At 38.2% G+C, this 126,503-nt stretch overlaps 5 protein-coding genes and 1 long non-coding RNA gene across 9 annotated transcripts; 5 read left to right on the top strand and 1 right to left on the bottom strand.

Annotated features, from left to right (window-relative positions):
* The first annotated feature begins 11,425 nt into the window (after positions 1 to 11,425).
* Positions 11,426 to 29,468, top strand: mdm1 (Mdm1 nuclear protein). Of its 2 annotated transcripts, XM_066724006.1 has the most exons (15): positions 11,426 to 11,571; positions 12,519 to 12,624; positions 12,744 to 13,057; positions 14,407 to 14,541; positions 14,766 to 14,951; positions 15,967 to 16,094; positions 16,445 to 16,541; positions 17,157 to 17,195; positions 18,320 to 18,498; positions 18,595 to 18,861; positions 18,997 to 19,157; positions 19,481 to 19,614; positions 19,796 to 20,045; positions 24,694 to 24,759; positions 26,812 to 29,468. In XM_066724006.1, exons 1-15 carry the CDS (start codon positions 11,548 to 11,550, stop codon positions 26,919 to 26,921), a joined length of 2,196 nt encoding a protein of 731 aa, XP_066580103.1. In that variant the 5' UTR covers positions 11,426 to 11,547; the 3' UTR covers positions 26,922 to 29,468. The 2 variants fall into 2 exon arrangements, with proteins under 2 accessions (XP_066580103.1, XP_066580104.1); XM_066724007.1 differs by lacking the exon at positions 17,157 to 17,195 and having other exon boundaries at positions 11,427 to 11,571.
* Positions 29,469 to 32,193: 2,725 nt separating this feature from the next.
* il22 (interleukin 22) lies at positions 32,194 to 34,640 on the top strand. Its single transcript, XM_066723856.1, has 6 exons — positions 32,194 to 32,374; positions 32,534 to 32,744; positions 32,928 to 32,996; positions 33,133 to 33,276; positions 33,670 to 33,729; positions 34,063 to 34,640. The coding sequence occupies exons 1-6, from the start codon at positions 32,340 to 32,342 to the stop codon at positions 34,153 to 34,155; spliced, it is 612 nt and encodes a 203-aa protein (XP_066579953.1). The 5' UTR covers positions 32,194 to 32,339; the 3' UTR covers positions 34,156 to 34,640.
* A 7,018-nt stretch (positions 34,641 to 41,658) lies between these two features.
* On the top strand, positions 41,659 to 44,918 carry il26 (interleukin 26). The gene is made up of 5 exons (XM_066723884.1): positions 41,659 to 41,905; positions 41,995 to 42,048; positions 42,286 to 42,423; positions 43,936 to 44,010; positions 44,132 to 44,918. The coding sequence occupies exons 1-5, from the start codon at positions 41,729 to 41,731 to the stop codon at positions 44,249 to 44,251; spliced, it is 564 nt and encodes a 187-aa protein (XP_066579981.1). The 5' UTR covers positions 41,659 to 41,728; the 3' UTR covers positions 44,252 to 44,918.
* A 10,022-nt stretch (positions 44,919 to 54,940) lies between these two features.
* LOC136771530 (uncharacterized) lies at positions 54,941 to 123,830 on the bottom strand. Its single transcript, XR_010822339.1, has 2 exons — positions 123,665 to 123,830; positions 54,941 to 55,631 (listed from the first exon to the last, which is right to left on the bottom strand). It is a non-coding gene; the product is annotated as an uncharacterized LOC136771530 (long non-coding RNA).
* LOC136771529 (interferon gamma 1) lies at positions 61,608 to 64,244 on the top strand. The gene is made up of 4 exons (XM_066723883.1): positions 61,608 to 61,823; positions 62,519 to 62,590; positions 62,692 to 62,898; positions 64,009 to 64,244. Exons 1-4 carry the CDS (start codon positions 61,695 to 61,697, stop codon positions 64,165 to 64,167), a joined length of 567 nt encoding a protein of 188 aa, XP_066579980.1. The 5' UTR covers positions 61,608 to 61,694; the 3' UTR covers positions 64,168 to 64,244.
* LOC136771528 (uncharacterized) lies at positions 78,358 to 85,658 on the top strand. 3 transcript variants are annotated; one of them, XR_010822338.1, is made up of 7 exons: positions 78,358 to 78,487; positions 79,782 to 79,901; positions 80,353 to 80,409; positions 81,426 to 81,581; positions 83,111 to 83,158; positions 83,632 to 83,709; positions 84,127 to 85,658. XR_010822338.1 is itself a non-coding variant. In XM_066723881.1 (7 exons), exons 2-7 carry the CDS (start codon positions 79,707 to 79,709, stop codon positions 84,223 to 84,225), a joined length of 633 nt encoding a protein of 210 aa, XP_066579978.1. In that variant the 5' UTR covers positions 78,359 to 78,487; positions 79,558 to 79,706; the 3' UTR covers positions 84,226 to 85,658. The 3 variants fall into 3 exon arrangements, 2 of the variants coding, with proteins under 2 accessions (XP_066579978.1, XP_066579979.1); XM_066723881.1 differs by having other exon boundaries at positions 78,359 to 78,487; positions 79,558 to 79,901; XM_066723882.1 differs by lacking the exon at positions 78,358 to 78,487 and having other exon boundaries at positions 78,598 to 79,901.
* Positions 123,831 to 126,503: the final 2,673 nt, after the last annotated feature.

The following is a 126,503-nucleotide window of genomic DNA, read 5'->3' as shown; positions in this document are numbered from 1 at the left end:
TAGCTCACACATATGAATGCTGAATTGAGTCTGGTTGAAGTGTTTGGTTGTAGGTTGTATATATTTGGTACCATTACATACTATTAAGCGTGTTGAGATTAATGACCCACTTCAACCACTCTTACAGTTTTCCCTTATAGATACGCTCGGCTCTCAGCTGAGTCTAATCAGGTCCTTTGCTGCACTGTCATGAACAATCTCCCCCTACACACCTGTTAATCCAGACCTGCCCTGTCTCCTGATGCACTGACATCACAACCCTAGCTTTGCTCTGAGTGGTCACAAGAGTTTGTGCCCATCACAGTTCTTACCCAATGTGATGTGACAATCACCCAGTAAACACTAATGCAGAGCCTGACTAAGCATGAGATTGTTGACCAAAACAAGCTAGTAAGCACATCATCTGCCTTGGTGGGATGATGAATATCTTGTCCATTGCTCAACAGCATTATTTCCTCAGGAGGATTATTCATAGCTTGCTAGGAAAGACAACAACAGTTTGAGGACTCCTCCCAGTACTCAATCTCCCTTCAGTGGCGCACTTACAAATGTGTGGAACATTTTTGTGCCTTTCATGGGATTCAAAAACTTTGATACACATAATCAAGTGTCTTAAATTGTAACATTAATTTTACAAAGACTGCTTGGAGTACGCCAACAGTAGCTCTGTGCACACTACAGTTTGTCAGTTTGATGAATTTCCAAAGGGGGTTTGTTCATTTATTGTTTCTATCGTAGCTGTAAGCCGTAGGGAAAGACAGAGAGTCTGTTCTCTCGATTTTTTTGAGAGTTACAGTCTATGTTTAAGTCAGTCCATGTCTGCATAATCCTGGTCCATTATATTGTGCATCAATTAGATGTTCTCTAATACTCTAATGCCCTGTTTATTTGTACGCCTATCCCACACCTACTTAACATAACATTTTGTCTGATTTACCAACCCCTTCTGCTTGCCCACCCCATTCCAAACTTAAAAAACTCACTGCATATATTTGCTGAGAGAAACATGAGCTTGTCCTCATGCATAGAGTTGTATAATTCTGGTAGGAATTAATGGATGTAATACTTTCTCACGTCTTTTCCACAATTCTGTAGCATGCACAAAATTAGAAACAAAAATACAATGGTAAGTTTTAATTAGGGCCAGGTAACCTACTCATGTCATCATACAATACAATGGTCTCTGCTTTCGACAATCACAGTACAGAATATTGATTTAACTAAATGAGTAATATATTGTTATTTATTTATTTATGTATTTACTTATTGATTTATTTTTCTCAATTTTGACTTTTCAACTATTCACCTGTTCATGCCTGAAGGCACACCAAAGTATCACTGCACAATGGTGGTGAAAGGCTTCTTTAATGAGTTTAATTACATGTGTATCTGTATTTCCTGATTTTCCAGAGACAATGAATAGAGGAGGAAATGTAACATGGTTGAGGAAAAGTAGTGTTATAAAATGTTTTAAAAAAAGTAGAAGTATTAGAAAAATCGACAGAACTGGCAACTGTAAAGAAGAGAAGAGGTTCAAACAGTGTATAGATGTTTATATAATTGGTATTTTTCCCAACATTCTTAGTATAGACATGAAAAGGGATTTAATGGAGCTTTAATGTGCAGTGCAGAGGTTTGACTTAAAAATCAAAATATTGTTTTCATATTCACATTACATACAAAGCAACATTTTCTCTTGAGAACAAACTGAAATTTATTTAAGTAAAATGTAATTTCCTGTGAACTATTTACCATTTGTGTGACACTACTTCTGAGTCACTTTGTAAGTAAGAAAAAAGAAAGAAAAAAAGTAAAAATAAAGGTGATAGACTGATTGTGTTCATCCCATCTGTGACCTTTCCTTTTGTTTTGGCGCAGGAACAAAGGGATCGGCACACTTTGGTCTGTGCGAAGCATGGTGTTGTGAAGATTCAAGCTTGTCTGATCTGCCCTTCACACTACTGCAACCATGACTGTAAGTCATTCTACACTGGGGTTTAAACATGCTGCAGGTAACTGGAGTAGAGCACCTGAGCTGAAATAACTAGCCAGAGAGCAGCTCCCAACACACCTTCTGTTATGCAAGATTAACTCTGTGGTGTGTAAACAAGTTTTAATAATGCCAATCGGTACAACATAGCTCCTGACAATGTTTCTCTGATCACAATACAGCCTATTTTCAGATTTGAAACGGTCATTCCTCAGTGGTGATACGTATTGGATTTTCATCATTTGGAACAGATCCCAATGGCGTGCATTCGTAAGCACAGCAGTCGCTGGATGGGAGTTCCTGTTCCTTTTCATTATTGTTCAGAGACACAGAAGGAAATATAGGACAGCATCCTCTTGGAAACAGAACAAAAAATCATGCAAAGCAAATCAGACCAGTCCCTTTTCATACAGCAGTCTTCAAAATGAAGACTCTGCCTGGGCCCTCATCATTCATTAACCGGTATAAATTAGAGCTCAATGACCACAGCTGGGCTCTTTCGTTTTTTGTGAGATTGATCGAAAAAAGGAAAGCATTTCAATTTCTTATTATGAAACCTGAAAATCAGCACTGAATGAGTGAGTGCAGATGACACGGCGCTGGATCTTATTACTGTCTGGATGGGACAGAGCACCTGGTTTCCTTTCATTTGCATATTGGTTTCCATTTCTATTGTTGTGTTAATATTGTTTTGAAGGCTACGTAATGACTATGGCTGTGTGGCCCAGCCTGTAGGGTCTCTCCTTTCCAAAGCAATATATATATATATATATATATATATATATATATATATACACCATCACCACCAGCCTCTGTGATCAGATGCTTAAATCGGTGTGTCCAATTGATCTACACCATAGATTTCTCCAGCAAATTTTCAATCACACTCACATTTCCTGTGTGGTCGTCTTTAATCTTCAGAGATCCATTTCATAACTTCCTTCAACATTTTAACTGCTTCACTCTTTCAATTATGTAATTTTGTAAACTCTACTTCTTATTCCAAGCGTAGCGGGTGCAGGTAAGAGCCGTACTCGCACAAGTGCTCTTCCACCGCAGATCCATTACATACAGATTTTGTACGTTTGCCCACTGACAAAGAAATGGTCAGTCTATAATTTTAATGGTAGGTGTATTTTAACAGTGAGAGACAGAAAAACAAACAAAAAAATCCAGAAAAATGCATTTCAAAAAAGTTATAAATTGATTTGCATGTTAATGAGTGAAATAAGTATTTGACCCCTTCGACTTAGTACTTGGTGGTGAAACCCTTGTTGGCAATCACAGAGGTCAGACGTTTCTTGTAGTTGGCCACCAGGTTTGCACACATCTCAGGAGGGATTTTGTCCCACTCCTCTTTGCAGATCCTCTCCAAGTCATTAAGGTTTTGAGGCTGACGTTTGGCAACTCGAACCTTCAGCTCCCTCCACAGATTTTCTATGGGATTAAGGTCTGGAGACTGGCTAGGCCACTCCAGGACCTTAATGTAATTCTTCTTGAGCCACTCCTTTGTTGCCTTGGCTGTGTGTTTTGGGTCATTGTCATGCTGGAATATCCATCCATGACCCATTTTCAATGCCCTGGCTGAGGGAAGGAGGTTCTCACCCAAGATTTGACGGTACATGGCCCCGTCCATCGTCCCTTTGATGCGGTGCAGTTGTCCTGTCCCCTTAGCAGAAAAACACCCCCAAAGCATAATGTTTCCATCTCCATGTTTGACGGTGGGGATGGTGTTCTTGGGGTCATTCCTCATCCTCCAAACACGGCGAGTTGAGTTGATGCCAAAGAGCTCGATTTTGGTCTCATCTGACCACAACACTTTCACCCAGTTCTCCTCTGAATCATTCAGATGTTCATTGGCAAACTTCAGACGGGCCTGTACATGTGCTTTCTTGAGCAGGGGGGCCTTTCGGGCGCTGCAGGATTTCAGTCCTTCACGGCGTAGTGTGTTACCAATTGTTTTCTTGGTGACTATGGTCCCAGCTGCCTTGAGATCATTAACAAGATCCTCCCATGTAGTTCTGGGCTGATTCCTCACCGTTCTCATGATCATTGAAACTCCACGAGGTGAGATCTTGCATGGAGCCCCAGACCGAGGGAGACTGACAGTTATTTTGTGTTTCTTCCATTTGCGAATAATCGCACCAACTGTTGTCACCTTCTCACCAAGCTGCTTGGCGATGGTCTTGTAGCCCATTCCAGCCTTGTGTAGGTCTACAATCTTGTCCCTGACATCCTTGGACAGCTCTTTGGTCTTGGCCATGGTGTAGAGTTTGGAATCTGATTGACTGATTGCTTCTGTGGACAGGTGTCTTTTATACAGGTAACGAGCTGAGATTAGGAGCAGTCCCTTTAAGAGAGTGCTCCTAATCTCAGCTCGTTACCTGTATAAAAGACACCTGGGAGCCAGAAATCTTGCTGATTGATAGGGGATCAAATACTTATTTCCCTCATTAACATCGGTGAATCATTGGCATCATTGAAATGCATTTTTCTGGATTTTTTTGTTGTTATTCTGTCTCTCACTGTTAAAATACACCTACCAATTAAAATTATAGACTGATCATTTCTTTGTCAGTGGGCAAACGTACAAAATCTCAAATACTTTTTTCCCTCACTGTACACATACATATATATGTATACAGTGTATATATATATATATATATATATATATATATATACACTGAACAAGCAAGCAGACAATTTAAATCGGCAATAATAATACAATTACTATTACTGTATCTACAGCATGACAGTAGAGGGAGTGTGATGATTTGTTTTTTACAAAAATGTCAGAAACACAATAATTATTTTCAAAATGTCTACATAATTTTTCCTGGGATAAGAAAGGGATGTCTTATTTGTTTGTGTTTGGCTTTTTTGTTTTCAGTACACTTCACTACCCCAGGACACTTCTCTGTCTGCTCTCTCACACATCTTCGAAGTTCAAAACCTCAGTGTGATTAAGACAGGCCTGGACTTGCTGTACATTTCACATCATGATCTCTGGATAATTGCCGAAATAACTGACTGACGCTCGAAGGATGTTGTCCGCTATCATTTCCTGCTTTATTGCAGAGAGAAAGGGGAAGTGTGGGAGAGGGTGTTTCATGAAACTAGTAGAACTGCTGGCTGAGTTTAGATTAGGCAGACTCTATTGAGAAACAGAGAAGAGAGGAGCAGCAGAACAATCTAAGAAAAGACTACACTATCAATTCACCATCTCTCTATAAAATGGCAGTCTTACTAAAAATAATTGAATACAACAGACATCGCAATCTCAATAATAAAGAAAATCCACAAACAATATTTGAATTGCTCAAGTAACCTGCCTGTAATTTGCCTTTTCGTCATTGACATCCTTGATTAGTTTTTAGTTCCTAGCTTAGATAGGTGGTGTTTGCAATCCCTCTCAATAGGTCAGCTTGTATTCATGCACAGGGTATATCCTCAAGGCTGCTGTTTGTCTGGTGTCCCAGGCAATGCAGCTGCTGGAGAAACAACACCTACAGGCACCTTAATCCCTCCTCTCACTCTGTCTTCAGCAGCCAACAGCGACTCACAAGCAGCCTCTTGGACACACCCCCTTCACAAATGCAAGCTGACATGTTGAAAAGAATCGCATTATAATAACTTATGAATGTGTGAAAAGTGAAAAGAAATAAAGAAACGGCAGCTTCTGAAACATCTGAAGCAAAATACGGTGTTGCATAATGCTATAAAGGCAATTTAGTTTAGTTTAAAAATATGATTTTGTGTAATGGCGTGCACAATTATCAGTGTAGGCTATTTAATGTATCTTCTCAAAACACAGACGCAGATCTTTTACTGGAGTATGAGCTGAATAATTCTGACCCTTTCATTAAGCCTGTCAACACAGTTTCAGTGACTATTAATATATCCTTTTGATATATATCTGCTTCTTAGATACCATAATTAGGGACCATAATTAGTAGCACATCTGCATCAAATTAAAAGTACTGTACTGAAATGAAACCTGCACGTGAAAATGAAATTACAGTACTGAGCTCCAGACATGCAACACTTTTATTTCCCCTTTGAAAGCCACAAAATGCAGGGTAATGCTGTTCTGAATAACTGATCCAAAGGTATCTTCATTTTCATTTTGAAAGAAAGAGATCCAGCACACAATTCAATTTTAGGGGGTCCGTGGTATTGAGAGGTCATACATTGCTGAGGAGATGTCAGTGTACTTTTACACAGAGGAATCCTAGAATTGGTGCCTTATTGTCAGACTGATTTCCATTGTCGCTGAAAACATTTCTCTACCATTTTTAAAGCCACCAAGGACCACAGTTTCCTGCTCGGTTTTCTTCAGAAGATGCTTAGGTACTTACGTGGTTTAGTTGTTCCTTTGTGTTGCAGAAAAAAAGAACAGTCACATATCATTCATCTCTTTGATAAACGTAATGTCTTTCTGCCTCATTCTCCCAGACATTTCTTCGATTGATCACAGCAGTCTCCTATATTTATACACACTTTCACATGCAGCATTTTTCCATCCTTCATCCTTTTATTTCAGGTACATAGTGGCTGCATGCGTTACTGTCTGTCAATAGTGGCAAGACTTTACTTGTACTGGCCCAGCATTTCTGCAGACGTTTACACTCACACTTAAATACTATTTTATTCCTTCTTACATAAAATGAGGAGAATCTGACATTTCACTCATCCATGCCTTCATCAGATCCTCTCTGTGTTTTTTTCCTTTTAAATGAGTCTCACATTGCATAGTAAAATCAGCTCAACATTTTTTTTTGCTCTCTAACACAGCCTTTGTGGTGAGCAGTAGGCTTAACCTTTGCATTATATCCTAGACTTCATACGCTTCGAACATCAATACTATACCTTTTTTTTTTTTGTGTATGATCATACAGGCCCCTTCAATAACAACAGAGCTCTATTCTATACATGCGAGGCCTACTCACTAAAACAAAAGGGCTTAATGATTCACTCTCAAGTTTCTTGCAGCAGAACAAGTTCAAGCCCGGCCTAAAGAGGATCAGGGCTGTCAGGCACAGTGCACGGCTGTGGGAAGATGAGGAGCCTTTGAATTTTAATAAGCGACTTGTTTCAGCAAAAACTCCCCACTAATGTGTGGGCAGGTTTTATTCTTTCATTGATAAAGGGATGACAAAAGGAATGCAAAGTTCATTTATTGTCCCACAGCCTAATAAATACACATAGAACAAGCCTTTTTGCAATTAGCAGGCTATACTTTAGCTGGCTGCTGGAGCTCTATTAGTCACGCCAGCGCAATACATATTTTAATGAGGTTTCATTTACAAGCTGAGTTTTGTTTTCCTTCTCTTGTACCCATTAAATTCATCATGTTTCTTCTACATTCAAGTTTTTCTTCCGTGTCTACTCCATTTGCCTAATAGATAATAATATCAATGTTATTCAGTGCTGAGATTTCTGCACAGGCTAAGCTGAGGATTAACTCGTCATTGTAGAACATGACAAACCAGCCCATCATGTATCCCAAAGGAATAAACACATGTGCACTGGCTGTAGAAATTAAGGTTTCGCCATGACACATAAAGGTTACATTTCTAATTCATATCACTGTTTAATATCACTTTTTGTTTTTCTATGTTACGTCAAAAGAAAACAACAACAGCACGACTCACGGATGCTTTTTAGGTTTGAATCGCTGCAAGAAACTAGAGAGTGAATCATTAAGCCCTTTGTTTTCGGTGAGTAGGCTTTGCATGTACAGAAAAGAGCTTTGTTGTGATTGAAGGGGCCAATATGAAAGGGCCATGCTTATCCACAAAACAGCCTTCTTTTGTGGCCAATTCAGAAGTTTGGAGCATTCAATTCTCAAAATATACACAGTGCAGGATTTGAAGATGTTAAGGTACATCAGAGCATCAGTGCACTTCAGACTCTGCAGTGGTTCGGGGCTTTGGTCTGGTCAGAGGCCGGGGAGGGTGAGGGTCTTAAGTAAACTAAAATAAGTTCAGGAGGTAGGGGTTAAAACCTTTCAAGAACCTCTTGTATCGGAATCTACCAACCCATAAGAAATTAAAGACATCTGACGAATCCATAAAAGTCCCAATGCCTGCGATGTCCAACATTAGCGTTGAGGTCACCCCTCAAACACTGTGTGCCCAGTGTCCTCTGCTCCTGTGCCAGCTGCACCCGCTGGCATCATTGGCACAGAGCAGCCTGCCTCGTGTTCAACCCTTCTCTGGAGAGCAATTGTCCTCATTGTCACAAACAAATACAGAGCTGCCCCCCCACGGCACCTCACCCCCCCCCCTCAGCTCCAGCAGAGGACATTCGCATGTGCCAGGGCAGAATATGCGGCACCACCAGTGTGTCAGATCAAAATAGCCGGAGAAGAATGACAACCTGTGTCAGCTCAGTGCACAACCCTTTTATAAACCCAGCTAATTGGAGGTTTATTTGTCAAACAATGGGATGGCTATGAAAAAGGGCTAAATACTCCCTTGAACATTAAGAGGAACACACAATTTCTAACAATTGAGGCAGCAAAAAACAACAATTGAGATCAGAAATAAAGAATAAACAAATACTGTTTTTTCAGCGAAGGAAAAAAGTGAGCACACTGTTTTTTTGCTCAGTGAAAGAAAAAAAAGCTATTTCCAGATGCTGCTTCTATCCAATAACATTTGTGAATACCTGCTGACACATAATTTCCACTAACACGTGTGCTTATTTCAATCGGTTCTCTAATTTGCTCAAACTTCTCCTAAATGACAGATTGTTCTATTGATAATGGAGTTTATGTTTAGTGTTAAGACAGTTCTTGTTCTCCTTTCTGCTCTATCATACATTTTCTTGGCTGCCTTTGAGCACTTGTGTGTTAATAGTTCTGTAATTAGCTCAGAGACAACCTCTCTGGTTTTCTATTAGATTCACATCCTTTCTCCCAAGAAATATTCGAAAGCTTAATTTAGATAGAGTAGGTTATATATATAATTTTCATTTCATGCCTGTCCAACAATATTTACTCTTTAAAGAACACTCAACAGGACAGTAGGAAGTAGGAAACCTAATACATGGTGCGAGCAAGTGAAGTGAACAGCTGCTGTTGATAAAACTCTGACACAGTGAATTCACTATCAAAGCGATTATAACACAACAACACAAAACTCCCAGTGTTGCCAAAAGTCCTGGAACTTATTTGTAGGTAGGTGAAGGGTTTACCAGAAAAATCACAAGGATGCTAAGATACTTGACTGTGACTGTAGGGTTATTGAATTGAATGGACACTAAAACCGATCTACAGGTGAATGTGCAACACCCAACCACTAAACCTAGTAATCTAATTAACAGTAAAGATATAATGTGGCATTATAGGGAACTCTTCTTATAGAAATTGCAGCTGCGAACAGCAGCATTTGTTTTTGTTTAAAGAAACAAGCAGAAGACATGCAAAGTGACACCTGTTTTTCTGACACAGAAAGATCTTGCAGACTTCTTCCTAACAGCAGGTGGCTGCTTTTCTCTGCTCCCTACAGACTCCTTCTTTCTCAGGGGTGGGGAGGGAGGTGAGATGAGATGTCCAAGATGAGATGCAAACAATACACACTTAGGAAATAATTGAAAAAATCATAAACGGTCACAAATAAAAGGCAATTCATGATTACAAAGTGACATTTCACAGTTTGTTGTATGATATAATTCAGTGTAGGCTCCAAACCTAACACAACACTTTTTTAAGGGATGTTCAATATTACTCCAGGAGTTCCTGTTGCCCCTAATGAATTAGATGTATTCCTACTGAATAAAAAGCCCAGACACAGAGAGACACAAGTGTGGCTCTTCAGTCTTAAACAGCTCTGTGTTTCGCCCCTGGTTTTCTGCCAAAGCCCTCCTACCTTCAATGCAGATTTGCTACTTACCAATTTCACAGTTTTACTTTAGGCTCCTCAGTAGTCAGCTTTATTTAGATGTTTTGCTGACCTGCTTCTTCTTTACCCCTTCCCAGCTGTCACCTCACTTTAAATATGCAACGGTGCTAACATGATTGCTTTTGTCCTCTGTCAATCACAGTTCTGTCCTTACCAATCTAGTTAAGGTGTGCTGTAAAATTGGTGAGTCATTCCCGGCCATGCAGTCACCTTGCCTGTCCTCACTATGGGGGTGATCAACGGCAAATAAGCCTTCCCTAGCATCTTGAATTGTTTGGAAAAAATGTGTACAATGTTTCCATATCTGTTGCATACGTCCTGAATGTGGTACCATACATTCAGATGAGACAACAACAACTTCAAACATAAAGATGACTCATCTCATCAACAATATTAGGAGGAACTTTTACACTATAGGATATTAATGTGAGGTTACTTATTTATCTTTATTATTATGTGGCTCCATCTACAGGACAATGGCTTAACTACCTCACCCCAGAGCAGGAAAGAAAGACCGAAAGTTTCCAGTATCCTAAAGCTTTAAACTATGTCAACTATAAGAAGCCCTATATCCTTACCACAAATGTGTATTCTTCTAATGCAAAGGACAGTGAGAATACAAATATCACAGCTTTATATTTACATATGTACATAGAAGAAGGCACTACAAAAAATAATAATATCACCAAAACACATACCTTGCGTTTTGGGATTTTATGGATTACAAACAAATTGCTAATTAAAATACTGAATGATTTCTTAAATAGCAGATATAAAAACATTGAATATTCAGCAACACAAGAACAATTACCCAGCTAGGCTCTTACTAAGCAATAGCAGAGTAAGTGTATTGTCCACTCCAAACAGAATAATAATTATAAAGATCCTGCAATACTACAAGACTCTGCCTGTTCCCCCACATAGACCAATTACAGTTATTTCTGCACAGATGTATAAACTCAATATGACAAATAACTGTGTAGCCATATAAGACTATTTTCATATCAGAACGAAAATGTGAATTTAATGTATTTTCTTGTTTCTTGTGCCTTCATCACAGCATTTGACCCCTTTTAAACTGCCTCCCCATGCTTTAAATTTGCTTCCAAACTTTTGCTTGCTTTACTGCTGAAGAACACATAACCATATAAACTAACTGAACTTGAATCCAGCTGTGTATAGTTTTACTAATATAGTATGGTAATAAGTCACAGTACAAATATCACATATAATCTTTTTTTAATAGTGTAGTAAGTTATTTTTGTTTTACTGTTCTGTTACTACAACCCCCTCTTTGTATTATACTGCTTATTGATGCTGTAGTAACTTTGCACATCAAAAGGCAAAACTACTCACGAAGCATTGCTCGTATTCTTGCAGCGCAGATTTCCGCAGTTGTGCGCAGATCTGCAGGATTCCACCGATCCCATTGGTGGAGCAGCGCAGACCCGCGCAGACCTGCAGCAACAAAGCCCCTGCGGCGATGGGCGTGTCGGGGGTGGTTGCAGCTCGCAGTGCGCCTGCGTGTGTCGAGGGACGCTATGGCTTTGCTAAGGCAACAAAACGATATCGGTTATTGTCGCTGGCGGGCGGTGCTGGCAACAAACCCGTAGCAAACGGTAATTCCCCACAGTTCCCTCTACGGTTTGCATGAAAATGCCAGTGCGATTTAAGGTAACTTTTTGTTTTCTACTGTATGTAAGAAAAGCGATTTCTCGAAACCACACAGCTGTCCGTCGGCAGGAGTCGTGGTGAACGGAATGCGCTCTACGTCACGGGGTTTGATTTGTTCATAGACGGCAGGTTTCGCTTTTGTGCTGCTTTTCGGTTTCGTGTAGACCGGTTATCTGCTGAATTTAATCGGATCTGATGACATGAAAGGTAATGCATGTGCAAAACAAATACAAAGCGTGTTAAACGTGTATGTTGTGCAGCTGTCAGAGCGCACAGGCGCGTTTGTAGGAATGAAGACCATACAGTACATTACTCACAATACATACAAATGAAGTGAAAGCCTTTTGGAAGTAATGTTTCGAGCTAAGACGTGCTGAGTGACATTGTGCGTCGCAAAGGACAAAACAGCATTAGTATAATCTGGTTATAATACCACTAGGCAGCTTATGTAGGTGCGAGAGATTGCGTATTTACTATGCATGCACCCATCGGGGATATACACAAAAACACGTGTCTGTTCTCGACTAGGACGCACTTGTTCAGTGTGAGTAGTATTTTGGAGGCTAACTGCTCTACATTTCCCTTTTGTGTATGCAAACCATACAGTTTCGATATACAGTCAGTTGTGTGCCGTTAGAAGAAGTGAAACCTGTATATATTGGGGGTGTGAGAGCAGAAGAAAACATGGCCACATTATATTGGTGGATGGCAGAGAGAAGGACTTAACTGAACAGACAAATCCCCGTCAAACTGATCATTACTATGTATTTACTATGCAATTAGTATGCAAATAAATAAATAGAAATGTCCATGGCTTCTTATGCCCATCATGTTTGATCAGTGTTTTCTGTAGGATTGTGATTGTAACTTTTGACAGGTACGTTGAGCAGGGTGTGAGGCACAGTCTTGCACTGCAGGTGTGTGATGCATCTGTCTGTGTTGCACAGGGGGTCAGTGAGTACCAGAAGAAGTACAAGTGGCAGGACTCTCGCTCGAGAAGTGCGTCTCCAGAGTCCCGGGCTCCTGGGGCCGGCCTGCGCTCCGACCAGCTGGGTAAGACGAGGTGTCCTGGGTCATCTTTTCCTTTTATTTATTTGTTTCAATATATGGGCCTGCATCATGGCTGTTGGTAACTCTTTGCTGGCCTCTGATGGGCCTCTCATCTCTTCCAGGAATTACTAAGGAGCCCAGTTTTATCTCCAAGAGGAGTGTCCCGTTCTACCGTCCTCAGGTGGCCAGGTCGTTTCAGTGGGCGGAGGGCGCCCCGGCCCTGCGGAGAGAGCGAATCCGCCGGCCTCGGAGCCCCAGCGCTGCGGAGAGCCCTGGCAGGACTCCGACTCCGCTCGCTCCTCGGGTTCCCAAACTCCTCAGATCCCAGTCGGCAGATTCAAGGCCAGAGAGTGCCCCTCCGCCTGCCCCGCCGACAACTGGCAAAAAGATGTCTTCTGTAGCTGCAGAGGAGAGGCCGGGAGCCAAGCTTAATGGAGTGAGTACAAGAGTATCGGCTTTTGATCCGTTTAGTCCCTCTCAGTCTGTGAACCTGGACCGTTGTCATGCTGCACGTCACAATAATGGGTGCCCTAATGAGATCTCCCAAAGACTGATCACACTTCAAACTCTTTAAGGTCCCTTTGATGGTAAACGGCTTGCATTTGAACATGATAGTGACAAAGTTTGCAGAGGAGAGAGGATACTATGCTTCCTAATTGGTACAGCTGCATGCTTATTACAGCTTTCTTTGAATTGTGAAACCCTTCTCCAAAGCTGGGTGTAATTATTGCTGGTTTGGGATATGAAGGGGATCATAGAAATGTATCATAACCAGTATACCCAAACGTGGAACTGCTAGTTATTCATACCATACCAGCTCTGTTTGGCAGCCCCACACTGACCTGGGAAACCCTACAACCTTTGACCACTGATATCAGTTGCCAAGATAGATCAACTGCCCTGAGTCGCATCGTCCCCCTCAGGGCAGTTCTCATCCTCAACGCCAGGAGGAGCCCTTCAACCACTCGACACAGCCCTGGTTTCACTTTCCATACACTGTGGAAATCCCTACACTTGTGTTCACCTCGTGTAGTGCAGAACGCGATGATGTAATCGGTGCCATTCTTTACATTCCTGTCCACGAATCATGAAGAAATGCCCAGTTCATACACATGCACACATCAGATTGTGACCAAGTCGAAACATAATGTTTGACATTAGTCGGACCATTCTTTGATTTTCTAGTGTATGTCTTTTTTTTTTCTTTCAAATTACTAATTGGGAGATTATTACAAATGTTGTTTTTGTGCTTCATTTGCAGGCTGCTGTGTGTAGAGTTGTCTTCCTTTCTTCCATTTCTGTTAATGACCCAGTGTTTTGCCAAGGGCAGGTTGCCAGCATGGATTTACATCCCTGCTCAGTCTTTAATGATCTTTCTCTTTCAGTGCCCGTGGAGCATTTAGTTTCACACACATTACTGCCCTAAATCTCAGCAATAGAGTCCCCCTCTTGCTTGTAGCACACCTGAAGGAATTTGAATAAACATTTCAAAGAATTCACAGCAATCACCTTTTCAGTTGGGACCACTTGTGTCTTGAAAATCTTCCAGCTATTGTTTGGTTTCGTTTTGATTTTAACAGTTTTTCCTTCCCGAATCCCTAGGAGAAACCTATGCCGGTTTTCTCTTCGAATTTCTCAGCTGTGCACGTGTCGTCTGGGCTCTGTACATCAGGGTCGCCTCGTGGGTCGTGTGAAGAACTTGCTTTAACATGCCGAGCCACTACTGAGCAGTGGGTGGATTTGGTGGAGCTCGTGACGTATGGTTTCATCCTCCTTGTGTTTCAGGTGCAGCGGGTCTTGCAGAAGAAAGCTGGTCTGAAACCCACTCTGCTGCAGAACCCGGCCCATCACTCGGAGTACCAGAGGCAGTTCATGTGGAAAGAGCCCCCCGTGAGCTCCCCCCTGCTGGCAGCTGAGCAGGTACGTTGTGATCCTCAAAGGCAAACAGAATCGGCATTGTATATACCTTTTGTTTACCTGCTGTGAGTGTCAATAACCATGTAATTACTCTACTTCTGAAAGGTATGACTGGGAAAGTTACTGTGATTGTGATTGACTGTAGTTGTTTATTAATCTAATTCACTTTTTAAGGGAATTTGTAAACAATAAGTGAACAGAGTTTCTCTCTCCCTCTCTCTCACAAGGTGATTTACAACAGAAACAGGGACATTCCTCCTTTCAAGTCTGATGCGGTGGTCTTGGAGAGCGAATACAAGAGGAACTTCAAGGGTTCCCCCCCACCCAAGGGGCCGAGGCTGCGCAGAGACGTGGAGCAGAGAGAGGCTGTGCTCTACGAACCAGAGAACGTCCCCCCAGAGAAAACTGCAAAGGTACAGCGCCCGCAGAGAGACAACGTTTTGAACAGTAAATATCTGTTATCATTGGGACTTTGCTTGCAGTGGTTCCAGAGTGTGGGATCTCTGATGTCATAGTCTATAGAACTGTTTTCCTCCTTCCTCCAGTGAAAAGTCACCTGTATGTTGCAAAACCATGAAGTCCAGAAATAGTTTTCACACATTGCTTCCTGGAATGTGAACGTGCTTCAGTCCGGTGTTTCCCTTTGCTTGGTTGAATTCAGAACTGCATTCCACAGGTGCTCCTGGTGACGTATTTATTCCAGCTTCAGGCACATACATACACAAAATGAAACAAAAAGAATTCCCCACAATGTCAAAGCACTGTCACCTGAAATGTCTTAGTTAGTGTCCATGCATTTTTAACTCTTAACGTATTATTCACATTCCTTTCAAGTGGGACCAGGGAAGTACAGAGTTCCTGTTCTGTGGTTTTTGCCAAGTGTAATTATATGAGGCTGATCAGTGATGCCTAAAATAAATCTAAATATAGATCTGAAGTATAGCCCTTAGCTGTTTGTATGTGTGACAGACAGCATCTGATTTTAGAGACAGGAAACATTAATGACAGAAGGAAAATCCTACACCATAAAAAACATTTCAGCTAAATTAATAATTTTCATGCTTTGTAACAGATTACCCTTTACATTCATTGCTGCTGGTTTCTAAGAATGCAGACAATATGCTGTAGTTACTATGATGATCCGATCCAAAACTAAAATAACTAGAATGCACTTTCTTGGATCAATGGGTTGTTACACTAGAGTTATTCTTTCTTTCATTCTTTCTTTAAATCAATCCTTTACTAGGTAGCCACAATTTGATAGAATGAATGAAAAAGCCCTGATGTAGATAGGAAAAGTACTGTTATAACATTTTTTATATATATATTTTTTAGGAGAACTATTCATGTATTTACTGGAGGGGAAGAAGCAGTAATTCCTCCCAATTTGAATTGCTTGTGAAAAGCTTTTGTTTGTAATCTTTTCAGAAAAAGAAGAACAGACCCCTAGGGCACGGCCCACAGAACAGGGACGCTCAGCCGGGGAAGTGCGGAGAGCCTCAGCGCGCGAGGAAACAGAATCCACACCAGCCCTTCTTCCCTCACCGAGGATATGGGTGAGGAGAGTGTGGGGTGTGATGAAATGGGAAGTCCTGCAACTGCCATTGAATTGAGTCTCGTGGGCTGAATGCCCTGAGAGTGACCTTATCCCTGTTGACTATCAGCTACTTAGGCAGCTGTTCTCTGTTGTACCAATATAACACATTTCATTACCATCTTTGAATTAAATAAGCTTGTGAAATGATATCAACTAGAGGAAGCTGTTGGCAGTAGTTTATTTCCAGGCATCCATCTGTAAAGTATCAAGTGGGCCCCAGTTATCCAATTTCATATGGTTTTCAATACTTTATTCTAGTAGTATAGGAACTTTAAAAGTGCCTGCATCTCCTTGTCTTTTTGCCCCCAGGAAACTGAAGTCTGAATACAACTCAAACTTCCGCTCCCCCCTGCTGTACAGGTATAGAGATGGGGGATGGAGAAAATGCTCTACTGCAGGAGGAGAGGTATGGTTCACTGCTTTGGCATCTATCACCATAGTTCCTTCACCAGGAGAAAGGAGAATAAAGAGATTGGCGAAAACATGCAAAAAAATAATGACAAAGTGCAGTGAAATTACAGTCGTTTGGCACGTTGCAGGGGCGTGAGTTAAGCAGGTTATCGGGGTTTGGTAAACAAGTTAAGTCTTTTCAGAACCTGTAAAAGAAAATGAAACACCCACCCAGGCTGTTGGAGCTGCAGCTGATTACATTCCTTATCAGCTTGATAGGCGTCTCGATCGGCACACACCGCCCCTCACAGGCTACACCCCGTGGTGTGTCAAACCAGTATTCCACTACTTGTAGTGAGAATGTGTGGGTTTTCCACTACTTGCTACTTGTAGTGAGAATGAGTGTGAAAATGATGCAATCACTGTTTTCCGTTCCTCTGTGCAGTACATATCTGGCCATATTCTGAACAGGAGAAAATTAAAAAATGTGGATCTGAATGTTGTTTACATTGAATTAATTGTTTCTCTTTCATAGGCTGTTTATACTAATATGCTACATGTAAAGCTCTTTTCTTATTCATATTCATTGATTGCTCTAGGCAATGCTGAACTTTACCCTTCATCTTTGCAGGGATCTCAAAGCACCCTTAATAACACGTGGTATAATGAGGTAATGCTGTGTCTTGTGTTTGCCTTTTGTCTTTGTGCTGTCTGTGAAGATAACCTCAGACTTTCAAAATAACCCTTGTTAGCATTGTATTCGCTATGGCAGGCCATACTTCTACAGGGCTGTGCATAGCTCTTTAGAGTTGCAGATCTATTTATATCTCCCCTGTTGAAATACAGGTTTTCTAGCTTCAACTCATGTTGGCCCTTAACTAATATTTTTAAATTTCACCTGGAGGGAATCTCCTGTGTGTCTTCAGCTCTTTCCTTGTTGCTTCATGGTGACTTGCCTCACCAGCTCACAATCCAAAAATAACTCGAGGACTGTTTGTACAAGGTGTTTGAGATGGGAAGTGCCACTGGGATACCACCACACAGCTTTTCATTGTCACGCTTAGATCCCTCATGCCTCTTCTGGAATCTCCTCTCTTAATAATACAATGTTCATCTTGTGTTCTGTGTCATGATCCCTTCCTGGAAAGTCCTGTCTAACATCTTAAAGCAGAGTTGTTCTCGGGTGAGCTTTTTGTAAAATACACAGAAGGGCAGCTTCATGTGGGGATGTGTGTAGCACCATTATTAACTACAGGTGACCTCCATCTTACGACTCCCACATTTATGGAAAAAAATTGAAACTTTTTGCTGTTCACCAATTCTGAGACATGGAAAAGTGATGCACCTAGTGGAAAATCAACTGGGAAGAAGTCCGGGAAAGCCCATATTTTGACATTTTGAAGCTTCATGATTCGGGCAGGACAGTGTACAAACCAGCTAGATTTTGACGCTCCAGATGTTATTTAGTTTTCCTCCATTTCCATAGTAATTGTTGTCATTTAGGGTATGAAATAGGTTTCCAGGAACAAAATTGTAATTTATAACATTGCGCCTATGGGAAAATAAGGGTTGGAATTATGACTGCTCTCCAGGAATCAATTAGGTTGTAAGTCTGGGGGTCGCCTGTACAGAAGGCATGCTGCATGTTAAAAGGCATTACGCTAGCCGTACTGCTGACTGCTCATTATTATTATTATTAAAATTGGGTCAAGAGGTCAGGCCTGAAACACTTTTAGATCTGAGGTGAACCGGGCTGGTGAGGGCTGCTTCAGTGTACGGTATCTGGGTCCTCAGGTGAAAGAGCTGCGAGAGAAGGCCGAAGCCTACAAGAGGAGAGCCCGGGGCACCCACTTCTCCCGGGAACACCTCAGCCAAGTCCTCTCAGAGCAGAACCGTCTGTGGGAGGTGAGCTCTTCATCCACGGCAACTGAGGAGCCTGTCAGCAGCACCATCAACGCACTGGACCTGGCTAGGTAAGAGGCCGCAAGCAATACCAAGGCCCTGTCGCTGGCCGTGTCTTGCAGCAGTGGTGTAAATATTGAAATATGTTATCTGTGCCTTTTCCCCAGAGCACAAGGCGTGAGGAGGAGCCCCAGTGTGGTGAGCCCAGCGCCTGCATCTCCCGCAGGCAGTGTGAGGAGCCCAGGTCCCGACCCCGAGCTGGCCGGGCTGCACAGTGCGCCCACCCTGCCGGTGCAGAGGAGGCTGGTCTGGGAGCAGGAGGACCGTGGGGCTGGGGCTGAGGGGGAGGACAGACAACCACAGCCGGAGGAGCAGGACGAGGCCCAGAGCGCCGAGGACGCTGACGAACACAAGAAGGAGAAGCCAGGGAAAGAGTGCGTCCTGAGAAATCCAGCTGAAATATTTAGACTCTCGTTCCTGAGAGTTAAAGTTACAGACATAAGAATGGATTTTAGATGCCCTGTTGTTTGATGATAATCAGATTCACAGTTTTCCGTGTGCTTATTTAGAGTTAAAGCTGCAGAGTCGGTATCGTCGGCCGGGCCTGGCTCGTTGTCCCCAGAGTCCTCGGAGTGTAGTGCTGAGGCAAGAGGCCGGCTGCCCACACCAAAGATGAAGACCACAGGCTTCAGACTGAGGACACACCATGACCTCACCACCCCTGCCATTGGTGAGCACAGACCAGCATCCAAGTGTCGCTGCTACAGTCAGACTCAAACGTTTGAGAACACGACAGTTATTCTTTTTTTAATTCTACAAATCCACCCAATTAATTATTTAATTGGGTTCAAGGCTATAACACAGTCCATGTTTAATTGGAGGAATGGCAGCTTCTAAAGTTTCTTCTATAGTAAGTTCTTATGAAAAGGTTTCCATTGGAAAATCAAAAGTATATTTGATAAAAATTATTAACGTGTAATTACTTTGGAATTATGCACATTTAACAGAAAGTGTCATCTGTGTTAGCCAGTGTTGTGTTTTCTCATCTACCAGGTGGTGCTATTTTAGTTTCCCCACCGAAACCGACAGCCTCCCCTCAGAGACGGAGTGAGCCCCCCCTGGGGAAGCCCTATTCCCCATACAAGTACCTGTCCAGAGTGGGCTCGCCCCCCAGACACCCCCACAAGGTCAGCTCCGCTCAGCCCCGTCGCCCTTCTGTCGCTCACATACACTTATTTCTTAAACGTCACTGCTTGATGGTTTAGTTTCTCCAGTGCAGACCTGTGTATCTGGAGCATTAGCACTAGCTGTTGTCCTGGTGTTTGTAATCAGTGTTAGTGCGCTGACTCACGGGCTCTGTCTGCGCAGGCCGAGGAGAGTCGCTCTCTGCGCTCGCCTCCAGCTGCGGGACTGCAGACCTGCGACCCCATCCCCCTGCGAGAGGACCGCTGGCCTGCAGATCCCCATCCCGAGTCGCAGTCTGCCCCCGCAGCCCCCCCAGCCTCCCAGAAACACCGCCCTGGCCCACAGAACCGCACTCCCACCCCTCTGTCCGCCGGCCAGCCCCCAGCCCGCAGAATCCAGGGCATGCTGAGGGACCCAGAGTTCCAGCACAACGGTGAGTACTAGCCCGCCGCGGTCTCAGATAGCAGTGTGTTTAATCTTCAGCACACACTGCTCCATGTTTCCCCAAAACCACGCATTGCACTGAACCAGTTTACTGCATGACGTGTCCGTAGATGCATGTGTTCTGGGCCAGATAAGCAGCCCACACTGGTACAGAAATCAAAGTCAGAATCTGCACTTCCTTCCTTGAAGACTCCTGAGCTTGGTCAATATGTCTGTGGGTCTGCAGTTTCCGCTGATCAAACGCGCAGGGAGTGGAGGATCTGACTTGGTAGGGAGGTGCTTATTGTACCTGCAGACAACAGTGAAGTGAAGGGGCCACTGAGGGCTGGTAGTTGTGTGTAAACCAAATGTAATATGCAATTATTACCCAATGTACGATTCAGCAATTATAGTGAGGCAATTCTGTCATCTGTCGGTTCTATTGTGATGCTGATGAGAAATCTTTGAGACCTCTGTCTGACTTTCCTGTTTTTCTCATCATTCTGGTTTTCTGGGGTTTTTCTACATGAGGAACCATTAACATCTTGTTTTAAAAATAAATCGAGACCCAGTCATTTTTATTTTTGAGGGGGGGAGGAGAGGTATCCTCAGTTTTGGTTGGAAGTTAAGGATTCACGCTATTTACAAATATTTTTTATAACAAAACAGTTTAGAATAGGTGAACTGTAGATGGATAATTAAGAAAGCGAGAGAAAATGAGTCAGCTTGAATTACCGCAAGCCCTGAGACAGCAGGGAGAAGTGACAGTATGTAGGTCAGTGCTGCGAGGGCACAGCCAGCGGTGGAGGGAAGTCGACTGCCTCAGCAGTTTTGATGTGCGTTCAACAATTTCCATTCCATATTGAATTCACCTTTGTGCGAGTGCTGTACCTGGGGAACAGGCTCACTTACCATCTCTGGAGACTCTGCCCACTGTGCCTGGCACTCCACACATTCTCCTTTCGACACCGGTGCCCATCACTGCCCAACCACCACGACACAAAGCAGGTTATGTGCACATCAGAGTCTGTAAGGAATCCCGCGGTCTGGATTGTGCCACTCGGGCCCACGACTCATTGAAGCTGTTTTTCTTTGTTGGTTTCCTATTCAAACTAGACCTTCTAGAAAATAATCTGAGAATCTGATTTTCTACATAAATGGCACATGGAGCAGGTTTAAAATTTGACCGTACTTGGTCAAGTGGTTTATAGATACGTTTTAAATGTATTTAATGATACGGTGTGTGTTTTGCTGGATCATTTCCTCCCTGAATAAGTGTTCCTGACAGTGCAATTCTGAATACTTACAGATGATAATAATATATTCAGTTTTAATCTAATGCTGTACTTTTAATTTGAATTCTTATTCAAACAACATGACAATTGTTATCTATACAGTATCTCAAAAGTATTCACCCCCTTGGACTTTTCCACCTTTCATTATGTTACAACATGAAATCAGAATGGATTTAATCAGGAGTTTTTTCCACTGATCAACACAGAAAATGTCCATAATGGCAAAGTGAAAAATAAAATCTGCAAATTGTTCTAAATTAATTACAAAATACAAAACAGAAAATATTTGAATGCTTGAAGTAATCACCCCTTCAGTCAATATTTGGTAGAGGCACCTTTGGCAGCAATTACATCCATGAGTCTCTACCAGATTCTTCTTAGCAAAATTGCTCAAGCTCCATCAAGTTGGATGGGGCCTTTGGTGAACAGCAATTTTCAGCTCTCCAAATATTCACAATTGGGTTGAGGTCCTGGCTTTTAGTTTTTAAGCCACTCCAGTGTGGCTTTGGCTGTTGGTTTGGGGTCATTGTCCTGCTGGAAGATTAATCCTTTCCCAAGTCCCAGGTCTCTTGCAGACTTCAGCAGGTTTTCTTCCAGGATTTCTCTGTGCTTTGCTGCATATATTTTGCCCTCTATCTATACAAGGTTTCCAGGCCCTGACACAGAGAAGCATCCCCATAGCATGATGCCACCACCACCATGCTTCACAGTAGGGATGGTGTTCTCAGGGTGATGTGTGGTGTTAGGCTTGTGCCAAACTTAGCGTTTAGTGTTCATCAGACCATAGAATTTTCCTCCACTTGGTCTCAGAGTCTCCCACATGCCTTCTGGCAAACTCTAGCTGAGATTTGATGCGAGTTATTTTCTCTCCCATAAAGGCCACTTTTGTGAAGCACCTGGGCTATTGTTGCAGTCTGCACAGTGTCTCCCAGCTCGGCCGTGGAAGACTGTAACTCCTTTAGAGTTGCCATAGGCCTCTTCTTAGTGCCTTCCCTGACTAGTGCCCTTCTCGCTCGGATACTCTGTTTCTGAGGACGGCCTGATCCAGACAGATATTCTCTCCATTTTTTAAATAATGGCCTTTACAGTGCTCTGGGGGATATTCAATGCCTTGGAAATGTTCTTATACCCTACCCGTCATTGCTGCTTTTGAAAAACCTTATTCCGGATTTGCATTGAATGTTCCTTCGTCTTCATGATGTAGTTTTTGTTATGAATTGTACCAACCAACTGTGGGACCTCCCAGAGGCAGGTGTATTTAACCTGAAATCACGTGACACACCTTAATTGCACACAGGTGGACTCCATTCAACTAATTATGTGATTTCTAAAGACAATTGGTTTCACCACAGCTCGATCAGGTGTGTCATAGCAAAGGGGGTGATTACTTATGCATTCAGTTATTTTCTGTTTTGTACTTGTAATTAATTTAGAACATTTTGCAGATTATATTTTTCACTTTGACATTATGGACAAAAACTCCAGATTCAATCCATTCTGATTTCATGTTGTAACACAACGAAATGTGGAAAAGTCCAAGGGGGTGAATACTTTTGAGAGCCACTGTAAATATTAAAAAGATAGATATACATTTTCTTTGTTGTCAAAAAGATAACTGCATGAGTTCATAATAAAAGCTAGTGATGTAAAGCGCTTTAGCTCTTGCAAATATAGCATTTTCTTTGTTCAGAGGACTGTGTTTGTCAGTTTGTGTCTGTACATTATTCAGAGTAATTTACAGTTGAGGTATTTCAGTTAATTGAATATGTTCAGACATCGTGATGTTGTACAGACAGAATATACTCTTCAATTCTTCCAGCTGGTGGATAAAATAAATTCTGTAATCTAAGTTGAAAGATCACAAATACATCAGATACAGATACAAATGCAATGTTTTTTCCCCACATGCTGTGTCAATGCAGAAAGACTGCTTACAGTATTACTGTGTGATCCTTCAAGCAGAATGCATTGCTGTGTTTTAAAACCATCGTGGTTTTGTGTGGTGTACGTCCAGCAGATAATATGTGTGCAAATGAAAGTGTGGCTCATTGTCATTTCATATGTGTGTGTGTGTGACTTGTTTCTATAATTGTGAACACTGCTGTGTGGTCTTGTAGAGTCTGTAAATACATACACTTACGGTCATAATGATGGGTGGGGTGGAAAATGTACCGAAATGGTGTCAAGAAGGGAAAATAATGATTCAGTCATAAATCTAGTAAAACTTTAACATCTACTTGACCGGAACATATATGCTTTTTAAATAAAAAATACACAGCCAGATTAAATCTAAATTAGAAGAAGGGAATAGAAAAGAACAGGTGATGGAATTGATGGACTAGTCGTCTGACCTTCATCCCAATGAATTATTATGGCGTGATAACAAACACTTGCACTTACATTTGAAAGAGTACTTCTTTTTCAGGATTGTCAATATTCTATTCTGATTTTTGTTTTTTAACGGTTTTTCCAGCTGACCCACTACTGTTGAGTCATTGAATACTAAGTGAATGTGTGTGCATATAATCATGTGATCAGATACATAAACTGCAATAGATCTCTAATTCCATATTTGAATGCAAATAGATTGAGGCATTTCAGTTAATTGAATATGTTCAGACATCGTGATGTTGTACAGACAGAATATACTCTTCAATTCTTCCAGCTGGTGGATAAAATAAATTCTGTAATCTAAGTTGAAAGATCACAAATACATCAGATACAGATACAAATGCAATGTTTTTTCCCCACATGCTGTGTCAATGCAGAAAGACTGCTTACAGTATTACTGTGTGATCCTTCAAGCAGAATGCATTGCTGTGTTTTAAAACCATCGTGGTTTTGTGTGGTGTACGTCCAGCAGATAATATGTGTGCAAATGAATTGTCCCTGTTGTATTATGGGTGTAAGTATGAATTTGTGGGTTGTGAAAAAGGGAGATTTTCAGGTTTCTTTCACGCATTTAAAGCAGTTTATTCTGCTGGACCTTAGTGTTATTTTGATTGTAAGCATTGTAATCAAATACCAAGGAGAGGTTATTTAGCTGTATTGCCGAACAACTTCTCAAATCTGCAAGTTTGAATACTGCCACCCCTGATCCAAAATAATTTAAATACAGTAGGCCCTTTTAAATGTGCATCACAGTGTGCTATGATACTGTAATATTAATATCACTGCATATTCAAAGCATTCTCACTCCTACAGCCTTACAGAGGCTTTACTCACTTCTTGGAATTGGGATGAGTAAAGTCTTTGCTATGCTAATCTAGAGCATTGTTGTGGTGTATAACTTTACTGTATCTTTTGTGTTTATTTCAAAAGTGACATTGAAAGTATTGTTGTGCTTTGTCTCCGTTGTCGTAGGTAATCTTGGAGGGGCCAGACCTGGGCTGTTCGCCTGCTCATCAAGTGACTCTGTCTCTGACAATGGTAAATAATTTTAAAATGATGTGAAATTTCTCTTGGTTGGATTTGTTTCATTTGATGGGGGATGGAAAAAAATGTAGAACACAAAACTAGTGTGCGTGAGAAGACGAGCTTTCATTTCTTACTCTTGCATGCATTTCAATCTGCATGCCATTGGCCCTCTCAGTACCCACTAATACCTCAAAGACAAGAAAAAGAAGTCTGTTTGTTCCAGGCTTAAGCAGTTCAAACACTTTAATTCAGTATTAACCTCTCAACCGATTCAAATGCTTTCAGTTCTTGCTGCCGTAATTGGGAACGTTCAGGAGTATTTTTTTTTCTCGTTCATTGAAACACTATATGGCACAAAGACCAGGTGTTTATTGTGGACAGCATTTTCAGGGGGTGCATAAAACACATTTCGTTTACTATGGATGGGTTGTTCTTTGCTTCCCACTCTTATTCAGGAGTGTGTGCAATTCAGTAGTCAACCTCCCAGAGACGGCTTTTTCGGTAATCGAGCACTGAGCTGACCTCATTGCATAGTATGAGGTAAAGCCAGCGAGTCTAACTCGGAAGCACAATCAGGACTGCGGTTATGCCCAGCGTGTAAACGGTATAACCATTGAAATCTGCCTTCATGTGACATTTGTCTTTCCAAACTGGGATTTTCTCTTCCGTCAGCACCTTTCAGACCAGAAATGATGTCAATTCAAAATGTCTGATACTGAAAAACACGTAGAACACCTAAGCAGATTGTTTAGAAAAGGGGACTTTTTGTTTAGACTTGTGGCAAAATACTAGTGAAGATTTTTCATTTTAGTTTCCATTTCACTTGTCACATTATTCTAAGCATTGTCTACTCAATTGCTTCCCAATCCTTATTTGTGACAAAAACAGAAGCATGATACTTTTACGTTAAACATAGGTGGCTGGTCAGAGAATATTAAATCACGTAACAGATTTGGAAGAGAAACAGTTTTACGATGACTGTACATTTCTGTCAAGTGTTTGATTCATGTATAAATATGAACCTGCCATTTTAAGTTATTTGCAAAGGCTTTTTTGGGGAAAGTGGGTTATGCTGATTGTGAAGATTTTTATCACTGTCAAATTTTAATATAAGCTAAGAACGGAACTGAGTTTGCCACAGATATCAGAGCCTGCTATCATGCAAAGAGAATGAAGCCACTCCCGAGTGCAGAGGGCTTCCTTTAATCACTCTTTCATACACGCATGCAGCGGCGGCCCGTCATTAGGGGTCAGTAGTGTACATGGGTGAGCTGGTGGGGCCGGCCCCTCATCTACACTGAAGCAACAGCAGTGTACTGTACAGAAACACAGCAGAGAGGGCCGGTCACACGTGCTTTACGAGTGTTTAATGAGTGCAGAAGGGGCCCTTGACCTTCGGCCCCTCGCCTTACTGAACATGAACGGGTCATTTCCCGCTTGTTAGTGAGGTCGTGTTCTTGTAGCGCAGATGTCAGCAGTTCTGAGCAGATCTGCAGAATTCCACCAATCTCATTGGTGGAGCAGTGCAGATCTGCACACAACTGCAGAAATCTGCGCTACCAGAACACTACCCGAGTTACTGCTATTTTGAGTCCAGTACAAACGTGATCATGATGAATGGAGTCGATTTCTTGATAGAAAATTGCTTTTCTTTGTTGTAATTTGAAGAAAATATTGAAACCCAACGTTTAGGTAACCATCAAGCGACAGATCTGGTGATCACACAAAAGGGAAAATGAATTCATAGGTCTTTATAGAGTGGTTAATCATTTACAGATCAATTTGTGTTTTTATTTACATTTTTTGTATTTATTGTTTTTTTAATATGCTTTCTCACGATTATTGACTGAAACTGAATATCAGTACTGCGGACCGTGACATCATCTTCAGAGACCACTACCCTGTAAATGCTATGTTTTATCGTGCCCCACCAGTTCATAAACCCGCCGGGCACCACTGCATGCATGTGTCCTATGGCTGTGACGGGACGGGTGTGTGTGAATGTAGTAACAGGAGAGAGTGGCAGCTGTGCCGATCACTGACCCTGTGCTGATGTGTGCGCAGATGAGCGGATGTCACAGATCTCCTCCCGCTCGGCCGCGTCCAGCTCCCGGGCCTCTCAGATCCTGGAGCGGGCGCAGAGGAGGAAGGACCATTTCTGGGGCAAGAGCTGATGGGCCATGGACTGCAGGAACCCCCCACACCTTTTTCACACATATCAATTGTGTTAAATGTTTGTAAAATATTTTAGATTTGACTTTTACAAGTGATTTTATAACAAATTGTGAATGATGTAAAATGCTGGAATATTTGTTCTTTGAAATTAATGTATTGCTTTGTTGCTACAGTTTATTTTCTATTTGTGTGTGTTAGTATACATATGTGTGAGTTTTTATTTATATACAATAGTTCACCTCTGATCTGCTCTTGCAATATATGAGGCTCATTGTCATTTCATATGTGTGTGTGTGTGTGACTTGTTTCTATAATTGTGAACACTGCTGTGTGGTCTTGTAGAGTCTGTAAATACATACACTTACGGTCATAATGATGGGTGGGGTGGAAAATGTACCGAAATGGTGTCAAGAAGGGAAAATAATGATTCAGTCATAAATCTAGTAAAACTTTAACATCTACTTGACCGGAACATATATGCTTTTTAAATAAAAAATACACAGCCAGATTAAATCTAAATTAGAAGAAGGGAATAGAAAAGAACAGGTGATGGAATTGATGGACTAGTCGTCTGACCTTCATCCCAATGAATTATTATGGCGTGATAACAAACACTTGCACTTACATTTGAAAGAGTACTTCTTTTTCAGGATTGTCAATATTCTATTCTGATTTTTTTTTTTTAACGGTTTTTCCAGCTGACCCACTACTGTTGAGTCATTGAATACTAAGTGAATGTGTGTGCATATAATCATGTGATCAGATACATAAACTGCAATAGATCTCTAATTCCATATTTGAATGCAAATAGATTCTGTATTATCTAAAGTCATTACTGAGTCAGTGATACATTTCTTTTCTTGACACCTTTTGTTCTAAAATGTTTCAAAGAAAAAGATACTTGTGTAATATGAACCCATCTGGTATGAAACTTGTATAAATTACTGTAAGAGTATCGTTAAAGGTGGTTCAGGTCTCCTCTTCTAGAACATCTTTCAGTCTGTACTTAAGTGGAAACAAACTTTTAGTTAGTCTATGTTGCTAGATGTTTAAAGTTTACATTTACTAAAACACATTTTTACAATGATCACAATATTTTGACTTTCTTCACTAAACTGCAGATTTTACAGTACAATACTTTTTTACAGGACAAAAGCTTTTGTAAAATGTTATCAATATTTTTAAGCAGTATGCAGGGAGATTCTCTTTAGTGCTATTAATAGACATTAATATATTTTTTTACTGTTTGTCACAAACCAGCAGTATGTAAAGATTGGGTTAAGTGTAAAACATAAAACTTTATAATTTGGAAGGAACAGCAGAAGTACTTTAAATGTTAAAGTAGGTTAAGCAAAAAAACTTTGTATGTAAAGATGTTTCCATTTCACTGGTCACAGCCATCATCATCAGCCTACACAACTGCTTCCCAATCTTTACTCGTAAAGAAAAGAGAAGCACGATACTTAAACGGTAGACATAGGTGGCTGGTCAGAGAATATTAAACCAGGTAACGGATTTGGAAGAGAAACAGTTTTCTGATGACCATAGGATTTCTGTCAAATACGTTTTATTTTAGAATGGTGAAATGAGATCAATATTTGTATGCAGTATTCAGGGAAATTCTCTTTGGTGCTTTTAATACAGACAGGTTGATATTTTTCCATCAGTGTTCATCAAATCACCAAGCTTCAGCAATGTATACAATCTGGGTTAGTGTAACTGTAAAACTTTATTTTACTTTTAATTTGAAGAGTTTGTCACATTACAAAGTATAGCATAGCTACTCATACAGAACCAATATGTAGGCCTATAGTTCATATATGCTAGAAATGTGTCATCCTTATAGTTTTCAGGTTCTAAAATATGGCTCCTTTGTTTGTATATTTAAAATATATCAGATATAATTTAAATATATTTTACTCTGTAATCCATGTATTTTATAGATTGTATGTATACATATACAGCTCTGGAAAAGCTTAAGAGGCCACTGCAGATTCTTCTTAAACCAGCATCCCTACATGTATGGCAGCCATTCCATTCCATTCATATTTTTATTTGGAATTTGGGAGAAATGTTGTCAGTAGTTTATAGAATAAAACAAAGATGTTCATTTTACCCAAACACATACCTATAAATAGTAAAACCAGAGAAACTGATAATTTTGCAGTGGTCTCATTTTTTCCAGAGCTGTGTATATGTATGTGTATGTGTATATATATATATATATATATATATATATATATATATATATACAATTTTTCCAACCATATATTTCCAACCTATAAAATCTCTTGATTACAGCCTAAAATATATCAAAAGTACTTCCCATATATTTAGAATATATAACAAAATGCCATCAATTTTGGCATACGAACAATTATCAGCATAATGCATTTCTACAATATATTAAACTATATATGTAGGAGTAGTATACTAACATTATAGTACATTTAAAACTATTGAGCAGTATGTCTATCATGTATATGACTATGCATATCCGAATACTGAGCTGCTGTAGTTTGAGGCAATAAAGTCAACAAAATCCACCTGAAACCTCTTTGCGTCTTTCTTATCCAATTATGAATACACTACAGATACATCATTTATGAACAGGCATGGATACCTTATTTACATTGCAGATGTACACTTTCTCATAGCAGCCACTGTATAAATAGTTTAGTAACTTATCAGCACTCTGATAGATGTATGTTACATGTCCCCACTTATTAGGAAAAAGCGGTGTTAACTAAACGCAGTGACGTCAGTATAATGATTAATGGCGCAACGACTTTGGTCATCCATGTGGTGATGTGGCTCAGGAGCCTCAGAAAAATTAGTGAGTTTATCTGAAAAGTAAAAGAAAAACTATTTTTGTCACTATAAGTGGAAACCTTTGAAAGAACTAAAGCTTCGTGTTGGCTTTTCATTGTTACTCAGACGACTCCTTGGGTGGGTGGAACGAAATGAGGCCGTGCGTTTGTTAACGGGCATCTTAAGGCGACATTTTGATACGCACTGGGATTAACTGCGGTTTACAATAGTATTAATGTCACATACAATGACACAATGCACGTGATAAAGCAATGTTAACAGAGAAGTGTTTGAAAGTGTAATGCATTTCATTTTTCTGCCTATTAAATACATCGTAAAAATCTATCAGTGACTGCCAATCTTAATTATTCTCTCTGTAACCCTAATATTGAATTCTCTGCAGGTCTGTGGTTTCTGCAGGCGTCTCTCTTTTTTCTCTTTTCTTTTTTGCTGACAGGATAAACAGGCACGCTGTCTGAAGGCTGTGGTGGTGAATGTTGACGATCAGTCAGTTCCCCCTTGAGATCTGTGTAATCTCCCATGATTTTTCTACTGAACCGTTCAATGGCGGTTTTATACACGCGAAGTCCAAAGAATGATTTAATACCAAATAGAACTGAAAATGCAATCAAATTGAAGAGTCAGTGAGGTGTCAAACAAAAAATCCCTGCTCCTCTTAACAGGCATTTGATCAGCATTTTTGTTTGTCATTTATGTTTTTTTTTTTGTTCACTTAAATCTTTAAGTTCAGCACAATAAATGTAGATGTTGCAGGTCCTTGATATTTTAAAAAAAACATGCATTTCTTTATTAAATTACCTTAGCACTTTTTATTGCCTGTGCTGTTTGGTAACCAGTTAGGTGAAACTATTTGCGAACACGTTTTAATGTTTGTGTGATAATGCTTTAAATCACTTTTCATACTAGGTAGAAGACAAATAGGTTTACAGCGTAGGGGTTTACTACCATTTCTAGCAACTGTATAGAATATGTTTCTTTAATAAAGAACTTTGTTGGGGATGTGGACTTCATAATATCAATGTCTTATCAATCAACAATGATATAACTGTGGGCAGTATTTATAATGTTCATGAGTAATCTTGAAAATAGTTTTTAAGACTAAAATGCTCTGCCTTTAACCCTTTACATGCAGGCCTATTTTCTCAATTTGTTTACTGTTTTCATGTATTTTTGTGTAGCTCCTTGATAGGTTGTACCATATGCATTTATTTTATATCAAATGTATGTTTACAGTTACACCAACAGAAATATATAAAGAAACCAGTGGGCCTTAGCAATTCTAACTAATCACCAGCAAACAGGAGTAAAAAGGTTTCATTTACACTTCTGAAAGGAACTGTTTGGCAATTGCATTAGTTTAATAACATTTAAAATGATAACAAATGAAACTGAATCATTATACTGTAATCAGAAATGGATTTTGTTTTAAAGTTGTCATTTTATGAATTGCTGTGTCAGCAAACCACCATTAATTTGGCTTTGTGAGGCATATTTTCACAGAACAAAAAATAAATAGTTCTGCATTTCATTGGCAGATGCATCAATGTGTCTGTTTTCAATCCAATGATACTTTCTTTGTGCACAGGTCAAAATAAATAACACGCTTTTCATATAATTAGTATCTGATTCATTTGTATCGCTCATTATTGATTGCAGTATTAGTAAGCAGTATTTTAGCAATTGAACTAGAATCTAATCTAACCATTTCTGTCGTACGCAGACGCACCATCTTGCACTTGTCATGTTTTTGCAAAAGATCCTTTGGGGATTCTGTAACGGCTAATATGGATATTTTCACTGCGGTGCACACAACTACAAGTTCATGCCAAATACATATAGGGAGTCCTGTGGGGTTATTTACTGATGCACATGCTACTGTAGTCTATATAAATAATAATAGGATCCTGTTACTACTGGTTTCTTTTAAATAGTTTCATGAGAGAAAACATTTTTTATTTCTTTAAAAAAGGCTCAATGTTTAGCTTACAATTAAAGGGGATGTTTTCACTCAGACATTTAACAAGGACTCAAACGTATTATCTAGCTTGGACTCCTAATTTATTTTATAGTGTTGAAATGCAATTTTGCTAATTGTCTATTTAGCAAACTTACACGGTAACTTTCTTTTTTCTTCTTTCCAGATTACGAGAAGAGTAAGATAATAAATTGCTTACGGGGAGGGGGGAAACTACTCCGTGTGGACAGTAGTATGTTTGGAAACCCCACTATTCCACTATTCTATTGTATTTTTGTTTGGTTGGGGGCTATTGAAAAGGTAGTTTAACAAACGTTCTAGCAATGACACCGAGATGACATCACACAAATAATGTACGACCAAAGGCCAATAGATTTGCATTGCAAAGCAAATCAAAGCAAAATTTCCCATTGAATCCTTATACATCATTACCGTCTGCTGCACAGTGCTCTTTTGCTGACCCCAAAAAGTTCAGTTTAGGGGTTGGCGTGGTATCCTTCCACGCATGGTAATTTCAGAGAAACAGGCGACCACAAGCGGCTGTGACGCTGTGAGAAAGATCTGGGACATGCCTTGAGAATATAAATACTTTCTGAGACAGGTTCAAATTATGAAAGGGGTAACTAACCAGTACAAGCCTAACAGGTGAGAACTGATTTTCCTTATTACTTTTGACCATCGATGAAGTTATTTCTAACTTGTTATTGCCTTGTATTCTTACATTTATCACTGTAACCTTTAAATCAAGTGTATTGTAACTGTCATTTTAGATAAATTAATAATATTTTTTGCTTCTGTTGACAGATTATTGCAATCTTTTCTTGCTGCCTGGACAGACACTGATCTTATCATGAAGTGTGCTGTTGTTGCTGTGTTTGGACTCGTCTGCTGTCTGCTGGGTGGCATCTCTGCTCATAGCATCGGCATGAAACACAAACAAAAGGCCGGGGTCGTCCTGAGCCCCCCACTGGGCAACGCTCTGCACCGGCAGCGCGTCAACGAACTGGCCAGAGCGGTGAGTGTCATTGTGACACTGACATTTACTAGAGACTATAATGTCATTAATATGAATAATTATATGTATACTGCAATATAATTAGATATTTGAGATTGTATTCTTGTACCTTTATATATAGTACCAGTAATAGTATGTATACCTTTCACCTGATTATTTGAATTCCATGTATTATTTCGACAGGCACAGCAGCTCGATAAAGACACAGAAACCAGACTGCTAAATCTCCCCAAGAACCACACAGATATGACGGTATGTACAATGGATAAGATCAAAACTACACGCACACGCGTCTGATCAGAGCTGAGGCGATGTCCGGGTTGTTAACATGTTGTGAAGTTCTGTATTTTCCGGCTGTTTTTTGAAGGACGGTTTTCTTTCCCTTCAGAACCTGTTCGTTTGCTGCCTGCACGTGAATATTATTGACTTCTACCTCCGGAACGTGCTGAACACAGAGGAGAAGTACCCGCATCTCACTGTGGTGAAACAGGACCTGCACCGCATCAGTACGGACTTGAAAGAGCAAGGCTGTGTAAGGACTCATTCTAACGGCTCCTCATAACACGAAAGGGAGATTAAATCCTTCCACAATTAAATATTGGAATTAGAACTAGGCTGGCAAAATGGGTCTTCAGATAGTAAGCCAAGAAGAGTCACATTTGTTTGCATTCATGTATTTGAGTGAAGGATTTCCTTTTTCTATAGTTTTGGTTCCCTACTAGAGGTATCTTTATCATCTATTCTACTGAAGTTATCTAGATTGATTATAGCAGCTGATTACAAAACAGCTGTGTCATCCTTACCAATTTAAAGGAACCACAAAGCAAAGTAACTGAATGTACATATATATATATATATATATATATATATAATCTGTTCAGCTCTGTGTTTAGTTGCTTGTCTAAACTTTTTTTTTTTTTTTTAGGCGGTTACTCATGTCAGGAACCAACAGTATGTCCAAAAATTCAAAGAAGAATACATCAAGGTAACAACAGAAAGTTTCTTTGCATAAGATTACTAGCTAACACCGCAAACGTCTGAGTCTGGATGAGACGTTTTCTTTAATCTGCATCTACGAGAGAGAAAAATACACATTTAACTATAATTGTGGCAAGATTAGTTTCGGCATTCATATTTTTAGTTTTTAGTTTGCTGTCACAAAAAGTTTCACTCAACTTTTCAGCTGTACTATTATACAATTATTTCAGGAGTTTTCCCTTGCAAGAACCAATTATCTAATTATTTATATTTAATGATATGAAATGTGCTATCATGGTGGAATTAACTCTAAGTAATCTTTTGATCTCCTTCTTTACAGCTAGGGACGAACGGGCAGAGAAAAGCAATAGGAGAGGTTGACATCCTCTTTGAGTACCTCTCAAGATTCTGCAAAGAAAAGAAAACTCAGTAAAGAAGAGGACTTGCTTTTTCTTCATAATGAATTGTCATTAATGAATTGTCCTGTGGTATCGCTATTTATACTTCATTGAAAGAAAGAAAAACAATCTTAACATTATCATATGAACACATTTTATATTTTAAGGTAACCCTGAAGCTTTAGTATTAAGCATGAGTAAATGCATTGTAAAAGCATTATTAAAACTATTATATGTGTCATCTTTATACAAAGAAAACTTATTTAAGTTATAATTTATTTGAAGAGTTTTAATTTAATATAAATTAAATGTATTTATTTGTTCTGTATTATATTTTGTTCTTAATGTTGAATTGCTTTTATAATACAATGCTTTGCACAAGTAGTGTTTAATGCACTGTACACATTGTGTTAGAAATACCGGAGATGATAGTGCTAAAGAACACTTGTTCAGGAATGTGCCTTATTGTCACTTATTATGATCAGAATTTGTTTTAATTAAATAAACAATTTGATGTCAATACAGTATTTGGAGTTTTCTTTCTATTTATTCATGTAAATATGACACCATGATAAGAGTTACGAGTGTCATGGGTTATAAGATTGTTAATTGCCAGTTCCAAATTAGGCAGTCTTTAAACTACAGCAGTACTTCCTGGCACTGTTAATTTCTACTCCTGTTCTTTCTAAGGATACACATTTTAATCCTCAGCATCAATACTGATTTGTTTTGTACTTAAAAGTGACAGGTTTGACATTTATTGATGGGCACTTCTTACGTACCATACGGCCAAACTGCTCCCAAAACAGCTCAATAGGGTTGAGATGTGGTGACTGTGCTGGCCACTCCATTATAGACAGAACACCAGCTGACTGCTTCTTCCCTAAATAGTTCTTGCATAGTTTGGAGCTGTGCTTTGGGTCATTGTCCTGTTGTAGGAGGAAATTGGCTCCAATCAAGCGCCGTCCACTGGGTATGACATGGCATTGCAAAATGGAGTGATAGCCTTCCTTCTTCAAGATCCCTTTTACCCTGTACAAATCTCCCACTTTACCACCACCAAGCACCCCCAGACCATCACATTGCCTCCACCATGCTTGACAGATGGCATCAAGCACTCCTCCAGCATCTTTTCATTTGGTCTGTGTCTCACGAATGTTCTTCTTTGTGATCCGAACACCTCAAACTTTGTCTGTCCATGACACTTTTTTCCAAACTTCTTCTGTCCAGTGTCTGTGTTCTTATGCCCATCTTAATCTTTTCTTTTTATTGGCCAGTCTGAGATATGGCTTTTTCTTTGCATCTCTGCCTAGAAGGCCAGCATCCCGGAGTCGCCTCTTCACTGTTGATGTTGAGACTGGTGTTTTGCAGGTACTATTTAATGAAGCTGCCAGTTGAGGACCTGTGAGGCGTCTGTTTCTCAGACTAGACACTCTAATGTATTTGTCCTGTTGCTCAGTTGTGCACCGGGGCCTCCCGCTCCTCTTTCTATTATGGTTAGAGCCAGTTTGCGCTGTTCTGTGAAGGGAGTAGTACACAGCGTTGTACGAGATCTTCAGTTTCTTGGCAATTTCTCACATGGAATAGCCTTCATTTCTCAGAACAAGTATAGACTGACGAGTTTCAGAAGAAAGTTATCTGTTTCTGGCCATTTTGAGCCTGTCATCAAACCCACAATTGTTGATGCTGCAGATACTCAACTAGTCTAAAGAAGGCCAGTATTATTGCTGCTTTAATCAGCACAACAGTTTTCAGCTGTGCTAACATAATTGCAAAAGGGTTTCATAATGATCAATTAGCCTTTTAAAGTGATAAACGTGGATTAGCAAACACAACGTGCCATTGGATCACAGGACTGATGGTTGCTGATAATGGGCCTCTGTACGCCTATGTAGATATTCCATTACAAATCAGCCGTTTCCAGCTACAATTGTCATTTACAACATTAACAATGTCTACACTGTATTTCTGATCAATTGTATGTTATTTTAATGGACAAAACATTCACAAACAAGGAAATTTGACCCCAAACTTTTGAACGGTAGCATATATTTGGTAGTAATTCTAATATTGGCCATTAGTCAAGTAGTGGATTTATTAAACAGTCTGCACTGCTGTAATTAATAGAAAGACCAGTAACAAAAGCAAAACTAAATCAAATTCAACTGCTATCCTGAGCAGAGAATGTGTCACTATCTAAAATGAATTGTGTGTCTTTTTTTTAATGAGATTGAACTAGTAAGGGTAAAGTTAGGGCTGGATTAAATCAAAACTTCATTCTAACGACCACGAATTATAATCTCTGTTTTCTAAATGGTGGGCTTCCAATACAAGAGTAATACTAACAGACAACAGGACCTCATGAAGTGGAAGAGATCACAGATTTGAAGTGATCCAGGTTTTTGCAGGAAATGTCTGATGGAAATGGTCCACACTCTAGTGGCAGTTTTACACCATTACAGTCATTTTGTGTTGTTTTGTTTCACATTGAAGAAAACAAAAATAAAATAAAAGCACATTTTGAAGAACTTATGGATTTGTACAAAACTGCAGTATATTGAGATAAAACATTTTAAATAACTTGTTTACTTGTATGTTGGTGTTAATTATATATATATATATAATGATAAATATACATATACATTCATAAATATATCCATGTATTCCAAGAAAAGTACACTTTTGGGAGGAAAACTAGTTTATATGTTAAACTTTAACAGCAGAAACCAAGAAGAAGCAAAAACAAATAAAATAACAAATACTGATAATTATCTTCATCCAAAAACTTAAAACAATCCTATGACAACAACAATAATAATCATGATCATAATTTTTGGGGGAACAATGCCTCTGAATGGACACTGAGTAATCGCACTTATAAATGCAGAAAAAGCAATAAACGTGCCTAATGTTCGCACTCCCTGAAGCCTTTCCTCTGGGAGTATGAAAATAAGACTTGCTCACTCTGCTTCTTGCCTCACAGTGGGACAATCAGCTGGAAATTATCAGTATTTGTTAGTGCTGTGTGTGAAGTGGTCACTACAGATGCCTGTAGTCAATTTTATCTCAAAATGTGGATCTGTCGTTCACACATATTCTTTCCAATGTGACCAAAACCTAATATTAGATCAAACAGGACCCATATTTCATTGATTTATTATGGTTATGCAACACCCAATGCCCCCACATGAAAAAGCAACCAGCCTTTAGACTCAATAACTGGTGGCTACACCACCTTTAGCAGCAATAACTGCAATCTTGTAGTTTTTGATTAGTCTCTCTCAGCGCTGTGGAGGAATTGTGGCCCACACCTCCATGCATATCTTCTTCAACTCAGTGACATTTGTGGGGAGCGTGAACTTGTTTCAGGTCCTGCCACAACATCTCAATGGGGTTCAGGTCTGGACTAGGTCTGTTTCTCTCCGATTTCCTCTACACACAACTACAACTCACAAAAAGATGTGACCAAATGTGCAAAAATGTAGAAAATCACACAGTGGGTAAATACTTTTGCACAATACTGCATATAATCCCATAACCATGAGAATAATACAATTGACTAATTATTGAGCAAGTAAAATGTGATTCCAGGATATATTAGGTTTTATAAAACACAGAAGACTTATTGTGTAGCTCGATCTCTGAGATACTGTAAGTCATCAATTATTTCTCAAGAAACAGTCACAAATGAAACAAAGTGGAAATGACACTAACTATTTTACACTGTAAATAAAATGAACACCGATCATATTTCACACAAGGGAATATTTATTGTTTCACAAGTTCCCTGCTTCATGGAGACTGCATTGCACAATGTGATATTATTTCACAGGAATTGCACTTGCTCTGCTTTCTGATAATATTGACTAAATAAATAAATAAGCCAACTAAATTCAATTAAAGGACAATATGACTGTCAGAAGAATGCAGATGATTACTTGTTAGAAAGTAGAAGGATGCATTACAATAACAATCCCGTAATGTGAGTGAGACTACCAACAACAAAAAGGTTACATAATGATTGAAACAGGATAGGTATCTGTACCAGCTTACTGTAAATCAGAACCCAATTCTGTATCAAAGCCTTACAAAAACAGGCATTGTCTTTATAACAAGCATTCAACGTCGCAACTCATTGTGAAAACTTTCCATGCAAATGATCTCATCCATCCAACCCGATTCCTTGAAAGTGAAAATCCAATTATGCATTCCATTCTGTTTTCTGCTTCCTATCACACGCACTGCCAAAAACAACACAAAAGGTGTGAAGTCCAGAGATGACAAAGCACGGCGGCATCACGAGTGAAGAAAGAACAGAAAAATTACACATCTAGGCTATGAAAAAACCCAAGCAGGAAGTCTGTCCACAACTCGGGAGGTGTGGTGGAAGTCTAGGCAATAATGGAGTAGTTATGTGATCTGACAGAGATAGCCTTTACAGCAAACAGTCTTGAATAAACAGTTCCTGGTTGGGTTTTAGGAGAACCGACCAATGTGTAAACAGTTAAGCAAGCATGGCAAAAGTGAGTCAGGTGGGGGATTGCCCAGATGAGACAATAACATAGATTTTCCAAATTAAGATGTTAATGAAATTCCTTTGTTTTTTTTCTTCCTTCCATCTTCCAAACTTCCATCCTTCCTGCCTTCTCTTTTAATTAGTTTCAACTATAAGGCCCATGCCATGCTCATGTTTGGGCACAGACAGCACTACAACCTACTGCACACAAGGTGCCTTTCAAACCACTACATAAATATAACCTTGTACCTGTGGGGTTTGAAATTATTGTGCAACTCTCTTCACTATCCACGCTGACATCTACAGAACATGGCGTTCCTCCTTTTCTGCGCCTTAAAGTGACAACACCGGCAAAAAAAGAACCTGTCCCTATTATGTAGCACTTTTTGGCAATTTCATATCAAGATAAGTAGTGCCACTAGGAAATAAGTTAAATTAGCTCAATAAACACATACTGTCTTTGGAAATGATTTCCAGCTTTAAACAGGTTGGGTTTCTTTGTCAAAATAGCCAGTAAGGAGAGTTCAGCGCTGGCTGCACATCTGAGTCACATCTCTGCAGATCTGGGGCTGTTGAGTCATTTAGTTAAAAGGCATGTAAGGTCACATCTTTAGGCTCACTTCCTTTGAGGTTCACATCAACGTCTCATCTTTTTTTTCCAAATCTGTTTATCTATCCATACAGATACATATTTAAAGATATCATCTGTTACATCTGTTCCTTAACCTTCACTGGATATTTTGTTTCTGAATGATCACCAGCTTACACCTGATGCCTACAAGGCATTGCATCCAACAAGCTTATCTGTGGTTTGAAATATCTGATGGTAAATTATGTCTGATTTGTTTTAGTACTACACTGGTTCCGATGGTATTTAGCTATTAATAAATAGAACATTCTCAAAGCATGTTTATATCACCTGCATGGGAAGAAAAATAATAATGAGTTCAATGAAATAACTGAAAGGTCAGAGGCAATCACAACCAAAACAGAAAAAACAGTCGAAAGTTCTCAGGGTCTGGATCTGGCCACATTTGAGGTGTACACGACACATATTACAATCCTTTTTTGAGTACATACACTGCAACATTCATGCATAATGGCTTTTGTTGACATGCAGTCGTGCTTTACTGGAAAGAATTCTTCCACTTCTCTAATCTGGGTCATATCTAACTGTCTGATTGACCTCATTTGAGAAAGTTGCAGATTTAATAAAGCATGTTGTTTGCGTCCCACTCAGTCACCCTATGTTGTATATCTAATTGTAAAAGCCACCTTCTTCAATGTCCTACAAAGGCAATTATATAAGAATTTGGAAATGTAAGTTGAGTTATGAAACTGGAAGACCTGATTTTTATCCAGAAGTGCTGAATTGTGCTTATTTAATATATCGATGCCATGTACAGTCACATAGGTACTGCTGAGCAATGCTATCTGAAACTTGCCAAAACAGCTCTATTAACGTAAAGTTTTGGCAGCAAAAACTTTTCATAAATCCATCAGTTCAGTACACAAACGTTCAGTCCAGAGCTGGACTGACGCCCTCAGGACATCTGAGAAACATTTTAAGAAGATCAGGATCAGGTTAAATTACGAATCCAATGTAAATGAAATATCTCCTTTCTCATAATAATGATGTCCTTTAACACACTTGCTGTCTGCAGGATTATGTCAAACCTTCACGGCACAAGGACATGCCTAAGGAGGTTCCACCTGAGGTGAATATACTTTGACTCAGTCATTGAAACCAATTTAATAACTATCCTTTGACTTTAAACAAAAAATAGATACATACCATCCTCACACAATAATCCTCCTCTTGTCCATGTCCTGCATGAGTCTCTGCAGTAGATGCAATGGATGTGGATTCAAATTACCTATAAACATGCAGTTGTTCATTTTATATACAGCTCTGGAAATAATTAAGAGATCAGTGTTAAGTGGTCTCAATTTTTCCCAGAGCTGTAAGTCCATTTTTAAAAATAAGTCAACGGTCATGCCAATGTAATTAAGCAACATTATAAGGACAAAAATGCAAACTTCACCACCATGGCTTTCTTCAATGTGTCAGAGAAAACTTGTCTAATAATAATTAATAAGACATTAATATATAATAATAATACTACATTGTTATACAAATCAAATATACAGCTATTTTAGCTCGGTTTTAAGGTTTTGGTGAACATTTGTATTTTATTTTTAAAATGAAGGAAATTTCGACAATTGCGAAGAATTATACATATGAGAGAGAGAGAGAGATAGTATTGTTTTATTATTATTTATTTCTTAGCAGACATAAGAGCATCATAAAAGTGCAAGTCTAGCATAGTACAAATGACAAAATAAAAATATACAGTTAATACAAGCCCTATAACCTAGATCTGTGCACTAATAATTGCAGACAAGATGTGAAGTCAGTCAAGAGCTCAGGGAGAAGGGACATGGGGGTGGACGACATAAACAACACGAGTACTAGCAATGCATAAGCAAGCTGCACAACGAAAACTAGATAAAGTGCAATTTCGCAGGAGAGCATACATAATATTAATATATCTCTACTTGATCACACCTGTTTGCTGTACACATAACATATATACCACATATAAACAACGAATGTGGGTGCATGCAGTTGTGACGTTTCGTCTGAACCTCTGATAATGTTCATTAAACAAAATGTACTTTATAAGAAAAGTTTCTTTCTCTTGTTTTTCTCATCTCCGAGGGGACAGCCCGGTCGGCTGCTCAGTTTTGCTGCACCGATTTAAAACCGTGTGTGAAGCACTTTCACTAGAAAGCAAACCACAGTGAATCAAACACCAGCTGGATTCAACCACATAGTAACGAATACCATTGAAAAGCAGACAAGATTGCGGGGCTGGTCGCATCTCAGGCAGGACTGGGATTTCACAGGCAGGCTGCCGGTAACAGCGCAGAGCCCCGGCGCGTCATGCGTGGGGAGTTTTCACAAAGCGGGCTGAGGTGTATAAAAGCGCTCCGCTGCGCTATTAGTACCATCGGTGGATGTGCAGTGCAAGGGCACACAGAGCTACACTGCCTCACCCACAAAAGCCCTTATCACACTAACAGACAGGATGAAAGCCCTGTCTGCGGCCGCGGCGCTCCTGTTGCTGATGCTGCAGCAGCTCTCGGGCCCCTGCGGTGCCAAGGAGAGGGGCCTGGGGGCCCGGGAGTGCCTGCAGAAGCACGTCCCCAGGAGCATGCTCACTGAGCTGTTTGAGATGTCCGGCCGCCTGAAAAGCAGCGTCCCGGTGAGTGAACAGCACTGCACTGCTATTGTGATGCTTGCATACGGTTGTGTGCGTGTGTTTGGAGGTTTAAAACTGCTCTTGTCTTGCAGAGGGATGAGATTAAACACAAGAAGCTGCTGCCCAAATTTGGGAAGTCTGTGAAGGTAAGCATGCATCCCATTTGGGGTGATAACTCTTACCTTATGTGTGTGCCTGCAGATTTGTGGTCATATATTTAATATATATTGACATTAAACTATGTCCAAGTTACAACTTCATCATTTGCCACTCACTGCTGGGTCAAGGTTTTTATGTTTCTAGCCCATATGTGTATTGATATATATTTATATGAGGCTAATGGTGTACAATGATATTACAATGTGATGTTTGTTCCCATGCAGAAATCAAAAGGAAGCTCTGTGTTAAAAGAGCTGTTGGATTTCTACATCAAGGACGTGTTCAAGAAAGCACAGGTTGACATTGCAGATAAAAACATATTCAATTACCTGACCAGGTTGAAAAAGGACTTTGAACACTGTGTAAGTATTTGTTAAGTTATAGTAAAATATTGATTTGCATGGTCAACATAACTATTACAATATACATTGTACTTGAAAACAGGTGGTTATTTATATCCTTGGCCCAGTGATCAGGGATCTAACTCAGCAGTTCAGCAACTGGTGGTATTGAACAGGATAGTATACATCACATTATTAAACAAAACAAACACATAGACAATGTAGTGCACTGGAACTGCAGATGTTGAGATGAAGCAGATTCATCAAAACATTATAAACCAATGTAAATGCAGTATGGTTCAGCAATAAAGAATATAAGGACACATTTTTCATCCTCTCGGTTTCTGAAATGTCAGAGAATGCTTACCTAATCAAAATCATCATCATCATCATAATAATGTAGCTGCTGACGAATAAACATCTGTGTGTATATTCTCCAGTGATATTTTATTTTATGCAGAGGAAAAGCTAAACAGATTTCAGTGGTACAGGGTACAAGGCTTGCAGATCATAAACCATCTACTGTAACACTCCCTACTGATGCGATGTTGGTATGCAAGTGTCAGTGAAAACAAATAGTGGCTCTGGTTGCTCATTATTTTCTCATTTTAAAAATATTAGAAGCTGTGTCTCCTGCTGAGCAACAGACAACCTGAAATCTGTTTCTAGGCACAACACTGTATGAGTAGTTTCTGAAATGTTTGATGAATTTCTCTTCATTCAGGCAGTGAGAGTCAAATACCATCACATGTTTGTATTTCTGCATTTTTAATGACATAAAATACTGTTTCCATTTTGCATTTAAAAAAATTCAAATTGTATCCTGTTTGACAAGTACTAATTGACTGTATTTAAAAATACTTTGTTAAAAGTATTGATATGTATTTGCAAACACTTCAATTATGTTTTTTCACTAGTATATGATATTCTCCATTGTCAGTCATTTGTATTTGACTGAATGGGTTGTAATTGAACATATACCCCTATTTGTACATCACAATAACATAAACGTAGCACAACATTAACACAACAGTCCCAACAAGGAGAGAGGGAGAAACGTATTCTGTGTGTCCCAAAAGTCAAATAACACAAAAACAACAATTTGTTTGTTATTCGAAGTTGAGCTACTGCTTGCACTGCTGGAAAAATATCTACCTTGCACACACAACACATATAGTCAGTGCTAATCATAATACTGTTAACAGTTTAACTACAACACAAAGAAAGGTAGAAACTTCTGCAAACATCAGTTTGTTGTGATGTACAAATGAGATTGTAAGATTTTTAAAATAAGATTTTGGAAAAGTATTTGAAGTAATTGGAAATACAGAAAATACATATTTGATGCAGGTCTGGTGAGATAAGACCATAATGCACTCCATGGCGATGGCGTTACAGCAACACACAGTGTATACAGATGTGTTTGGATGGGTTTCTTTTTTAAAGCGTCTTTATAAGGTGCATGGTCTCCTTCAATCTACAATCTAAGGTTGACTGGCGTACCTTAACCCAACAACGCCTCTTCTCTTGCAGTTGAGCCTGTATCCCAGCACCGTTTCCTCCAAAGACCGCAGGATGATCAAAAGAATGAAGGAGACGTTTATTGAGGTAAGCTTGATACACCTCAACAAGTACTCCTTTTTATTCTGAAGACTTAATTAGGACTAGATAGAGACAGATGCATGCCAAACACGACCTGCTATTAAACTTCTGTGTTGTCATTCGCCAGCTGGACATCCAAGGAGTGTATAAGGCCATCGGAGAGCTGGAAACAGTGGTCGACTGGGTCAGTACCTACATGCATCCAGAGAAGAAAAAGAAACAAAAAGAAACAGTGTCGCAAAAGTGATACACCACAGAGCAAAAGGACCAATCAGAACCGAAAGTGAAAGTCAGAGGTCTGCTCAGCTCGGCCCTCTGTGAGACGGGTAATCGTCTATACCAATACTTGTTATGACCTCCAATTATGTATTGCAATTCAGCAGTGAATCTTCAGTGAAGATTAGAGTTTTGCATACTGTTACCATTGTCCGATTGGTTAAGAAAGCTTGCCACTATCAAAAGCACTTGTAATGTAACAACCTGTTATACTGTCTTCCTGTTTATTACTGTACTGACTGAGTAATGCACAAGCCACAGTGATGCCCCAGCTTTAAAAGGGAAACTCTAGTTGGAAAAGAAACATCTTTTCATAAGGCTAAGATATTGAATGGTACAGGTATTCTTCAGTGAGACACTTTTTATTTAATTGACAGATTAAGTTATTTAATAATATATTTTTCATATTTTAAGTAATATATATTGCTTTACCTGTTGGTGTCTCCTGTGTAGGACACAGTGTCTCATTTACCTGCCTCAGTGTTGGTATGATATGGGATGAACCATGAGCTGTTACAGACGTGTGCACATATTGTGTATATTTGTATTTCTTAAGGAAAAGATATATAATGCTTTGTAAAGTGTATTGAATTGTGTTCATATTGCTAAGGATGTATTGATGATTGTCTATTTATTATTTGTAAATGCTTTTACAAATATTTATTATTTATTTATAATACAAATAAAAACATAAAATAAACTGTACTGTGTTGGTTTATATGGACACCGAATAGTGTGCAGAAGTACGTAAAACAGTCTTGCAAGAAATAGAACAATAGATATCATATTTATTTATTTATTTTTACTGCATTGATATGCATAGGAACGATGACTTCCAATATTGTGCCAAAAAAAAACCATTATTGCATAATCTGGTTGTGTGTAATGTGGGTGTTGACTAAGTCAGTGAACAACATAATGCATCTGGAGGAGCAGCGTTGTGACACCTGAGAAACATGTCTGCATTGTGTGGCATTTGGCTCCCTCTAGTGTTAAAACATTGTAACAGTAAATCAACCCTATAAGCGTAGTAAAATACAGACCACAGAAGGAAGTCATACAATACCACACAGTCATACGGCAGCACTTCAGGCTTGTGCACACACCCAGAATTACACAAACTGTGAGAGTTGTAAGCACATCTTGCTTCTCAGTTTCATTTGCTCTACTCTTGCCCCATACCAGTTTCTTTCAAGCATTTCATATTTGAGACTATTTGAGGCCACCCACCTACTCACATCCATTGACAAGGTATTTTATGTGTTTCCTAAATGAGTTATGAAATTGATCCAATGTAGATCCATCAAATGGTTTCATGCTATGGGGCAGCCATTTGTTTATCTTGCAGGTACAAGTTAATTCCTTCCCAACTATTTCTCTCCAGCGGGAACCAGGGCACCCCTATATACACTAACATGGCCATAAGTATATGGACGCCCATGCTAATTAGTGGATTCAACTATTTCAGCCACACCCTTTGCTGGGAGGTGTATTAAATCAAGCACACAGCCATGCATTCTGCATAGACAAACACCGGCAGTAGAATGGGCTGTACTGAAGAGCTCAGTGACTTTCAACATGGCACCATCATAGGATACCACCTTCCAACAGGTCAGTTAGTCAAATTTCTGCCCTGCTAGAGCTGCCCTGGTTTGGCGAATGCCAGGAGAATACTACCTGCCCCAATGCATACATATTGTACAGTGTGGTGGAAGAGGAATAATGGTCTGCGGCTGTTTTTCATGGTTCAGGCTCGGCCCCTTAGTTCCACTGAAGGGAAATCTTAACACTACAGCATACAATGACATTTTAGACGATTTTGTGCTTCCAACTTGGGGAAGCCCCTTCCTGTTTCAGCATGACAATGACCCTGTGCTCAAAGCAGGTCCATACAGAAATGGTTTGTCGAGATCGGTGTGGAAGAACTTGACTGGCCCTGACCTCAACCCCGTCAAACACCTTTGGGATGAACTGGAATGCCAACTGTGAGCCAGGCCTGATCGCCCAACTTCAGTGCCCGACCTCACTAATGCTCTTGTGACTGAATGGAAGCAAATCCCCGCAGCAATGCTCCAACATCTAGTGGAAAGCCTCCTCAGAAGAGTGGAGGCTGTTATGGCAGCAAAGGAGGGGACCAACGCCATATTAATGCCCATGATTTTGGAATAAAATGTTCCATGAGCAGCTGTCCACATACTTTTAGCCATGTAGTGTATCTCTTCCCCTGCCCCCACCCGGATGGCTCCACAGTGCCCCCTGTTCCCATCCAGGGTTAACCTCCAACCCTGGAAGCTAGAACAATTACCCTAAACAAAATCGACAAACAATCTGCACCAACCCCCCAACACAATGAACTGACAGACACACAAACGCAGCACACGACAGTCCCAGATCACTACAATGTATACCAGTGATCCAAAATGAGCGTGTTCTGGCATACAAGATGAAGAGGCAAAAAACTCATGTGTTACACTCTAAGCAAGAGTACGTCATAAAAACACATATGAGGAATAGATCCTCATTGGACTGAGGAAATACCGGACTACTGTTAGACTACATCAGTACAGAAATCATTATAATAATAATAAAAAAGAAACAACGGAACCAAATGCATTTAAATGTACTGCTGTCATCATTTGACCTGCAAAGTAGTTAATCTAAGAGAAAATAACATTCAACAACAATAACAAAACAAATTCTCAGTGGGACCTTAATTTAATCCATTAGCTACAGAACTATATCAGTGCCTTCCAAGTAGTCTTGCTATATGATGAACTGCATTTCTCTCCCTGTGTGTCTGTGTAAACAAGGTCACTGTCTCACTGTGCTACAGTACTGTGCCATAGTGCAACCCTGATACCCAGAGGAACAGGGTCTGATAAGTTTTCTCCAGCAATTTGAGCTTGATACATCGTACAAACCCCCTTATATTGAACATTATTTATGCTTTAATTCTTCCCGGTTTGACTATATATGGGTCTTCCTGGGCAGTTGTCAGGCAGAAACCGAACTTGCACTCATCACGGGACAGACATGTGGCCTCTGTTATCTTTCTCTCCTGACTGGTCAGCATAAAAGTGCCTGTAGTTTGTAACTTCTCCAAGACTGTTCTTGAGATCGCCTCTTGAACCTCTTCCTTGCAGCTGCTTGTAATAAAAACCTTTGATTGGAAATCTCTCTCTCTCTCTGGATTTCTACGACTCTTCACTACGTATTACAATTTTAGGTTTTTCACAAATCCCCCCATTTAAACTCTCCAGGTTTGTGTATATGATTAAATTCAAATAATGGACATTGTATGACAAGTCAGATGTTAAAACTGTGGTTTATACCAAAACTCAAAACACAATGCACATGTATTGTTCTCTGTATGATGGACTAAGCAGATATAGCCGATATAAGAGGGAGGTACTAAATTATGCTTCCCAGAAATGTAGGGTCTTATCAAAATATCTTCAGCGCCTGCAGCTGTCTCTGCAGAGGCTCTCGCTTGCAGAAGACAATGCCCATCTGGAGCAAACAGTAGCTGAGATAGCAGCTGAGAGAGATGCAGTGACCACAGGGGGAACTCTGGTTAGGGCACTATAGTTGCTTTTGCAGATGACCCTTTTTTGTATTTGTTCTGCAAAAGCAAATGCAAGTTGCAAGACCCTGCATGCTGATGTCACACTGTCGAGATGATGTGCAAATGCTGCAGACCAGTGTGAGAGGAACCATGAAGTGGATGTAACTGTCAGCACTGTGCTGTCCCCTTCAGTTTCACTATGACACTTCTGATAATATTTTAAAATAGATATCTTACACCACTGCAATGGTTAACAAATAGCATTGCATTGACCTCATGTCACTGGTTCAAATTGTAATGTCATGGCTAGCTAACAGCACCACCACAAAATGTGCTATTAAGATTAATGTTTTATTGCTGATAACAAAATACTGTGCAATATTACCAAATAACCAGAAAAAAAATACTGATTTTTAGAATAGCATTTTATTAGTAAATACACATAGTACGTGTGCTTCCTACTAATTTATAGATTGCTCATCTATCTTGACCTTTTAATAACAAGGCTGTTCCAGGGTAGCATGTGTATTGATTTGCATAAGAACATAAGAACTTTACAAATGAGAGGGGGCATCATAACCCCTCTAGTTTACAGCTTACATACATGGTGTCCATTGGTACTGTTTCTTGTTCACAGAGGTCTGAAAGGCTGGTTAGACAAGATCTACCTTTTCTAAATCCATGCAGATTATCCCCTTGAATACCATTACTGTCTAAGTAGTGTTCTCTTAACTCTGACTAGTGTTTCCATATATTAACATATAATACAATACAAGTGCTCTCACTCTCTTACCTCCTATGGACTCCTTTTCCCATCTATCTGTAGACTGCACTTCTTACACCTGATTCTCCTCCCTGGATTCTCTCTGCCCACTCAAGATCTTCCTTTCTTTTTCCTCCTCTGACCCCCTCACCCCCTCTCACATCTCTTCCTGTACACCTTTTATTTATCTCTCCATCTCAGTTCCACTGGAATCTACCATGCTCTCCCGCTCTTCTTCTGCTAAGAATATAGGCATCACCCTTGATCCTTCTCTATCCTACTCCCAGCATGGTCCTACTCTCCACGCACTTGCCGATTCTTCCTCAGAAAACAACACAGACATGAGCACCTCAGCAGCAGCCGTGCCGTGACAGGCAGCAGCCTGTCATACTTACCTAACGTTGTCTTGACCAGACTGCACATAAACACCTTCAGACTATCATCTAATAATACATTTTATTTATAGAGTGCCTTTCATTTCACACAGAAATCACAAAGATGAATAAATCATTAAAAAACAAGGACTAGACAATAACAATACACATTTAATAAAGAACAGACAAAAGAAACCACTACACAATTTAAATGTAAATAAAGGCCAGCTGGTAAAAATTTATCTTTAGCCCAGACTGAAAAGCAGTGATGGTTCAGGACATAGGAAGAAGGAGGGGAATTTCATTCCAGAGCTAGGGGCCGGGGGGCAGAGGGGCCGAGAATGCACGACACCCCATTGTTTTAAGGTGAGTCTTTGGGACCAAAAGAAATCTGATCATTGGACCATAGTACATGCCCCCCAGACCTCTAGCGGCTTTTGTTCTTGGTATCAGGTGTTTAATACAGACTTCCCTGAAGGTGCCTTAATCGCAGCATTCCCTTTGCACCAATTGTGACACACAGAAATCAGCAAGCAGGAAATACTAACATCACAATTAATTGCTCTGCCAGGCAATCGTATTTTGATACGATTCCTTGTTCATTCATCCTGGTATAATGAGGTGGCACTCAAGTTTCACTTCCTTTTGTTAGACTATAGATGTCACTCTTTGAAAGGTAGAGAATGCCCTGGTTTGCATGGATTTCAGTGTTACAGACCTGAGCAGGAGGGCAGGTGTTCACATGCCACTGTCAGTATCTAACACATTCATTATTATAAAATCTTAATTAAGGACATTGCAACCATCACAGATTTAGTTTTGTTTTCTTCCAAACAGGTGTCAAGAGGCCTAAAAAAATATTTTACTGAGGCCTAGACCAAATCAAAACTTTTGACTGCCACAAAGTACAAACCTTTACACTGTGTTCAGTTTTTATTTATTTATGTAAAAAAAGCAGCTCATGATAATAAATTAAACCACAAATGGATATGGGTTTGTAATTTACTAATCACAGGAAGCGGGAAGCTTAGATTTGCTCTGGGTAAATCTGGGCCTGGATAGAGCAGATTAGCTGCCATTTAAGAGTCATAAAGTCCAAGAATGTACAGTCAGGAAACAAATGTAAGTAACTTTTAAATCCAAACCAAAATCACACATTTTATGAGGTTTCCGGAGATATGCCTGAATAGTAGATACTTTCTAGGTAAGATCTTTACAGAGGCAAAGCTTGAGCAGACATTTTGCTATGATAGCTGTGGAGATGCTGCACATTCAAGCTGCAAAAATATACCACCTGTGTTTCAAACTGTAATAGTGTGTCATGGCTCCTACTGTTTTTGTAATGAGGGAAACAGATATATATATAAAAAAACACCACTCATTAAAGCAGGAAGTGGCACCCCTTATTCGTTTCACAATCAACCATATTTTCTAACATCACAGCAAGGAAGCACCATTTTGGTAATGGAGATGCATAAGCCACAAGATTTAAGTGGTCTCTTTAAACAACCAGTCTGCTGAAAACTGAAAAACATTGTTACATCTGTCCAGCTAAATGGTAACATGTTACAATAAGTGTCTATTACCTAACATTAACTAATGTGTTAGTTAACATGAACAAGTCAGTAACTAATGCATCAACAAGGCATGAAAAGCATTTGTTAATGTTAAATAATTAATTAAGTACTGCATGGATTCATGTTTTAGTTAATTAATGTTTTACTAATACTCAAAAGTTAAATCATTGTTAAACAAGTACACTTAAATAATTAGTGCCTAACTTTCAAATGAAGTCTACTAATGCTAGCATATGCATTTGATAGTGTAATATTCTATGAAAGGAATAACATATCTATGAGGTCATTCTGAGAAGCAAATGAAGCAAACCAGTTAAATTAAATGGAAAAACTGGGTATAATTTGCAGCATTGAAGGAATTTATATTCTGTGATAAAAAAGTGATTAATCATATTTTCACAGTGAAACACGTACCAGGCTAACCACAGCTTCAGCAGATGACATTACATATGAAACAAAATACATCATCATCAGAAATATAGAGACCACTTGAATAATTTTTCATTGTGTGGGCACTGAGACTTCAACGTAAATGCCCTGATTCCTTATCCCATTATAGACAATTAACATTTCCTAAACCAGAATGTTGTCTTAGAGCTCTAAATGTGAAGTCTGAATCTTCAATTGTGATTTTTTTTTATATGTTCTCAGTAAATCTGAAGAATTATGTAAACAGTTTTGGGAATGGCTCGTAGTAGTATCATTTTGGTAAACATCCATGCATTGCAAATACATGCAAATCAGGGCCACGGATGCATTTTCTTGCCTTTTCTCAAGACTTGCCCAATACTGATTCCCTAGTTCTGCTCCTCTGTGCTTCATGAAGTGAAGGACAGGGATTTGTAAACTGAGTTTTCAGAGGGTTCTGGGCTGGTGTTGCATAATCCCTCCCCACTGAAAGGTCTCTGTTCCACTCATTTACAACAATATCCAACAGCATATGTGCATGGTTTGCACTTCCATTTTCACAAGTGACTTTTCACTATACGGACTGAACTGAATGGCAACAGTGTGGAAACGACAGTGTTAATATGGTTTGTAAGGTGACTGGAAACAAGCAGCTGTGTGACTCAGTTTGCTGCTCGATGTCTGTTTTCTTGGAAGACTAAGAGGCTCAATGCAAGGCTATTTGTGAATGACCTGAAGCCACACCTTCCGGTCTTATACTCATCAAAACATGCAAGATATCCTCGACAATGTTTCTCAAGGGAAGTGGTGTTTTAATTTCAGTTATAATAATTTGGGAATGTGAGTTTGGGGACACAGTTTCAGATTCTGTTCAGTTCTATACACAATCGCAGGAGAGATTCAATCTCCTACAGCCCTTGAGATTTTGAGAGTAATGGGGAAGCCCATATCTCAATGCCAAACCTTGAGGCTGGGCATGTCTGCTTGAAGCAACTTTCTGAAGAAGCATGAATCACAGTATCGGAAGAAAGGTATGAAGGTGAACTTCACGTTAACTCATTATTAAGTATATCGATTGCATAACAGTAGTTCCTGACTTAATACAGGCCCTAGTTTGGTTCACAAATGACTGAGCTTTGACATTGTTTTTCCTTTAATCAAACAATTAAAGACAACGCTGTGCATCCTGTTAGTAACACATTAGCATCGCTTGCCGGGAACTGACTCGCACAAAAACCTGCTAATTAAAATGTGTGCTTGCTCTTCCTCATTACTCAAGCATCACGTCAGGTCAGTAATGACTCTGATGGCTGTGGGTGAATGGTATATCAGTTGTGCCATCAGCACACAATGAAATCATGGCACAAGGTATGGGACGGTACAAGCAGAGTAACATAAGGCCCTGTGGCTGGTTGCATACAACATCTTAAGTCCTTCTATTTGTTAACTTAAGGAACCTTTTCCCTTACCTAAGGGGATCAATCAACACCTTCAGTATTCACCTGAGGTTAGAAAAATCCATCATGTGTCTTGCTCCGTAACTTTTCCTACAGCTAATAGACTAAGTATTATCTTATGGAGCACTGCCGGCCAGTTACCATAGAAATAGCACAATGCCTTGGACAATTGTTTTATGTAAATGTACTCAAAAAATGGCAGAGAAAAACCCCAACTGGTCCAAAGAAGAAAAATACTTATATTTGACGAATACAGTAAATGGAAGAATATGTTCACGTTCAAATTAAATCCTCAGATGACAGCAGTAACTAAACAAAAACTGTGGGATGAAATAATGGAGGCTATAAATGCAAAAACATCGCTGTGCAGAGGACGACTACCGACATTTTAAAAAGTATGAAAACATTGCAGTAATGGCAAAACATATATATTTCAGTAACACAAGAGAAGCTGTAAAAACAGGTTAATATTTCCCTTCCAAGTTATGTCTTTATGGGTCAACTGCAACAAACAAACATCTGCAGCTGATCCAGCAGTCTATACCAATGGTTCTCAACCCTGGTCCTGTAAGTAATTGGGAGCTTGATTTGGAACAAAAACCAACAGGGTAGGAGGTCCTCCCAGACCAGGTTTGAGAATCAGTAGTCTGTACTGAACTGGCATGCTACCTATAGATTAATATGAATATAATTAATCATATAATGTTTCCAGCATCGCAGATATTTGAAATATTGAATGTCGTAGTAGGATTCCTTACCTTCCTGGTAAGAGATTTAAAATTCACTTACGTTGTTTTGTGAAGGATTCCAAGATTTCATCACAATAACTGGTTTCTCTAAGGAGGCATTCCTATTGAAACTGCACACCAAAGCGTTGATTAGATCTGTACATGTAGGTATGAGGACCTCTCTGGCTTCATCTTTACACACAATACCCCTCACTAACAATCCAACAATTATAAAAAAAGGAAGTAAACTGCACTGAACAACAGCACTTGACAATCTGCTTTCACTTTCAGAAATACAGAAATACACTTCAATGATGGCATCTCTGCACCTGTAGACCTATAGGTATATTCTTTCAGGATGAGAATATGATGATTCTGGATGATTCATTTAAAAAAGACAAATGAATACAGCAATAAACATGTATGAAACTGAGGAAATTATTTTAAATGTTATCAGAAAAGTACACTGGAAACGCACCTTGACAAAGGTCTGCAAAGCGTATCCTGGATCGAACCGCTGCAAGCCACACTCACTAAAGACAATGTCAATTTACTTTTCAGTCTAGCCGATAGAGAAAACTAAAGGTTGCCATTAGCAGTGTTTATTAAGCGTTAGTCTTATATAAATGATAACTAAATTTTCAGATATTAAAGGGTACTAGGGCAGTACAGGTACCTAGCACTATATCCTACCAATTTAAATATAAATAGCAACACCTTAGCTACCTTTGTAATATTAAGATCCTGTGCCACGTGTTTGTTTTTTCATTCTCTTTTGCGCGAGATTAAGATTAAAATGTGCAATGACTCATGACAGGCTCTGCGTCTTTAGTGACGTCACTCTTGGGAAGCCAGAACATAAACCAGCGCCAGACTCATTAACACATAAACTGAACAGCCAGCTGAAAATTGTAGGATCTCTCGTCCCCTATCTGAAAACAAACATTTTTTCAAGAATGCTGCTTTGTGCACCACTTTAGATTCTTCTAAGCCCCCCCCCCCCCCATCTACCCTCCCCACCAATGCCATTACAAACCTCCAACAGACAATCAATGAATGACAGTGATGTCACTGGATGACCTGTCACGGGCAACATATTTATAGTTCTTTATTATTAAAAATGGAGCACAGGAAAGTAAACAAACTGACAGAACCTAATAACACTAAGGAAATTAAAGTTATATTATTGATTACATATTTATGATATAGTGCTCAATATCCCTTCTATAGGGTTTAGAAAAAAACAGAGTATCAGATATCCTTTCTATTTTTGGTATATTTAGTAAACACAGTTCACAGCTGTACAGAAGCTGTTTTCACTTTCTGTTGTATGATTAAAGATCACTTTAATCTTTTAATCACTTATCTCATCTAACCTCAACTGTTTATACGTGTGCTTTGGTTTCATTCTTATTTAGATCAGTTCATTTAAACAAATTAACAACAATTGTGAACTTCAAAACATTGTCTCTTTGCGGTTAGAGAATAATCACAGTAGACTCAGTTTTCCGCTAGCACTATTTTTAGACTTTGACTGTGATCTCCTAGATCCTATTACTAAGCATTTTTGATCTTTATTTGTGACTTATTAGCAATTAACAAATAATCCACAAATGTCACACAAGAAATCAATACAAAGACAATCATCATTGATTGTAGACATTAACATGATTTAAAGGGTTAAAGTGAGGAAATCATTTACCACATCAACTCAGCATATCTTGAAAATGATAAGGAATAGGAAGGTAAAATGAGATGCAGTTGTAAATAAAGATGCAAATTCTCCAGTTGTTGTCACTACAGGAACCACTGTGGTTCCTCCATTTAATTCCATAATACAGTTATGTTGTCCAGTTGTGGAAGACAAGGCTTACAAGAGTGTAGAGATGGGTGAGCTGGTCTTTTTTCACAGAACGGGAAGCAATGCCAAGGCAGCTCCCCAGTAACCCCGAACTTTGCCACTGACAGATGCCACATTGAATAGTTGCTGGTCATCAGTTAATAAAACAAAAGTGCTGGACAGAACAGCTGGGCCCCATTTGAGGATGTAGGAGATGGATGTTAGGCAGAGGAGCAGGTGAGCAACAGCCTGTGTGGGACTGAGTCACGTGCTGTGAGGTGACATTTGTGTGACCCTTAAATGGCAGGGCTTTGGAGCTCACATTGTTTCTGGACCTTGGGGTCAGTGCTGAAGAATAGCGCCCCCTGCTGATGACTGCTATACTGCTGTAGTGAAATGAGAGTCAACAGTACAGTCTTCATGCATGCCTCACCACAGACTGGTAGGGTGTAGAAAAGCATCTTGCAGGAGCTTTTTCAGGACAGTTCACTTCACGTCTCCCGGTGAATGTCAATGTTACTCCACAGACCGTACAGCTGTAGGTTTCTGGATGCAAGAACACCTGAAGTCCTGGGTATATCAAGGCTGGCAAACCTTCAGGATGCCATCATACTGGTTGAGATGTGTAATCCTGTCATTCTGTTGACACACAAATTGAATTAATTCCATATGAAGGAGGAGAACACGTGTGATAATCAGTGGCAAGGCATAGTGGGTGCTGCCCTAGTTGTGACAGATAATAACTGAGGCATTTAAGTCCCCATTGTTGCCTTCATGACTAAGTCACTGTATTGTCCTGTGCCCTATGGTTTGTTGACATGGTAGACTTGTATAATTTATAAGTAAACAATAAAGCCTATATATATATATATACACACTCACCTAAAGGATTATTAGGAACACCTGTTCAATTTCTCATTAATGCAATTATCTAACCAACCAATCACATGGCAGTTGCTTCAATGCATTTAGGGGTGTGGTCCTGGTCAAGACAATCTCCTGAACTCCAAACTGAATGTCTGAATGGGAAAGAAAGGTGATTTAAGCAATTTTGAGCGTGGCATGGTTGTTGGTGCCAGACGGGCCGGTCTGAGTATTTCACAATCTGCTCAGTTACTGGGATTTTCACGCACAACCATTTCTAGGGTTTACAGAGAATGGTGTGAAAAGGGAAAAACATCCAGTATGCGGCAGTCCTGTGGGCGAAAATGCCTTGTTGATGCTAGAGGTCAGAGGAGAATGGGCCGACTGATTCAAGCTGATAGAAGAGCAACTTTGACTGAAATAACCACTTGTTACAACCGAGGTATGCAGCAAAGCATTTGTGAAGCCACAACACGTACAACCTTGAGGCGGATGGGCTACAACAGCAGAAGACCCCACCGGGTACCACTCATCTCCACTACAAATAGGAAAAAGAGGCTACAATTTGCACAAGCTCACCAAAATTGGACAGTTGAAGACTGGAAAAATGTTGCCTGGTCTGATGAGTCTCGATTTCTGTTGAGACATTCAGATGGTAGAGTCAGAATTTGGCGTAAACAGAATGAGAACATGGATCCATCATGCCTTGTTACCACTGTGCAGGCTGGTGGTGGTGGTGTAATGGTGTGGGGGATGTTTTCTTGGCACACTTTAGGCCCCTTAGTGCCAATTGGGCATCGTTTAAATGCCACGGCCTACCTGAGCATTGTTTCTGACCATGTCCATCCCTTTATGACCACCATGTACCCATCCTCTGATGGCTACTTCCAGCAGGATAATGCACCATGTCACAAAGGTCAAATCATTTCAAATTGGTTTCTTGAACATGACAATGAGTTCACTGTACTAAACTGGCCCCCACAGTCACCAGATCTCAACCCAATAGAGCATCTTTGGGATGTGGTGGAACGGGAGCTTCGTGCCCTGGATGGGCATCCCACAAATCTCCATCAACTGCAAGATGCTATCCTATCAATATGGGCCAACATTTCTAAAGAATGCTTTCAGCACCTTGTTGAATCAATGCCACGTAAAATTAAGGCAGTTCTGAAGGCAAAAGGGGGTCAAACACAGTATTAGTATGGTGTTCCTAATAATCCTTTAGGTGAGTGTATATATATATATATATATATATATATATATATATATATATATATATATATATGAGTTTAATGAATTTAGTGCTAATCAGTTGCATCATATGTTCTTAATTAATAAGAAATTAAATTAAACATTCTTCAGGGTTGAATTGTTTTATAAAAACCAAAAAGTAAACATCAGATTTAGCCTGAATACAGTTTATCTATTTGAAAATCTATACATGATTATTACATTTGAAAATAACCACTTTTCAATAAGACATAAAAAACACATTGATACTGAACATTGTTGGATACTATGCTCTCTGATTGGAAAGCATTTAATTGACTGTATTAGAAAGCCAGATTTATTATGTTTTAGAGATGAAGCTATACAACTCACAACGAACACTGCCTGGCATATTTCTGTTGCTTTGTTTCTTAATTTTGGTGAATAAGCAATTAGGGTGGGTGAGATATAACACTTTGAACTATTTGCTGCAATGTGCAACAAAAACTGCTTATTTGAAAATCTGAAATCAACTGGGGATTCAGCCGACAGATGACTGAATAGTTTTGCTATACTGAGCATTTAATGCAGCAATATATATTTTAATAAAATTGCCTTGATGAGCACAAGCATTCAAATAACGACACTGTAACTAAATGGAAAAATTGCACTTAACAAAAAAATTCGGGGGAAAAAAGTGATCAGGAATTTCTAACGATCTTCTCGTAAATGCATGAATCTTCCGATATGTGCTTCCTACAGCTATTCGTGTTCTGTTTTCCACTGAATTACCTGAAAGGCGAAAACAGTGACAGGTATCACATGTGCGTCACAGCAAGGTTTCGTTTGATCAATGTTCACTCTGAGTGCTCTGCAACGGCTTGTTCACAGATTGCTGTATGTTGTAAAAATGTATTTTTATTTCTCTTTCTTTTTCACTCCTGCAACGGCTGTCATCACAATTAGAAACAAGCAACATGCTATGTCACTTAAATGGTACCTCTCAGCCAATGACCAAATAAAAGAATAAGAGCATGGAACGAAGCTAAGAGGAGAAAAAACAGATAAAGGGCGACCAGTGGGCACCTCCAACAGCCCAGTTTCTCTAGTGCATGTGGCTTAACAGTAACTTAAATTGTCCTGGTGAAGATGGAGGAGTCCTGTCTGAAGATACAGCAGTGTCCAACGTCTCAGACACCGGCAGGCTGCACAACTCAAACTTTGTTTGAAAAGCACTATCCTCTTTAAAAACATCAACGTATTTTTTGACGACAACTTCCTGTCCATGAATAGTTTATATTCTGCATGTTAAACTACAGTTTCTATACAGTCACAGGTTTTTCTTTACCCTCCCCTTTTATAAAGATTTATATAATCTGAAGATTTTAAGCAGTAATTTCTTAGAGCAAAAATTATATTATTGGTCACTCTGGTGTAAAACCAGAATCAGCAGAATGTGCAGTCCAGCCAATTATGTTTTAATGTTAACTAAAATTAATAAAAATATTGCTACTTGCTAATCACCCTGTATCCAGTGGGCGGTTGTCTAATTGTTATTTAATTTTCTACCAATTAAGCAAACCTGTCATCAAGTACTGTATTTTGTGATTATGTATATTATAAATACAGAGAGATTCACGTTCCTTCAGCCAAAGTTATGACAGTTATGAATTATTGTTGCAGAAACAATATGTATGTGTTAGAAATCTCTGTGCTGGTGCACATGCTTTGATGCTCATTACAATAAGGCTGTATAGTGCAAGTTCAAAATTTAAAAAAAAGTAAGGATTTTTAAGGATGTAGTAAGGATTAAGTCATTTAATCTTTACGGGTTAAACATGAACACAGTTAAAGTATGTAGCATTTGGCATCATTAATCAACAAAATGATTGATCTTACCACTAAACTGCAAGATTGCGATCTTCACACTTTAGTTATTATAATAAATATATGTATTTAAGCAAATACACAGGTTAATATAGTGCTTGCAATTATAAACTAGTTCATAAACTGCAATTTTAAACTATCAGAATCTAGTTCAATGAAACCTCCTTTCACAAAAGGTACAGGGAAAATAGAGATTGTATGTGTTTCTGCCATTGGAGAGGGAAGAAAAACCTCTGCTAATGACTAAACGAGTTATATAATGTAATCATAAGGAATACATTTCGGTTTCCATTTTGCCCATCAGTACGGTTGAAGAATGTCTTCAGCGACGTCAAGGTTTAACCTCAGCGTTGCTGACTGGGGTTTCTGTTGCCGCACAGCCACAGCCGAGGAAGACTTGAGGTAAGAATCTGATGAACACCCAAGAAACAAATTCCAAAAAACGCACTTCGCACGGTGGAAACCCACAGCACTAAGAATCTCCATACAACACTGTTCACCCCGGGACAAGCTTGGAAATAATTTGTTGGTCTTTCATTTACGCCACGTTTTTCTTCAGCATATACAAGTACATTAACGTTTTAACTATGAACAGATCTATTGCAAGCAGTTTTTGCACATCATGATTCATGAGTCAGTGATCTTACATTCCGGGAAATCTTGTTCAAATTAAGTTATTGTCAAAGCAGAAAATGTCAGGACTCTTAATGAATGATGTCTGATGCCCATTCTGTTGAAACTGGCCTTGAAACAAATGCAGCTCTCCAGTTATTGTTAGGACAGAGTCATGGATTTCAGCCTAACAGATTTTATACCAAAGGGAACAGGCAGGTTTCATTCATTTATAATGTTCAAATTAATCAACATCCTCTAATATAGCAAGAAAAATGCCATCCTATTGTGTGAACCTTTTAGAGTTTTGCAGTTATGAAATGATGATAATTATATTAATATTTATTAAAGAATGACATCAAGTACATTTGAAGATCTTAAGATAATTATGAAATGTATGTATTTCCCATTGGGTAGGTCATTTGCCTTAGTGAAGTGGTATTACATAGGCACAAGAAATACGTCTATAAAACAATCCCTAGTCCACAACATATTGGAGAACATAGGTTTTATGTATGAAAACAAAGAACGGATAAATAATTGACAAATACACCCGAATCACATATTTAAAAAAATCTGTAAAATATAATATACTGGTCAATATGATCTAAAAAGCTGACAACCCAAATCTAACTTTGTATCCATTTAAAATAAGCCCTTTGCTGTGGAAATAGCAGTTTAGTTATTATTATTATTATTAATATTATTATTATTAACTGAAGATGTCACACATTTTTCCTCATAGATTTATTTCATATTGATTCACCTGTTGCTCTTGAAACCTTTCAGACAATTTACTTTCAGTGCTGTAATCTCTTCTGTAGTTTTTTCACTTTACAAATGTATTTCAAATAAATGCACAAAGGCATTGTTGACACACAAGCTGTGCAATACATTACACATTTAATTAACAGAATACATGTAATTGATAGAATAGTGAAAGTTTACCAAAAAATACAAAATTGGAAATTTGAATGACACATTTAGGATTTTAGGTATTGTGGTTTACAAAACTAACTAATTTTGCAAATTACATTCAAGTGAACCCTCTTTAAATCTTGCACATGTTGTTTTTAACTCTTTGGGCTTCTTCGGTTCAACACTCCCCTAACAAGTGAAATTGAGATTGAATGTTATGAAGAAAAGCAAAAGAGCACGGACTCTTCGCAGAATACTGATCAAGCCCTATTCCGTTAAGAGGTGTGAAAACCTCAAGAAGCAGACACTTGTGAAATGCAGAGAGGAAGGAGAAACGCTTTGCAAATGCACCTAGTGATACATTATAAAAGTCATCACTACACTTTACTTTCTGACTCATTTATTTATTGAACTTCAGTTAATCTGCTGAAAAGCAGGATTTCTGTAAAACGCTAATTAAATTGACCAAAATCAATGAACATCTTGTAGATTATGTGTTTAAAAAAGATAATACATACTACATGTAAAATACATTTTGTGGGAATGAAGTCTAAACCAGAGAGAATTATAGTGAAAGGCAAAAAGTCTGAACTGATTTACTAAATTATTCTTAAATCTTTCTGTTATTGGTATTAGAACTGGTATTATCAAGTGGAAGCAGTGAATGTCCCAGTTTTTCTAGATGCATCCCAGTGGTGTACGGTTAAAATTAAAGCAATACTTATGTCTGTTACTTCTGTCCACAAGCGTGCTTGTTCACTAGAAAGCCAAGGGCAGAAAAGTTTCCACCTGTCATTAACCACCACTGACAAAGCAAAAACACTTTTTTCACAGAAAGGGTTGCCCTGCACAATCCTGCAAGCATGCATCATACCCGATATCAGAAAAAACCACAGGGAATACTAGGTGCTCTGGAGAATCCATTAAAGTATTCTGGGGGTAGGTGTTAGCCATAGAACAGTGATGCATTGGGTTTTATTTCATTTAAAGGAAATATGCTTTGTCAAAAAGCCCACAAAACCCCATATGCATCACCCACTATCTGACAGCATCGCTATACGTAGAAATAGTTGTCTATAAATACCCTTGTGTATTGCTTCTGGTATCATTCACAAGAGATGAAGGTCTGAGACACCAAGTATCTGAAAGACATTAAGACAATTGAACTTCAACAGCTACAGTTACACTTTGGCCAAGGATTACTTGAAACTCATGGATTCACTACAGAGGAGTCTGCTGCTTTTCATTGGAATTTGTCTCATAACTTTTGGAAGGGTTTATACCATTGATCTAATGTCAGATGAAATGAAGGAAGACATAAAGTGGTTAGGAGACTATTTTGTAAGTATACCTGCGATTTTAACATTTTGCACTGAAGAGGTCTTAGCAGAGTTATATACAAATATTACAATATAGATCACGAGAGAACGATTTTTGTTTTGTTTTTGCATCTTAGCATCTTTAAATATAATGTCTAACCCATTAAACAAATTTGTAATTTCTACAGTTTGTAACACAATGACAATCTGAGCTGGAGCAAAGAGCTACAAAGCAGTTATTTCACATGCTGAACACTCACTTTATGTATTATTATATACTGGGCGGCCATCTAGCCACTGTTGTGAATGGGTTTCGATCTGAACTCAACAGCTCTGTGAAGGTCTATCAGTCTGTGCATTTGCAGACTTTTTATCCTGGCATTTCAGTGCAATAGGCAGAGTGGAAGCGTCGAGCATAATCCTGCTATCAAATGATACATATCAACAGAGACTTCATATTACTCATGGTATTGTGCTTCTAAAACTACAAAACGGGCCAGTCATTAAAGCAGGGGTGTAGCGCTAGACATTGTTCAAGTATGCTTAGGAGTGAAAGACCATATGAATAAAAATGAATAAGCATTTGATAGTAGTTCCTTTGATAACATTTATTTCAATGCTTTATATAATTACATTTTTTGAGAAAGATAGTATCACCCAATGTTGTTAGAATAAGTATGTTTCCCAATGAGACTTAATCCTTTTTCTGTACTGCAGCAATCCAACAATCCACGGCTGGTGGAAGGAGGTGCTATATTTACCAACGTCCTGAAGACATTCGAAAAACAGGTACACTTCCTTCGGTTTATCAGCTAAAACCCTTCCATCACAATGAAGGACTAATTATTTGAATTGAACAAAATATAATGTGCTTTTTTTTTATGTTGCAGGAAAGCGAGGAAAAATTACTGCTGAATGAAATACTGAATTTGTATATTGACATCTTTAACAATATGGACAACCCCCCCGAAAACCCGAAATTACGCCAAAGCATTGATCATATAAAGATACGTCTGGGAGACCTGAAGAAAAATGCATTCCTGGATAATGCATCACTCAACCTGAAGAACAAGCTACAGGAGCTGTGGGAAATTAAGGTAAGGAGACAGTCCACTGTTTTTAAGCAGTTGTGTGGTATGTTGACACAGAGGAGCCATACCATGTTCTCCTGCAGAGCTGTCAACTCTCTGGTAACTCATTGGCTGGTGCAGGAGTGATGCAAATGCCTTTTTAACTTGCAGATATTTGGTCACTTCTGTGTCTATGCTCCTCCCCCCTTCCCCCCATTTACTTACGGCCGAATTTAGTCCTGTTACTCAGGCGTTTGAACACTAACTGCTGCCCATGGGGTACTTGTGGACAGAGAAACCAGAACTCTGTGCCCAGTCAGTTTTATGCACACATGGCAGGGTTGGTTTTGGGCTAGGATTGGAATACTTCAGTATCCCTGAAGCCTCACTACTTCACTGTGAGCACTGCTTTGTTTCATTGTTGTTGGATGGTATAAGGAGCTGTTGAATGATAATTAGCTTGTGAGAGCTTGGTTACTGGGGGCTTTGCTACAAGTCTCACAATGACTGTAGATTTGTCTGTAGATTGATGTAAGCATGGGAGGGTAGCCAGTGTTGCAGGTAGTAGCTTTATTGAATAGTGCACTATTAGGGGCCCAGCGAGAATGATAATTCATGCCAAGGCACTTCCTTTGAGAACCGGTTAATAAAAGCGTTGAAGTTCAAGCAGCAGTAACGGAGTGATGATCTACTCATTTTATTCAATGTGTGGGTTTAAGATTGAAAACCAAAATGAATGCATATCATGACATTAGAAAATTAAAGCCTTGTTACTTATCATATTTATCCATGACATAAGGAGTATAAAGCTCAAGTCTTTAAAAAACCAGGCAACTAAAACAATTAAATTTTGGCATTTTCGGTCTGACTTGAAAATGTGATGACCTTATACTGATGGCAACACAACCAGTGGTAGTTTACACTGAACAACAGCAAAAAAATGCTTTTGTGGCTCGTTGGCAAATTAAAACTTAGAAGCAATAAAGGTATTTATTCATGTTATTTTTTCTCTGGTGTTACGGTTTACATATTTCTTGCACACACAGAGAAAAACACTTGTTCATCTTCTTGCATGTGGAATAAGTATCTGAAAATGTGTAAGATTAATAATACATTTTTATCATGGTTTACTTGCAGGTGAATGACCCAGTTGTGCAGCGCAAAGCTGTGTTTGAACTGAAGCCGGTGTTACTAAAAGCTCTGGATATTCAAAAGAAAGTTCATGAGAAGATGGAAAAAAAGCGAAAGAGAAGGCATGCTAGGCTTTCGCAGAGAAGAACATCATTAATGCATTGATGGTTTATACTGACAGTATTGTGTACTGATATTTATTTAAATTAATTTAAAATATTTATTTAACTTAATAAATTAAAGAATTTCAGAGGAACTTTAAATTAATGTTGCTTTATTTAAATTATTTTTGCTACTTGTGATTTTAAATGTGTAAATTGAACTGGTTTTACTTGAAAGTCAATTCATTATGTTAAGTAAAGTCTATGACTACATAAAATATTGAAAAAAATATACATTCTTCTGTGTCTGTTCGGATCGTTTTAATTTAATCCCAGTTTATCTACCAAGTTATCTTCAGAGGAAGCATTAAAGCGCTTCTTAATGAAAAACATCTGATACTGTGACTCCTGTCATTTGCCTTAAAAAGCAAAAAGGGAGGCTCCGAAAAATGTAGCCTTATATGTTGTACAACTAATCCAACATTGACGTGTTTGGTGAGACAGGCTTATTTACCAGGCACCTTCATCTGGTGTCCAATTCAGTCCTCTGCTTGTATGTACACCTTTTTATTCTCATGCACAAGTTACTGGAAATCACTGCACGGAAATCATCGCTGTTTGTGTGACCACAGTGACAGATCAAAAGTGCTTTCTGTAAAAGCCTGGCTAATCTGTGAGCCTCTTCCTGAAAATGCTGGCCACTATTTGCTGATGTTGGCACTGGCATCAAACAACTGGTTCAGTATGAAACATTTCACCCTGGTAACTGCTTTAATAGTCTGTTATAATAATTGTCAGCCACATATAATTTATGACCGCCATATTCCTTTCACTGATATATGCAGGTGTGAGGACTATGCATAACACCATTTCAATCCCAGAATGCATTGCCTTAGCAAAGCCTAAAGGGCTTGTGTACACCACATCAGATTTCAACATTTTGGTATAGCCTAAACGCTAGTGTAGATCCAAAAGGGCCCTCTGATCTTACCATCATGTTTGCTTTGTGCAACAGGGAACACTAATCCATATGAAAATTTGTTCTGTGATGCCTTTCAAATCTGAAAAAGAGGTCTCGCTAACCAGAGGGAAACTGACTGCGGTGAATAATCCATCCATTTGATCAGGATGGCAGGAGTTTCTATAACTACCAGAGCTTGTCAGACAAGAGAAGAAGACAAGAAGTGTTTGTTGTTCTTAGAAAGAGTTTAGCTAGAGGATGTTCTGGGTAGAGCATGGGCAAATAATACCCCAATAGAGGCTTATGTCAGATGTTTAAAAGCCACAAGAAAGACTGGCCCTGCAAGAAGAAGAACAAAGCAAGATTGAAAAGAATAGCAGAAACGTTCACTGCCAAACTTAGTTAGTGCAAAACACAATTAAGTAAGTCATGTCCGTACTCTCAATTATTTTAAATCATGAACCATTGCAAAAGGCAACTGTGTGTGTGTGCGCGTAACATATATCAGTGAGCTGCTCTACCACTGTCTCTGCTGAAAGTGGAAAAATCACACCTGATCTGAGAAACCATTTTGTAGCTCTGAATTACTCAGCCTTGTGAAAAACATGCCTGTTCTTGCCGACGCCTAAGTGTGTTAACACATATCTCGAACCAGAATAACACACATTTCGCCTACAAAAAAATATTTATTGAATTCCTTAGTAAGCTTTAGAAAAACCTACAAAATATACACGTAATACCTAAAATTACGGGTGAGGTACCTTATCTAACTTAACTATACATGGTAGAAAACATGAAATAAATTGTTCTCCATTATATAAAGATTTGCTTTGATGGTAGTTGTTTCAGTTCATGTAAACAGTTGCCTTCAGTAGTTTTTTTTCCGCAACCCAAAGCCCTTTTATAGTAAAGTAGAAAATAAACACAATCAGAAATAAACCTAGTTGTGTGATAAAATCTATTTAAGTTAAAACAAATCTGAGAGGTTTCATATTAAGTACTGGAACTGAGTTAATCTGCCACCAGGGGGAGAAAGGGGAGGAGGAGGATATGTCATGGGAGAGTGTACAGCAAGTGCAAGACCTCAATAAATGTCCAGGAAAGGATGAGGGAAAAGCAAAACCGTGATCATAGAGAGAGACATCGCTTAAGGAGCCAAGAAGTTAAGGATGTAGAGTGATAAAGGTAATGACAGAGCACTAACATTGAGGATAGTCAATTGTGCACTATTTTTCCTGAACATCTATCAAGTTCTAAAGAGAATAGAGTATGTTTCTGCAAACTGAAATGCAAATTAGACCAAGGGAAGATGCATTTCCATTTGACTATGTTCAGAGCTGGACAAGGCTCTTGAACAGGGAAGGAGCAAGGATGCAAAGCCAGAAGAGATACAACATTGAATTACCGAACACCAGTCTGTCACATCAGGCAGCAGAAACTCCCACAATAGCCTTTTAACTGATCCAAACTCTGTCCTCACTCACAGTAATCACCCTGGGTCCTGCCGAACCCCTAGAAGGAGCCAGCACATTCATGCACCCTGCATCTAAAACTTTAAATCCACTCACATCATGCCTATGACCACGTTCCTTCAGCACAACAAAAAGTTTCCTTTTGAACTGTCCAAATATCTGTCCATTAGGCCAATCTGTCCAATGGCCATTAGTATGGAGTAGTGGTTAGGGCTCTGGACTCTGGAGCAAAGTGTCATGGACTCAAGCCCAGGTGGGGGCACTGCTGTTGTAGCCTTGAGCAAGGTACTTCCCCAGATTGCTCCAGTCACTGTTCAGCAGTCTAAATTGATAAATAATAATGTGATATCTTGTAAAAATTGTAAGTCACACTGGATAAGGTTGTCTGCTAAGAAACTTAGTAATAATCTGTCCCTATAACATTGCACTCCACAGCTTTTAATAGATGAGCCTGAAAGAACAAAAGAACAGAGAAAACAAATACTTTTCAACATAAGTTAATTCCACTACTGACGTAAACATCTGACATTCTAACTTTATACACAAGATGAAAAAGGCCTCTTCTCACCTGAGAACTGGCACACTGAAAAGCAATCTGGCTGAAATTTCAAAAGCAGCAAAGGGGCCTTATGTTTCAGGTTCTGAGGAAGACTTATTTGGTTACATAAAAAGCTGAACGCTTCACCGACATCTGAAAGAAACCAAAATATGCATTCAGGTCTGTGTAGGTGCTATTTCACTCTTTGGCTTCATCAGCAAAACAAGTTTCATTAGAGGCTGAAGCTGATCTTCTGAAGATATTCTGATGATAAATGACTAATGCAATGCCTGCGAATAATAAGTACCAGTTGTATTAACCATCCATTACATGTGGTGCTGGTTCTCGTATTCTTATTATAGCTATTAATAGATGTGAAAATGTGCATACATGTTGTTCATCTATTACATTAGCTAGGTGAAATGTAACTACAGGTGTCGATGGACATAACAACCTGTATTAAATGTACATGCTGCCTATTGAGACACAGTTATTTCCTACCAGTACTTCAGTTTAACTAGGACCATTAATTTGTGATGGATGTGGGCCGGCTGTTTTCTTGTGACACAATGTGAGTATAAAACAAAATATCTCTAATGTTTAAATCGGCAGATGTTAGTGTGGCTGTTGAGTGGGGCTGGAGCTGACCCCCAGGATAGATTAAACATTGCTGTTGTCTTACGCCCAGGTTAGATTAAACATTGCTCTTGTCTTATAATGAAATAAAAAAGTATATATATATATATATATATATATATATATATATATATATATATATATTATTATCAGTTATTATAAAATGATCAGTCTATAATTTTAATGGTAGGTGTATTTTAACAGTGAGAGACAGAAAAACAACAAAAAAAAAAACAGAAAAACGCATTTCAAAAAAGTTATAAATTGATTTGCATGTTAATGAGGGAAATAAGTATTTGACCCCTTCGACTTAGTACTTGGTGGCAAAACCCTTGTTGGCAATCACAGAGGTCAGACGTTTCTTGTAGTTGGCCACCAGGTTTGCCCACATCTCAGGAGGGATTTTGTCCCACTCCTCTTTGCAGATCCTCTCCAAGTCATTAAGGTTTCGAGGCTGACGTTTGGCAACTCGAACCTTCAGCTCCCTCCACAGATTTTCTATGGGATTAAGGTCTGGAGACTGGATAGGCCACTCCAGGACCTTAATGTGCTTCTTCTTGAGCCACTCCTTTGTTGCCTTGGCTGTGTGTTTTGGGTCATTGTCATACCCATCCACGACCCATTTTCAATGCCCTGGCTGAGGGAAGGAGGTTCTCACCCAAGATTTGATGGTACATGGCCCCGTCCATCGTCCCTTTGATGCGGTGCAGTTGTCCTGTCCCCTTAGCAGAAAAACACCCCCAAAGCATAACGTTTCCACCTCCATGTTTGACGGTGGGGAAGGTGTTCTTGGGGTCATTCCTCCTCCTCCAAACATGGCGAGTTGAGTTGATGCCAAAGAGCTTGATTTTGGTCTCATCTGACCACAACACTTTCACCCAGTTCTCCTCTGAATCATTCAGATGTTCATTGGTAAACTTCAGACGGGCCTGTACATGTGCTTTCTTGAGCAGGGGGACCTTGCGGGCGCTGCAGGATTTCAGTCCTTCACGGCGTAGTGTGTTACCAAGTGTTTTCTTGGCGACTATGGTCCCAGCTGCCTTGAGATCATTAACAAGATCCTCCCGTGTAGTTCTGGGCTGATTCCTCACCGTTCTCATGATCATTGAAACTCCACGAGGTGAGATCTTGCATGGAGCCCCAGACCGAGGGAGACTAACAGTTATTTTGTGTTTCTTCCATTTGCGAATAATCGCACCAACTGTTGTCACCTTCTCACCAAGCTGCTTGGCGATGGTCTTGTAGCCCATTCCAGCCTTGTGTAGGTCTACAATCTTGTCCCTGACATCCTTGGACAGCTCTTTGGTCTTGGCCATGGTGGAGAGTTTGGAATCTGATTGATTGATTGCTTCTGTGGACAGGTGTCTTTTATACAGGTAACGAGCTGAGATTAGGAGCAGTCCCTTTAAGAGAGTGCTCCTAATCTCAGCTCGTTACCTGTATAAAAGACACCTGGGAGCCAGAAATCTTGCTGATTGATAGGGGATCAAATACTTATTTCCCTCATTAACATGCAAATCAATTTATAACTTTTTTTAAATGCGTTTTTCTGGATTTTTTTGTTGTTATTCTGTCTCTCACTGTTAAAATACACCTACCATTAAAATCATAGATTGATCATTTCTTTGTCAGTGGGCAAACGTACAAAATCAGCAGGGGATCAAATACTTTTTTCCCTCACTGTGTGTGTATATATATATATATATATATATATATATATTTTTTTTTTTACAATGGACTTAAGAGGCATAATATTCATAAATGTGACCTGTTCAGTAGTTTCAGCAGCAGCAGCAGTACCACAAACTGTGTCCAGCATCATACCCGACTGTGAAAGACCTCTAGCCCCCTGTGATTGTACTCCTCACCTTCTCTTCCGTAACAGTATGCTTTCTGTAAGTGCTGATATAAATCATAACCTGTCACTAATGCTCACCTCAAACTGAACAGACAGGAAGTCACAAGCATGTTTATCACTATCAAACCCTCCTGCCAGTCACGGGCCTGAACGTGGGATATGTCAGCAGAAACACCAGCACTTTCATTATTGCCAATGCCAGTAAAAAGGAGTCTCCCCTGCTCCCTCTCTATCTTCCTGAGTGAAAGAAAAGAGGTGGTCCTGTGCTGTTTTCCAGGAGGTATCACAATAGCCTGGTATTTGGGATGGAACCACATAACAGCCTCACATTTTGGCCTGTTTATCTTCAGAGAGTGAGAGATGGAGACACAGTAGGATGGTGATTGCGATATTGTTAGGCACAATAAATAAACAAACAAACAAATGGTGTAAAAGGTTAAATAAACCATGGAGGAGAATATTACTGTACTTCACGTATAACACTAATGGAATTATGGTTTGTTTTGTTTGTTTTAGTTATGCATCAATGCAATTATTAGTCTGTATTTTTCAAAATAACTTTCTGAGATTTCAGATTTCTGAACCCAATTTCTGGGCAAATTTTGTGAAATAGCTAAAAATCTGGTAATAGTGATAGTCAGAAGTAAGTTTACCTTGTTTTGTATAAGCTTACAATTCATTGATGTATGCATTCTTTGATATATTATTTAAATGAAAACGTTTTTCAGAAAGCAGCAGGATAATAGCCTAATTGTAATAGGCAAAGTTCTTAAAACGTCACTGAAGCAATTATTATTTTTGTAACAACTTATAATCATTAAAGGCAAAATTGTATTGCAATTTTTATTTGAGGTTTGTATAAGTATATAAACATGACAGTAATTGCCACAATAAAGGCTGAATTCTGTTTATATAGAGCAGGGTAGAACTTGTCTCCATTGTGGGATCAAAGTTTTTTGCAGATGGGAACGGGATAAAAAAAAACACAAGAAACAATGTAGGAGCAGATGGGAGTGGGTAATTGCACAGGGCTCTACAGGGAAGAAGCTCAAGAAAAAGATAATCATCAAGCAAGACAAATAAGAAAGTTTACAATCGAGAGGAGGCCATTCGACCCATCCTGCTCGTTTGGTGTCCATTAATAACTAAGTGATCCAAGGATCCTATCCAGTCTGTTTTTAAATGTTCCCAAATTTTCAGCTTCTACCACATCGCTGGGGAGTTTGTTCCAGATTGTGACGACTCTCTGTGTGAAGAAGTGTCTCCTGTTTTCTGTCTTGAATGCCTTGAAGCCCAATTTCCAATTTCCCAATTTGTGTCCCCGGGTCCGTGTGTCCCTGCTGATCTGGAAAAGCTCCTCTGGTTTGATGTGGTCGATGCCTTTCATGATTTTGAAGACTTGAATCAAGTCCCCACGTAGTCTCCTCTGTTCCAGGGTGAAAAGGTTCAGATCCTCAGTCTCTCAGTAGGACATTCCCTTCAGACCTGGAATAAGTCTGGTTGCTCTCCTCTGAACTGCCTCTAGAGCAGCGATATCTTTCTTGAAGTGTGGAGCCCAGAACTGTACACAGTATCCAGATGAGCTCTAACTAGTGCAAGATCCCATGCGGGTCTCCTTATCACTAGAACACACTCTGTGATCTACACCTCTAAGAATCGAGCCTCCTACTATAACTACCTCCCTGTTCTGGGGTGAGTGGGCACCATGGTGCTCTGGTGTTCAACTGCCCTCCCATCACCCTCTGAGCTGTCACTGTCCAACTCAGTGTCCAGCAGTTGGAACCTGTTGGGCATTTCTAGCTCTTGGGATGTCTATCAGGGATGTGTGTGGTTTTCTGTGGTTACGACCTACTGTAACCCAGCAGTTCTCTACACTTTCCTGCTCTAAGGTCTGAACTCTCCTGGGTTTTGGCGTGGACACCATCTCTCTCATGGGCTGATTGACTAATTCTTCCATATCACTAATACAGCGCAGATCAACAAGCTGAGCCTCAAGGTCACGGATCTTGATGTCTAGGACTTCAACATGCCTGACAGCGTTCACAAATGAAATCTTCTTGGATGAGTTCATCCAGGAAGGCAATCATTCTGCAAACCCGACACTGTAGTGGCCACATGCTTCTAAATTTTACAAGTTTTTTTTTTTTGGGGGTTCTTGGTTTCTGTCCCCTGGTCAACTGCTTGACTTTTATTGTCACCAAGAAACAGTGCAACTCAACAGCAGCGTTAAGTTCCCTTTTGTCTACCTGCCCCACATTCACACCTAACTGGCTCCAACTGGATCCACCTGGCACAACTCACTTAATTTAAATCCTGCTAGTCCTTGACTAAATCACCATTCCTTCAACCTATTTACTTTCACCAACTCAGGTGCTGTACTGAATTGACTTCAATTAAGGCAAACTACAGACAAGATTAACTTCAATTAAGGCAGTTAAACAATGAGGAATTCTAAGACTGTCTGAAACTAGGAACACAACAAGATGGTTGCCTCTCACCTGTACTGTCCTGGGTCTGTCTATGGCAACTTGTAAATCCTCCTGTTTTGATGCTTTACTTACAGCCAATAATCTGCCAGTGGAGCACTTCAATCAGATAATCACATATTGGCAAGATAATGAACTACAGTAGTTCCTCCCCAGGGTCATACAGCTACACTGCATACAACATTTTTTTGTATTGATTTGATGCATGGGAAACTGCTCTTGTACTTAGGAATTATTTGTGTAGATGTTTCTTTAAGAGCGAGTGAGCTGCTGTATAAACCTGAAAGAATGTGGCCTTTTGTTTTGAAATGTAATTCCCCAAGTATACAGGAGTTACATAGAGTGAGACATTGAGAACACCATCAGAATTAGCTTACCAAACCACTTTGCTAATTTGTCAAGTCTGATCGTTAGGATTGCTAACAGAGTAACATTAATGAATAATACTATTATATATCAGATTAAGGGTGTTTTCATTTCAGGTGGTTCATTTCAGCCGTTTTAAGTTAACTCACATTTTCATGCATATGTGAATGCTCCAAACGATCTCAGACCCCTCTGAAGCGAGGTGGTCTCAGTATGGTTCATTTCAGGTCCATGATGTGGCTTGCTTGTTCTGTGTATTGTGAACACAAAACGCTCCAGGTTCTCTTGCTTTCACAATTGCTTTTCCGATTACTTTCTTGGCTCTTGCAATTTACTATACATAGCTCACATGACACAACAACACTGTCTGAGGCGTTCAGAATCGAAAAAGTTGGGGCTGCTGCTGGACCCAGGGTTGTGCGGTCCGAAGAGGAGACGACAGCACTCCTCCAGATAAGGAACAAGTACCTGGGCTGGACTTACACAATTCTTCCCCTGTACATTATAGAAATTAATTTAGCTAGATTTGGTATTTTCATTCATGCTGAACAAAATTAAATGACATGAGTCCACTTTAAGATTTCCATATCTGTCCTTCTGTGTCCTCTGTACTCTGTCCTCTCACCAGGGTTTTGATGCTGAGAATTATTTGCACATCACTTGATCTGTGCATACTTCTTGACTGAAGAGCTCACCCAGTCTTCCTCGGTACTGGGGATTCCCAGCTTGTGAGCCGAGGTAACTGTAAAGTTTTACACATTTTAAATCATTTTAATACCTGCTGAACTGATATTAAATTAGCCTACATCAAAAATAGTAAATTCAAACCGTAAACAGAGCAATATGCAGATTAAATATAGTTCATAACCAAAATAGTATTATTGTTTTTGTTATGATTCTCATTATTATAGGACTACTGATATGTTGGTTTTAATTAGGTTCATTCATTTTTGATTAAATATACATACATATACATATTTAATTTTAACATATTTATACACTGATGGTCTGTTTGCAAAAAGTAATAGTGTGAATGGTAAGTGGAATGACACCCCATTACAGCTGAAGTGGACCAGAAAAAGATCTGAGTCCCCTTTCAAGGCTAGACAGTATGAAATCAAAGAGAACTGGGTTCTTATTCTCTTGGTTTATGATTAATGAGTTTGGCTCTTTGAAAGAGGACTATATGTGAAAACAAACATAAGCAGTTGTTCAAACCAAGTCCTCAATTACTTAATTGAAGTAGTAGTATTAAACTCAGTTTATGAATATATTAAGAACACAAGGCTTGTTAGCATATTATATAATCTTATATAATCATTCGAGCTGTGTGAATCCAGAAGTTCAAGAAGGGTGCCCTAAAATGGGATCAATCGCAACATGAGGCTGTTATGCTGTGCCAACCCAAAATTTGGGGCTGTGGTTATAGCGCTTTGCCAGGGAGCTGTTCTCAGTGTGTTTCCCCAGGCTGTGACAGGAAGCTATGCAGATAGTGTTGCTGTGTGCCTATCAAACCAGAAGCAACATCACCAAATGCTTCCTGAACAGAGATAGCAGGACCGGCCATAGCCTTTTAAGGGCCATAGGTGGGATTTGATTGTGGGGCCACCAACCTTGCTGCAAAACATTATTGTGGTGCCCATCTTTATGGTGGAAAGAAAACTAAAAGACACAAACATTTATTGCACATTAACATACACTGTACATGTTGAAGAGAGATGTAGTAATAAATACAAATGTAAACAGTGCACTGTGCACATTGAAATAACAGCAATTACTAATAAACAGTAAAAAAAACACCCGCACACTAAATATACTCATTACTGAAAACACTATTTCACAGTGCACAACTAAATTAAATAATAAATACAACACTATCAAAACTCAATAGCTGCCAACTGGCAAACTAACTACTAGCTAATCATTACCATAATTTGGATGGCAAGTGGCAGTAGGCTAGCTATCCAAATGGTGGGACCCCCCACCACAAAACCAGTCACATCACCAACATTAAAAAAAAATAGATTATTACTTTATCTGATTGAGCTGAATTATTGCTTTATACATAATTTGTTAAAATATGTTAATTCCTCACAAAGTTATGACACTTTAAAATCCCACTACTTGGAATTCACAAAACAGAGAAAACCGCTGTAAAGTTCTGCTGACATTCTCTTCATAAACCCCTTAGCAATATACACTTTATATCCATTAAATTTAGCATACACTACTGTTCAAAAGTTTACGGTCACTTAGAAATGTCCTTGTTTTAGAAAGAAAAGCAATTTTTTTGTCCATTACAATAACATCAAATTGATCAGAAATACAGTGTAGACATTGTTAATGTTGTAAATGACTATTGTAGCTGGAAACGGCTGATTTGTAATGGAATATCTACATAGGCGTACAGAGGCCCATTATCAGCAACCATCAGTCCTGTGATCCAATGGCACGTTGTGTTTGCTAATCCATGTTTATCACTTTAAAAGGCTAATTGATCATTATGAAACCCTTTTGCAATTATGTTAGCACAGCTGAAAACTGTTGTGCTGATTAAAGCAGCAATAAAACTGGCCTTCTTTAGACTAGTTGAGTATCTGCAGCATCAGCAATTGTGGGTTCGATTACAGGCTCAAAATGGCCAGAAACAAGGAACTTTCTTCTGAAACTCGTCAGTCTATTCTTGTCCTGAGAAATGAAGGCTATTCCAATGCGAGAAATCGCCAAGAAACTGAAGATCTCGTACAACGCTGTGTACTACTCCCTTCACAGAACAGCGCAAACTGGCTCTAACCAGAATAGAAAGAGGAGCGGGAGGCCCCGGTGCACAACTGAGCAAGAGGGCAAATACATTAGAGTGTCTTTTTTGAGAAATATAATATAAATCCTGTTACGGATGCTTATCTACAGTGGGACAGAATAAATTCAATTTTGATTTAATATAACCTACTGGAAAGTAACATCTCATGCAGTCCAAGTTGTAACTAGTACTTGATTAAACCTGAGGCCTGGAAGTCTTTTACATAAAGGAGTTGGAACATATCAAACAGTTATATAACCAGCCTTGAAAAGATAAGATGAGATCTTTTACTGTTCTTAAGAGCCAGAGGCACAAAATCTCAGGAGTATAATATTACAAGCTGGGAAAATGGGACGTACTGTGAAAATGAATGGTTTTAGAGAGAAAAATAAAATAAATCAATAAATAACAAGGAGGAATGCAATCTGTTGTGTCAGATGTAACTGAATCCTCAGTCTGCAGAATTTGACAGGCACACTGTTGTTCTGTCCAGACATACCCCTTAGTGTACTGTTTTATGCTGATCATATCGTAACACCATCAGGTTGATTTTGAGATCACAATCGTCTGCACAGTACACTTCTACCTTCTGCAAGACCTCAGCTTGGAAATTATGAATTACAAGCAAATTGTATCACAGAGTGAGAAAACAGCTTATATGTTTGAATGTATGTATTTTGTTTTATTTATTTATAGGGGTGCAGTACAACATGTTTTTACTCGTGTTGTTTTATTCCCTCTGTATATCTCTCTTTACACACACATTAATTTATCATATTCCTTCAAAAAGAAAAGAAACAAAAGATATATTCAGTGAAAAATCATACCTTCGAAATGCCCCTTTTGCTTCCTGGGTTATAATAAAGGGAGAAAGTGATTTTGTAGTAGGCACATGTGAGTGCAGAGCTGACAATGCAGTTGCGACAGTCTAGAGTGGAAACTCCCACACACAGGTAATGCAGGAGGGAAGTTACAGGCAGTGCTGTGTAAGGTAAGGGTCGCGCAACCAGCTCTGCATGGAAAACTCAACAGCATCATCAAGCCTTTGATCTGAAACATTCCTGCTTAGACTGAAGCATAACGGCTCATTTCCCTCCTCAAGAAGATTATTCTTTTCCAAACTGTCTTCTAGATGGAAAATTACAGATCAGGCAGAAGAAAAAAGTAATGATTTACTTCCTCATCAATTACCTGCATATTGTGTCTAACTACTTTTCTACCAGACTCAGACACCGTTTAAACACCATGTTTATTTATTCAATCGATGTATTTATTTATTTGACAACAGAATCAAAACATAACCATTTTATCCTATGGTGCAGTTTGTGTAAGCATGAATGCATGTTCCAAATCCATAATCTAGGCAGCAGAAATATGAAATAAATTAATGGAGGTGTCAAACACAAGGCCCAGCCTATATTTATGCAGACTTTCTTACAGTTTGGAGAGCAGGCTTATGCACCTAAACTTCACCACAATGGGACAAACGGATAAGGTGTTTCAGGCATTCAATACTTTTGATGATGCCACACTTTTACATGGACTTATATTGATATATTCTGAAAACACAGTGTAAACATACAGTTAGGTCCATAAATATTTGGACAGTGACACAATTGTCATCATTTTGGGTCAGTACGCCACCACAATGGATCTGAAAGAAAACCGAAGGCAAAACACCCCAAGAACAAGCAGGAACTAAAGTCAGCTGCAGTGCAGGCCTGGCAGAGCATCACCAGGGAAGAAACACAGCATCTGGTGATGTCGATTGTTTCCTTTCAAATCCACTGTGGTGGTGTACAGAGCCAAAATGATGACAATTGTGTCACTGTCCATATATTTATGGACCTAACTGTATGTGATGTTCTAAGAAAAACACCTTAATTACGATAATTTTTCTCTGCAACACACCTTAAAAACAAAAGCTTGCAAGTGTGCATAGCTTTCATATCACAGATAAGGTAACACAATGCAATTTTATATTTCTGAATGTACATATGACATCCGTACTTTAACCACAATATCATTCTGCAATGGTCGCAACTGATTAAACTGGAATAGAAATAAGAAAGGTAATGTTTCTAACAATACCCCCAGGTCAACTGAGTGTATAACCAGTTAATATACCAGTGTATGACCTATATTCATGCACTAACTGGCATCTTTAACACGCACACAATTTTAAACTTTAGTCAGCCAAAATCACTTCCATATCTCACTGTCCAAAAGCATAATCAAATACAACCCAAAACCCAATAATCAAACGATTAACACTAACTTATCGACAACTGTAGTGCAGAAATCATTAACAATTTCTCAGGTACAGTTTCGTAGGATGTTCAGAAACCATATATTTGAGTCCAAAGAACAACATCTCTTCAAACAATGGCCACAGCAAACGTTTTGGATTGGATATTGATGTAGCACCTGTTAACATTTTGATCCTGTCTGTACACCTCCCCCACAGAATTGTTATATAGTAATAAATCATGAAGGCATGAGTAATCATGTTGTTGCTATACTTGCTGGCAGGTGTGGCACCTAACCTAGCCACCTGCTTCATGTCAAATATAGGTAGTTTAATGAGTGTTAAAAGGGATTTTTCAAACAGAATCATAGTTTAACTTAATTTAAATGACCACAAACAAAACAACACTATTGATTTGACAAATAAAATGGTTTGTAGCCAAGTCTAACATTACTTTATAGATTCAGTCAATTGACATTTTCCCTTATCATTTGTATGTAAAACATCTGATTGTAAAACCAATTAATTTCCTGTTTGACTTAATATTACCAATAATAATACCATATATACTAATTATTTTAATAGGACATTATATATGCCGTAGATCTGTTCACTGTCCTTTTCTGAACACTAAATACCTTGTGATGCAAATAAATTCAGTAGTTGGTGCACGTTAAATCCTAGGTATGCACCTAAATGATATAGGATTCAATTGTCAATTGTTTTCATTTAAAACGTGATTTGATTTATGGTTGCCTTCAAACACCAGGAACATAACCATTGCTTTCTTTCAATGAATCAGAAAAAAAAATCTTGATTCACGATCCAGAAATACAGGTCAGGCGGGGAAACTCTTGAAACAGCTGCCTAAAGATTTGTGTTTAACATAGCTTTCAGTGAGCACAGGATTATGTCTTGGTATTCACGCTTGGAAGGTGGAACGTGTTACCGTTTTGGAACAGCTAAACAAAAGGGTCTCTTGGACTGTTATTGCAAACATACTTACATGACTGAAGTATGTAAGTACCTAGTGCATATTGCATCTCTTATGCCTTTCTATACGTGGACAGTGTATATATATATATATATATATATATATATATATATATATATATATATATTAGGACAGATAGATTTATACAAAGATTGTAAACAGATATCTTTACAATCAGACTTTGTAACACAGCAGGTTTTAAGAAAACACAGGAGTGTTGAGTGATCATATTGTGTCATTTGGGTCCAGCCTGTTGTTTCCGGTACATTTAGTTATCTGAACTTTCTTATCAAATTAGACAAATGTATACGGCTGTAAATGTCTTGCACAAACATACTGGCATTACAGTGTTAAACAACTGTACGGTTGAGGAAAGATACACAAATATCGTTTTGTAATAGTGATTGTAAGTGTGTGTTCTAGATCTTTGGGGTTTAAAAAAAATCTTCATTTATTTTTCATCATGGCAATCACTACAGTTTTCAAATTAAGAATAAAATCTCTTCCAGATTGGTAGTATAGTACACATTACTATATTACTCAAATATACTGCATGTTATGCCTTTTTGCAAATAATGTTTATATTAGAAATGCAAAGAAACACATAGAGCTGCATTGATCACATTTGTAACATAATTAAATGAAAAATGGCTTTTGTATTTGTACTCAACAGCAGAGGATATAGTTTGAGGATATTTTGAGTAACTTATTAAGCTACCAAATTAATTAATTGATACAAAAAAACTAAAACACCTTTGCAATGTCTCAAAGTGGAAATGCATGTGGAAAATAATTCTCATTCAGACTGAACTTGAGTAGGGGGAAACTGATCACAAGCCCCCTTTTTAATTGATGGTTTCCTTCGTGCTTATAGACGGCATATAATGTCCTAAATTGAGAGTTGTTTTCTATACTTAGAATCTAGGACATGACCACTAAAGCTGTCAAATGCCATGGCCTAAATAAGATGCTCAAAGAAAATCTGAAGGTGTACACCCATCTTCAAATGGAAATGCTATGAACAGTCATTGTACCGTTTTGTCACGAGAGAGCAGTTGAGACTTCTATAATATTCATTATCATTTATTTGCTTAGGTAGCCAAGTTGATGTGAGTGAGCTGAAATCAGGAAAGAAAAGAGGGAGGTCCAATAAGTGACATCACAAGGAAATATTGTAGTATAAATTGCTTGCTTCATCAGAGAAAGGCATACATTATATTTAACTCACGTCTTGGGAAAGAACAATGAAGACTGCCTGTGGAATGGCTGGACGTTTCCTTAATGTTCTCACTGCCCTGGTATTGATGGTACATTGCCAGGTATCTGCCAAGACTACTGTGCACTCTGGATGCCAAAAACACATCACTAATGGTATCAATATATGCGAGAAGAGAAGAGAGGATTTGCAAGGTTTAATAAAGGAAGTTGGTAAAGGCTTAGTAAGTACTTTGATTTCATGATACACAAGAAGGAATTAATGTATTGCTAATTAATGTGTATCGTTAATGATTATGATTATGGTCTGTTTAAATGGGTCATATATATGTATTAAAGTGTTTTTGCTTTTCTTTTCAAATGTGGAATTTTCATAATATACATTTGTTAATATATTAAATAAGCAAATAATAAAGATGTATTTATATAGCATGAATAATACTGATTGCATTTTCAAGGTTGTTGTATGTCAGTAACCCATTATATCCTTACTGACTATCAAACTGGGAAACAACTATCAGATTAAATTAATATATTTTCTCTTTCTTCCTGTAAATGATCAGTAATAGCAGCAATGTGTTTTAAAATCAAGAGTTAATGTCTCTTTCTGTACACTTGTGTGTGCGAATCTGTGTATGAATTGTGATCTTTATACAATTATTTTATTTTATGAAGAACACATCACATGATGAAAGGATCCTTCTTTGCCATGCTCAATTTGACCAGATCAAAGTAAGTTCTTGTGTACATAAACTTGTTTTAATTGGTATTTATAGAGATGTGCAGCTTTCATATGTTGATAGTGAAGTTGCAATCAGATACTAGTACAGCAGTTCCATAGCAAAGGGGGAATTACACCAGCATGATCTGGGACATGTTGTAGTATACAAAAGCAAAACATTATTTCTGTGAAGAGAACTTTCCCCAGTAACACAATGATTCATGGACAGACACAGAATGGAGCTATACCCCTCTCAAATATGCTCAAATCATTATCATTGTTGTTGTTGCTATTGTGAATATTATGGTTATTCTAATTCATATTGGGTCTAATACTGTTAATAAATAAAATAAGTAAGATCTAGGCCTGAAATCTTTAAACAGTGCAAATGCTTTACTTCTTGGAATGTTTTCGCAGTTGTTGTTTTTTGCCTCCCCTGCCCATACATATGTATTCATGTTTAGTAAATATAAGAGGTTTTCTGATTATTTTAGATGTATGCACTCTCGAGAAAGGTCTGCTCTCGTTAATGTGTTTCTAATGCTCTGGATGTTCACAATTTCAAGCACATATATTAATATTCATAAGTGTGCTACATAATGGTATATTTATGCAGACCATGTACACATCAGAAACTTCTACTACGCACATGGCAAATCTCACCACTTCCAAAGACTCTACAGAACTGAAGTGGGTTACTCACACTTACTCCAAGTAAATTACCAACTCTTGGGATGTTTGAATTCCTTGCATGGCTCTTCAGAATGCATTACTGTAAACTCCTGATACAGAAAGAGATTAGTGGTTAGAGAAGTCTCTAGGGCAGTGCCACAACTGTCACTTGGTTTGAACAAAAATGTTGAAATCTGAGCACTGTTTCCTTGTCAGGCTGTTATATCTAGATCAACAGTCCCCGCAAACAAAGGGTTTGAATTTTGAAATTCCAGTTTTGTTCAAAAGGCTCTGAAATATTATGACTGAGAAAATCTTTCAAATTAACATGATGATATTTTTCCTTTCTTTGCAGGCGGGAAGGATGTATGGTTGTGTTTTGAAGGAAATATTTTTGTTTTATATCAGAGTATTAAACATAACCAAAGGGAGAGATCTAATATCGTTGAGCCGAGAATCAAGTAATGATATATTGCATATCATTCTATGTATGAAGAAATGTGTTCGTAAGGTATGTTTGTAAGTCTTCTCGATTCTATTTCTTTTACAATACAACTTACTTAAAGACCTGAAAAGTCAAGGGCTAATGAAACACCCGTGTGAAGGTTACTTTCAAACCCTACTACTCAACATCTGATATAGGATCAAAGAGGCTGATGTGGAATACAGATATCTCTATTTACGACAAAGACATTAAAATAGAACTTTCATTCATTTAGAACTTTTTCACCTTTTGTTGTCAATTTAAATGAGGAATTTTTCCACACTTATCTACACACTTTACTCCACAAAGGGTAAGTAATGTTAAGGGGAAAATGATTGTATTGTGAAACAAAATATTAAAAATACAAAACTGAAATACCATTTCACCCCCCTGAGGTAATACTTGGTGGAAGCACCTTTGGCAGCAATTACAACTGTGAATCTATGGGGATAGGCATCTACCAACTCTGCACACCTAGATTTGGCAATATTAGACCATTCTTTACAAAACCGTTCAAGCTCTGTCAAGGTCCTTGCAGATTGTTGATGGACAGCAATTTTTCATGTCATGCCACAGATTTGGATTTAGGCTGAGGCTCTGACTGGGCCACATGTACCTTTTTATTCCTTAGCCGCTCCAGTGCAGTTCTGGTTGTGTGCTTCAGGCCGTTGTTGTGCTGAAAGGTGAACTTCTGTCCGAGTTTCAGCTTTCTTGCAGAGGGTAGCAGGTTTTCCTGAGGATTTTTTTTTGTACTTGCTTCATTCATTTTACCTTCTATCCTGACACGTCTCTACCTATAATCGCCATAACATGATGCTGCCACCACCATGCTTCACAGTAGGAAAGGTATTCTTTGGGAGATACAGTCTTGGGTTTGCACCCAACTTAATGCTTTGCATTTAGGGCGAAAAGGCAGACATTTCTTGTAACATGCCTGCAGAACTTCCTGACTGTTTCAGATGGGCTTTCTTGAGTAATGTCTTCCTTCTGGCCACCATACCATATTTGTGGAGTGCTTGGGATATTGTTGTTACATTCACACTTTGACCAGTCTTGGCCATAAAAGCCTGTAGCCCTTGCAAAGTTGCCATTGGCCTCTTGATAATCTCGCTGATCAGTCTTCTTGCTCAGTCATCCAGTTTGGAGTGACGGCCTGTTCTAGGCAAGGTCTTGGTGGTTTCATACACCTTCCACTTCTTAGTAATTATCTTGACTATGCTCCAAGCTAATTTAGGATTGTTCTTATAAGGGGGCTGACATTTATCCAACCAAACTATTTCAGTTTTTATTTTCAATTAAATTGTATTCACATTTCTAGAATATTTTTCACAAGTTGTGGGGTAGGATGTATAGATAAATGAAAAAATAATGTACTGTATTTAGGCTATAAAGCAACAGAAGGTAAACATCTGGAAAGGGGGTGTAGGGTTTCTATTGGTGTAATGGCACTCTATATTATTTTAAGTAATTCAGAAACTAGAATGTTTAAATTGTTTTTTCAGGTTGGTAGCCCTTGTTGTGAAGTAATATCTTTGCTTTTATTTTTTACTTGACAGACAGGGTGCAAAAAACTAAATGAAGCTATTAAGAGGCCAATAAAAAAGGTAAAGTAAGACTATTAACAAACAATGTAAAAACCTGTAAAATCTACAGCAAATCAAAATTATGTGGAGAAGTTACTTCGCTTTCCATCACTACAATATGTATGGAAAACAAAACTGATACAATTAACAATAGATAGTTAATAAATAATATTTTATATTTAAACAAATTGAAATGGGAATTGTTTGTAGTTGTAGTAAAAAATATAATTGTCATGATTAAATCATTTAATTGAATTATCAATTTTATTAAATCTATTTAATAAAGCATTTGTTCTTTCAAAAATATGACAAATAAAAATATTTTAAATATGAATGTGTATATTACGGTGTTCTGTGGCAATAAGACAGAAAACTAATAATAGAAAACTAACATAGTTCATACATAAAACAAATGTACAATTGCTGCATTTCTTGTTTCTTCTATTATCTGTAAGTGATCACATTTTCTGCCATTTAACAAATATATTTTTCAGAAATCGTGTCATGATAGTGAGCTGACACCTAAGTTGGTGAAACTTCAGATTCAGAAGCTGTGGCATGCAAGGGAAAGGGTAATTAATAAAGACATTCAAATTCCTAGAAAACCAAACATCCTACATCGATTATGCATGGTGACATAAAAACACTGTTCCTACACTACCCACCTGGATGTATTGTTAATTTCAAAATTTTAAGAGGTTATATCTGATAACATAAATAAAGAATAAAGCATTTTTTTAAATAATATATATTCTTTACATTCTTTGTTGCTATTTGCAGTGCAGGAATAACATTGGTTGGGACATTAACAATGACAGCTAATTCATAATGTAAAGGATTCATCCTGTGACATATTTGTTTTAAATATTTTAAAGAACACAATTTGTTTAATTATAAAAAAGGACTTGCCCTCAAAGGCATTGTAATATATATATGGAGTATATATATTTATTCATATTAAATATCTATATTTGTATTTTATCCTGTAGCTTGACGATGAGAAGATCCAAGAAAAGGCCATATTTGAACTTCAAAACCTTGGAGAATACATTAGTAAGAACTGGACAAAAACATATATAAAAAGTTAAGTTTCTTAAAGCGGAACTACCACGATTTGTAAAATCACAGTTTTATGTGTCCTCTTGTGTTGTTATATTGTATACAATTGTTCCAGATTGAGTCAATTATATACACAACTTAAAAAATGTAAAATTGAAACGGCAAATTTCTGCACATATACGATCTCAGATCTTTCCGAACTTCCTGAAAAACTACGGGAATTGCCAGATCTTCCCCACCAAAACTATAATCAGGTCAACCAGCATATCTGCATTATCTCACTTGATCATGCCAGTCACTTATGCTGGTTTATTTGAATTGCCTAGTATGCAGTAATTCATGTTACAGTGTGTGTTCGCCAGGTAAATAGTTACTCTGTATTCCTGTACAATCTGAACAAAGGATCATTTAAAACAAACTGTCCCAAACCTCCAGCTGTGGCACCTATAAAATAATTATAACTGTATGACCATAATGATGATAATTATTGCTTATCACGTTTTGTCCAAACTGAAATGAGTAACGGGCTTCGTTCCGTACTTGAGCTCGTTACGGTGATGAAACCCCTGTGAAATCAGTACAGTGTATAGACCTCTCGCACAGAATGAAAGCACACAACAAAAACCGGTTTTTTTTTGTTACTAATGTCTTTTTGTTTTACATTTGTACATATAAGAATAAATGTTACTGTTGTTATTGTAACTTTTATTTATCTGCAAATGTTTGTAACTCTGTATAGCTATTGTTGCCCTCTCCAGTGTATGACCAGAGCTAAACATGATACACCTTTTAATAAGATGCGTCGGAAGAAATCCTTGTGCAACCTTTGACAAATATTTCCCTGCTTTGCTTACAGTTGTGCTTTGCAAAATATTTATACTAATCTGCCAGAATAAAGGTTAAATATAAAATAATGTAATGAGGGTGTACAGAAATACTTATAATTAAAAAAAAAAAAAAAACACAATGAGGACAGACACCTTTTAAAATGTTCCACATCTGTCACAATGACAATGTAATGAACATGTTAAGTTTATAATTGTCCATGTTGACTTTGAGAGCTCCGGTCCACTGAATAAAGTAACAATGAGATTGACAGCACCAGAACAAGTAGAAAAATGCTATCAGATAAATTAAAATACATTTGGTGCTGTATATTACTAAATTAGTATTTATTTACTAATAAATTTATAATTTATCAATACGTAATGTACTTTCAGTGAAAGAAATACTCTCAGGTTATATGCTACTCAGACAAGCATTTATTGCTGTGTGGAATGTAAACTATTAATTTACCTATGAAAATATTATATTTTTATGCAAGTGGTGATTGTAAACTAATATATTTATTTGGGAACCTTGGGACTGTTACCTTCAACATGCAAGCTTGCAACTTCAGAATCGTGCAGGAAATGCCTTTCAACTTTGTTACAATGGTAAAAATAAATCCTTCAAAATTCAAGTTCCATGTGATTTTTCATTGTGTCTGGTTCATGGGTGATGGGGGCTCTGAAGGTTAGCATTTAACATCAATGTATTATATAAATACACTTAAATGCACTTTGTATTATATAAATATAACCACTATGAAAGACAGATTTTATTGTTTGCTATCCGCAGGTGGGTAAAAATATTGATATCTGGCCCTAAGATACTATAACAGTTTCTTGGACATAGAAATCCTAAACAGTATTATTTTACTTTCATCCCTGTGATTGTTAATCAGTCCCACAACTTACATTTCTTTACTTGGACTAACAGTGCACTCGAATGCATAGTAACCAATACCTTTTCTAATAAGATATATACAGTGGATTGAATAAGTATTTACCCCCCAAGCATTTTTGGACATTGTGTAGTGTTACAAATAGTATTACATAATTTTGCCATAAGGCATAGGGAAGATACAGCAAAGATGTGGCAAAAGGTTCTCTGGTCAGATGAGACCAAAACTGAACTTTTTTGCCTAAATGAAAAACGCTGTGTGTATTGCAAAGCCAACATTGCTCATCAACCTGAGAACACCATCCGCACAGTAAAGCATAGTGGTTGCAGCATCATGTTATGGGGATTAATTTATGTTCAGTTCAACGACAGATATTTCCTGATAAGATCTAAAAAAGAGGTCTTCAAATTATTATTTACAAACAGAAGTACTTTCTTATAAATATTTGTATTATCTTCCTCATTTGTAAAGCTTAGCATAAACAAAATAATATAGAAGGAAGTAGTTTTGTTTTCTGATAGTTGCTTGGGTACATGCCAATTTGTAAACAAATAGTCTGCCAGTAAAATGCTCGTCTCTACCTCATGTCTGTATCAGAGCTGAATTACGTAAGTGCCCAACAAATCTATTAAAGTAACAGATCAATTCACATCTACATTGTTTTCAAGAAATGTTTGGGAATTACTGTTGTAACTGTTTAACAGCCTTCATGATTTCACTATCCTACTTAGCTGCTCTTTCAATGCATTTTCCCTCTAAATTTGCAATTTCTCCTACAACAGCCTTGTTTTAATGGTGGATATGATCTTTTTATTAACCCAGTAAATTTGATACACTTGCACTTATTGTCCTAGTAAATCAGAACAGGAAACAGTTGCATTGTGTTAGAAAGTAGCAATGTGGCAGAAGCCCATAGGAGAAGTGTAAGACATGCTTCAGGTTATTTAGGGCGAGGACAAACATTCATCGGCCCGCTTTTTAAAATGAAACTGACAAATAAAACTATGCGAGTACAATCACTGGCCTGAGGGTAATTTCCAAAACTAAACCTGGTGGGTGATATATGGAACTGTATTTAGTGGTATTTTGAGGTAATTAATTAAGTATGAAAGAGATTTTAAAAAGATTTTATATAATGGTATTGGTCATTCTAGAAATATATCAAATTACATATATGGGGACATTTTTCAGGACAATATTATTACGGTCAGTGCAGTTTCTAATTGGTCCCAGTACTGTTTCATAGCAATATTTCAGGTGGTCAGGTTCATGGGGTTCCACATGATTCAGTCTTGGGTCCCAAGTTCATGACTTTTTTCAATTGGATTGTTATTGATTACTTAAATATGTTTTGCAGCCCCTGATCAACACCAAGGAGCTCTCTGTAATTTTGTTGTGACACACAGATTAGTTTTCATGAGGAAAACACAAATCCATAGCAACTTTAGAGCTTTAAACTTCAGTCTGAGAGTCTCCAAAAAGTATTTATATATACTATATACTATATACTATATACTATAAAATGGGTACTGCATTTTTTGGCAAGGTATTATGCTTCACTTGTTTTCAGGCTTATATTTTACGAGAGTGTGTTCACATATGCCAAATTTGTGTGGATATTTGTTGGTTATTACTAATATAATGTGGTTGTTTCATGTTGTGTGCTTTTGTTCTGTTGGGTACCTACAGAAGTGAGTGTACTCATTTTATTTTGTACAAAACTTGATAAGCAATAATATCTACAAGTAATAATAATGATCATGATGGTCATACACATTTATTTATTTTTTGTCGGTGGTGCAGTCACCAAAAGGGAAATTCCATGATAAAGTGACTCAGGCCATGAAAAATTTAAAATGCCTATATACAGCTCTGAAAAAAATTGAGACCACTCCGAGTTTAGAAATCAATGTTAAGTGGTCTATTAATTTTTTCCAGAGCTGTATATTTTTACTAAAAGGTGTATTAAAAATATAAAACATTAAAAATATTTTTTCTTCATTTGTATTGATTTTAATATATTTTTTGGCCAACCGCGGAAAGCTGAAAGCATGTAAGAAAAGTCTGCGTAAGATGCTGGGAACCTGTACCTTAAAACTGAAGATACACCGCAATCTTAATTTCTTTAATAAGAGCACTGAATGGACTTCACTATTCACTAGGCACTGTAATAATTCGGGAAGTTTTTCTTCCAAATTAGAAAAGACGACAACAACATCAATATGCATGCGACCACCTTACATGTTGTTCTTATAAAATGGCATTAAACGTTTTGATTCCACAAGTTCCACAAATCAGAGTTTGGAGAAGATGCAGGTGACCCCAGGAATGCTTGTCCATTTCTGATGCATCCATAACACAAGTTTATTTGGGTGAAACACTGAACCTTGAAATTTAAAAATGACGGAGTACAGAAACCACTTTATCTAAATTATGCATCATATTTAGTTAATGGTTTAAGTGAGCCTTTCAATAAGGCAACAAAGTTGCATTGTGTGTGCAAATGTCTCACACAGCGCTGGAACTGCTTTGTACTGGAAAAAGGACAACTAATTTCCTGTAGAAGACACACTAACATAAGTTACTGCACATTAGCCAATTCAAACAATCCAGCATAACTGAGTGGCATGATCATGTGTCAAAGTGATCACCGCAGATTGTCGACTGAGTTGATAATAGTTGCCATGGGAAGAAAAATCTTGTTATTCCGCTTAGCTTCTCAGCTATCCAGGAAGTTATGACATGACACAGAAAGAACAGAGAGTATACATGCTGAAATTTTACATCTACAATTAAAATGTTACATTATTAAAATTTATATTTCTATTGACTTGATCTGAAGGAGTGTTATGTATTATACACTATAAGAACACAGAAAGATGTAAAAAAGTAAAGTGCAGTGAGAACTTTGTACTTCAATTTTGTTATAATTATACAATAATAATTTTCTCATTGAATAGCCAGCTAACTGTTTCTTTTTGTGCCTATATGTCTCTTTTTTGACATATGTAAGGATCAGAATAAATTTTACTGTTGTCATTGCAACTATTGTTTACCTGCAAATGTTTGTCTCCAACTCTGTAAAGCTATTGTTACCCTCTTCAGTGTATGACCAAAGTTAAACATGATGCACCTTTTAACAAGGTGTGTCAGAAGAAATTCTTGCGCTTCAAGTAACTGGACATCTTCCACATGAACACGGTGCTCAATCAGTCCCAAACCATTACAACTTTGACATCAATATTTATATCTTGAAGAGCACTTATCCGCCTGAGTATTTCAAAAAATCCTTCAATACGGGCCAAAACAGTATCTGCCGATAAACCATGTTGATCAGTTTGATCTGCTAAGAAAAGCATGGTATCTCGGAGCCACCGAGACAAAACTGGGCCGGGTCAAAACTAGTCCTGCTTTTTGACCCGGCCGAAAGGCTGCCTAACTGTGAATGTGAATGCGAATGCGCCGGGACCTGGGCCGGGTGGCAAGCGTCAGTGCGTGACGCAACTCAAGCCCCGTGAAAATTGCCTTGTGAAATTGTGAACGGGACCAGGAAACTTTATTAATTATCCGAATTTTGCATTAAAACGATATAAATTTCACTGAAGCAGGTTTCCATTCAAATCAATTTTCAATTGATAACTAATGCATACGATTTATTGTGATTTAATGCAGATGTCCTACTAAATGTGTTTCGCTTTCTGATTAATTATATAATAGCACTTTTAGACTTAGATAACCATTTGAAAAGGGAAATATATTAATTCAATTCCCCATTGACCCAGCACATTTTTAAATTATATTAGAAAGCTTCGGCTGCAAAGGGTTGAGATTACTTTTAAGGAAAATATAGAACCAGTCAATATATATTAGTAAGTTGTGATTATAAATACAGCGCATACACCTAATGCAACTAATGTCCTGCGTCACTGGTTTGTTTGAGCAGATGTGTTTATTCCTGGCATGCATTTCGTTTAGGCCCCCTTTCGCCCGCATGTGTGACGCACTTGGGCTCCTAAAACCGCAAATGTGAACGGGGTCTCTAAAAAAAATGGGACTAAATTTGAGGCAGACCAGGGCCGGCCTAATAAGTGTGAACGGGGTCTTAGCTATGGGAATGAAGGTCTGCAGCCAGTCCGGATCGTCAAACCCCCCCTTTTACAGGGACTGAGCCAAGGAGCTGCTGCAGAGGCAGCCGGTGACAGGGGAGGTGCTGGGATGCAAGAGAATGACGAGCTGGGGGTGTGTGGAGATGACGGGTATTTATACTCTGTGACCGGAAGCGAGTGTGATGACATCGGAGTTGTTTACTCCCGAAATTGATCAATTCCACAAATCTCCCTTATCGCACATTGCACATTTGCACTTATGTTGTAAGTCGCCCTGGATAAGGGCGTCTGCCAATAAATTAAAATAATAATAATAATAATAATAATAATAATAATAATAATAATTGCATATTTTATCCTTATCATAACATTAATCATCAAGCATCAAGATTGCTCCTGGATCAACTCGCCACATTGACGCCCTTAATCGATGCCCTGATTGAAAAGGGAGATTCACATACATTATGAAAATAATAACTGAAGAAAACTTAATTAGATGGATGTTATTAAGGTAGTATATACTATGTATTGTGGACTGATAAAGTTTAAGTGTAAAGACTTTGACATTAACGTTTTAGCTAAGTGTAACTGCTGACGAACAACTTTGCTATCCACCTGTCTCCTGTCATAACGATGCTCTGGTGGAAATATATGCCACTCATACTCCGTTTCTCCCATCTCTTTGTATATCATATTACTACACAAGATTGCATGATTGTTTAATGTCAATCATGTTTTGTGTTTACTGACCCTCGCGTCTTTAGGCGTCTACCTGTATTATAAGTGTTTTTGCCACCAGTCTCGTCATCATGACGTCAGCTTGACAGCACACTGATTTGATGTCCGCTGGGTGACGCACCAAACAGACCTGCGGTATCTCGGGTTCACAGCCCAGACAACACGCAGCAGCGAGCACGTCACCTGGGACATCCAGAGGGGAGTCCCGCACCTGCGCTTCAAGTAACTGGACATCTTCCACATGAACACGGTGCTCAATCAGTCCCAAACCATTACAACTTTGACATCAATATTTATATCTTGAAGAGCACTTATCCGCCTGAGTATTTCAAAAAAATCCTTCAATACGGGCCAAAACAGTATCTGCCGATAAACCATGTTGATCAGTTTGATCTGCTAAGAAAAGCATGGTATCTCGGAGCCACCGATGTCTTCCGTATTGTCCGCACAGCAGATTGCATACAGATTCAATGCTGTTCTGGTGCTGTTGCTTTGGTCTGAATCTGTGAGATAACCACGCCCCATTCATTTGAATATACCAAATGGAAATGTGTCATTATGAAATAAAAGTGCCTTGAAATAAATAAATGTGGCATTATGAAATAAGTGTCTTTAAATAAATAAATGTGGCACTATGAAATAAAAGTTAAAAATATTCCTTTGAAAAACATAATTGAGAAAAAAAAACTATTTATTTATATATTGACTCATATTTATATATTGACTTATATATTTATGTATTTATTGTCTCAGATTTATTGTCTCAGATTTATTTCAGGATTTATTTCATAGCCATATTTATTGATGTATTTATTTAATATTGACTCAAATGGCATTTCATACAGAGAAGAGGTGGGTGAAGTGAGTTATGCAGGGGCTTATTGTCAGCTTTGCTATAAGGATTTTCAGTGCTTCCGTGTATAATTCCCATAATCCTTTCTGGAAGTGTTTCTACATTTCAGATAACTAAGGTTGCTTCTGAAAACCAAATGTTGTTCAGGTGAAAACCAGATTTTTTCTTTGTCTCATTCCTTTGTCCTCATTTCTTCATTCACTTTCCTTCCATTGTTTATGTGTTAGTAATGCACGAGTACATTATTAAAGGGGCTTTTCAATAATGGACATAAAGGAAATCATGTAATTGGATTTAAGATGACAAATGGATGGATTAATTTCCATTTGGTAAATGTTACAGCAGATGAATGCATTTTGGAACTGCTTTTCTGCTGTATATAAAGTTGTAATTATTGAAAAAAAAACAACAACAACAATGTAAAAAATAAATCAAACAGCCAAGATGACTGTCATTTTTAAATTTAGACAAAATTAACATTAATCTGACACAGAGCAACTTGGCATTACAAAATCTTCAATTAGTACCTTGTATTGGTGATTTCATATCAAGTTATTTTTTCAAGAAGTCACTTTACAGCTGATTTTGAAAGAATTTTAATTGTTTCCGGTAAACATTAGCAAAAACAGAAAACTTAAAAAAATAATGTGTGTGCTCTTCAGGTCAGAGTGGACACTGTGCTCACAGCTGTTGTGGTGTGGTTTTCAGCATACATCAGCAACGCTCGGTTTCATTCTTAATTTGTGCTTCACGCAGCAGAATCCAGTCTAGTTAACAAAACCAGTATTATCTTACTTTAACCAGACACGACTTCCAGTGCTCTCTCAGTCTCAGTCTGAGTCAGAATAACTATACAGATGAACAACACTAACTTATTGAAACTTGACCCTTAAAAACGGTTGTAGTAGTATAAAGATCATTCTGATCTTGACGAGATCAATGTTGAGCAGCAGTGTGACCCTTCACCTGGTTTCACTTCATTGATTTCCTGTCAAATTTCAAATTCATTTTACGAGTAGCAGATTCTCCAGGTTTGTGGCCTATAGAACGCATTGTCATAGATATTTTTTTCTTGCCATCATCTTTATGAGATTTCCTTACACTGTGTTTTACTTTAATAATAGAAGCTTGTAGAGCTCATACATATTCAGCAAGTCATCTTGACTTTAGCTCCATTAACATGCAAGAAAATGCAAGAGTGGACTGATCTCAATTTAGCTCAAAAAGACTCCTGTATCGAGAGCTATTGAAGTGAATGGAATTGAAGGCCATTATAACTAACTTTCCTGGAGAGACCTCTGCCTGTTTCACCCATCTGTCTCACTCCCATCCATACTGTGCCTGAAGTTATTCTCATATTAGTAAGCCATACAGTGCATCATAGTCTGCAATGTCTGCATTGTTTTAAGACAGTGTTTCAATTCCAATGTGTACTGTGATTAAAGTATTGAGATACTTCCCTTGTAGACTTGCATTCAAGTGTGAACTAGAACATTAATGCAGGTGACAAGATAAGCTAAAGTTACAGTAAATCAGATTTTCTCGCTGCAGCAGTGTGCCACCAGTGCAGGAGATGAGTATGCATATACAATAATAGACACTCCATATAGTACATAGCATAATTAAACAAGAATTCCCCTCAGTGAACTTTAAATAGTGGCAATGACAATTAAAAGTATTAGGTTTGGTTTTAAAACAGATTTCAAGCATCCCATGTCATTTGTGAGAAAGATCCAGAAGCAGAAAGATTTCAAGCTAAAAGACCTGCCGCTTTTTTCGAGGTTTTTGACAGAGGCTTTCACCTGACATGTTTACATCCACATATAGAATACATTTTAAATAGGTCACTGAAGGTCATAGGTGCATACCGTTGTCTGGAGGTGGTGCTGTAGGTGTTCTGGGTTGCAGAGCTGCTGTCAGACATGTGAAAACATTCTGAAAACTAACACCTAAAAAGGGTAGTGGGGTCAAATGAAAGGGGATATGAAAGGAAGTTCAGAAAAGGCAACTTGTCAGTGTTAGCAACACAAGTCTGGGAACAGAATGAGGTACAGCCTTGATAGAATGCATACATACTTACATATATATATATATATATATATATATATATATATATACACATACACACACACACACACACACACACACACATATTATATATACATGTATAAATACAAATATTTTTTCAGAGGTCTAAGTAGTGAGCACAAACATGCACACCATCTCCCTATCCCCCTGCCTAAAGATGCAAGGGCCCGATCGCCACTGTCCCTTACAGGCTCAGCACAAATTAAACCCCTTCTTATACTAAGTTGTGTCTCAAAGAAGATGTGTTTTTTTCATGACTTTACTTAGAAAACCCCTGGTCATATCACTTCTAGTAAGTATTTAATTTACGATAATCAACATATCAATGTCACACAGTGACAGACCACAGGCAGTTGAGCGCAGAGCTGAGTTTTAACACAAAGACAGGAAATAAATGTATACTTGTACCACAATACCTCAGCTTGTGGAATTCATAGAAAATATTATGTACAGGAGATTTCTCAGCAATCAGAATTTAAGATTATATATGTTGTTTTACAGATTACTAATATATATACATTTATTTTATATGCAAATATACATAAATAATACATGTTTGGTGTGAGTACTTGCAACTACTGCATGTTTACACAAAAATTTCATAATCAGGATTTTCCCTGGGTGACTTTTTAAACAATTCTGCTGACACAGAACTGCACTCTTATTGCACAGGTCTCACTCTCAGTATTACTTCCTTTGAAACTATATTTTTAACTCTTGTTAAATGGTGCACAACACTTGCAGAGAGTAGGTGGCAACTTTCGGTAGTGTCAATATTTATTAGATGCACCTTGCAATACGTTTCTTATTCATGTGCAACAACATCCTCTCACAGAAGATAACCATAAACGGGTCTTGGCCATGGATGAAAGAAGTCAGGGGATAAGGGTTGAACTCTGAACTCGGCTTTGTGCACCATGATTTGCATGTACCAGCACCATTCTGTAGATTCAACCACTCCTATCCTATACAGATGAAAGCTCTTCCAGAACAGATAGTAATCTAGGAACAGAGCCTAAGCCTGAAGAAAAAATGACCAAAGATTCACTATGAACAATCAACAGAGAATATTGGAAAATTGCAGGGAATTAGCTCAATTGAATATAATCATTATCATAGCTCAATGCGTGACATATGTAAAAATGAAAAAAATGGTGTCAGAAAATCTTGATTGGGGGTGGGTGTGCATGTTTATTGTGCAGAGGGAGGGGGTCAATTAGCATAATTTGTTTGGGAGGCGTGAGATTTTTTCAACAAGGTGTGAGAGCGTGAGGTTGTGCCTCTATGCATGACCAAAATGCAATAGCTCTACACAATCTTTGAAATATATAATCTTATCAAAAGAAATCTACTTCCCCCACCTTTCGTTCTCTCCCGGTGGTAGAGTGGGTGTGTGGCTTGCCATTTCAGAACGGCTGAGAGGTGGCTGAGACCAGAGATCTGTCTGGTTCAGCTAGACTGAAGTGTTGTGGGATGCTTAGCTGTGTGCAAAAGGACTCTTATGAGTGAGTGGATGTTGCCGAAGGCAGTTCTTCCTGGCAGGGCCATTAATCTGTGGGCACTGACAGTGTATTCCTACTTTTACACAACATCATCCCAATATGGACAGCTCTCCACAGTCCAGCAGCACTGATCTACGGTCCATATATTTCAATTAACAGAAGGAGGAGTAATGATTGTTTTCCTCAGTTTGCTTAATATTTTGTCTATGTCATGCATGAAAAAAGACAAACATTTATAAAATAATAAGCGATTCTGAATTACTGGGTCAGATGGCATACCAAAAAATATAATATTTTAGAGCTGCATCATGGGAATACCAATAGTAAACTTTAATCACTGTGTAATCTGTAATTTTACAATATGAAGAAATGTGTAGATTTATTCACTTTGTTTGAAAAACAAATAAAAATAAACAATTCAAAAGTAAAACAAGCAAAATGTCAATTATAACTTTCAACTAGTCAACACATGAATACTTCCTATAGGCACTGCGTGAATATTTAATATTAACTAATAACAAGTGCTTAGTGATCACTGCAAAACAAGTATTACAATAAAAAATAAAAATAATTTGCGTATATTTTCATGTTGGTCCATACAACCTGCAAACTAATTTCCAGGTGGGATTATTCTACTAGAACAGAGTTGCAGTGGCATTTTCAGGATTTGAATGATTCTCCACTGATACTCGTAAAAATGAGCTGAAGCTAAAGTAACAAATTAACTAAGCTACTGATAACATCAATATACACTATTGGTTGCAGAAAAAAAAGGTTTTAAAATTACCCTACAGTTCCCTTCTCTGGCACTCATAATATGAGTAGATTCTGTCTTTTGTTTAAACATGATATGACCGTGTCTATCATTGCAAGTTCACACTGAGCTGTAGGTGGGTATCAGTATGAACAGACAACAAAGACGCACCCAACAATTCTCTGAAGAGGACAGATGGAAACTGAGATGTAATAGCTCAAGTATTTCATATGTGCAACCAGCTTTGACAAATTGTCATTGTAGAAGGTAGAACAATGCTCTCTTAAAAGCCACACCCAGACACCACAGAATGGACCGGAGAACAGGAATCATTACCAAGGACACTTTCAGTTTAGACACAGAGCACCTGTTGTTACCGCCTACATCTCAGACAAAATAATATTTCTGACCAGTTTATATGCTGTTTTTATTAAGAGATGAGGTGAGGGACAATAAGTGGCAATTTATAATTGTATGTCTCTTTGGGGAGGTCTCTTGAATAATTGAGGCAGTAACTTGCTTAATTTGGAACTGATTTTCTCTATCCCAACCACTTGAAATAATAAAATGACCATCTGAAATCTGTTTCAGTTACACAACTATGTGCTAAGTGTGAAATGCACTCTCATCACTGTCCACAAAAAAGGGAAGGTGACAAACATTTTGAGATGTCAGGGTAGATGTCTTTTTTAACAGCATCATACAAACTACTGCTAATGAAAACTGTTGATTTTCTGATGCAATTTTATGACTCAACAAATAGGTATTAATGAAACCAGTGAAGAGACACACAAATCATGACCCTTAAATCATGGACCATAGCTGTATATGGATAAGCTGACTATTGAACTAAGCCTAAAAGAGTAGGTAGAAACTTAGGTATCAACAGAGGTAGTTCATTACAATTACAAATACAATCTATATCAACACAGGCAATAAGTAAGGCCAGAATAGCATGAGAAATGATTATGTCTCCTGTTCAGAAGTTAATTGGCCCTACCCCAAGAAAAACTACAAAAGCCAATGGGGAAAAGACTAATTTCCACCCACATGACTTTGCCAATGACACACTGAGTCTAACCCCACTCGGCACCTCTCTCCTTTCCATTAGCAAACAATTAGCAACATTTTCCTTTAATTTAAAGAAATGATTAATCTGCCAGTGCAATATAAGCATTAATTTATCTAATCCTGGCACATATCTGTAAGAAAATCTTAGCTTAAAGAATATGGGTGAAAAAGTATTTTATCTCTTTCAATCTCCTATCTATCCATATATATATATGTTTTTAAATCCCCTTTATTTTATACAAACCAAATTATGTCACATTCCATTAATATCACACCTTTACATACGATATGACAACACAAACAACATTCAATGGATTATATAAAATAAAAAAAAAAACAATAAAAAAAAAAAACTGCCCATCCTTCACTGAGCACACACCCTCTTAAACATATCTAACTGATGCATTGGTAGTATGTAAGTATGTATGTATGTATGTATGTATGTATGTATGTATGTATGTATATGTACAGTGAGGGAAAAAAGTATTTGATCCCCTGCTGATTTTGTACGTTTGCCCACTGACAAAGAAATGATCAGTCTATAATTTTAATGGTAGGTGTATTTTAACAGTGAGAGACAGAATAACAACAAAAAAATCCAGAAAAACGCATTTCAAAAAAGTTATAAATTGATTTGTATGTTAATGAGGGAAATAAGTATTTGACCCCTTCGACTTAGTACTTGGTGGCAAAACCCTTGTTGGCAATCACAGAGGTCAGACGTTTCTTGTAGTTGGCCACCAGGTTTGCACACATCTCAGGAGGGATTTTGTCCCACTCCTCTTTGCAGATCCTCTCCAAGTCATTAAGGTTTCGAGGCTGACGTTTGGCAACTCGAACCTTCAGCTCCCTCCACAGATTTTCTATGGGATTAAGGTCTGGAGACTGGCTAGGCCACTCCAGGACCTTAATGTGCTTCTTCTTGAGCCACTCCTTTGTTGCCTTGGCTGTGTGTTTTGGGTCATTGTCATGCTGGAATACCATCCACGACCCATTTTCAATGCCCTGGCTGAGGGAAGGAGGTTCTCACCCAAGATTTGACGGTACATGGCCCCGTCCATCGTCCCTTTGATGTGGTGCAGTTGTCCTGTCCCCTTAGCAGAAAAACACCCCCAAAGCATAATGTTTCCACCTCCATGTTTGACGGTGGGGATGGTGTTCTTGGGGTCATTCCTCCTCCTCCAAACACGGCGAGTTGAGTTGATGCCAAAGAGCTCGATTTTGGTCTCATCTGACCACAACACTTTCACCCAGTTCTCCTCTGAATCATTCAGATGTTCATTGGCAAACTTCAGACGGGCCTGTACATGTGCTTTCTTGAGCAGGGGGACCTTGCGGGCGCTGCAGGATTTCAGTCCTTCATGGCGTAGCATGTTACCAATTGTTTTCTTGGTGACTATGGTCCCAGCTGCCTTGAGATCATGAACAAGATCCTCCCCGTGTAGTTCTGGGCTGATTCCTCACCGTTCTCATGATCATTGAAACTCCACGAGGTGAGATCTTGCATGGAGCCCCAGACCGAGGGAGACTGACAGTTATTTTGTGTTTCTTCCATTTGCGAATAATCGCACCAACTGTTGTCACCTTCTCTCCAAGCTGCTTGGTGATGGTCTTGTAGCCCATTCCAGCCTTGTGTAGGTCTACAATCTTGTCCCTGACATCCTTGGACAGCTCTTTGGTCTTGGCCATGGTGGAGAGTTTGGAATCTGATTGATTGATTGCTTCTGTGGACAGGTGTCTTTTATACAGGTAACAAGCTGAGATTAGGAGCACTCCCTTTAAGAGAGTGCTCCTAATCTCAGCTCCTTACCTGTATAAAAGACACCTGGGAGCCAGAAATCTTGCTGATTGATAGGGGATCAAATACTTATTTCCCTCATTAACATGCAAATCAATTTATAACTTTTTTGAAATGCGTTTTTCTGGATTTTGTTGTTGTTATTCTGTCTCTCACTGTTAAAATACACCTACCATTAAAATTATAGACTGATCATTTCTTTGTCAGTGGGCAAACGTACAAAATCAGCAGGGGATCAAATACTTTTTTTCCCTCACTGTATACACTCACCTAAAGGATTATTAGGAACACCTGTTCAATTTCTCATTAATGCAATTATCTAACCAACCAATCACATGGCAGTTGCTTCAATGCATTTAGGGGTGTGGTCCTGGTCAAAACAATCTCCTGAACTCCAAACTGAATGTCTGAATGGGAAAGAAAGGTGATTTAAGCAATTTTGAGCGTGGCATGGTTGTTGGTGCCAGACGGGCCGGTCTGAGTATTTCACAATCTGCTCAGTTACTGGGATTTTCACGCACAACCATTTCTAGGGTTTACAAAGAATGGTGTGAAAAGGGAAAAACATCCAGTATGCGGCAGTCCTGTGGGCAAAAATGCCTCGTTGATGCTAGAGGTCAGAGGAGAATGGGCCGACTGATTCAAGCTGATAGAAGAGCAACTTTGACTGAAATAACCACTCGTTACAACCGAGGTATGCAGCAAAGCATTTGTGAAGCCACAACACGTACAACCTTGAGGCGGATGGGCTACAACAGCAGAACACCCCACCGGGTACCACTCATCTCCACTACAAATAGGAAAAAGAGGCTACAATTTGCTCACCAAAATTGGACAGTTGAAGACTGGAAAAATGTTGCCTGGTCTGATGAGTCTCGATTTCTGTTGAGACATTCAGATGGTAGAGTCAGAATTTGGCATAAACAGAATGAGAACATGGATCCATCATGCCTTGTTACCACTGTGCAGGCTGGTGGTGGTGGTGTAATAGTGTGGGGGATGTTTTCTTGGCACACTTTAGGCCCCTTAGTGCCAATTGGGCATCGTTTAAATGCCACGGCCTACCTGAGCATTGTTTCTGACCATGTCCATCCCTTTATGACCACCATGTACCCATCCTCTGATGGCTACTTCCAGCAGGATAATGCACCATGTCACAAAGGTCGAATCATTTCAAATTGGTTTCTTGAACATGACAATGAGTTCACTGTACTAAACTGGCCCCTACAGTCACCAGATCTCAACCCAATAGAGCATCTTTGGGATGTGTTGGAACGGGAGCTTCGTGCCCTGGATGTGCATCCCACAAATCTCCATCAACTGCAAGATGCTATCCTATCAATATGGGCCAACATTTCTAAAGAATGCTTTCAGCACCTTGTTGAATCAATGCCACGTAGAATTAAGGCAGTTCTGAAGGCGAAAGGGGGTCAAACACAGTATTAGTATGGTGTTCCTAATAATCCTTTAGGTGAGTGTATATTAGGGGTGAAATGGTTCACAAAACTCACTCACAGTCATTTAGCTACATTGCCTCTAAGCCGTTCTTATTAATATAATTGATCTTAGCCCTTTTGCCTAACATCCTTGGCCCATATTCCTAGCTCTGTGTTTCATTCCCAACAGCAGGAGGTGGCAGTAATGCATCACTTGATTTGTCATCCACCTGTATGCGCCTCACTGGAAAAATGGCTGAACCTGCACATCGCAGCCAGCCTACCGCACAAAACAGAACTTGGGCAAAAGCATCAAAACTGTGGGAGTATTTATAAGAGAGAGAGACTGATAACCGTACGGTGCTTTGTGGACTGTGTGAAACAGAATTAGCTTTCCAATAGAGCACATCCAACAAGCTTGAGCTTGAGAAACGAAACGCATTGTACGTTTTTGCAACGTTGTTAGTAATAGGGCAACTGTGGTATTGATTATGAAATTGCGCAGACAAAAGTGTTGCATTTGCTTTAAGGTTTTCTCTAATGCTAATCTATATCCAAATTTCAACATGGAAATTGCCATACCTATACACGTACACAATTCTACATCTGTCTTCAATCGTGGCGCACGTAGATGTAATTTTCCAAAGCTACAGAATAACTTAAGTGACTTTTGAATACAAGCACACTAGAATTTCTTTCTTAAAATCAATTGGTTTCTTGCCAATGCTTGTGCCACCGACAGTTGCAAACATCGAACAAATGAATTGATTTTAGCTGGGAAACTCAGGTTTACATGTAAAGTAATTTTAAAGTTATGCTGCAGACATGTGGGATATTGTGCATAGGTGCACCATGATGGAAGACACGTGGATTATATGCATGTTTCAGGCATGTCAAATTCTATGAAAAATTTTAGATATCGACTTTTGAAACATAGACTCTGGGTGCATTGGAGGACAACAGCACTTAGCATTTAACCACTTCAATACCATGATGTACACACACACGTCAGATGAAAACCCTCAGTACCACGTGGTTTCATGTCATTTCCAAAGCCAGTGCTTATCCTGCAGAATGTGAATTGAAAGCCGATCATGCCATGTTTTCATCCAATCGCATGTTGTTTAGAGCCTCCATGTACCTGTGCACGTCTAGAAGTCTTCTGTCTATTGCGGCAAACCAGTCACCTTTTACAAGTATATAAATACAGTTTTATATTATAATTGCTAGTTTTATTATTAGTTGTAGTTTATGTAGTTTTTAGCAAGAGCTATACAGTGCTGTGGCGAGATAACAGTGAGATAACAGTGCTGAATAGAAGGCAATGAAGCAGCGTCTGCGGCAGCCAGATCCGTCACAATGCTGCGCGGAGCCTGTAGCGCATCTGTAGCGCATCTGTAGCGCATCTGTAGCGCATCCTTCCAAGCTTATTGTATTGTACATTTCAATACATTGCACAGAGCAAGCCGCTGATGGCACAGGTTTTGATAGATTGAGTTTTAGTTGATAATTTCTGTTAATTGATTTTTACAGCGTTTCAGTGTATTTTCATTTTCATTTCAGGGTATTGTTTATTATTTTCATATGAGCTCCAGTGTATTGCGTATTATTAGTGTTAAGGTGTATTGTTTAATATTATGTATTATTTAGTTTCATTTTAGTGTTTGTTTTTATTACAAAAGTTCATTATTTATTATAAAGAATAATATTGTAAACAAAGAAAATGCAGTTGCATTGTTTTCTTTGTTCAAGAAACCCTGTACTTATCTCTTTACTGACCTGGATATGTAGTACATAAAGGGGTAATGAAAAATACAATTTGTAAGCAATTTTAAGCATTTAAATCATTATATTTTCTAAATCTGGTCCCTTGGAAGGGTTTTCACTTTTTCATCTGGAGTTGAAGTGATTAAATGTAATGTAAAATGTGTAGTCCTCCTCAGGGCAATCAGAGCCCTGTATTTACAGAGTTCGGCAAACTCGAGAATAGGATGCCGTGTTGGCACCAGGACCCCATAAGAATGCACTGATAATAAAACAATGTTTTTGTTGTTGTGATTATTTGCATGATCGTCCGTTTTATGTATTGAATAATCGATTATCATATTAAATCGATAGCTGCAGCCCTAGTAAACATGGGTTGCTTAAATTCCAAGGAGCATATGGAAAAAAAGGGACAACAAAAAACAGCAGTCTGCCTTATAACATTAAATAAAATAGTAATTTAAAACAGAACTTCAACAAGAGTGCATAGTCCAGCAGCATATATCAAAATTAAGTCACATAGCAGTGCCTTAAACAAAATAGGACCACCTGAAACACGTTACTCCCAAAGAAGAAAAAAATATAATTTGTACCTGAGAAAAATTATTTTCTATTTTCCAATAAAAACATTTTTATCAGATTTTCAAGTTTTTCTTGAAGAAGATTAGTCTGTCCATTGTCCACATTACCTGCAGTGAGCACAGATCGGCTTGCTGTGACAATGTGAGCCGCTGTGGAGAATACCCTCTCGCTGTTAGAGCAACAGGCCACATTTCTGACAACTCGCTCTCAAGTTGTTCTTTAGTTTTTTTGTATAAGGCAGGTATTAATGTCTGGGCAAAATGTGTATGGGAAGGAATAGTGAAGCGTTGCTCGACCACTTTAAACATGTTTCTGAACCCTGCATTCTCTACCACAGAGAAGGGTCTCATATCTGCCATTATGAATTTTGCTATCACTGCAGCTGTGGGGAGAAGTCGTTGCCATTTCATTTTTTTGAATAATCCCACCGATTGGGACTTTGGGATGATGTCGGCGCAAATGAGTAGTCATGTTACTTGTATTGCCACTTGAATAGGCTATCGTCAATTAACAGAGCCTACATGTTGTAGAAGTTTTATCCACCACTCGTTGGCAATCCCCATTATAGTTTACAGGGGGACCGAAATGTTCCCAGAAGGCAGACTTGAATGACACTGGGCCGTCTTCTAGTTCTGGCTCACCAATGCTTGCCATGTTGCTCCTTTACATTTAGCCAACTGCTAATTACTTCATAAGCTAATTGCTGCTGCGACGGTCTCTCAGCTCTGTTCTCGCTGGAGTGAAATAACTAATGAGCGGAGCTGCATACAGCTACGAGACAAAACAACTTTTTTTTTTTTTTTTTTTTAAACCATCCCAGTTTAGGTCTTTTGCAGGTGGAAGCAGGTTTTCTTCAAGGATTTGCTTGTATTGAGGTCCATCCATTTTGCCCACTACCCTGACAAGCTTCTCAGTCCCTGTTGATGCAAAGCATATCATGGCACTACCACTTCCCATTTCTTGATGCTGCCCCCACAATGCTTCACAGTAGGGATGGTGTTACCTGGGTGATGTGACATAAAGCTTTGCATTTAGGCCAAAAAGTTCAATTTTTGTTTAACTGGACCACAGAATCTTTTTGCAAATTCCAAGCTGGATTTGACATGGGCTTTTTTCAGAAATTGCTTCCTTCTTGCCACTCTTACATACAGGCCAGATCTGTGGCATACCTGAGCTATTGCTGACACATGGACAGATTTTCCCATCTCAGCCATAGGACGCTGTAGGTCTTTCACAGTTGTCATTGGCCTCTGGGGGCTCCTCTGACCAATGCCCTTCTTACCCGGCTGCTCAGTTCAGGAGGACGACCAGCTCTAAGCAGAGTTTGGATGTTGCCGTATACCTTCAATTTCTTAAGAAAAGACCACCATCCTTACTGTGAAGCACGGTGGTGTCAGCATTATGTTATGGGGATGTTTCTCATCGGCAGGGACTGGAGCACTTGTCAGGATAGAAGGAGAAATGATTGGAGCAAAGTACAGAAAAGGCCTTGAGGAACACCTGCTGCCCTCTGCAAGAAAGCTGAAACTGGGATGGAAGTTCACCTTTCAGCATGATAACAGCCTGAAGCACACAACCACAGCTACACTAGACTGGCTAAGGAACAAAAAGGTAAATGTCAGTCCTCTGACCTAAATCCAATCAAAAATGTGTGGCTTGAAGATTGCTGTCCATCAACGCTCTGTAAGGACCTTGACAGAGCTTGAAGAGTTTTGAAGAATGATCAATGATCAGAAGAATTATCAAATAATGCCCTGTTTAAGTGTACACAGAGACCTATCCCAACAGATTCACAACTGTAATTGCTATCAAAGGAGCTTCTACCTAACTCAGGCAGGTGGAGACTTCAATTTTTGAGATTTCAATTTTTGTATTTTTAATGTGTTTTTTCAAAATATTTTTTTTCCCCTTAACAGTGTGAATTATGGTGTGTAGAATAGTGTAAAAAATCCTTATTTAAATGCATGAAATTCTGAGGCACTGACACAGTACTATGTTTAAAAAAACATCAAGGGGGGTGTAGACTTTTTGTTGGCACTATGTTCTATATATGTGTATGTGTAACACCTCACTTCCCTTTTCTATTATGTTTACACTTTTGTATTGTCCTTCATTTCCTTTGCTTATTCATTCTTGTAACTTCACTTCCTGCTATGGACACCCCCCCATTTATAGTTTAATAGTTCATAGAATGTATTTGCTCTGATAATTGTGTGAAGAAAGAGCCTCTGATAGAAGGCAAATGCAAGACACTAACGTGTTTTGTGACATCATCATAGTCGCTACATAAGGATATGTTAATGAAAGCCTAAGTCTCTAATGCCAGTGCTTTTACTCTGTACAAAGCATGTTTCAAAAACTGCACTGCAATATGTACACTAATCACAAAAATACACTTTTCCCCAAACTACAGACTCTTTACTTTTTATTGCGTCTATATTTGTGATATGTTTGCTTTTTAAATTACATACTTACATTTCACCAGTCATCAAGATATCACCAGTATAAATAAGCCAAACAAAACTGCCATCAATAAAACAATAAAGATATCACATTTTCAGAGCTGTTGCAAATAAATAAAAGGAGGTCATCTGGCCTAACATGCACATGTTTATATTATAGTTGATTAATCCTTGAATCTCATGAAGATTCCTTTTTTGGCACAATGTGACATTTAACCAGCACAAGCAGCAACACCAACAAAAAAGTGTATTACTATTATTGTTGTTGTTGTATAATTATTAAAGTGTATGGAACAAAAGTAAGCCAAATAAGAGGAAGTGGTGACCAGTCAATGTTCCATTCTGTAGGTGTGAATGTGCGTAGATTGCATTAATCAAGAAATAGGTTAGAGGGTCTTTGCAAGCTTTTTTTTTTTTTCAGCATGCACATTGTCATTTAAATGCATTTGTGTATTATGCACATTTCTATATAAACACACTTGCAAACCAAACATATGACTGTATATATTTATAAAGTGTTGCACAGTAAGAAGTTGTTTTTTATTGAAAAAACTGAGAGCTGGCAAAAGGCAAGCAGTCACACAACAGAATGCAAGAACTATCTGAAAATTGCCACATTCTTTAGGTTTCAATACTGTTGAATTCATAAAAGACAAAATCTGTCAGGATATCCATGCTGACTCACACAATGTATCAATTTACCCATAAAGATAGATCATATAGATAATATAACAATTCATCGAGTTGCATTAATGTAACAATTGTGATCTCAAAGCTCTCTACATGAAGAAGGGGGACTCCCTACATATAGCACTGACAACAGTTTCCACAGAAGGCACAGCAGATAAACTGAAGGAGTCAGGAACTACATAAGACACTTTATTTAGGCAGGCCAGACTGAGAAATCCTATAGCAGAATTCATCCAGGGTTAAAAGGATGAAATACTTAAAATAGTACTCTGGAAATCTTTAATGACCAGAAGCAACTAGCAGCTTGGATCTCAAAGACATTACCTGGAACAGCACAGTTCATTTCAACAGTTCCTCGTGAGTAAAGGCCAGAGGAAAGAGTGACGCCTAGTGGTGTTACATTTCATCAGCAGCTGCCTTCGTTTCCCTGGAGAGCTCCATCCAGTCCAAACACTCATCTTGCTCATCTTATAAGGATAGGTTTCATGATAGCTTAGCTGGTGGTTAGTTTTTTGCTTAATCATATGATTTCATATGATTGGGAATCACTATCCTAAAATTTGCACGTAATAGATTTGATGAAGACCCCCTTAACATATTTAACTGCTGAGTTTCAGAAGAGGCATAGCTTTGTGCTGGTGTGCCTTAGAGGGAGAGAATAGACTGCTTTTTCATTCACTCATGAATTAAATTGAAAAAGTACATTTCTTTGCCAATTCAAACTAATTAACTGTGAGTTTAAGCATCTTTATTTTACATTTCGTTGAGACATGTTCAGGGAATTCCTGAGGATTCCAAGATACATTGGCCTATATGGAAAGGAAACATCAGATCAGACCTTCCTTGCTTGCAATTACTAAAATTACGAATAATTTGATGCAAATATTTTTTCTTTTTGTACTTTCCTGTAGAAATGAGAATACATGTAATATGTAACTGTAACTGTATGGAGGAGGATTCTGCGTTTAATAACTGAATACATTTACCATAGATTACATGTCAGTAGTAGTTCCTCCATTAGACAAAACAGTCAGCCCAGCTGAGAAAGAGGTTTCTTTACAGTAGAGCTTGATCAGAAAGTGAAAGGGAACTGAAGAATGTGGTTGCATTTGTGTTACAGTACTAACATCAAAAGATTCACCTAATCATACAGTAATATGCTACGTCAGAAAAAAAAATGTGGAATAAAAAATATCGGTATATGTTTTGCTCAAGAGATAAAAAAAAAAAAAAGCCATTTTAAGTCATAGTTTTCTTAGAAATTAAAACACAAAATTCAGAAAAGAAACACCCGCATAACACTAGAATATGAAATGTCAGTTCCTGTGGTGGTAATTTTGAGAATCTCTCTGCAATTCAAACTTGAGTATGTATTAGAATAAAGCTTGCTGGCCAAGTTATGAGCAACTTGAAAGTCTATATTCTAAAGCATAACAATAAGAAATGTGTAAAGTAAACCAAAACTACACACAAAAACATTACACATAGAGGAAGTACAACCTAACATCACATTTTCTGTCTAATATCTGTTTTCAAACACTTAATTTTGTATGCAGATCTTTGTGCACATTTTTACACACATACACTAGCTAAAACTCCCGATGTCACACAGTGAACACAGGTGCTGTCAACAACATCATTTAGACAACAAATCATTCAGGTTATACAAATCATGAGGTTATATAATATACTTACACTACCCCTAAGTGACAAAGTTCTTTAGCCACAATACAAGTTCTGAGCTGTGGTATACTACCCATTATAATTTATTTAGGCATTTGTCCAAATAGGCATATATATTGGTCTGCATGCTGTAGTGGAGAAGACCTTGGGGTTTCATACATGGCAAATGGCCAAGCTAGGGTAGTATTAGGATGCTTTAATTATTTTCCATCTCCAGCACTATCATTTAAATGAACAATGTTTGTCAAAGAACCATTAGCACAGGCAGGTGTCCTTCCTGGAATATCTTGTAGTTCTGTGCCAAAGTCAATGTTTGTACAACAGCGGTTATGAGTGCTCCAGCCTCACGCCATGATAAGGATCTAACTGGCACTTGTTTCAATGAACATGACTGTGGTGGATGAGACTGCATCCATACACGCCCGCCGTCTCAGACGAGTGAAAGACTAAACTCATTGGAACAAATGACAATGTATCGAAAAGGCAGGAACACGTGGTAGACACCATGGTGCCCATTAACATTGCATGGGGTGAGAAACTTAGCTTCATGCTGCAGTTCCATTGTATCCCTGATGAATTTCACACTCAAAAGTGGGATGTCAAAAAGCAAATCTGAATGTATCCAGTAAAAACTTAGTGTGGATGATACAAAAGCTGTAAACTTTGTATTTATTTTAAAGTGAACTGGTATAGCATTTTTGCCATCCTCTTCCCCTCCCCATCAGAAATTAACATATGAGGAAGGTGCTAAACGATTACACTTTATGAGAGTCTTGTTAAGCAGCCCTTGGTTGTCATTTCCTGTGCATTCAAAGCAAGCACAATAGTTTCAGAAAGCACTGCAAAGTGTCTCGAGTGTGTGCATCTGTGTGTGGGAGTGTGAGAGAAGAACACTTTCTATTCATTGGATAAATAGTAAAACAAGCTGAAAAATCAGAGTATCTTTTATGTAACTGAAAAAAATGCTGCTTTTTTTGTAACTATATGTACCAAATGAGAGAAAGCTTTTAGTTTCACTGTCTACGTAATTAAAACAAATTACAATTTTCTGAACACCTCCTTCTACCTAATGCAAGCAAGCCTGTCATTTGGTCTGGGCCGTTTGTTAGCTGGACATAAAGTATCAAGCACTAAACTTTATTTTATTTTTTTCTCAACAACCTTAACTGAAAAATGTTTCCTTGCCTGATGGGAAACATTGATGATTCAGGTGAAACACTCCGTGGGGTGTAAGACCGCACATGCTAACCAAATGCTGAGTAAGCACTGTTTAACTACATGTACGCAAAGGAAATGCATTCAAACACCAGAAAATTATTATTCATCTAAATTTCCCTAAAAAAGGCCACATAAAGACTACCATTTTGCACAAATGAATTAGATTGTAGATTGTATGGTATGTTTTACATATTTTACTTTAAGAGTTCATACTAATGTGATCCTAAAATGCCTCAACCAGGTATTTTCACAGTATTTTTGTGTAAGTAAGTAAAGGAAAACTCAGCAAAGCACAGACATCAAAGCTGACGTTGCATGCAAAGTATGGAATAGGAATGTCTAATTACAACTAACTTTGTGCAAGTTATTTTAACAGAAACAAAGTAACATCTCTTACTAATTGTTATCAATAGGCATTGAACAGTTAGTCCAAAAAGATCGATTAATATAACATTAACGGAACATTGTGATTATTCCTTTTTTAATATTTTACATGTTGTATCTAGACTAATTATACTTCTGCACGTTTGTAATTCTTCAATTGTACTTTGAATGTATGCTTAATTTGAATTTTGTATTGAATTATACTGCTGCACTTGTGTAATGCTTGTGGTAACCTGTAAGTAGTCCTGGATACCAGCCTCTACCAATACATAAATAAATAATAGTATTGTATCTATAATCCAGAGTAACTGTATTACATTCAAAATTGAACATTAAAAATAAATACAATACTTAAATGAAACTCATCACCCTTTGGGATCTTAAATCACAATGTAATCTCCATGGCAGATACAAGAAAGAGCAGTGAGGAAGAGAGCTGCTGGTTTCAGAAAGAAGAGCAATGTGAAATTGTTGATGATGAACCACAGATCAGTTTTTGGGTCATTGTATGTTGCACATTCACAGCTACAAGATACAGTAACGTGTAACCGCACACTACCGTGGAATATGCTGTGCCCTACTTCTTTGAGAACACATTTGCATCTTGCCTGGCATTTCTTATAAATAGTTAATTGATTAGTTCCTTGTGTATAACAAAAACTTTCATTCTGTGAATAAAAACAAACACGTAGACTACAATAACATCTTTTGCATTTTAACTAATGGCCCCCATTTTGCTTTGACTCCTCTTGTTTTGTTTTAATGTGAGGTGATAATAAATTAATAAATAAATTACTTTGTTTGAAATCCTGTGAGAAGCCAAAAGTATTTGCATAAAAGTTGTCAAAATGAAGGGGCCAACTATCGATATAAGTATGCGGTGGTAAAGTGGCTAGTGCACCTGATCACAACTCCTGGGACCTGGGTTCAAGCCCGGCCTTGGCGGTCTGCCTGTGTGGAGCTTTCCTCCAGGCGTTACGGTTTCCCGCCCCAAAGACATGCTCCTTGTGGTGTACATGTGTGTTTCCCTGTGATGGACAGATGTCTTATCCAGGTTGCACTGTGCACGCTGGGTTAGGCTTTGGCTCACTGGAACCCCATAGAGAACTTTGTTATTTACTATCTTGCGTTTCACACTTCTCTGCACCTCACCCTAAACTAGGACAATGGTGTTTAGGTCAGGGGCCTTGCAAGACCACTTCCCCATTTTGAAAACCTGTTGCTGTTACCAGAGAATAAAGTAATGAAAGTTTAGCCTGACAGCAATCCTGTCAACCACAAGTTATCTCATGGAATGGAATTACTCTAACCTTTACTCTAACCTCTGGTTGTGCACGAGCAAAAGCATCCCCAGCAACCCACGTTTCCACCTACGTGCTTCACTACTGGTGTAAGGGTTCACTGTCAACACAAGGACGTTACAGTGACATCACTGCCCTACACTTTCCAGAGTATATAAATCCCCTGTACCGGGGGATCTGTTTGTGGAGTGTATTTCGCCACTCGTGGGCTGTGGGCCTATAAACAGCTTTCTGAATCCAAGTCTGACCATGCACTTCACAACTTGACGACAATCTCTCACCTGGTTTTGTGCTCTTATACTAGTCTTGTCTTGCCTCGTTGTACCACTAAGTGTGAGACAGGCATTGACATTAGCCGTGGGTAGGGTGGCATTATAAAGGGGGTGGTGTGGACTATTTCCATGATGCAAAAGCAGCAGGTAGCTCTGAGTGGTTTCATGAATATCATTGGGTTTATGGTTGTTCCATGATGCCTACTTGTGTTAGCAGTAAGTTGTGCTGTGCAGAAGCCATCCTTCAGGTTATTCCTTCAAATCGGAGCGTCCTGTCATTGGACTGGTCCCTTGTGTTTCCATCAAGGACACTGCTAATTGTAAGTTATGAGTTTAGTGATGCTGGAAGGTTGGGCCCGGATTTTTGTTCCCTCATAGAGACGCCAGCTAACCTCTCAAGGTTTCTCTCATTTGATTCAGGCTGTTTAATTCTATTGACATTAACAGAGGGTATAGCTTTACAGTCAGATGTTGCGTTACAGTTACAGATGAGTTGTAGTCAGATTTGGAATTGGCGCACTTTAGATAGTATAGCATTTAAATATACAATTGGTTTGAGTATTTTGTCTGGATTGCTGAAGAGTAATGTGTTAACATTTTAAAAGGAAATTTGGACTAAAATTTGGTAAATTGTTAAGACTGCATTTGAATTAGGGGTACACTAAGCCCTAGAGCCCTATAGCTCGAGTTCCCATTTAACAATGTATTTACTTATTTTAATAACAGGCTTGGGCTATAATAATTATACATTGTCACCAAATGTGAAATTTAGAAAAAAGAAAATACACAAATATGACTATTTTCATGCTTGACCATCTCCGCTTTAACACTTCTTCCTCTTCTTCTATTATTAATACGGTTGAATTCTGCTGAAACCACAGGGGAGAGTGTCAGAGTTGGACTACGTTTCTTGAAAACGGAAAAACTCAAGAATTAACAACACTGTACAAGCATAGGCCTATATGGCAATATGAATAATTCTGAAAGTATGTGCTTTGTAAAGAACCACCCTATTGAAACATGTATTTTTATCTGTCACACCTCTGCATTATCTCAAGCTTTTGTTCTTCTGTTTTAATACGTGTGATGATTTATGAGATTAAATATGCAATGTTGCATTGGCATGCAAAGATGACCTACTGCATGATTCTCATGCACCACCCCTTGATCAATTGACCACAACGGTTTGAAATTGAAATGGGTGACCAGCACATCTGAAGACATACAATAAAACAAATAAAAATGTACATTTACACAGACAAAAAATGTAATTCAATATGTTTAAACACCGTTATCGGGGCATAAGTTCAATTTACAGAATGAAACTGATGGATTTATGTAAATTATTTTCTAGTAGGCTTGACTCCAAACAGAGAAGTCCTCTGATTTGCCTGGTAGCACGCTGACTTCCCATAATAGCATCTTTTACTCTAGTGTGCTTTTCAAGATCTTATTATTCTTGTCAAGAAAAGAAGTGTTACAGCACCTACATGAAAATTGTATTGTACATTATATTACATTTACAACAATCTTTATCTTGTCCCATGTAAGATCATCTTCAGTCTGCTTCTTCTTCCCCAGTGGTTTTCTATGAAGGACTAGTATAATTAAAAAATGTATAACCAGCAGATTATTGCCAAACCACATTATTGCATTGTGAATAAGTCAGAATAGGGAGAATATGGTTAACACAGTAAGACACCAAACCATGGGTATTTCCAGGCTTTACATTGAAAAGTCACCACACTAACCTCAGATTGAAATGCATATATATATATATTGGTGACCCTCTCAAACAAGGTAGACTGTATGTGAATTATTTTAAAATGAAATTAAAAGCATTGTCAAGAAATGTAGCCTAACCTGTCACTCTGCAGTCTTGTGCACAACTCATCAGAAACAAAATCAGATGTTGCAATTTGCAGAAACGTGTTACATTAGTGACTAGTGCATTGTATTATATATTATATATAGGAGAAAGCATGGTGATTAGCTATTGCAGTCCTTCTTCTATTTAGGGCTCTGTCCAGGCAGATAGAGAGATATACAAATCAGACAGTAAACTGAAGTGTAGACTTCAGAAACAAAAAGGACTTAATAAGGAACTTCCCAGCAGAAACCAGTTTTATTGTTTTGTGTGTAATAAATGTAGCCACAGTTATGTATTAATACATTTTATGATGCCAGGTGGTGCATCTCAAATGGAGCTTGTGCAGAGCAATTGTTTCAGTCCAGTATTGGCCAGATGGTGAAAACTGCTCAGTGATGACGGCTGATAATCAGGTTGCTGGGATACCAACTTTCCTTCAACTTCAAGGTTCCTGCAGTTCTTGAGGTCCTGGGCTGCGAAATCTCGAGTCACCAACAGTGCTGCGCTGACTGCGCTGACTGCATCAGTGTAGTTCTACTTTTATCTTGTATGCGGAAATACTGAATTACATTGTTTTATAGCCCAATATTTACAATATATTCAATCATCAGGTAGCAGCTAATATAAGCTTTAGCACTAGAATATTGTTATAGTGAGTGTAGATTTACTGAGCAGGGATGTCGAAATTTTAGACTCTTCTCTTATGAATCCAGAAGGAAAAACATTAGTTCCATAAAAACCAAAAAAATAGTGGGACTTGAAGACCGTTAAATCTTTGTTTAGCTATGGATGTCAATATAAAGGTATGAGTCTGTGGAGATGTGTGTAAAATAGGCCAGTGTGAAATCTGTTTGGTGTTGAGGGCAAACAGATCTTAAACCGCACAGAGCAACAGATGGGCTTACAAAAAAAAATTGCCTGATAAAATGTGGCACAGATATGTCAAATTCTTTGTCTGAACTCAAAATATAAGTATTGCACATGACAAACTATTTTTCACTGTCTTAGTGACAGTAGCATGTGCTGAGACAGTTAATTAAATGTTTCCCAATTCAAATATTGCTACCAAACTCTATTGTACATTACCAAAGATAGATTTTAGTTAGTCAGGTTTCAGCTGTAATGTTTATGGGGGATTATTTACATGATTTCTATCATCACCAGAGCAACCCTGGGGTTTCTGTGTAGTAACTAATGGCTCAATTAAGAGAAACACAAAGGCGTTGCTGGTTTGCTTGCAGCACTATACTAGAGTATATATCAGATAATTCTCAGTGAAAACTGCTTGATTGTTCCGCCAATATATATAACAGCCTATAATATATGTAACAGTATAGGTGACTAGTAGAAACAATTATTCTTGAAACCTCTAGTAATTTTTCTTAGTTAACAAAGAGTGGTAAGTAGCTGAAAGGAATTTTTGAGTCAGTTGAAAATGAATGGAAAAATGTTCTCTGACAAGTTACCAATTTTTGAGAACTAAAATGCACCAAAATGTAATGACTTGGTATCGTTTGTATTGGAACAATCAAGGTGCTACAATGGAGGATATTTTGACATGTAGCAAGAGGAGTAAACACACTATCCTGGGATTTCTAATGACCTTCCATTCTTGGAATGCACATTAACTTGAACCCAAAAATCTGAAGAACAGAAATTTTAAACTTTTAAAACAAATATGAATGTATTAACATTGCATGCATTCAAGGTTTGACTTGTGCAGCCAGTATGTGGTAGGACTCTTGGTTTCCAGGAACCAAAGATGGCAACTTTGGCTCCCGGTGCAGACTTGTCGCAGTTCAGCACAAAAAGGGGTCACACAGCACTTGATGTGCTCCTCCTTATTTCCCTCATTAACATGCAAATCAACTTATAACTTTTTTGAAATGCATTTTTCTGGATTTTGTTGTTGTTATTCTGTCTCTCACTGTTAAAATACACCTACCATTAAAATTATAGACTGATCATTTCTTTGTCAGTGGGCAAACGTACAAAATCAGCAGGGGATCAAATACTTTTTTCCCCCTCACTGTACAGGCCTCATACAAAGGGTCGTGCCTTATGTTCTTATATGCACCACAGGAATGTAAGTACTCTGTGACAATTCCCATTCTCCTTGTAGATTCACATTTGTATAGGTTGTGTCCCAATCTCTCTGCACGGCCCGTTTGGAAACCTTCTAGGTGATTCAATATAGTATAAAATGTTAGACATTTGGAGTTATAAGTATTTGATGTTAAACAATAAAAATCAAAGTTATTAAACCTACTATTAAAACAAATGCCGACTCAGTTTTCTGGCCTGTGAAACCACAATGCCTGTGAATCTGAATGACACGTCTGAGAAAAAGTGCAATTCATCAAGTCAATTCATTAATAATAGCATTGTAACACCTTTGTGTCAGTAGCTTTTATTGTTCTTACACATTTCATAATGGTATTTGCAAAACTAAAATGAGCTAATGTTTCAGCTGATACTTAAATAGGACAGTGACTGTTTTTCTTCCCTAAATGAATAGTAAATTATTGGTTCCCAGAAGCCAATATTGTAACTTAAGAGAATAACTGATCATTCGCCATGCTTGTTTTTTTTTTTTTGTTTCTATTATGTTAAGAGAATCATTTGTTTCAACAATTAGTTTGAAACGGTGATCCAGCAAAAATGTTGCAGGTAATTTAATGTTCCTCCAGTGGGAAAATGGCCAAAACTGGTGAAAAACGAGTATTTTAATATTCTGAAATTACTATGTTGCATTATGAAACCACACAAATGTGTTCCCGTTCTCAGTGTGCAATCGTTTGCATTTTTCAAGGGATGAATGTGTGCCAAGCAATTTTCAACCTGTTTCAGATTCTTATAAATACAATCTGTTTGAGAATCGGTTTACAAGAAATCAAGCTGAAGAGAATTACTGCAGCGATGACAAGAACAGTGGCAGTACTTAAAAACAAATTACCATACAGTGAATACTACAAAATTATCAGTTTAAAAACTTTTTTTAAGTATTAATCCAATTTAATTCAAAGGTCTATAAATAATAAGTATTTGGTACTTGGGTAATTTGCCAATTTTGCATCAAATGTTGAAACATTTCCTGCTTCTTTAGTTCCTTAAAATTCACTTGAAAAATGTAAGAGACCAAAGTTTCTGAAAACAGAATCTCAATACCTCTGATACGTTTTGCATGGACACCTAAAATTCAACTGCAAACTGCAATGAATAAGAGATTGTGTTTATTTATGCATGTATTTTATTTACTTTAGCTATAGATGATACTGCAGTGCTAATTATTAGATTTCCTAAAATGTGTGCCAGCAGGATCCAGTCACTTTAAGATTGAACATTACAACAATGAAGCAGCAGGTACGTTAGGTATGAGTGCACAAAGAAATGACGAATGTACTATTTGTTTGACAGTAATTATACAGGCAAATAAAATGATGCAATACTGCCTTACAGTGGCTGCTTTTTATAAGAATCTACTGGCACAAATACAAATCAACCTGGAGAGGAAATGCATTCCTATACAGTGTGTGCAGAATTATTAGGCAAATATTTTTAAAGGTAATTTCAATAGTTGGACAGATACAATGCCATTAGTGAAGCCAAAACATTTTTTTTGCATCAAAACCGAATGTTTAAGAAACAGTCAGAATTGTCTCTCAGGGGGAAATACAAGAATTTCATCAAATCTTAGTGTGCATAATTATTAGGCAACTAAATTACGAATTATTATTTCTCCACTTACCTTAAAACTTAATAAAAGTATGTTTAACAAATAATAAGTATAAAATTGCATAAAACATAACAGTTTTGGGCCTTTAATATTGATTCTATGCAGTCCACTTGCCAATAAAGCCACCCTTCTTTTCAATGACTCTCATGAGCCTCCCATCCACAGAATTTGTCAGTTTCTTGATTTGTTCATGACCAAGTTTAGCTGCAGCAGCCACCACAGCCTCCCAGGTGTTGTTCCAAGATGTGTATTGTTTTCCCTCCCTGTAAATCTCACGCTAGAGAAGGGCCCACAAGTTCTCAATTGGTTAAAATCAGGTGAACGGGGGGGGGCCAGGTCATTATTCGGTCATTTTTGAAGCCTTGTCTAGCTAGCCAAGCAATGGAGTACTTGGACACATGCGATGGAGCATTGTCCTGTATAAATATCGTGGTCCTCTTCAATGCTGCTGACTTCTTTCTATACCACTGTTTGATGAACGTGTATTCCAGAAACTGGCAGTAGTTTTAGGAGTTTATTCCCAGCCCATCTGCAACCCGAAAATGTCCAACTAGCTCATCGTTAATCATAGCAGCCCACACCATTACCCCACCCCCACCTGGCGCCTGACTCGAACTGGTGCCCTTTGTCCATTACTGATCCAGCCACGGGCCCACCCGTCTGTGCCCACCCATGAGTCACGCTCATCTCATCTGGCCATACAACCTTAAGGGCTTAAGGTATTTCTTGGTCCATTCTTGATGCTTCAGGTTATGTTTTTTATTCAGTGGGATCGTGTTTCTGCCTTTGCATCCTTCTGATAGGCATTTTACTTTTTTTTCTTTTCAGCATCAGTTAGATCCTTTGTTCTGCCCATTTTACCTGTGGTGAAAAAGCTGCCTAATAATTATGCACACCTGAAAATGGGGTATTTATCACTTGAAGCCCCACCCTCTTTCATGAAGCAGTTATATCACCTGAAAATGATTCTACCCACTAATTATTTAGGCTGATATGGTTTGGAGTTAGAAAACTGTGCATGGAAATAATGAAAATACTGACTTAATATGCACACACTGTATATCTGAATATCCATTGAATACCCATAAACGTAACGTACAAAACGTGTGACATCTGTGAAATGTGTGATCAAAGCAGGAAACGCCTGCCACCTAGTGGAGGCTGGACTGATTTTCATACACACATATGTATAGTCTACCTACCTAACATACATGGTTGTATGGTACACCAATAGAGTGACCAGTCATCCCACATATTGCGGGACAGTCCCGAAATTTGAGCATGTGTTATTGTTGCAGGACATGGAACAATGTCCCGCATTATGAGTTTAAGCATGAACATCATTGAACATTTTATGGATGAACTTTATTTTATTTTTTTAAATCTTCTAAACGTTCATCGTAATTATATAATATTTATTCTGGACGCTGTGCTTTTTAGGTCTGTGTTGGTGTAAAAGCCTTATTAATCCCTTTATAATTGCTGATACCGTTTAACTCCAGGAAATTATGCATATTTAAAATTAATGAATTAATAAGAATATCAATACATAAGAAATAACATCTGCACATCAGGAATCGAACCCGGAATGCAGGATTGGATTTAAATTCCTCTCCAGATGTGCGTCATTAGGTTAGAAACTACTAATTTAATGTATTACTGTTTTGTTTTTCACCTGTGTGTCTTCACAATAATTCAGTGGCATATCAGAAAAAATTACAATGGTGAGTTAGAATTAGTGGCAGGTAACCTACTGATGTTACAATTGTTTATAGTGTAAGGTCTATCCATTTGACACTGCAATGCAGCATCACTGTTCAGTATAAAGATTCTGAACAGGATTTAGCTAATAACTAATTATTCACAACATTTATATTAACTGAATTGTCAGATATTTAAGAAATTGTGAGAATAAAAAAGGAAAAAGGAAAATCTGATAGTAGAATATCTGCCCAATCTAAGTTTCAACAGATGTTACAGATAATGATGGGAGTAAAGATTTAAAAGTTACAGTTAGGTTGTCTAGAATCATTTATAAATGACGACCACAATTTTACAAACATTACAAAAATCCTTGATGAAAATAGTCCAGTATAATGTAGGCTACCTAAACAAATACTATCAGGTATAACAACAATAATAATAATGATGATGATGATGATGTGAAAAAAAGTTTAATCCGAATTTAACTCAATTCGTTTACTCACATGCTCTGCATGTTCTGTCTGCAATTGTGTCGTAAAGGCCGGGACACACCAACACGTCACACTGCGTCATTGTGGTGTGTAAAAAGAGACGCCATCTTGTCCAGGGATAGTGCGGTGTACAATGCTTTGATAAGAAAGCTATCTAAGCAATTTTGTTCATTTTATGTCTAGAGCCCAACTGATACAGGTTGTTTTGAGCAAAATTTTCAGATTACCGATATATCTGCTGAAATTTACTTTTTCTTGCTGGCATGCAGAAAACAGAAATTGTCTAGCATGGATCCCTCAAATTTGGCTCGGAGAGAGAAATTGTGACAAATATGCATTGTAGGCAGGATTTTTACATTTGAACAATAATCTTTAAGTAGATAAATATATATAATACATATTAAGTATCAACCACATATCAAACATTGCAAAAATACATAAAATACATTAGAATAAATACGAGTGTTAAGTGCTGGTTTGGCTTATTTTACACGGGCCAAGTCCTCCTCAGTGCTCACAGCTTCTCTTCATTCTCTTCCAAAAGCGAGCTCCGTTTTTTCCATTCTATTTCTTTTTTTATTGCTGCATATGTTAAAAATATTGCAATACGAATACTTATAGTTTCAAATTTATCACACAATGTCTGAGAGGTGTGTTTCTTCACTCATTTTCTTTAGATTTCTCACTGTGATCTGAGCTTGCTGATATCCAGTCAACATCTTCCGGAAACATTTACTGTTATTTCTTTATTTTTGTTAGTATTATTAATTTTGAGAAGTGATTTAATTTACTGTTCAGTAAAAATTTGCTCAATGCCATAGTACCAGTATTTCAGCCGATAATATCGGTGCTCTGATATATCTGTCAGGCCCTAGTTATGTCTTCTGATGGTTATGGCTCATAAAACACAAACTTTATTCATGTCGATTTACTATGTATCAGTAATACTGTATTTGTAATTAATATTTAAATGAAATTGAGATATTAAAATATAATTACATTCTTTATGATAATTTTATGTTCCATGTCTCTGAAAGTGAGAAAGAAATCATTCTTGATGTTGTTTTTATAAAATAAAATAATAATATACTTCAATAATATCCGACATCCACATGCCTGTGTATTGAGCAGGTATGCAGGTATTGTGAAGACTCGCAGGTTTCAATAAAAAGGCTAAGTACCAGTACTGTGGCCTGTATTAATACAATTCAGAAGACTTTCTGTTTAACATTATTAATTACTTTTGTTTGTTTTTTATATATTGATTTTATATAATTTATACAAATATAATAATGTGGTTGATTATTTTAAACCCAAACCTTCTTACCTAGAGCATGTCTACATTCAATGATAAACACTGTTAATGATTGTTCGACCTCCTTACTAATAATATAACTACTACTACAAGTATATTACAACTTGTAGGTCTTAATAATAATATATCTTAAATGTTTTCAAATAGGTTAAAGAAAACAAAGATCGGTTCAAACGGTACAGTACTAATAGTATAATCAGTTATTTCATTTTATAACTTTGTACACTACCGTTCATAAGTTTGGTGTCACTTAAAAATGTCCTTGTTTTCGAAACAAAAGCAAAGTCCATTTGTCCATTAAAATAACATCACATTGATCAGAAATACAGTGTAGACATTGTTAATGTTGTAAATGACTATTGTAGCTGGAAACGGCTGATTTGTAATGGAATATCTACATAGGCGTACAGAGGCCCATTATCAGCAACCATCAGTCCTGTGTGCCAATGGCACGTTGTGTTTGCTAATCCATGTTTATCACTTTAAAAGGCTAATTGATCATTATGAAACCCTTTTGCAGTTATGTTAGCACAGCTGAAAACTGTTGTGCTGATTAAAGCAGCAATAAAACTGGCCTTCTTTAGACTAGTTGAGTATCTGCAGCATCAGCAATTGTGGGTTTGATGACAGGCTCAAAATGGCCAGAAACAAGGAACTTTCTTCTGAAACTCGTCAGTCTATTATCGTCCTGAGAAATGAAGGATATTCCATGCGAGAAATCGCCAAGAAACTGAAGATCTCGTACAACGCCGTGTACTACTCCCTTCACAGAACAGCGCAAACTGGCTCTAAGTTTGAGGTGTTCGGATCACAAAGAAGAACATTCGTGAGACGCAGACCAAATGAAAAGATGCTGGAGGAGTGCTAGATGCCATCTGTCAAGCATGGTGGAGGCAATGTGATGGTCTGGGGGTGCTTGGTGGTGGTAAAGTGGGAGATTTGTACAGGGTAAAAGGGATCTTGAATAAGGAAGGCTATCACTCCATTTTGCAATGCCATGCCATACCCAGTGGAAGGCACTTGATTGGAGCCAATTTCCTCCTACAACAGGACAATGACCCAAAGCACAGCTCCAAACTATGCAAGAACTATTTAAGGAAGAAGCAGTCAGCTGGTGTTCTGTCTATAATGGAGTGGCCAGCTGTTGAGCTGTTGTGGGAGCAGCTTGACTGTATGCTACATAAGAAGTGCCCATCAAGCCAATCCAACTTGTGGGAGGTGCTTCAGGAAGCATGGGGTGAAATCTCTTCAGATTACCTCAACAAATTGACAACTAGAATGCCAAAGGTCTGCAAGGCTGTAATTGCTGCAAATGGAGGATTCTTTGACGAAAGCAAAGTCTGAAGGACACAATTATTATTTCAATTAAAAAACATTATTTCTAACCTTGTCAATGACTATATTTCCTATTCATTTTGCTATGTTTCCTATTCAAACTCATTTAATGTATGTTTTCATGGAAAACAAGGACATTTCTAAGTGACCCCAAACTTTTGAACGGCAGGGCATGTATTTATGTGTATGTGAAGTACAGTTGTTATAACCTATATACCTACATACATGTAGTATTTTAATACATTACAGTATAAGCTATAAAGAAGATCAAGTATGATAACTTTGGACCTACTTAAAGTAATTACAATAATACTCAATAACCCCTAATAAATATGGGTTTAATTAAATTAAGGAGCAGAGCACATTGGATCAGATTTGTTTTTTTAACAGCATTTAATTCTTAGTTAGAATAGCTTATATGTGTGTTCGTGTAAATAAATCACATCCAATTGTGAGTATAACATTGAATTCGAAAGTGATTTATGTCTGAGTGTAAAATCATAATGGGTTATGATGGCAAGTACAACAATTCATTTTCATTTACTATAACTGAATTCCAATTCAGCCTACACTTAATCAGATTTAATGAACAAAACAATTATGTGTTTTTAAACACGTTTCAATGTAATATTTGTAGTTATAATATTTCACTGTTATAAATAATAGTTTCAACAACAATAAACACCTATTTTGCATCTCCACATCTATCTGTTGCGTTATAGACACTGTACTTCCGTCCTAAGCAATATGGCCGCCAGCACCCATACTGACTCTCATACTGAGCTTGTGCGTGTCCAATCTAGTGGTCCATAGACCCTCATTTACATTAAAAACTGACGCCAGGTGAAGCAACACTGTCATTAACTAAAATGTCCTAACAAAGGACACATTGTGGTCATTCCTCATTATTTACAAGTGTGAGATAATCCTCTCAGTACTTGCGCACTTTCGTTTTTGATTTGGAGTTAAGCTTACCAACCAATAGACGTCGAGAAGGTGCTGCACAGCTGGTGCTTCATGCAGTTCATTCAATATCATCCTCGTTTGAGAGCCTTTTCCTATTTTTCATTTGGGAGTCCTCAATTGAACAAACATGGCTTTTTGTTTGCTTTATATTGGTACATATCAACCATTTATCCATGTTAGTCAGCCACATGGAGTGCAGGGAGGCGAGCTGTGATTGGGCGAACAGGGCCAGCGGGGATTTCTTTTAGTGAAACGGCAAAATTGTCTCGCTCACCACGCCCCCTTTACTGAGAATCTGCCCAACTCCCCCACTTTGTGCACCCCTGGTCTAGAGAACTTATTTAATTATACAATTAACTAAAAGTGTGAAATTAGGGTTATGTTAAGGTTAGGGTTGTTTTTCTACTGAGCTCACTGGATCAGGTTATTTTGAAATGTTGGCAAGTCCAGGATTGGGGTTCAAACTGTTTGGCCTTAACATGGAAACTTACTGATGTTATACAATGGAGTTCAACTAAAAGTCTCTCTTCTCATCAGTGTAATGCAGTTTCACAGTTCAGAGTAAATAATCTGAAAGGTTTTAGGATCATGTTTGGCAATATATGAAATAACTGAATATCTTTAAAGTTTAGAAGAAAAAAATAAAAGAAAGGTTTAAATATAAAATTAGAATATATTCCCAAACTATGCAGCTGAAGGTAGGAACGGTGTAGCTGCTAAACCTAGGGTAATTAGAGAGAAGTTATTTAAGATCTCCTTGACAACAAATTACAGACCTCCAGCTCTGGAGAGAGATGCTCTGACCTGGCAACACTCACAACAAATGAAGACAGTTGTGCTAAACTCAGTACCCTACCTATAATCACAAATCATATTCTGTGACTTGGTTATTTGAACAAATAGCAGTCTAAGAAGTGTAAAATATATACTAGCACTACTATTACTACTAATAATCACCATATAGATGAAGAAAAAGACAATCAATGATTATATATCCGAGTTCAAATATGAATACTGAGCAAATGTATTAAATTTGCAAAATGTCCACCAGGAGGCGGCCTCAAGACTATTAAACCTAAAAAAGCAACTCTGCTAGAACGTTGCTCAGAATGTTGAAAATGAATTAGCAACCTGTCACACACGCAACAAAAGCCATACTTCCTAATATATGATTTGGAAAGGGAAAAAGCTACATGTATAATACATTCAGAACCACTGGGCTTTAAAGAAAACTTCCTTTCTTCGTTTTTTTATTAACTTTGATGTCTGAACATTATCAAACTTCACCCAATAAATGTATGATCTTATTTTCTAGATTTTATCTGATGAAGTATGTTTTAGGTCCCATAAAGACATGGTAATAGTAGTAGGAATTTATGGCAAAGGTTCCATTCCAGTTTCCATGCTTGGTAATAAATCAGCCTTTCACTGCTATACACATATTAGCTGACACACTGTACACTGAAAAATAATTAACAAGCAGGAAACTAATTACAAACATACAGGACATGCATAAACATTTCACTGAAACAAAGAAAAACCCACAAAAAAGCTAGATATGTTTAAAATATAATTTTTCACTCTGCACATTTGGAAAGCACAACCTAAAAATGAGACACTGACCTTATAAAATGAATGTATGATCTATAGCATAATCCACTTCTTCTGTCCTTCATGCAACAAAAAGGGACATCCTAGTAACCTAGCTCACAAATATCAGTACCACTCCTTTGCCTGAGTACCAGAGAAACTGCATTTCTGTTTTGACGTCACAAATGGGTTGTGTTTAAATTATCTGCAAAAAACAGGTGTTAGGAGTGAAAACGGAATTCAGAAAACAGGAAGTATCACTACAAACACTGGCCACAAACTCTTGAGATTAAACACTGGCAGAGGTGCTACATAATAACGACTACATCTGCAAATCTACAGCATTTAAACAGTGTAAGAAGTGCTTGATTTAAACCATTGTACAACTTGAACATTTATTGGAAACAACAGATTAATGTTTTTGGTTAATGTAAATGGTCTTCTGACCACTTTTAAATGTCACAATTCAAAATTAATAAATAAACCATAATACACAAAAACAAGTAATATCACTAATTATCCTTAAAGGGAAATGGAAATGGTAACCAAATATGTGTTTTATGTGTTGTTACATGCTGCTACCGTGTAACTTATAAGCAACTTTTAAAACTTAGAACTCCTTCAGTTTTTCAGGATGTGGTTTACTTACACAAAGCATCTCCAACACACATGAATCTCCTAAGCTGCTGGAAAGGGGATGAATAACCGTGTCTTCACTGTTTCTCCAGCAGCCATGGACACACCAACACTTTCATGCTGTCAATGGAAAATATAGTTCCTATCAAGAAGTGAGAATATGGAATAAGATACAATAACACTCGGTTGGCTTGATAATAATGCACGTTGCCACGGGGAAGATAAATCCAGTAATTTTGTCCTCTCTCTGCTATGCAGGAAGTTATGACAACACTGTGTTAAACTGAAGGAGCACACGTACATGGGTTTTGCCATTTGCCTATTGCCAAGTTTTACATTTTAAAGTTTTAAATGTTGCTTATATGACAGAATCGATCTGGTTGAGTGGTATACATCTTACTTACACAGTATAGTAACACGTTACCATGCAAGTTATGCTTTAAAAGCTCTAATTATTGCAATTATTTACAAGCCTAACTGAGCTAGAACATAGTTCTCTCATGAGCCTCACAGTCAGAACCCTCCGTTTATTCATTCCAGTTATACAGATATGTATATGATATGAGTGTGTATGTTAATATAAATGTAGAATAACAGACAGGCTTTGGATAGTCAAAAGAAAAGAGATTCTACTAAGTGATATTGTAAAGTCAGAAAGCAGCAGCTCTCATGGTATACGAAATGTTCCAGAAACCCCCAGAACAGGTTTGAATCTTGCAATACAATGAAGGCTACTTTTAAAAAGTGATAATACAGATTTATGAATGCTGCTTCTTAAATTATTGATCTGAACTCTTCTACAAAATTAGTTTGTTTTATTTAAGTAAGGTGAAGAATATAATGTTGAAGCAAATGGGATAGCTTCCTAGAATAAGGTAATAGTCAGGTTGTCAGGCTTAGGTTCAGAACCAAGAGAAATCGCTCCATTTACTCCTCTGCCATCAGCTTTTTGCAGCAGTTGTAGCCCAATTCTAACATAACTGTAATGCTTATCGTTTGATCTAACCATTCTTCTTTTCTTGCAATACTTTGACAATTACATGCACTTTGACAAGAAACATAAACGGAAAGGTTAAAATAGTTATGCTATACAAGATGATGTACATCAACCTTTACAGTTGAAAATCATTGTAAGCAGCTGTCAGTGCAAAGTGCAAGGGCACAGATCAAAAGTGGCAGTGGCAAATCTCTCACTACTGATTCATGTGTTTATAGTCCTGTACGGCAATGAGATAGTTGTTTTCCACAGAACTACGGTCACTGATCCGAAGAGGACATGTTTCTAAATCACATCCACAAACACCTAAAATAATATACTTAGAACTAATTATTTGCAGACGATGTCATGGTGCCATAAGGGCTTCTTAACCCTGTGGATTCTTGGTCTTGATGTTCTATTATGATCACCAAAGAGATCAAATTATTTCAAATCCTTATTGAAGACATTTTACATTTAATGTTGGGTTCATGCTTTAACTGAGAAACATTGTTTACCAGAGACCCAATAGGTCACTGCAAGGCAAGCAGTGCACCAAGGTCATATTTATCAACCAAGACATTTTGAAGTACAATTGTAGTTTCCTGTGGTATATATTCGGTTTGAAGAACGCTGCAGATTCGATAAGCAATTGTGTTGCATGTTGGTTTACTGTTGTTTTCCTGTGCCTGTACATTTTTGGTGTAGTTAAAGTTTAGTTTGCTTTGTGACAGGATTAGGGATAGCGATTGTATATGACTATGAGTAGACCTTTCAAACTGTTGTTATTCATGTATCCTTCTGTAATGGTAAATATTTGTTTAATTTAGATAAATCAGTTCTTCTTGACCTGCAAACGTTGGCACCTTTCACATGCAGTACCCCCTATGCTCGTTTTCTACTGTATATCCATTCTACTTGTATATGAATCTGCAGTAACACACTCTGTTCTTGTCATTTCTCAGTCTGCATTAACTCACAACCATTATACACATTTATCATTCTGCACAAACTCTGAACCTTTATACATATTTATGTACGTACGAGCAGCTGCAAGGCTAACCAGGCCCTTGCCACGAAGCCCCAGCTGACAAATTTGGGGTAGATCTAACATCCTGTGGTATGTGACGATCTTTTAGTTTAAGAGAAATCAAGTCGGGTGAAATGCACCCAGATGGACATCTCTCTATAAGACTATGGAACTTCATGACTGGCCACTTTCTGCTTCTGTTCCACCGCTTGCTCCAATAGACAGGGACT

The sequence above is a fragment of the Amia ocellicauda genome, chromosome 15 (assembly GCF_036373705.1).
Source record: "Amia ocellicauda isolate fAmiCal2 chromosome 15, fAmiCal2.hap1, whole genome shotgun sequence".
NCBI lineage: Eukaryota > Metazoa > Chordata > Actinopteri > Amiiformes > Amiidae > Amia > Amia ocellicauda.
The sequence above is the reverse complement of the archived record's forward strand: the minus strand, read 5'-3'. Positions and strand labels throughout refer to the sequence as shown.

Bases quoted from the DNA above. Each gene is read 5' to 3' on its own strand.
- il26 (XM_066723884.1), top strand. From the start codon at position 41,729: ATGAAAGCCCTGTCTGCGGCCGCGGCGCTCCTGTTGCTGATGCTGCAG. The intron at 42,049-42,285 runs GTAAGCATGCAT...GTTCCCATGCAG, and splicing joins AATTTGGGAAGTCTGTGAAG to AAATCAAAAGGAAGCTCTGT. The intron at 44,011-44,131 runs GTAAGCTTGATA...GTCATTCGCCAG, and splicing joins TGAAGGAGACGTTTATTGAG to CTGGACATCCAAGGAGTGTA.
- il22 (XM_066723856.1), top strand. From the start codon at position 32,340: ATGAAAGGGGTAACTAACCAGTACAAGCCTAACAG. The intron at 32,375-32,533 runs GTGAGAACTGAT...TTCTGTTGACAG, and splicing joins AACCAGTACAAGCCTAACAG to ATTATTGCAATCTTTTCTTG. The intron at 32,997-33,132 runs GTATGTACAATG...CTTTCCCTTCAG, and splicing joins AGAACCACACAGATATGACG to AACCTGTTCGTTTGCTGCCT.
- LOC136771528 (XM_066723881.1), top strand. From the start codon at position 79,707: ATGAAGACTGCCTGTGGAATGGCTGGACGTTTCCTTAATGTTCTCACT. The intron at 81,582-83,110 runs GTATGTTTGTAA...TTTACTTGACAG, and splicing joins TGAAGAAATGTGTTCGTAAG to ACAGGGTGCAAAAAACTAAA. The intron at 83,710-84,126 runs GTAATTAATAAA...TTTATCCTGTAG, and splicing joins TGTGGCATGCAAGGGAAAGG to CTTGACGATGAGAAGATCCA.
- mdm1 (XM_066724006.1), top strand. From the start codon at position 11,548: ATGAAAATGCCAGTGCGATTTAAG. The intron at 16,542-17,156 runs GTATGGTTCACT...TCATCTTTGCAG, and splicing joins GCTCTACTGCAGGAGGAGAG to GGATCTCAAAGCACCCTTAA. The intron at 20,046-24,693 runs GTGAGTACTAGC...CCGTTGTCGTAG, and splicing joins CCCAGAGTTCCAGCACAACG to GTAATCTTGGAGGGGCCAGA.
- LOC136771529 (XM_066723883.1), top strand. From the start codon at position 61,695: ATGGATTCACTACAGAGGAGTCTGCTGCTTTTCATTGGAATTTGTCTC. The intron at 62,591-62,691 runs GTACACTTCCTT...TTTATGTTGCAG, and splicing joins TGAAGACATTCGAAAAACAG to GAAAGCGAGGAAAAATTACT. The intron at 62,899-64,008 runs GTAAGGAGACAG...GTTTACTTGCAG, and splicing joins AGGAGCTGTGGGAAATTAAG to GTGAATGACCCAGTTGTGCA.